Below are 121,896 nucleotides of genomic sequence, written 5' to 3' on the forward strand. Positions count from 1 at the left end.
CTTCTAGTCCTAAACACTTGACTTCTGACTCAGATTGTGATGAAATTATATGCAAGATCTTTTAATTCCAGCATCAATTGGTGAGAGACTCTCTTCTGAGTTAATTTCTGTATTCTTTTGATATGCATCACATTAATTGCATGGTAATTTACTGAAGATGCTAAGAGGGCTGTAGCCCATGTCCTGTGTTAGTATTGCCTGGTGCAATATGTGTAGTCCTGGTCATGAGTAACAAGTTTGAAACTTCCATTCCCCGCCCCTGTTTATACAATGGTTGCTCTAACCCCTCTGCCAAGGTTTTGACCATTGAGTTGTAACTGGACTGGAGCTTTCTTATCCTCTCAGATTTTAAGGTGAGCCCTAATGTCCGTTCTGTTGTATTTAACAGCACAGGCATAGTGGCAGTATTTCAAATTTGAATGATACAGAAAACTTGCGTATGAGAGCTTTGCAGCCTTGTGGAAGTGGATGATGGTAGCCAGGTGCATAGTATAGTTACTTGATTTGACAACAAAATGTTAAAAAACAGTGAAGTACCTTCTGCATGTTTGCCATGTGGGCTATTCAAGACTAACTAATGCCAGAACACTTATGTACAGAGTGACAATGTCTGTGTGGTTATGGGAAGTATTGTGAGAATTAGCAGTGAAGTTGTAGCGTCTACTGTTAGCTAACAAGTTAAATGATACAAGTAAAGACACAGCTGTTTTTGTTTAAGCATGAAGAAATAATGATGGTGAAACTTTGCACAAAAATATTAGGTAGTTCCATCACCGTTTATATCTCTTCATAATTCTTGTGAAGAGCTATGAACTAAGATAGTTCATATTGCTTGGAAAGTACTTTATAAGACTGTTAATACTTTTATGCAAAGTACTTCACAAGCATTGTGAACTCACAACTGAGTTGAACTCAATTATTTTACACAAGGTAGATCTGAGCTCCCACATGCTCTTTTTGATTACTCTTTATCAAACTTTAGTGTAGACTTTTATTTCAGGTAGATTTAAGAAATTTGTCAAAGAGGATAGTTATAAACGTTTCTGTCACAATGAAACAAAGCAGCTTAGCTCTCTTCTGAATTTCAGAAACATGCATTATTTCAGCATTTTTTTCCCCCTTCGGAGTAATGCCATTTTGAGATATCCTTCAGTGTTAAGTTTCTTAAAATACCGCTGTGAATTTTTCTTTACTTGGTTCATACTGTCTTTTCATTCCCTTTACTTCAGCTCGTCCCTATTACAGTAGATTCCAGAATTCCTTTCCTTCTGTACAGTTCTCCCTTTAAAGTTTGGCTTTGTTTGGCCCCTTTAAAGTAGGGCTTTGTAGCAGGTTTCATAAGGAAATTGAGTTTGTACAATCATGTATGTGACTCCTCCTCTAATCATTTTTGAACCTGATGACCAATTTCAATCATACTTGACAGAGGAACAAAATGTGTTTATGTCAGTCTGCTTCTGTATGTATAATTAATGTCTAACCACAGTCAGAGTTCTGCCACCTACCAGTGATATTTGTGTATTTAAATATATTAAACTCCTACTGCTTTCATTAAAACAGAGAGAAACCATGTTAGTGTCCCCACTAAAGAAAAGCTTGAAAAATAAATGCACAAAGAAGTGCTACAGTGGAGACTAGGCTTCTATCATTCCACTATTTCAGGATTCCAAAGTTTTATTATTTAAATTATTTTTTAACTAAGTGCCAGCAATTTTTTGGGATTGTTTTCTGGCTCCTCAACTATGTTAACAGTCCATTTGTCTGGTTAGGATTGTATCTTGGGCTATGAAGGGTTTGCATAAAATGAATGCTTTCTCATAAGCATTTCACTTGATTTACGGAATTAGACAAATCAGCACTTACAGGACTTAGTAGAACCTGCATGTACTTAGCAAAAAGCCCAGTTCTATTACTTGGAGAAGTAAAGACTATTTTCTGACAAAGGTAATCCTACTATTTCAACTATTTATAATTTAAAATAACATAAGAAAAGAAAGTAGAATTTAAACAGATATTGGAAAGTAACGCACCTCAAAAAATGGGCAATTCCAGGTGGTTGGGGAAAGGAGAGTTTTCACATTATCAGTGAAATATTTTCTGCAAAAATATTTTAGCAAACATACCACTGTTAGAATCTGAAAAAAAACCCCACAGAAATCTAGGCTACGTGCAGAAGGGTGAAAGCTTTTTTTTGTTTATTTGATGTAGCCTGGCTATTCTAACCTTGCTTAATAATGTGAGAAAGTAAGAACAGCCATAGAGTGAAACCAAATGTCAGGCTGCTGCTGCTAAACATAGCAGATACCTAGGGAAGAATATAAGAAGCAGGTCAAATATAGAGTGATCCTTCCATTAGTATACATGCTTAGCTTCTGACAGCTGGTGATTTAGGGATTTCTTAAGCTTGTGTTTGCATCTGGTCCATTATGCTTATTAGCTACCAGTGGACATATACTCCATGATTTTGAGCAGTATTTTTAAAATCCATTCATATTTTTTGTTTCTATAATATCCAATTATTTTCACTGCAACTTTATTTGTAAATGGCTGATTGATCATCTAACATTGTGCCCCGTTTCCTTTGAGAAACAACAAATAATAATTTCCAGCTCACATTATCCAATCATTCATAATTCTATAGCTTTCTTATATCTGCTTAATAAGGAGGAGTCTACTGTATTTTGGGGAAACTAGGAGTATGTTCTTTACTTTAACTGAAGTAGTTCCATGACTCAGTTTATCTTTGTAGCCTTTCTCTATACCTTTTCTACTACTTCTTTATTCTTTCTCAAGTAGGATTGCCAGAAGTAGATGTAATAATCAAGATGTGGGCATATCATCCATGTATGCAGTAGGATAATGATGTTTTCTGCTGTTTTTTTTTTTTTGCTTATTGTCCTCTGCTTATTTTTATTTTCCTTTCCCCCAAATGTTTAATATATTTACTTAACGACTCACTGTGAGTTAGTTCCTGTTAGAGAACTAATTATAATAACTTTCAGGTCTCTTATTTTTTCAGGAGAGAGAGGAAGAATTAATAGCTGCTTAGAACCCATTTCTATATATATGTAATTGCATTTACTTTTCCCAACATTTGTTATTTTGTACTTAGGCAATGGCGACTCTTCCCCACTATACCATATTTATCCATCTATCTTGTAATATCATAATAGTTTCTACCAGTTTTCCCAATATGGATGTCAGTCTTAGTGGCTTGTAGTCCCCAGGATCACCTTGGGAGCTGTTATGAAAGAATTGTAAAATTATCACGTTTAACTTCCCTGATATTAAGATTATTTTAGAACTATCAGGTCCAGTATCACTATGTTTTGGAGCACAGACCTGCAATTTGGCAGCAGAACCCCTTTGATATTAGTGCCATGAATTTGCTATTTCTATGAAAACCATCAAATTTTGGCCAGGTAAACCTCCGAAGAACAATTTCCATCTGCTCAGTAAATAGTTAGATTTATCTTACTTCTACCTGTAAGCTGTCCTATTTGATTATTGTTACATCTACGTACAAATCTTGTATGACTTTTAAATTTTACAAAGATTCCATTTACATGTAGAATAGACTAGATTTCCCAATTGCCACATAGTTTCCATATATTAATTAGATTCTTATTCTGCTGTATCTTACAGGTGGTGTGGTCATCCGATCCTTACAACAACTGCTTCTATAGCTCTGCTCTTATTGCTCCTCACTGCTGGCTAACATAAAACCAAGACTAAGGATAGTGTCTCACTGAGGTTTTCGTTCTTCAACCACAAGCATGTGGACAGTTTTCAGATGAGGTCTGACTGGAATACAAATTTGCTAGGCAGCTGCATATTAAAGAAGACAAAGAGAACTTGATTAGGAGGAGAAAACAAATGTAGAATGGCTAAGAAAGAAGGAGAAACTTCTCTGAGAGTGTGGAATTAAACCCATAATTCTTGGTCAATGTGTGCATCTGCCACCAGCAAATAGCTTTGAAACCAATGAAAAGATAAGGCTACTCCGTATAACTTCTCTGACTTCTCTGCATAGAAGACAGCAACAAATTACTGGGCAATTTTTTGTGCTGCAGAACTAAATGTTCCAGTATTGCTCAGAAACTATGTGAGGTAAATGTATTTCCACATGATGAAATTTCTGGGGAGCTGAAACAGAGAATACATGTTTGTCTCTCTCTTTTTAAATGTTTGAGAAGTTACATTCATATTAAAGCAAACAGATAAACAAAAATCCCAAAGCCCTATTTTAATGGAATGCTAAAGTTGTAAAGTTAAGGATTCATATTCTAAAAAAGTGTTGTCTGTGCAATGTTCACTTGGGGAACTTTTGGGCACGCACTGGAGTGTGGGTCTTAAATACATGGTCACTTGGTACTTTTTCTACAAGATCCCCACTTCAGTGCATGAAACATGTTCCTCAGGGAATGAAGTTGTCTCTGATATTCCCAGTTCATTTGTTTTCAGAAGATGTAAGCTGTGCAGTGAATGAGGTAGAAAAATGCTTCAGAGTGCCTCAGAAAAAGAAAGGATTAAGGCAGCTGCATACTGCCCAAATAGGACTGAATTTCTCTGTTGCTTTTTGATTCTGGTCCAGTTACTTCAATAAAATTTGGAAAAGTGGTGGCAGGTACAATTTGGAAGTGTTACAACTTGTAGAGCGAGTTAACATTCATATGTGCACATGAGGTCAGTGGAAACCCTCTTCAGAACACATAAAGTGCTAACACTAGAACACTCAAACCTTTGCTAACTCATGTTGGACTTAGTTACGGCCTTTCCTAATCTGCAAGTATTTGACTGTGCAACAATAAATATTGAGACTTATTTTATATGCAAGTTCAATACTTACACTATGGTCCATATTCTGTATATTTTTACAAGCTGCTCAGCACAAGTATCTTTTCTTAAAGTGAATCACATTCATCCATTTGCCTGGTTGCATGATCTGTGCCTTAAGGAAAGATATAGTATAACAGAGAGAGGATGGGTGAAATAAACATATACTGCTGTAAATGTTTACAAATGTTTTATTTTTAAAAATTAGCTGCCCTTATTTGCAAATTCTTACCCAATTTATACTGTAAATCTTACTCTGTTTTATTATGGATATTGTAACAAGGATAGGGTGTCTGTTTATTCAAGGATGAATTTCTCTTACTGGAGCTGTGCACTCTAGTGAAAATTACATGCACGTATCAAGGAGCACTAGTTTTATTTTGTTTCAGTTAGTAAATTCATTGCACTATATTGTTGCATCTTAAGTTTCTCCTTGAATTTATATTTGATCTAAGCAGGTTCTTTATAACTGGCGTGTTTTCCATTATAGAAGTTCACTTGTGTGCTTAACACCCTTCGCACACACCACACACGTTTTATTAAAGCCCCAAAAGAGAATTCTGTCTTAAGTCCAGTGTATTGAAAAATGTTCTCTTCTCACAGGGAGAGAAGGACATTCTCCTTTCACCTGTTAAAAAAAAAAAAAAAAAACGGAAATGGCTTTTCTGCTTGAAAGGAACATTTCTGGGTTTTGCTTTTATTCAATATTAATACACCACCTGTTGCCAGTATAAAAACTGGTAGTATTGGCATTGGAAGCAACATACAATTGCACTTTGATCTTGGATTATTTTAATTAAATCCTGAATCTCCAGTAACAATGAGGACTTTAAATTACTAAGTCACTTTTTGGCATCCTACATTGTTCATTTCCTAATTACATAGCACAAACTGGGATTGTCTGATGCTAGCGCCCAGAGTGCTTGCTACTGATTTGACCGTATGCATGCATATATGAGTGCTGAACAAATAACGAGTACAACATCGTAGTATCGGGGTTGTCTGTATTTTGTTACACTACATTTAAAAATACAGCATAACACGTAATATCAATATAATATTTTAGTATGTTGTTGTTTTACTACAGTACTAAATAGATAAATAGGCACATCCTTCGCCGAGAAATCTCCCTTTTCAGGTTTATTTGCCGTCCTAATTAGCATGCTAGTTACTTCGTTAACGACACTTTGTTTTTAACCGCCGCAGCCCGCCCGCCAGGCGGCGACCGTTGGGCAGAGCCGGCGGGGCGCGCGCCCGTTTGAACAACCTGGGCCGTTGTGGGGGCGGCCGCGCGCTCGCTCCCCCCCCCCCGCCGCGCAGAGCCAGACGCAGCGGCGGGCGGGGACAAGATGGCGCCGCCCCCCAAGTGAACACCCAGCGCTGCCTCTCGAAGAGCCCGTCAAGGCTGCCGCGCTGCAGAGGGGGGGCTTCTTCCCGAACCTTCCCTCCGCCGCGGTCGCGGGGAGTGACAGCGGCCGCTGGCAGCGGCTCCCTCCCCCTCTTCCCCTCCCCTCCCCTCCCTGCTCTGGCCGTTGGGAGTCCCCCGCAGGAGCTGCTCACGCAGCACTTGTAACCACCCATAAAACCTTTAAAGTGCTGTGGGGCCGCCTTGAATTGCCTTGTTGCCATAGCTGGGGGTATCGTCAAACCTCCAAGGGCTTTTTCAGGGATAATTATTATGCTGATAATGCCATAATTAGAACCCCAGCCACAGTGGGGGAGTCTGCTGCTCCTGGTTTTGTGCAGACATCAGGGGGAAGATAGACCCCACCAGTAAGTTACAAAAACAGGTGTTGCGGGATTGTCTGAGCAGAAGTGTTGGGAAGGTAGTTGCTGACTGCCCCGGAGCAGGTGCTCTGTCACGTCTCCCAAATGAGCACTCTGTGCTCATATGCTCTTTTTGTCTTTTAGTTCTGGATCAGATACCACCTGAGGAGCCTCTGAGAAACATTTAAGAAACTTTCCTGATGCAGGTACTACTAGGAGACAGGACAAGGTCAACCTCTCTTAGTCTTGATGTGCTTATTTATGTGTGTAAACCACAGCAGTTAAAAGGCATTTTGTTAATTACTCATGGGAATGTGCCTGAATATGCATTGGGTGTGATGTGTGGAACTCGTTCTGTGAAAGATCAGAAAATAGCTGTTTTTTCTTGCCCACCCTTAAAAATACTGAAAGGGGCCTTTTTCAATTATGGGTCAATATTGTTTTTACCGACTGAGGTTGAATTATTAATACTTCATTAAAACAATTGAAGTGAAGGGTGATAATTTTTTACTGTGGTGTGGTTGTTACAGGCGCCAGACTGAAAATGTCACAACTGAAAGTTCAACATTTAGATTAAATAACAGGGAGTTTTGGCAAGCTACAGAAAGGTAGCAGTTGATTTAGTTAGTTCAACCATTGCCTCGTTTTATTTAAAATTTGAATGTATTTGTTACTTTTTTTTTTTAAGTAGGAAGGAGTTTCCATCTGCTGAGAAATGATCATGTAAAATGAAAGTTTTAAAATACATATTTTTTTGTCGTAAGTATTTTTTGTACTGTAATGTCAAGGTGTCTCCAGCTTTCCGTTAATAGAATCGTATTTTAAAATTCATGAATGCTTACAACTTACAGGAAGGCTTTCCACAAATACGGAAATTGTGAATGCAATAGTGGCATTATATTTAGACTAAAGACCCTGATTCATGCTGGTACAGTATAAAAGGACTAACCCCTTCTTTCCTATCACATACCTTTGGTTTCTTTAAGCTGTATTGTGATTTTTAGTTTAAAAATCATTATAAGTATTAAATAAAATTGAGGTAGAAAAAAAAAAAGGTCTGATCTTCTGAAAAAGACAAAGAATAGGGATAGAAAACTTAATACTCTACAAGTTGCATCCTGAATGCAGGAGATATAAGCCCAAAGGTGTTTTTATGCTGCATGTTAAGTTATGTTGTTCATAGAGATAGCTTAAAGCCAGTGTTGTCCAACCAAACTAGAAAAGCCAAAGTGCTTGTTTTTAGCACTTTAGGAAATGTGATCATCTTACAACATTTTGTCTGTAATCATTCTGGAGCTGTATTTTAGCTTCTAATTTTGACTTGGTTATAGAAAAAGATCTGTATGTATCCTCAAGTATACTGAACCCTTTTTTGTTACTGTCATGACATTAGTTTTTTTTTTTTAATCTAGGGCTGTGAAAAAATTTGCTTTTGAACATGTCAGAAGTTTTTTTGAACCAAAGTATATAATCTTCCTGTGTTCTGTGCTTTGTTTTATATGTGTGTATATATATATATGCACACTATGCAATAACTTTCTTCTGAAATGTTTTATGTTTTGTCTTTTGTATTCAATTATTACAGATATATTGTTATTACAAAACCAATACTCTTAAAAGGAAATATTGTATTTTTTTTGCTTACGAGTTTTTCTTTATTTTTGTGTAGTTTAAAAATAACACCACAGTGTCACATTCATCATACTGATTTGATTTTTTTAATACTGTATTAGGAGCTGGATTTAACTTTTTCAGCATCACAAACCTGACCGGAAGGTGGTGGGAAAGATCAGAATGTTGACATCATTTTTATTATGTACATAATGAAATGCCTCTTCATTAGATTTTCTCTATTTAATCTCTCTTCAGTGTTTTCTTACAATTCAGACTAAAAATGTATTGGCTTACTGTAAGGATATGCACCAGCCTTATTTCGCTCCATTAATTTTATAGGGAGCCTTGAAAGGCAGTTCATATGACTGAATGTAGGTGTCTACTCTAGCAGAGACTGACTAATGTGCACTGACTGTATTGACTTAATTTGTATTGAATAAAAAGGAAGTCTAGTGTCACTAGCTTATAGGTAGGCATTTGTAGTGCAGTTACACACACTGAGTCAGCCTGGTTTAGTTGTTTGTATGGGATATCAGTAGCTAGGTGGGGTTGTATATGTTGTAGGATAGATCCATGAGTTGCTTTTGAACACAGTGGTTTTTAGTAGAACTTTTGGTTCTGGATTGCTCGGGGGTGGAGATATGTGTCAGAAGAAATTATATATATATATACCAGTTTTGTATTCTTCCTCACTTATTTTCTACTAGCCATTATTGATGGTGTAGCATAGTAGTGATAATAAATGGTATAGCAGTTATGATCTAATTTTGGAAGGTTCACTTGATTTGCAGAATATATACCTGTTTGGACAGGTTTGAAAGAAACCAAAATAAGAATGAAGAGATTTGTGTATGATAAAAATGGCAAAAATTGCAATATACTCTAATAGCAGAGATCAGAAGCAGTTCCGTTGTATTTGCGTGTGAAGCTTTTATACTACAGTAAGCATTTCAGCCAGTCACAGCAGAAGTCCTTTATACATGCATGGTACACTGTGATTATAACAGGAAAGAGCTGGCTGCTACTGTAGGAAATGTGACTGTAGTCACATCTTTCCTTCCTTGGTTTTCTTTCATTTTCTACAAGTTTTTCATTAACAGCTGTTTTTACATCTGCTTTGAGCAATTCTCAACAGCACAGAATTAGTATATTAGTGGCTATATCAGTGTGCCTTACTGCAGCACATCTGGTGTGTGGTACTCCTTTAGGAGAAAATTATTAAGAAAATTATCATCCTTATTACACCCTTAAACTTCCTCAAATGATTATGTCTTCTTGCAAATCAATACTACTAAGTTATAGTTTCATTGTAATCTTGTTTGTTTATGAAAACGGTACTCCCATCTCTCTAAATAGAGGAGAAACAACAAAAGGCAACTTTTTTGTTTGCCTGTGCTAGTGAATTTTGTCTTTTGCTTTGCTGCCTGACTTTCTGCCTTCAATACAGACTATAAAATGAACATCATATTCCTTGCAAAAAAGCAAAAGAAAAAAAAAAAGAAAGCCTTCTCCAGCTAGTTTTATTTACCTGTGAGTCCTGACAATGCAATTTTAAGGCCTCGGGTGGTAGCTGAGAGCTATCAAAAGTTTTTCAGGAAATAAAGGCCTAATTATTTCATGCCTTGAACCTGGAAGGCTGTAGCTGGCACACCTGTAATTTAAATTAGATCCATCTTTTGGATCAAAGGCAACTAACAGTATATATTCATTATTTTCAGTGTAATATTTCAATTGTCATTGTGAAAAATGCCACTTTTACAATTCACAGTTAAATTTTTGCTGTAGCTTTTCTTCTTCCTTAGAAAAACTTTTTATCCTTTTATTGCAAGGTCAACAAGAACTGTTTTCTCTTCTTTATATATTTTTAGTTTGAGATTCACAGGCATGTTTATTTTGATTGGGCGAATGTAAGGAACTAAGGAAGATTTAATTAACAATAGATAAATGCTGGAAGATCATACCATAATGATGCCAATTAAAGAAAATATTTATGTCTTTAAATTTTATTGGAAAAACAAAAAAAGGAATTTAAACATAAGCAATTTTATACTTGAAGAAATTCCTTGGGGCTCAGCAGAATTTCAGGAGTCTGATTATAGAACCTCTTGAAGTCTGGTGACCAGTATTACACAAGTTTTTGATTGACTGTTTTTGATCCCTGTTTTGTTTGAATATTTTATCATAATTGCCTCTGAAAGCAATTATTACATGTTGTTCACTGTATCATTTTTAGAATTCTTCAGTAAAAGCTTCAGGTTCTTATCTTGTAGCTTTTTACTAGAACAGCAAATGACACAGTAAGAGTAGCTATATGCATTTTGCTAGATCAGTGATCAGATCTGTTAAATGTCATGTGCATTCTGTAATTTTTACTGTAAATTAACTATTTGCCTTTAAGCAAAATAATCATTTTTATAAATATAAATAAGTTAAATCTTAATTAGCAGTTACATATATTTTTCCCTGATTATTCTGTTCTTTGACTCTTAGGGCCACATCCGGCTTGTTTCCTCTAGGTTTGGAAAGCACCAATACCAGCAGGAAAGCAAGAAAGGAAATGAAATCCAGCACTACTGTAGAAACAAAGAAAGGATCATCTGTTGTCCAGAAGGGTTCAGTTCCATTACCAAGTTTATCTTCTAGTCATGTGAAGAGAAAAAGTAAAAAACAGTTCTCAGAAAATGTAAACGAACCTATGGTTTTAAAACCAGCAACTCTAGTGGAATCTTACTTAGATCAGTCCTTACAGATTTCATCTCTAAATAAAGATGGTATGCTGGATGAACTGCAGATGCTAGGTGATATCACTAAACATCTAAATCAGGTAGTATTTTTCACCTAATTATAATTATAAAGTTCTAATTAAAATATTTGCACTTTTTAAAGATACTTCTTAGTTTAAGGGATTTTTCTCTTAATATAGTTACTATTTTCTTGCAGATTATAAACTCATTGGAAAATATTTATTAAAAAAATGTTGAAGTGAAAGACGAAGAAGATGCACAAGAAGACTCAAATGTATGTGTAGTAATGTTTTGATGAATGAGAGATTTTGTAACATATTACTTAGAATTGTAATATCACTTTAAGTGACAGTTCTAATACTATTTGTAGCTCACAGAACTATTCTACATCTATTAATAGAAATTTTTTTTGATAAAATTACCAGCATGGGCAGATCTTTAGTAACAGGAAGGTGTAAATGCTGATCTAATTAATAAAATTGTGTGCCCTAGAAATTGATACTTTAAGTATTGAGGATGTAACTGTACATGGTTCTGACTGTTAAGACTTTCTCACTGAAACTACAATTGGTTTCTAAATATGTTTTTTGCACTGATGTAACTATCTGTTTTATAGATATGTCTTATTGCACCTGGAATAGATGACAAAGTACCAAAGAAAATGTGTCTGATCGGTTTATTTAGCCATTCTAGCACTTAGAGTATTCACTTTTGGGAATCACAAATTAAACACCTAATTTTACCCAATTTCTTGTTTAAGAAGTTTAGACACTTAAGTCAGTATTACGAATTCCATTCTTGAATCTGGATGTATACTTGCGAGGAGCTGTAGCATTATTCATTATATTCTTGAAGTCATTGTCTTTGGCCCTGAATTCTTTATACATATATTCTTTCACATCTAAGTATGGAATAATGAAAATAGATTCAAATCTCATTTTTGAAATATTTAATGCCCCTGGATTTGAATCTATTTTCATTCTGGAACAATTCCTTGATTTATAAATTACTATAAGGACGACTGGACATTGACTCTACCTTTGACACAAATCCAATCACATATCCACAAACTATTTCTATTTTTGTTTTTTCTTCACCTGTTATAGCTACTATTTCTGTGTCTCTTTCTGCTGTTTGTTTCTATAGATTTTATATTTTCCACTTTAACAAAGACCTAAAAATTCATCACAGAAACCCCTAACACATTTCTCTGGGTTACCTACATTGAAATGTGACTTCTGTTGCAAAACCCTTCTATTGCTTGGCTTGGTCACTACTACCGAAACCACCAGTTTCTCCCTTTGCAAACTTACATAAAATAACATGCATGTTAGTTAATCTACTGAATAATTTTCAGATTTAGAATGGCTAAATAAGCCAATCAGACACATTTTCTTTGGTACTTTGGCATCTATTCCAGGTGCAATAAGACGTATCTATAAAACAGATAGTTACAATTGTTCCAGAATTTGATTCATTACTTGGCTTGGCCATTGATCTGTGTGTGGAAGATGAATGGAAGAAGCTAGGAACGGAATAAAAGATCTCGCCAGAAGTGAGGCATAAATTGCAAGTCTAGTCAGGTAATACTGATAGTGGTCTGTGATCTTTATTCTGTTAAAAAAGTACATTCATAATAGAATGGTTTTATATGGAATACAGTGATTTGGTCTCTAGTAGCAAGAATAGCTGTGTTATGTGCAGATTCGGGCTATTCCTGAGTGAAGTCAGTAGCAGCTGGTGGCCATGGTTGGACTGGAATGGTAGATAAGAAGTTTGATATAGCTCACCTTAATTGTGTGTTTATTACCAGATTTAATGTATACAATAATTTATGTGACTAATAAAAGTTCTGGGAGACAAGATAGTGTTTTATGATGTCAAAGTGACCAGCAAGAGTCAATGTCAAGAACTTCTAAATGGAATTTTCTGTGGAGGAGAGAGTGCTGTTCTGACTTTTGACCTTTTTGTTAGGACCATTTGTATATGCTTGAAAGTAATCTGGATGGTCAGTAAGTCACAGGGCTGTAAAGTGCACATTTAAAAAAAATAAATTGCTTTCTACTGTATTGGCAATTAAGTTGAATGGACTCGGACTAGAATCTAGAAAAAAAAAATTGTTAATAGCTGAGACTGGTGTTGGTATGAAGTGTATTTAGGCATTCTGTGTCTGTAAATATTTAAGACCAGAAACCTCATGCCCACAAGGCTGGAAACTTCCCTAAATGCAGATCTTGTAGCCTGTTGCTCTTTGGAAAGATGTCATAATTTTGTTCAGCTGGTGTCAGTTACTGTGAATAAAATGAACAGGTAAGAAGATGAGTTTCAGAGTCACAATGCTTAAAAGGTGGCCCCAGCAGCAGAGTTCAATGTCGGCTTCAACAAAGAGCAGTTTATTGTGGCCAGAGTAGAGCAGAATGGATGCCCACAAAAACTGCTGCTTTTGTTGGCTGAAGGTGGTTGAAAGCTTCTTTGAACAGTGAAACTGGTTATTTTTGGTTGTGTTTGTAGTGAGTGGGGGTGTAAATCCATTCATCTCACTGCACATTGCCCCAGAGGTGTCCTGGCTTAACCTGTGCAGCTTTGACTGGGCAAATGTGGCAAGAACAGATGTCACAGTAGGCATAAGTATGCTATGCCTGGTGCTTAGGCCGGGCATAAGTGTGATAATGGTAGTATGGTGTCCACATTGATTTATTTTTCCCATTGTATTGCAAGATTCCTGATTGATATAGAGCTCTCAGGAGGCAGAGCAGAGAGGTGTGTTCTGTGATGGAACTGATGCGTCTGGGGAAGCCCATGTGAATGAAGTCTGCAGTGACAGGATTGTCTGTTACTTGCAGGCCAGTAACACTTCCAGAATTGCTCTTCTAGACCTTCTCCTACAGCTATGAAAGTTCAAGCTACCTAAACTGTCTGTCTGTCTCTCCAGTTGCAAGTCAAGCTGGTAGGCAACAAAGTAGTAAGAACTGCAAAAGACAGCAAAGACCTTAGTGGTTCATCTATGGGTAACTGTAGGGAAACAAGAAGTTTGGGTCAGTTTGGGAGCCTATGGTATTTCTGTGACATAGGCTATGAAAGGGGTGTGATAGGTTGCCAGGGGAGATGAACTGTAAGCCCATGTAAAGTCTGCTTTAAGCACATATGTGTGTGTTGATGCTAAGACTTTGTAGAACCAAAGGGATTTGTTAGGCTGCTGTATGACGGCACTTCAAAGGGGTGCTATTTTGCTCTTTTTATTGAGAATAGGGAAGGTGGTGAAGTCTGTGTGTAATGCAGTCTTGTGTATATGCTGCACAGAGCAACTACTGCCAGAAGGTATATTCACTGCATTTTGATAGTCATGCCTTCTTCCTGTACCTGGCTCTCTAAGCTGTGATATGGCTGCTTTGTTGGTACAACTTCCTGCCCAGTATAGGACCGTCATAGAGGATGAGAGACCATCCATAAAGGACCTGTTTCTCCATCTCTGCCTCTCTCCTTTCTGGCAAGTGCAGCCTAGAGATGTGCCCTAGCACATGTAGCCACACTGCACACATTACGCCCTAGCCACACTTTCTTCCTAGAAATTAACACATGTCACTGCAGTGCCAACACATCAAATGTGTCCCCTTTCCATGGCTATGGTAGTGGTAAAGAAGCCTTTAGGAAATGCTTGGAGGGAGCCTGAACCAATACACAGGCCTGAGAGAAGAGGCCCTGTTTAATTTACTCTTCACAGAGTGGCCAGTGAGAAATGGTGGTGGAGAAGTGAAGGCATGGTTGCCCTCCCCAGACACATGTGGTCTTGTCCCTAAAGAGTTGATGCAGTTTGGTGTAGTAGCTACAATAGAATCCCAAGTTGCACTGAATCTTTCGATCCTGTCCAGGGTCACAGGAGGCCTCTGTTTTCTTGAGCTTGGAGGTGCCTAAAGCAAAGTGTACCAAGTTGCACATGCCCTGCAAAGGAGGTCTGGATTTTCTTTAGGCTTGAGGTTATGTCAAGCTGGCTCTGTTTACAAGACATGACTAAAAAGATCAATTTTTTTCCCAATTGTTATTCTAGTCTTATTCCTTCGTAATTGGTATTCTAGTCTTATTTCTGCATAAGCAGAATGCTCCTTGACATTTTTTGTGGTTTTATGCCTAGTGATGAGATATAAGGTGTGTGCAGATAGGTATGATATGAAGGTTTTTGAGAATACTAAGCCTGTGGAGATGGTGTTGGAGGACTGGGCTGGACAGGAGGACAAGAAATTGAAATCATTGTTTGAATGCTGTAGTCTCTGTGATGTTTCCAGGATTTGTCAGGAGAAGGGATGTGAATGAAATGGACCAAACTTACAGGTGGCATGGACGATCAAGAGGAACTTGGAATGCCGGAGGGAGTGAACAAAATTAACAAGTGTGGACACACACTGAGTTGGTAAGAGTATAGTTGAACTGTACAGAAAAAGTAATGCTTTTTTCTTTTAACAGCAGAAAGATCATGAGGATATGACTGAGTCACTGTTGTGTTTCTCAACAATCTCATCACAGTTAGAAGCATCATTTGATGAAGAAAGAGAAGTATGTAATGTGAAACTTATTTCTTTGATTCTCATTACAATGTAATGAAGATAAATTTAAGAACTGTGTCTACAGATTTCTACTTGTGGAAAGCTTTTACAGTTCTGCAGTCAGGACATTTTTTATGTCAAGTATTTTGGTAGAGTGAAAATTCATAGCAGAATTAACATTCAGAAAAGCAGGAATTTCTTATCTGTAATTTTTACTTTTCTGACTATATCATCCAGTTTCCCATGAGGTATAAAAGTTATCTAACTTAAAAATATAACAATATTTACTACCTCTTTCTTTTTTTTCTTGATATAACTGTTTTTCCACAGTCATAGCAAAAGGGAAGAGATCATTATTTATTCTAACCTGACTTTCTTGAAAATGCCGACCTAAGATTTTCTTCCAGGTACTCTCTGTTGAACCTGTAATCTTCAACTATTGTGTACCTTCCAGAAAGACATTGTTCTTAATCTAAGACATCAAAATACAGACAGAATGTCATATTTTTGTTCATATATGTTCTTTTGTCAGTCTCTGGAGAGATTGTTGAGGTGTGCAGGGACTATATGCACAGCCAGGCCTCAGAAGGGGCAGAAAGGCAGACATTTTCTAGGGGCACAGTGAGAATTATATGGAGTTTTTATAACCCAGAAAGCCACTGACCTAAGCCTAGGAGAAAAGACCTGTTCCTCATGAACAAAGAGTATGAGGGATATTTTCTAATAAATCTCTCATTTCTATTATATCTTGCTCTAGTCTTTTCTTTCTTTCTTTTTTTCTTTTTTGTTACCTCTTATTTTTGTTCATGTAAAGCTTACATCTAGAGTTTAACAGGACCTGTTGTGTTTTTCAAATTATTATTGTAAGAAAAAAAGATATAAGCAGTTCTGTCTCAAAACTGTCTGCTTTGTGGGCCTGTCACAGTCAAATCAAATCCAAACTGAGTGATTGTCTGTGCTGCTCATGGTTTTACTTATTTTCTGGTTTTATTCTGGAGCATGTCTTTTGGGTCAGCATATGGAATAAGCTTGAATTCAACCCTTCTTTCATCTGGGAAGCATGGATATGGCCCAAGTAGTTTATCTTCACAGCCCAACCTGATCTGGTGGCCCTACCTGTCACTCAGCACCCCATGCTATGTTGCCTTGGTTGGGATATCGCACTACAAAATCCTGTGTTTGGTGGACTGAGATAGTTCTTATTAATGCTGTCAAAGCAGTGACATCAATACATTCTGAAATAAAAACATATAATTAACACTGATCTTCACAGCTTCATAAACCTTTCCACAGCTTTATACAGGAATGAATTTCACCTTTTGACCTTTCTGAGCGATGAAAGGTTTTGTATTTAGAGGTGGGGTTTTTTGATGAACTCATCTCACTTTCTTCTCATAATACATAGGTTGATGAAAGTGGTAAGTTTAATACCTGTAAAGGTGTTTGCCTTATGTCTGTGTTTTGAGTAATAATAATTGGGAGATTAGGGGTCTAGGCCATGCTTCATATTTAATTGTTTAAAAAAAAAAGGGAGAGAATATGCTTTCTCTTAAAAAACAAAAAACAAAAAACAAAAAAAATCTTTAATTTTTCAGCATTTTTTTTTAATAATCTAACTAGATATTACCTTACACTTCCCCCCCTGCCCTAGGACTGTATTCTGTATTCATTTTTCATTAATTTCAAAACCCACAAAACTTGGTATCAAAAGCTTGGGCGTGAAGATGTGGATTAAAACATTGATTGAAATATTATCTATAATATGTACTTTGCTCCTTTAGAGCAAGAGTGTTGTTTTTTTGTTTTTTTTTTTTTGGTGGGTTTTGTGTTTTAGAAAAACAGCTGTTTTTTCATATATTGCTGTAAGCTGACATTGAATTCTGTCTTTAGTTGTTGTAGTAGCACAGATGTCTGATTCTAACACAAATGAGGATATTGTCTAATGATGTTACCCCCAAAATTGTATAAATGGTAAATATGTAACTACATAAGGTTTATTTAAAGTACTTAGTATCAATTCTTGTTTTTTTTTTTTTTTCATTCCCCCCCTAGATATTAGAATCTTTGGCTAAGGTAAGAATCTGTTTTGTTTGCTATGTAAAAAAATGCTGTGTAAAAAAATATTTTCATGCTTTGTTTCAGACTAGGAACTTAATTTGTCAGTGACTGATAATCACATTTTCTGTTGTTGTTTTTAAGTGGTTTGGAAAAGAAGCCCAACTGATGGAAGAAGTAAGTCAAACCATGACAGTTGTTGGCTTTGTCTCTGTTTTGATAAGTAATAACTGGAAGGCGATGAGAGTCTAAATGATTTTTTTTTCATATTTACTTGTTAATGCTATTGATAGATCATGTGTTTTACTAGATGTTGAACCTTTCAGTGTAAAGATTATAAAACCATGTTTTATGCAAAAAGTTATATATTAAGTTAATCTTTTGTATAATTTATAAGTTACTTTCATGATATTTTATCAACAACACTGACTATAGTAATAAAAACGTTCGTTAATCTATTTACCTTTATGGTAAACATGAGCTGAGGTCAGAGGATTTGTAATTATTTACTGCTAATTACAAAAACCCCTTGAAAGCTGATGGTAGTTGTCTAAATAGTTTTGCAATAAAATGCTGGTATTCCAAAAGTTTATGCTTTCAATGGATATGAGGAAAAAATACACTTGATGCTGCAGCTTTACTGAATAGTCAATAGATATCTAAGTACTTGAATATTTCACTGTCTGATTATATTTTAGCTAGGAGAAGAAGAACATGCTGCAGATTCTATACTTCCTGTGGCTGACAAAAATATAGTGGAAGGCATTTCTAAACTGACTCTATGCGTCCAGAGGCTTGAAAGACTGAAGAGTTGTATTCAAAATCTTCCAGGACATGCCCCTCCTTCTGTAGTTAAGCAAGAAATTAAGAAAGACCAGTAAGATCACGTTTAGATTAAACCCAAATCTAAAATGTGTATATGTGACATAAGTTAAAAAGAAAGATTTTAACAAATTTACGCAATAGAGAATGTACAAATACCGAGGGAAAAAAAAATTTTTTTTCTGGAATCCAGAGAAATGATGGAACTGCCTTTTGAACGTCTGAGAGTATTAGTTTTAGCTTATATAAAAAACAGAAATAGTAAGAACACTTCAGAATTATGTAATTAATGCTATTTGTATAGAGGAGAAATTGAAGTGGAAATTAAATGCTTTGAAGCATTTGAAGAATGTTACTTAATTGCTGCGGGTAGTGTGTAGATCTGGCTATCAAAGTGTTTAAGATACCCTCTGAAGTAAAAACAAAGTCCTGACTGCTTCTGGCTTTTAAAAATATTGTGATAGGCAGGAATGAGGAGGATTTAAAATAATTGGACTTCAGACCTAGTTTTTTGTATGGGAAGGGATGGGTTAACCCCATTTGTTGGAAATCTCTTAGCTTCTGACTGGTTTCCTGGGGGTCCTGTGAACAAATGCAGGGTAATAAATAAGGGAACAGATAAAATGGAGGAAGTGAGAGTGTGTAGGCTACCCTGAAAGTCTGAGCCGCACAAACCCAACGCTATTAATTTTAGCATGGCTTTGGAAGGTTCTGCACGTAAAGGAAAGATTGTGATTATCCAGAGAGTCAGCAGGGAATGGAGAACGCTGCAAGTTCTTAGAGCGTTGTGTTTTTAGCTCATGGTGTGATAGCTCATGCTTTTATCTCTAGAAGTTCCTCATTATGTTCCTTGTAAGATAGCTGTCCCCTCAATGCTCAATTTGAAGTAATGTACATTTTAACAGGGAAAAGAGAAGAAAATTGAGTACTGTAGTGTCAAGTCATAAAGACCCGAGGACTATTTTAGAAGGTGAGAATGTTGTCTCTGAATTTCTGAAAGGCAGTACCTTTTAAGGCAGTGATTTTAGTCACATAAGATGCTGATAATAACAAATATAATGAGATGTCTGTATTGTTATTTGAAAAAAATGCAGACTATACAAAGTCATGGTATGTGTGCACAGACCTTGAGATTTGACCATAATGGTAGGTTGAACTGTAGCACTGATTTCCGTAAAAAGCCATTATCTCAGATTTGGCATTTTTAGCAGATGCTTCTTATGCGAACTTCTGTCCCAACACTAATTTCTTCTGACCTGCATTTTTATCTGAAGTTAATCACAGAATCACAGAATTGTTGAGGTTGGAAGGGACATCTGGAGACTGTCTAGTCCTGACCCTCCTGTTCAAAGCAGGGTCAATGAGAGCAGCTTGCCCAGGGCCATGTCCAGTTGGGTTTTGAATATTTCCAAGGTTGGAGACTCCACAGTCTGTCTTGGCAACTTGTTCCTGTGTTTGACCACCCTTGCAGTGAAAAAGTTTTTTCTTAAGTTTAAAATGGAATTTCCTGTACTTCAATTTGTGCTCGTTGTCTCATTCTTTCACTGGATACCACTGAGAAGACTCTGGCTCCATCTTCTTTACTCCCTCCCTGTGTATTTATACACCTTGATAAGATCCCTCCTGAGCCCTCTCTTCTCAAGGCTGAACAATCCCAGCGCTCTCAGCCTCTCCTTGTATGTCAGATGCTCCAAGCCCTTAATCATCTACATGGCCCTTCACTGGACTTGCTCCAGTATGTCCATGTCTGTCTTATACTGGAGAGCCCAGAATTGGACACAGGACTCCAGATGTGGTCTCACCAGTGCTGAGTAGAGGGGGGATAATAACCTCCCTCGACCTGCTGGTGATGCTCTTCCTAATGCAGCCCAGGATACCATTGATCATCTTTGCTGTTAGGGCACATGGCTGGCTCATGTTCAGCTTGTGCCCCAGGACCTCCAGGTCTTTTTCTGCAAAGCTGCTTTCCAGCCAGTCAGCCATCAGCCTGTACTGGTGCATAGGGTTATTCCTCTCCAGGGGCAGGACTCCGCACTTCTCTTTGTTGACCTGCATGAGACTACTGTTGACCCATTTCTCCAGCTTGTTGAGGTCCTTCTGAATGGCAGTACAACCATCTGGTGTATCAACAATTCCTCCCAGTTTTGTACCATCTGCAAACCTGCTGAGGATGCACTGTCCCATCATCCAGGTCATTAATGAAGATACTAAACAGCATTTGTGTCCGTATCAATCCCTGGCATACGTGGCTAGTGACTGGCCTCCAGCTGGACTCTTGCCTTTGACCTTCTGAGCTCAGCAGCTCAGCCAATTTTCAGTCTGCTTCACTGATCGCTTATCTAGCCTGTACTTCATTAGCCTGTCTATGAGAATGTTAGGGGAGACAGTGTCAAAAGCCTTACTGAAGTCAAGGTAAACAGTATTCACTGTTCTCCCCTCATCCACCAAACTAGTCATTGTAGAAGGCTATCAAGTTGGTCAGGTACGACTTCCTCTTTGTAAATCCATGGTAACTACTCTGAATCACCTTCTTGTCCTTGATATATTTGGAAAGGTTTCCAGGATGATTTGCATCATCACCTTCCCAGGGATTGAGGTGAGGCTTACTAGCCTCTAGTTTCCCAGATCCTCCTTCTTGCCCTTCTTGAAGATAGGGGTGGCACTCACTTTCTGCCAGACATCAGAAGCCTCCCCTGGTTGCTGTGACATTTCAAAGATTATAGTGGCATTGCAGTGACATTGGCTAGCTTCCTCTGCACTTGCGGCTGCATCCCATCAGGTCCCAGGGATGTGTGCATGTCCAGTCTTTTTAAATGTTTCCTAACCTGATCCTCCTTCACTGAGAGTAAGTTTTCCTTACTCCAAACTTTTCCCTCAGCTCTCGGGCACTTGGGATTCCTGAATGTAAATCTTGCCAGTAAAGACTGAAGTAAAAAAGGCATTTAGTACCTCTGCCTTTTCTGTGTCCTTTGTCACCAGATCCCCCAACTCATTTAGCAACAGGCTCACATTTTCCCTGGTCTTCCTTTTGCTGCTGATATATCCGTAGAAGCCCTTCTTGTTGCCCTTCATTTCTCAACACATTCAACTCCAGGTAGGCTTTGGCTTTCTTAACCCTGCATACTCAGACACTGTCTCTGTGTTCCTCCTGGGTCACCTGACCCAGCTTCCACCTTTTTATATTTTCTTTTTATGTTTGACTTTTGTCAGGAGCTCCTTGTTCATCCATGCAGGCCTTCTGCCACCTTTGCTTGACTTCCTGCCTATTGGCCATTCTTGAGCTTGGAGGAGATATCCTTGACAATCAATCAGCTTTTCCGGACCCTTCTTCTCTCTGGGACCAGATCTCATGGGATTCTTCCAAGCAGATCCCTGAACAGGCTGAAGTCCGCTCTCCTGAAGTCTGCGGTTGTGGTCTTGATATTGTACCCTTCTCTCAGAATCCTGAACTCCACTGTCTCATGGTCACTGCAGCCAGAGCTGCCCCAACCTTAACATCCTGACCAGTTCCTCCTTGTTTTCAATTATCAGGTCCAGCACAGCCCCCTTTGGCTGTGCTCCCTCTTTGGCTTCCTGTGTCAGGAAGTTGCCATCGATTCACTCCAGAAACTTCTTGGACTGTTTGTGCTCTGTATTGACTTTCCAGTAGATATCAGGGTGGCTAAAGTCCCCCATGTGGACCAGGGCCTGGGAACATGAGGTTCCTTCCAGTTGTCTGAAGCTGTATAAGCTAATCTGTCACAACCAGTGAGCAGAATTTACTCAAAAGCTTAATGCCAGATTCTAAATTTCTGCAAGAAGGTGGAACAATAATGTAATGCTGCCAGTTTGTCTGTCACAGATAGCATTACCAAACTTGTTCTCAGTTTTGTGAGTTAGTGATATAAATTAAATGCCAGATCTTCTTTTATTTTCTCTGAATTATGAAGAACTGATGCTAAATTTCTTTTAAAAACAAAATGGACAGTGATAAAAGTACTGTTTTTCAGATCTTGTAGTGAAACATGGAACTGAGGATGTGATTAGTATGACACAGATCTTTGATGAGGATGCACCAACGTAAGGCTAAATCTACTAAAATTTTTCTAACATGTACGTGTTGATCAAACTAGTTTATATCATGAAAATTTAAGTTCTGTCCTGTCATGCTATTTACCATTCTGCTGAATCCCAAAGAGATAAGTAATGTTTGAGGCAGAAAGCTTTAGATCCTTTTAGCTGAAGAGGAAAGAGATGGAGAAGGGGATGGACAAGATGAAACAGCAAAATATATATAACCAACTGCAGGTTTTGTCTTTAAAATCTTTTTTGGAGACTATCATGCCTTTTGAAATTGAGTTTGGCCCCTGGGTTGGCCAAACCCAGGCCAAATAATTCTTCACCAAATTTCAATCCAACTCGAAAGAATGATGATTCCTGCAGTCCCTTTTTCCTTTGTTTTCCCGTGTTGCTTTGTTTTCATTTGTTCATTTGTTTCATTTCATTTGTCAAATCAAAGGAAGTATCAGCATTTTAGCTGTTCCAAAGATCTCATGACATATGGCTCATCCTCTTAGGACCATCTTTGAGGGTATATTTGAAGTTTATTAACTTTTCTCCTTAGAATACCTCACCTTCCTTTCCCCACCACTGCCAACACATGCTTCACAGGCAGGCGTGCTCTGTTTTCCCTGAGATTGTTCCATTTTAATTTGGATTTTTAGGAAGTTTCTTTGATAGAGCTGACTTGGCTATCCTGGACTTTTTTTTTTCCTTTCTTTCTTTCTTTCTCCCCCCCCCCTCCCCCCCCCCCCCCGGCCAATCTTCTGCTGCCGCTTTGTTTCAAGAACCATTTTTCAGGAGGGTTTGTTAGGAATCCGTGAAGAAAGGTGATTGGTGACCTATTCTCAACTCAAGAAATGTGGGTGATTAGATAAATCTAGCAACACTTACACTGAGTTCATGAAGAAAATTAGTTCATGTTTTATAACTGTTTGGATGCTTAATTTGATACCCTGAAAGTGACGTGACATAGAAAATGTATCTGATCAATATGAAAAGGTAGGCTGGGACTAGTACAGTGTTTGCCCAACTGCACTTAAAATTTTTAAGGAAGTGTCATTAGTGGCAGAAGTTATTCCAGGCAACAGAGTCTCCCTTTTCATTATCTGTATTACTGGCTAGTATTGAGATCCTTCACAGAGCAAGTCACTTAGTTCCTGGACACAGTGCTCTAACTCTTCTTTCTAGTACTCGAATGATTAGAAATATCAGTTCATTCTATATGGTTCATTAAGTTAATTGGAATAATTCTGAACACTGTAGCTATGTCTACATTAGAAAGTAACTTGATGCAAAAGAAGCAGATTGCTGTAGTTTCTTAGATGCTATATACTATAATCGGTTAACATTTTGGGATCCTTTATGTCAAAAGAAGTAGGTTCAAGAGATTGGCTATTACTTTTTGAAGCCTTTTGGCTCTTGACAACTAGTAGTCAGTGGCTAACCAGTTTGGGATGGGTAAGTCTGCTGTGGGCTAGGTGGTGAAGAAGGTCTTTGAGAACATCTTCCAAACCCAATTCCTTTGCAGCAGAGCATGTAGGAGATCATCCGGGTCTTTATTCTTCGTGGATTCTCAGAATGCATGTAGGCTGTTGACAGGATCCCCATTCTCACCTTGTGTCTGTTTCACAAGGGCACTCACTAAGTTGTCCAGAAGGGTTTGGTGGACCTCCAAGGCAGACTTCCTGACATCTCAGCAGGCTTTGTTTGAAGGATTCATGATGCCTATATGTTCTGCCACTCTGGCCTCCTAATCAAAAGGGATGCTGGTATCTTCTTTGCAATGAGGGTCAGCATCATCTGCAGTGTTCAGGTGGCATTGTCTGTTGTGGGAGATGCTGCATATCTACTGTGCTCCTGGGTCATGAAGCTCAAAATAATGATGGAGCCCATCACAGATTTCACTGTATTCTTACCAATATGGCAGTAGAGTCAGAGGTTGTTTGACTGCGAGGTAGTGGGCCCTGTGTGGATGCAAATATTCCCCCTGCCCTTCAGATTATGGATGTCTGCTGTGTTCTGTACAACCTCTGCAAGGATGTAAGATGAGCCCTTCCCTCCAGTCTCAAATAGTGAGGAACAGATTCCTTGCATCCTCTGCAAATGTTTAAGGAGCTCCTTTCTGGAATACTGTCTCTTATTGCTGAGGGCTGTGCGCACTTTGAGGTTCCAGGAATGGACTGAGTGAAACAGAGGAATATGGATTAACTGGGAATGCCTTTTTCCAGTGTGGGACTGTAGTGGGGAGAATAGAAAGAATTTAGAAAGAACTGATTCCCAATGTCTGTGCCATTTCTTTATACCCCAGTGGGAACATCTTTGTGCTTTACCATGGCCTCTGAGGCTTGCCAACTTCATGTGCTCAAACCCAGCAGTGCTTGATCCACTTTGACTACTTTCTCACTTTTGGGCAAATAAGGTTCCTGGCCCTCTCCGCCTGTTTTTTTTTTTTTTTCCCCCCTTGTATTTTTTCATGTGCAGCTTTGCCTGCTGCTGCCAAGCTCTCTGGAAAGCTCACAGGCCTTGGCATGAGAATGTTAGAGGGAAGCTGATAGGCAGCTGAGGAAGGACAGGAAGGGGGAATTAGAGATTTTGCTTGCTTTCTGCTTTTCTGGGAAATGACAATAGGAATAGAAGCTTGATATGGGCTGTGTAAGCAGTTGCCACAGCTTGGGGATGTTAGACTTGATAAAAACCAGATGGACAAGGACAGAGTCAGCTGATTAGGCCCAAATGAACTCTCTCACCAGGAAACCTTCTCCCTGCCTCTACCTCAGTGAGACAAGAACTTATGTCCTGTTCATTTCTCCCCATTTTTAGCTTTCAAGTGAAATCCTCCATATTTTCCTGTGCCTAGGAAAACAGTTTTTGGTTGAAACTGTTCAAACAGTGATCATACCTGGCCAGCAATGAACCATGGACCATAGTCCAGAATATCATGTGTCATGGTCCTAGAAGCACTCTCTGCCCTCTGCGCATGAAGTGCTCGGGGCCCATGTTCTGTGCATGTCTTTTCCTAGCACAAAGGCTAAAATTAGCTTTTCAGGAATGGCCTGTACCCTTCCAGCCTTACTGTGGGCCACCAGTGCCACATGACCCAGATTCTCTTCCAACTCAAGAGACTGAGTAGCTAGGAAGGCATTTAGATTTAGTCAAAGACAAGTAATATGAAGGGGGGGGAATACCTTCAGCTAAACAGAAACTGACAGCAGAAATGTTCAAATTCTGAGTCTATTGACTGAGAGGAACTATATGGCTTTCAACTTCTAAAGAGATGAACATATAGAGGCATAGGATGACTAGTGTGATGAGAGTATCACCCTTTGAACCAGGAATTAACCTTAGATAGGCAGTATTGACAAAATTTTGTTAAAAGGGCAAGTACAATGACTGGGATAATGAGAACTAGAACCTGCTGCCACAGCATGTTTTCCCTGTGTGACTTGGAGAGAGTCTCTTTACACCTGAAATGTATAGCAGTGGTCAAGGGCAGAGGCCTTCCTGAGGACTGGGCCAACTCTCTTTTTCCTCATCTGATCCATCAGTTGCTGCCTGGGAGCATAGTTTGGCAGCTCTGGGGAGGGATGGAAAGCCTGCAGGAACTGCCACCTCTCTGGAGCCTTCTGCTCCTGAACCTCACTAAACTGATACCAGGGTATGCCAAGAAAATCTCTGGCCATTTGGCTGCTACAAGGCATCTCTGACATACATGCTCAAATCTTATTTGACTTACATTTCAATAGTGTGTGTGTGTGTATGTATATATATATATGTATATATATTTGATACCGGAATCTTTTTTCTCTGCAGAAACTTTTGAATCGATGAATTCACGCATATTAGAAATAGTGAAAGTATTTTAAAGACAAACAAATTACAGCGGTAAGAATTCTTTCTAAACAGATGTTTATGAGTGTTACTGGGCCTTAGAATGGCAGTAGAAATGCATTGTTTGTTCCAAATCACTGTAGATATTTTAGCGTATTTTACACGCTGGATATTTTTCAGATCTGAAAATCAAGAGTAGGGCTTACTATTTAAGATTCCAAAGGCTACTGATGACAGTTTATAGAAGTTTCCAAAGGAATGGTACTGAACCTGAGATATTTAATCTCCTTTATAAGAATTAGAGATGGCAAAAACCTTAACTTTCTGTTCTATGGAATCGAGGTGTTGAAATTTCATGTGATCTCATTGTTTTAGCCTAGTTAAAAAGATTTTAATTTCATAAGTCTACATTTTAATAGTTTCTCTTGATTTAAAATTCTGTAAAATTCATGTAAATGTTGATTTAAAATTCTGTAAAAATGAGAAGGTTGTTTTAGAATACCCTGACTGCATCAGCTTATTTCCTGATGGACAGCTGGCCTGTCAGGAGATTTAGCCAGTTCTAAGATCAGTTACCAAAGATTTTTCTTAAGGGGGCATGTGGGTGTGGGGGAGAGAGGGAAAGAGTGGGGGAGAATGAGAACTCTAGTGTTACTTTATGTACTGTTAGGTTATTTAACTCATTATTTCTGAACATTTTGCATCAAACCTTGGGAAAATTTACTCAAACTTACCTTTATGGGAAGAAACCATAAGAAGGCAGATATCTTAATGTAGATTTACAAACATAGAATGAAAAGAATGACAATCTCAATGACTAAGAGAGAACATATTTTGATGTTATTTGCTGCTTTGAAGTGAGATGAAAATGTGAAAAATGAAGAATTTAAATGTGTTTTTTCTTTTGTGGGTATCTTGTATCAAAAGGTCCTGGGTTTTCTCACTGTAGTACTTAACACTCCCCCACCCCCATCCCAGAAAAAAGCTATTTGTATACAGAAAACATTGGATTGGAAAGTTGCTCTTTAAAACAGTTATGCTGGATTAAAACTCATACAAGCTGTCTGACCAGGAAATGCAATATTTAATGTAAAAACAAAAGCAAATACCTATGCAGTGTTTTATAAAATAGCACTTTTAATAGTTTAGATTGCATGCAGTGCCTTCTCAGTCAACAAGTAATGATGAAAAATAATGTAAAAAGAGTCAGGCGAATGTTATGCTTTTCTTTTTCAGAATTTCAAATGAACAGGATCTCCTGGAAGCTGTAGGTATACTGTATTGTTAACAGTTTAACTTAAGACTTCATCATATGTAGGTACCTGCATTCAGATGTGTTAGTCTGAGATGAATCCTGTCCCTAATCTAAGGTGAAATTTTCTTCCATTGCAAGGCAAAAAAATTCCGCATGAAAACATAGAACAGAGTTTATAAAGCCAACAGATGGCAGTCTGGAAATAAATCCTTTCTGAGACAGAATTAAGGCCTTGAACTTGCTGAGTGCTGACTATCTCCATACAAGTGCTATGTGTCTTTTGTTTTCCCTAGCTTCAGAGAGCACAGCAATTTTTCCAAAACCTTTGAATTTTTCCAGTTTCCTAAGCATTTAAATATTTGGAAATCTATTTGTGTAGATTTTAAGCTGAAATCAGGTCACTTTGTTTCTTGTCATGAAATAACTCACTGCATCTATGTTTAGAAATATGAGAAGATAAAAAATGAGTATCAGCTTCTAGCAGAAGAGAAACAGATAATGGAGAATGAACTTAAAAAAAAAAAGAAAGAGGAAGAAAACCTAAGAGTAAGTGTAACTGAAATTACTTTAATCATGAGAATAATCAAAATAGGTGTGTTTCAGAGAAAATCAAAAGTACTTGGAAGAATTACATACACATATATGTATACATTTATATATATTTAGTGTGTGTATGTATGTATATGCATGAGTGTGTGTGTGTGTGTATATGTATGCATGCTTACCCTGTTCTTACTCTTTCCTTGGTACCCGTTTATCCAGACAGGATGCTGAGTTAAACAGACCCTTGCTCTGATCCAGTATAGGCATTTTTGTATGAAGCCATTTGAAGTTTTGATGGCTGGTGAACATTCTATGTGTCATAATTCTGACCTGAGAAAATTAAAAGGCAAGTGTAGTAGTAGAAGAAAAGATTTTATGTCTTATTATGATGGAATAGGCTGTCATTCAGAATGGGTTTATCAGACTTGGATGTTTTAGGTTCTATATTCTTCAGTGTCCTTTACGGTTGGGTGTCTTGCCTCTTATGCCTGACACAAATGAGCTGGAGAAGTCTATTATTGAAGCTCAGGACTTCCTGCAACATACGCAGACCTTTTGAAAAAGAAAGATATTTTTCTCCTACACACGCTCCCACTCCCACTTTCAGGTTATAGATTGCATACTGTGCAGGTTGTGTATGCTACAAGCCAAAAAATAAGTTCTGATTCATTTTGTTTACCATATGTGACCAGGTAATGCTCTCTATCTTAGGGTATCATCACTATGATGGCCTGACAAAGCAGTGTATATTTGCCTGTCTGTTTCTGTAGCCTGGACTATGTAGCCCTTAGTTTTTGTTTAGATCAAAGAACTTAATAAACAAGGTCCAAGCTTTTTAAGAACAGGCCTTTTTTAGCAAATGCTCAGTCAAGACCTGACTGATGTCAAATATCCAGATTGGTCACAATACAGATAGTTATGATCTGGCAAACTGGAAGCAGTTCTGCAACTGGAGCATGAATGGGACTGAACCTCTGAATTACAGGACACAAAATTGGAGGAAACTGAGAAATATTGAGATTTTCATTTAGAGTTTGTTCAGGTGAACAGAAGTAGGAACAAGGGTGAGAGAATGTGGACCAAAGACAAGGAGCATGCTCTTTGTTAGAGGTGGATTTAGAATGACAGCAATTTTTATTCTTAAATAAAGATCAATAGAGCAAGAAAAGAAATTCAGACTGCGCAAACTAATCATTCTTTCACTGGGAAATGTGATAGAGAAATGGAATAGCAGAATATTTCTATTTCTCCTAGCATTTTTCTGTCCTACTAACTGACATATTTGTAGTATAAATAATACATTGTTCTTTATTGCCATTATGTGATGATTTAATTACATACATTTTTAATGCATTTTTAAATATAAAAATAGACTTAATTATATATATAATATATATAATTTTACAGCAAGAAGAAGTAATACCAGCATATGGGAATACCTTTTTAGCGAAGTTGGGAAAAAAAGTGCTAGTGAGAAAGAGGCCGCCGCCCCTGCTGCCGCCGCCCCTGCTGCCGCCGCCCCTGCTGCCGCCGCCCCTGCTGCCGCCGCCCCTACTGCCGCCGCCGCCATTCCGAAAGGGCGGTCTAAATGGTAAGAGCCAAGTTCCTTAGGTAAGTTATAACACAAAGTCTGACAAACATAGCTTAATCTGACTGTACTCACAGTTTAGCCTAAATCAATATGAAGAAAGCAAATAAATGAAAAAAGCCTTTGTAATTAGTTAGTATCATGACTGTTTCTGAATGGGAAGCATCCCCGCTGTAAGCTCAAAAATGTGTATTTCAAGTTCCTGTCCTGCAGTTTAGCTATAGTTGATAGCTGTTGCTGAAATAACAAATTTAAATTAGTCCTGAGCTGTCTTCACCTCTGTGGAGTTGCTTCTCATTTTCTTAGAAGAGGCTTTGAAGCCTGGTCCTGCTGCCCAAGAAATTTCTGGCACCATCTGTTTTGAAACCCTCCATCATTTGCATATGTCACAAGGCAGATAACTGTTACAGCAGGTTTGGCTTGTTTTGCTGAACTTTCTTTCATACAGTGTTCTGAAATCTGTTATCAGGGAAGACAGAGGAAAAAATTTCTTTTTGTATGACACTTGGGCAGATTTGTGAGTCCTTGTAGGGAACTACTGTTACCAGTTGAACTAAAATAAGCTGAAGTCTGGCCCCAGTAATAGTGTACCTTTCTTTGGTATGGGTTGGTCAAACAGGAGGAGAGGTGAAGCATATGCTGGAAGAGAAAGGAGAAAAGATAAGACGAGGAGCTGAGAAAAAACAGAGAAAACAATAGCTCTCTTAAGGAAAGACTGTTAAGGATATGAGAAGAAGTTAATGGCTCTTTCAAAGCCTGTTTCTCTAGTTGACATTCTTGTTCTTCACTGGAAATGCACCTGAGTAAAGGATTGCTTACCATTCAGCTACTACAAAAATACATATAGCAGTAGTGTGAGGATTCTTTTGTATCTGGGAAACCATTCACTTAGACTAGCTTATTTCTCAATTTATCCTTTTATTTATTGAATTTTAGTACAAGTTAGTGTACTGGCAATTATACATCATGATAGATGGTAAAGTTATTAAACTTGTTTATTGTAAGTAGTATGTGTTATATATTTTGTTAAAAAGAAGATTGCTGGACAGCAGGGAAGAAGACAGTCTATTTATTTTGTTAAGGCTTCTGCACTCTGGATAAAAACTGAGCTCTTAGGGGTGTGGAAGACTAGTCCTTCTGTGAGAGTCAATGCAATTCATGTTGCAGCAGACAGGAAGATATACCAGATACAGAGCTTGTAGCAAGAGCGAAACCTGGAATGCCCAAGAAGAGCAAGATTTCTGCTTGCAACAGGGAAGAAGAAGTTTGACTTTCAACAAGCCTCAAAGGCAATAGAAGAAAGTCACATTTCTAGGAAGACAGAGGGGACTGTGGTTTTTATTCTACTCAAGAAGCTACTGAAAGTTGCTGGACAGGAAAAGAATGGAAGATACCTATCATCTAAGAATATAGGGTTAATACAGTTGATTTGTTTACTGCCTTTATTTAATTCGTCTCATCCAGCAGTTCTCATTTTTCCAGATTTAAACTAGGCTATGAAAATTTATTTTTACATTATAGTAAAATATAATTTTGGAGATTGAAAATGGTTTGTATCCCATAGGAAGCTTGCTTCAAGAAAAGGATATCAGTTAGCTCCACCTCCAAGCTTTGACTGATACTGGAACCTGTCCTACTAACTAACTAAAATTGAAGATTTATGTGGTCTAAGGCTTTCTGACCAAGGCATTTACAGACTTCATCCTTGCATTGAATTCATCTTTTAAGACCACTCACCTCAGTTACATTAATGTAATGTCACTGAGGAGAAAGTTGAGAAAATCTAGTTCTCCTGAAGATGTCCACTAAATCCAGAGCTGTGCAGGTGATCTCACTTCCTTCTATTAGCTCCAGGATCCCTGAGATGTACCTCATCTTAGTGGACTTGGACACAGAGATAGCTCCATGGCAGAGCCTAGCTCCTGGCACAGGGAATTTCAGGCTGGGAGAAGTAAGACTGAGAATCAACCAGAATTCTTGGGAAGAAGCAAGTGCTTTTTTGGATATCATCTGAGTATTTTCTAGAAGTTTTATTCTAACTATTTCTTTGTTACCTCTTACTGATTTGTCTGAGGGCTTGGATTTCGTACAGTTTTTGCACCCAACATTTGATTGCTGTCCTCTTCCCCCCCCCCCTTTCTTTCCCCCCATGTTCTTTGTGAAGACTAAACAGCAGCACTTTACTTCCACGTAAGAGAATTCCATACAACTTACTTGGAGGGGACTGTAGATGCTGGACAGAGAAATATATTTCTCAAAATATTCAGACAAGATATCCTGACAATTTTTTGCTACTGGATAGAGGTTCAAGCTATTCAGGATATCAAATGAGTCTCTGCTTTCTTTGTGCAGCCATTCATCAAGCGTTCACTATTACTTTTCCAGATATTGTACAAGATGCAGTTGGTAATCAGCATTACTTTTCACTGATCTTAAGCTAGACCCTACAGTCCTTCAGTACTCATTCTGCAACTCCTCAGTAAATATTTGGATAGACTCTTTTGATGATTGATATGAAGCTCATAGTTTTAAAACTTGGCAGTGACAGTTAAATAGAATTGTTGCATGTCAGTAATAAATTCTTTTCTATTGACCCTATTAATTTTTGTGTTCTAAGTGACAAAGATTATGTGCATCATTAAGAATATCAAGATTGAGTTGTGTAACACTCATGTTTATGCTTTTTTTTCTGGATCATCCATTTCTGAAGTGGAGGGCTCTTACATAACTCCATGAAGAATGACTAAGACCCTTCACCCCCACCACCTTTTTCTGTTGATGGAAAGTGAAAAAGGGTGATAAGGAATAGAAACGTATGGTTCATCTATCCCCTTTATTTGGCAGAGAAGCTTTTCATACAAAGCTGTCTATGATATTTAAGGGGAGATCTTAATCTTACAAGGCATAGTCTGTTGACTTGTTTATGACAGGCTGACTGTTGAAGAACTGGTAAGAGTCAGGCATTGTTCAAGTCCATAATGCTACTTTCCAAAGCAAACTTGAAAGCTGTGTCTACATTTGTAAGTAATGCTACACAGTAGGTTTGGATCTGTAAAACAAAATAATTTGTGCAAAGGATCTGACTCCTTATGCAATTTGGAGGCTTTTATTTGGACTAGTTATAGTTTGGTTCCATGGTCTGAATGACCATTAGTGTTCTGAGTGCATTATGTATGCTCCTAGCATTCATGTTTTGGATAAGTTTTCTCCAAAAAGAATCAAGCCTGTGTTCTTCGAAACATTTACATGGTGTGAACTGAAGTGCAGTAAATTAGGAGAACAGGGAGATTAGCTTCAAAAACACACTTCTGATCCAAAGTAAAATGCTAATGTAGATGCACTTAGTGTGTCTCATGTTAGTAGTCTAAGTGGCCAGAATTACTAAGGCACAAATTTCCATGAAAATTTTTATCCTTATCTTGAAGTTCTCCCTCTAATGCTGGTCATCTCACAGTAGACTGCTTTCCTATAAAGCTAGGCTTTACTAATGCATGCAGAATTTCAGTCAGTGATCTGCAGCTGGGCTGAAAGTAGGATATATCAGGACAGAATACTGTCTTTTTAAGGAAGATCTCGGGTATTAGGAAATAATGTCAAATGTGGAACTGTTGAATATTCTTGGCTGTATCTATGTCTTTTTGTTTAAGTGGACAAGGAACAGCAAGTAGCACTGAACTGACATTGTGAAGACAGATACCTTACTAAATTAGATTTATGAGGTTAACAAACTGTTTAGGAGCTCTATATTAAGAATTATTTGTATCCTCAAAACTTCTGCACAGTACTGGGACAGATTTTCCAAGTAGTGCTGTTGAATTCTGGGATATTAGTCTACCAATAGCTTGGGGTGGGGAGGGACTGATGCTTTGCCTAGCCACTGAAAGTGTATAGGTTGGTGGAGAAGGCTGAGGAAAAAGAGAATCTATTAATTGAATGTTGTTACACAGAAATTATATTAAATTTTGTTTAAAACATGACATTTTGTTAAAAACATTAAAGTTTGCAAGCATTCAGAATTGGGGAAAAAGTGAAATAAGACTGCATTTCAGATTGTAATTTGACCTCTGTGTGTGTATGTATTATGACCTAATCCTTAATTACATGATTATATAACTTTTCTTAGAATATCTGCCTCTGCATAAAATGGATTCAAATAGATGAATAGGTATACAGTATTTTTTCTTTATTGATCACAGTGGTCTTAGACCCTATTTAATGTATGTTATTCAAACATTGCTATGAATACAGAACTAATTGTCTCATAAGATGTTCCATTTCCTGTCATTGTAATAGCTTCATGTTTCATGAATATTACATGTTCACCACAACCCTATTTAAGTAATGGCATTTGAAATAAAAAAACAGTGGAATTAGAATTAGTTCTTCTCACTAAGGACTTTGTTATTAAAGTTCTTTTCTTATTTATATTAACGAGGTTCAACATGAAACAGTGATTATATAAAAATACCTTATTAATTGCAGACAATCAAAGAAAGTTTCTTCTGGTCAGACTAAAAAAGAAAATGAAAAATTGAAAATGCAGGAAGATTTACTTAAAGTTCAGGTAAATCTGTACCAAATACTATGTTGAAAAAAAAGGGGGGGGGGATGGGCAGTGTAGCCTGCTGTCCGGGACCAAGAGTCATATCCAAGGAATGAGCACTAAAATTAAAAGTCAAATCACAAGACAAAAACTAAAAGGTGGATAAGAAGTACCAACAAACCATTGCTTATCCTGTACAATGGATGTAGTTCTTTGTTTTGAGCATTTATGTATTCCATGACTTGCCTCCTTCCCTGTTACTCCAGAGTCTGGCATCATCATTTTCAGTGTCAAATGAACTAAGAGTGGACTGAAGCGCTTACAGCCCTTATAAACTGGGCTACTGAGGTGGAGATGTTAACAGCATGTGTACCACTCCAAAAGGACACTGCTAATGAGCATAGGAGCTGGGTGCACACATTGAAAGTGAAATATGATGCATTGCAAAGAAATACACTTGCTGAATGGGTAGGTAACTGTATATCTTGTGTAGTATAGCCATGAACGTGTGTTAGAATTGGAAGATCTTGGAGATTGAGATCTAGTCTGAAGGAGAGTGGAGAGAGTTTTGGAGGCCCCTGATCGGCTTCAGTGGTTCCAACCCCAAGTCTGAATATGTAATCCGAAGAAGATGAGTGAAGACAAGAAGAATTGTAAATGATTCCTTCAGATACACAGGACAGTGTCTCATAGTTTAATCAGGAATAATCTGTCTTGAGACTATTATCTGCCCCTGAGTGGGGACTTCATTATTACTTGGAAATAAATGGGCATTCTTGTAATCCTCTCGCCAGTTCTGTGCCTTTACCTACCACAGGTTTTCTTTATAGAGATGTTAGAAAACTTCAAAGGGCTTCCTCAGTTCTGATCTCTGCAGCCACTAAACAGAGGCCTGCGAAAATTCTGGTATTTGACTTACTCTGCAGACCCTTTTGGAAATTCAGCCAGCCTAATGGAATTTTTTGCTTAGATTCTCCTTCTGATGAAGGTTCCTGTCTGAGATCTGTAGAGCTAGTACTCAAAGCTCTAGTCACAGACTAAGCCATAACTGAGGCTTTTAGAGAGTGAGCAAACTATTGTCATAGAGGTTCTCTGCTTACGTTTTCCCTGAGAATTTGAGCCCTTCTTTCTGGTGACTTGCATGTATTATGAAGGTGGTACTTGGAATCATCCACATTGTTAATAAGCATATGGGCAATCACTTGAGGAAGAAGGAAGGGTTATCTACCAGCATCTAGAAGATCCTCATATGTGGTGTTCACATATGCATGTTCACAACCTTCCTATCTTTCTTCCCTTTATGTAGCCCTTTGTGACAACATAGAGTAAAGTTTTGCTCAAACAAGAGAATTTCAAGGTAGAAACACACCAAAAATTTGGTGTACTCCCCCATTATACCATATGCATGAAGCACAGAAAGAGGGAAAAGTGAGTATTGTCTGATTCCTGCCAGGATTAAGCATGTGATTTTTGTGCTTGGACACCTCCTATATGGCTGTTAGATATAAGCAGCACAGCTTGAAGATTCTGCAGTTAACTTCTTTTCAGAATCACTTCCTTTCCATGAAAAAGTGTGTTCACATAGCTAGTGGATCTTCTCATTTTGTCTGTTGATGTTCTATATATTTTAAGTATGCTTTTAATTTATAGTGTGTAATTGTGTTTATCATTGTGTTTTAAATACATAGCAGTTTTCTTGTATTATATTTGTATAGTAGCATAGATGATTTTGCATAGGGAGCTTGTAAATAAATCATTCACTGTTTTTTTACTATTTATCTGTGAATGTAACATTTTTCTATTCTCGTCAGTTTATGACCATTGTAATATTAAACTAGAATATAGTGGTTTTTTATGGCTTATGTAGTATTTGAGTATCTTACAAATATTAATTAAATGTTTCCACATCCTGGTGAAGTAGGAGAATATTATACTCATTTACAGATGGGGAGACTGAGGCGTGGAGAGTTTTTATGAATTACCTAAGGTAACTTAGGAGATCTGAGAATACAGGATCACTGTGTGTCTGCTGCAGCATAGCTGTTGCTTTTATTTGAGGACAAGTATAGACTAGTGCCAGTATATGTTCAGATATTAATCTCTATTGATACATTTCACTGCAGAACTATTCAAGCCAAATTAAAATGTCTCAGTGCTTCAGACAAAACTGCCTGCTTATATTGCTGCAAACCCTAATCTAGATATTTCAAAATAAATTTGTTTGTCAAAACATTGTTGTAATTGGTACATTTACAGAATGATTTTTACTTATCATAGAAGCATCATATCAGGTTTGGAAAAAAAAAAGGTGTTTTTTTTTAAACTTATATTTGCTAACTATGAAAAAATTCCAAGGTTAGTGTCTTAGATTCGAAAGATAAACATGAAAGAATTACAGTGTCTGACAGATCCTCTTCATACATCACAGGAACATCTGCATGTTCTTCAAAGAGAGAAAATAATCCTTGAGGAAAAGCTGAAAAGAGTTTTACAGGTACTGATTTAGAAAACATACTTTGTGGGGTATTTTTGTTTTTGTTTTTTAGGTTCCTATTATGTCAGGAAAACAATCAATTCGTAATGTCTGTTTTAGATAGAAATGTATCACTAGCTTTTTCCTTTAAAAAGCTCTCTTCTGTGCACTTCAACATCCTCAGGACTATAAAGTACAACATATTTAATTTTAAAAGCATTTGCTAACAGATTCTAAAGGAAACTTGACAACTGCCATGTTAGTGCAGACCAGTCTTCTGTTAATCTTGTATCCTTAAGAAATTATAACAACACCAGATACTTCCAGGAAAGAAAAGAAAAATTTTCCCATAATATTCTGCAATGGGTAGATACGAGTATGTCTTGGATAAGGCAATGGAAAAGATATACATTTCTGGGGAAGTAGTACTTGAGGAAAGGAGATTAACCTTCTTTATTTTCCCCTTAATTTGTCCTGTTTTTGGTTTGGGCTTCCTGCTTTAATGTTTTCCTTATAAGGAACAACTTTTTTTTTTTTTTTTTAGTTGAGAAATGAAGAAGAGAAATTTCTAGAAGGTACTAAAATCACTGTAGTGGGTTTTTTTTGTTTTTTTTTTTTTGGTCTCCTTTCAGAGAAAAGGGAAAACTAGCATGAGATTAATTTCACCTAATATTAATGGTCTATCAGATAGATGTTTGCATCTGAGGTGGTTAGTCTGCTAGGCTCTTTTTATAGTTAGCAGAGAGAATTGGGCTCTTCTAATGAATAGTTTATCTGAACTGTTTTAGATGTTTATCTTGGGATAAGATTGTGTTCTAGAAATGTCCATTTATTTCCACTGACTAAAAGGGATGAGCAAGGTTAATTTGAGCCTAATTCAAACATAGACATGGGAGTTAGATGAGATGAATTTTACAAATTCTGTCATCTTACACAAGATTACAACTTGCCTATATTATGATTTGGGATATTGGGACAAAAAACAAAAACAAAAAACCCTGCATACTGAAAACAATGATGAGACACTAAAATATAGCAGCCTAAAAAACCCCAGGAAATAGGAAATTGATTTGATCAGACTTTATCCTCTGTACTTAATGGTGTAAGTTTAACAATATAGAAATTACAAATTTCACAAGAATGGAAGAAGTATGTATCTACTGGGATATTAATCTGTGTTTTCTAGCTTTTATTTTAAACTTCTATTTCATGACTTTAATGTTTTAGGGAAGATGCTACATTTTAATGTATGAAAGAAGTTTTAACTTGAATGTGCCATTGAGTTCTTGGGGAAATTTTCAGTAGTTTCTGTGAAAAATTAATTCAGCTTTTATATTTCCAGCATGAAGAGTTTTAAATAATGCTTTAACCACTTGTTACATATTACTTCTATTTTAAAAGATGCTTTATTATAGCTGTGCTACAGATATTATTTATGTGTATATTTGACTGGAAACTTATTTTTTTTAATCTAATGTATTTGAGAACATGCTTGAGTTGAAAAGGATTTAAGGAAGTATTTAAATGCATTGAAATGAGCCCAAACAGCAACACTAATTTTAATGCAAATATTTTTATCATATAGGAAGCTGAAAATGCTAATAAGCAACTTACAAACTTAGCAACATCTGTCCCTGTTCAAGACACAGAAATTGTTCAAGATGCACCCACCAGTTACAAAAATGCAGAAAAGGATAAAAATAATGATTCTGACATTGATATGAAAAAATATGCTAAAGATGCATCTAAGAAAGGCCAAAAATCAACTAAAACTGAAGGCAGCAGGGAAGATCATATAGTGTCACCATCCAAGTCCATTAGTGAAGCTGATGAATTAGTACACAAATTGCTAGCAAAGAACCAAGTGAAACAAGGAATAAGGAAAAGTCCCGGAGAAATGGAGGAAACTGAAGAAATTGCAACACCGTCTCAAAAGAAGGATGTTAAACTAGGAAAAAAAGGATTAACAGAGGGAAAGAAGTCTGAAGATCGTGGTGTTTCAGCAAGCAAGCTAAAAGAAAAATACCTTTTTCAGGAGCAAGGAGAGTCATATAAACCTAAAGAATTACTTTCTAGCATGGAAGAGACTCTAAGACTTCCTGCTTATCCATCTGGACAGGAAAACATGCAGTATTCTTCTGAACATGCTGATGAGAAGCCAACATCACTGTTATCTGATAAAACCCAGCAAATGTCAACAGCAACCAGAGCAAACAGAAAATCAGAGTCTGTAAGAACATTTTTATATCTTCTTCTGTGTTTATATTTATGTTTTGTTTTTTCATTAAAAGCAGGATGAATTGATAGAAAATTTGACTCCATTTACAGTTAAGATTTACTTTTCAAGAATGATAATTCTAAAATACAGTGTCAAGAATAAGCATATTCTTTACCTTTGGGGACCTGCCTGTTGTTTGTTGGGCAGAACTAGTTCTGATCTACAGATGCACAGGAGACATTGTGTTCTTACCTGCTTGTGCAGGAGCCTGGGATGCTTGTAATAGCAGTAGTAGGCAGGGCATAGAGATCCTATTCTGAAAGTGCTGGTTCATCATTCTCCTGGCACAAGCTTTATGAGGTGAGACAGGCTGAAGTGTTCCACTGACATCCTGTTTATCTTTGTTTATCCTTGATTATCTTTCCACTTGTCTGTCGGTTAATTAAATTCTAGCTCAGTCTTCATCCTGAAGACAAATGAAGTGTGAGCTTGCTTCTCAGTGGGAGGTGTGAATCATAGACTGACTGTCTGCAGCTGTCTTCAGTCCACACTGGGCTTTCCCACACAGCCTAACTGGTGTTGCTAATGAATGCAGAGTTGGACATTCTGCTGATTTTGGAAGTCACCATCTAGCTCATAATGGCCTTGCCCAGGTAATCTGCCAGCTGGTGGAAGTCAAGGATTTTGAAGCTCCATGGGGCTTCTCTTCTCTCTAAATGTGTTCTTTGCACCAAATTATTCTTGTTCCCAGGTCTTATGAGAGATATAGCATGCTGTAGTGTTGGCAAGGGGGTGCTATTCTTCTGGGATTCAAAATCTCCTCTAAACAGAGAATCAGACTGTAGGGTCATATTCATGTCTCAGGGTGATGCCAGAAATACAGGGTGCTGGGAAATGCCACTGATGGTATCTCTTCCAATTCCTGCAGGTTTAGTAGCACTAGTTCTTCCAGGATGTCCCTAATTGTCCATTTAGTAATGACTTAGATGGTCCTTTCCTGGAGGATTAGTCTGGCCCATAGATAGACCTGATGAAGTAGGGTGTACTCACAAGTGAGAAACAATAACCGAGGGCATGTGTCAAGCATAAACCCCTTGTATTGAGAATACTGGCACGGTGCTCTGTTGTGCATGAGGCAAATGCATGGTGAATGTGGTGCCTATTTCTGGGTGTATGGGGGCAGAGTGCGCTCTGTTTCCGAGGAAGTATGACTGCAGCCAGTGTGCTCTGCAGGATCCTGAGCTTAAACTGGTTTGTCTCAGTTGGTCCGGGGACCATTCCTCACTGTGGACAAAAGTAGTACCAGAATACTCTAAATGACTACAGCCATGATTTTATTGACTCTTGCATTAGCAGTGTAACTTTAAAAATACCATTCCTTTCCAAGCTGTTCAAAATAATTGAGCCTTATCGATCGCTCAGATTGTGTTGTTTCACTGATTTCCTTTTTGTCCATTTAAATTTACCTGACGTAGGCCCTGAGATAGCTTTGTGTAAGCCACATATCAGTTTTCTTTTTCACTCTTTTCACAAAGTAATGCCTGTAAAAATTAGCTAATAGGTTCCAAATTATCCTTCATTAGCAAATGAAGGAGTTTCCCTGGATAACAGGTAGGAGTAGTTTAGAGAATAAAAAGTATAGCTTTATGGCCTATAGTTTTTAATTCTTCAGTATATTTTGAATGGGTCTGAAATTGCCAATATAAAGATTCTGAAATTTTAGTTTGCATAAAACATATTTAGAGGCTTAGAGTGGGGAAAATCTTTAGTATTTTATTCGCAAGGTGGAAGATGAGCAAGGTTACAGTGGCTTACAGCTAAATTGATAAAAAATTTGTTGAAGTTTTAAATATTTCAATAAATATAATGCAGTCACCTGTGGTCATTAGTTTCAGATCTCAGATGTTCATATTCTTATTTCATAGCAGTCCCTATGCAAACCTAGAGTTCAAGGGTTCTAGGCATCTTTGAAACATTTTGTTATAGAGAAAAGCATTATGTTTTAGTGCTTCTTCATCTCTCTCTCTCTCTCTCTCTCTCTCTCTCTTTCTGTATCTGGATATATAGATAGCTATAGTTATATCTATATATAGACATTTAATAGATTTTTTATGTATGGAGATGTATATATGGAGATTTTTTGTATATATGGAGAGCTATATATAAAAATATATTCTACCTTTGGTACTTGTGCTTGAGACTGGAGTCGTCTTTCTTGCAGACTCCTGTTAGGGTGCACATGAACCCATAGTATCCTTATTCTTCCACATATTTGGTATAAAGTGTTGTGCAGCCCTCACTGCTAACCCCATTCTCCTTGCAGCCTTTGGTGGTGAAACCAACCTCTGTAATGTAATTCGGAAGGATTTTTGTATTAAATTATATTACTCCTGCTAGGAAAAATGGTACATAGTATTGTAGCAAGATTTCTATAGCTTGTACCTTCCTTTATCTCTTCCTGGGAATGTCTTTCTGAGATTAGCTGATCACAGGAACCCATCAGTCCTGCCAAGGGTAGTTATGTAGCATGAAGTAGTGTTACGTATTTCTGATCTATATGGGGTAGTGGCAAGGAAGTGAGATTAGCCTTATGGAAAGAAAGGGAGCTGGAAGCAGTGGGGGTTGAGCATATTTAATTATACAGCTTAAAACAGGAATTACATCTTCTAGATAAAACAAATGATCCTTGTCTTCTAATTGAATAGCCTTCTACTGCACTGTTGTTGCAGAGAGATGGTCAGGAAGTTGTTAAGGACCATCTCTGAAGCAGAAACTGGTACCTGTGCTCCTGCCGCTCTGAGACAACAGGAGTCAAAACTCTTGCACTCTAGAGTACGCGTGCTTTTCTGTTCCTTACCATCTTTTTCTAGTAAGAGCAGGGCTCAGCCCTTTCCTGGCAATTCTGGTTGTAGAGGCAGGTAAGTAAGAGGAAGGAAAACTTATACTGAAAAAAAGAAATCTTAATTTTACATGTAGAGCAACTTAAAGCTTAATGCATTTCATGCTGATACATTTCTCTCAAATAAGAATGTACCTTTGACCTTTTAGCTAATGCTGACTATTTTAAAACCCTACAGCACAGGGGAGGATGCATGTGGCACCACCGATTCAGATTTTGTGAACCTTCCAAAAATCCGAGGAGAGTCAGAGTCACGTTTCTCCTTAAACTGTCAAGAACAATTATGGCCCAAATCTTTAAATGTACACGAAGATTCACCCCAACTAATCTCAGAAAGACAGAAGACTGCTATGTCTGCTAAACCCAGTATCCGAGGACAAGATTGTTCTTTACCATTGTATGAAAACAATATGTTACCATCAGTTTTACCTTCCAAATATCAAGATGTGGCTCCTCTTAAAAGCTCCCTGACCAATCATAAAACATCTTCTGAATCTCAGAGTGCTGAAGAAGTTTCTCTTTTCTCTATTGAAAAGATACCCACTTTGGAGATCCAGGAAAAAATGCCTGCCGTTATTACTCAAGAAGATAAAAAGGCGCCTATGCCAGTTCTTCCTGTCACACACACGACAGTGCAGTATTATTTATTTTCATTTTATATACTTTCCAGTGATTTTGAGCTAGGTTTTGAAACTCCAATACTAGTGAGCAGATATTTATATATTTCTTTTGATTTAATAATCAACAATTGAATAACTACCTGGATCATCATTAGCTCTGAGAGTTAATCCCCAATGTAATATGCACAGTTACTGATGATAGTTAGGTATTCCTTTGATACAATGTGGAATTTATTAACAAAAATAAATACACAAAATCATCTTCCCCTACACACAGCAGGAAATTAAAAGAAAGGAAGGAAGCTTTTTTTTTTTGGTTCAAAGTTCCAGGTTCTCCCTAGCTACCATTATGTTCAAAAAGTGGGGGGTTTTGGTTGTTTTTCTTTTTTTCCCTCTCCCTTCATCTTTTCTTTTTTCTTTTTCTTTTTCCACTGGATGTGTCTCTCAAATATACACAGCTCCACTAAAAACTGTCAAGCGTTCTCATTTGCATTAAGAAAATTGAAAGAAAACTTCTCCAACCATGTGGTTTGGTCACTGTCCTAACTTGGCTGTCTGATCTGAGACTTCTCTGGATTTTGTTATTTTAGCTATTTGTTTTCTCTCTGACACTTTAAATCTTTCATACCATTCTGAAGAAAACCCAGCATTAGCAGGAGGGTTCAAAGTATTGTTATTCCAGGCATCCTATAATGCAGATGTGAGATAATCCTCCTGGGAAGCAAAGCTTTAAGTTTATGAAGGGAATGTCTTAAACTTCCTGAGTGAGAACTCTAATCCACTATACTGTTATGAAAGAGAAGGATACTATTATTGTCTTCATTTCTGTATGGAAGTTGCTGCTGGATTTTGTGCTTAACTCAAAGCCTGTGTTTCAGATAGAGAGAGTGCTATTAGATATGGTCAGTCTAGAAGTTTTGTGGTCTAGCAGCGTAAGAGCAGCATTTTGTTGTCTCCTTCTTTTAATGATGATACTTAGATAGAATTCAGGTATTCAGATTTCCAGAAGCTTCATGTGTACAGAAAACTTTCTGAGTCAATATGGAAGCTCTTCTCAATCTGAGATGTCTCTAGCACTAAGAGATGCTGGACAATAAGGCTGTTGGTCAGTTGAATACTGCTTATGTCGAAACTTAGATGGAATCCATGTACCCTGATGTTCTATTTTCACTGATTAAATAGCACAACAGACTTTTGAATTTAACTCTTTCTTTTTGTAATAGAATGTAATTGTTTCCTGCTACTTTTTGATACTGTTTTTTTGATTTAAAGACATTCAATCTGGTGTTCAAGATTCTCCAAAAGTTTATAAGGCAAAATGCATTGTAAAACCTGTACTTTGTCAGAACGTTGAGTTTTTGAGGAGATTAACACAGTGGATATACCTTCCTGCAAACAGTGTTGTAAAGAGTGATGCATATCTGAGATTGAGATATCAAGGAGGTTATGCAATTATAGCTCTAGTAAAGGCAATGTGCTACCCAGGTGTCATATATGTTGTGTACTATAATGAATCATTTGTCAAGACTGAGAGATTTACACTGGCAAAAACCCAATTCTTTGGCTTTTATAATACTGCACTAACTCATATAATAATTTTCATCACACATTATTAAAATTACTTATAAATATTGGTAAATACTATTATTCACTTGTTGCAGGTGAGATCTGTGATACAAAGTGATAATTATTTTCCTAGGGTCTCATAGGCAGCTATGCAACATTGAGGGGAAAAAAATCAGGTCTACTTTTGGTATAACTGGTTTTAGTGCTACTGAGATAAAAATAGTACTTTAGGTTCTGCCATGAAACTTCTAATTTCTGAGCATTATCTCACTACATTATCTCAGTATAATTTAGAGCATCTCTAATGATTGCTCTGAGTTATGTCAGCATTCAGGGGTTGTTTTATTTCTTTATTTCAATAGAAAACCTTGTATTTTAGTCATGTGAACTCTTAACTCTGTCTAGCTTTCAGGCAGGCTTCGTTCATATTCTTGAAAAAACAATGCTTCTGAAGGAGGATAGGGTAGGGTGTTTGTGCTTCTCACTTTCCATAAAAATAGTCTTATGCTCTAGGAGACTCCTTTTTGTTTGTTTGGCTAATATAGTATCAAGTATCAGTCTTAACTCCCTTTATCTTACAATAAATAGAAACTCAGTAGAGGAAAAACTGAGGAGATATTGCTTAGTTCAGTCCAGTTACAGTGAGAAAGATGTGTTCTGTGGTTTTTTTTGTTTTGTTTTGTTTGTTTTTAAGTCTGAAGGAGCCAGATTCTAGGGTTTCTGCAGTGTGCCTGGGAACTAGTCACAGTTCAATGCAGTATTAAAAAGTATAACTAGCAAATTTTGTCTTTAATATAGATCATTTTAGACTGCAGTCTTGCAAAACATTCAATTAGTACAGCTGAGAAGGCAGCAAACTGTTGTACAGTGGAGGGAGTATGGCATGGTAGAAACTTTTAAAATCAATTTTGATGCTAAATAAAATGTTCAGTTGAACTGCAGTCCCAAGATAACAAGAGATGATTTTGAGAAGAAATAACTAAATACTCTTAAGTATTTATTTTCCAAGATATTGGTCACCACAGTCCCTGCAAATTTACATGTACGCTTTGTCTGTTTTAATCTTCAAGTCTGTTTTGTGAACTTAGTATAGTAGTGATATATTTGAGAAGAAGCAGAGGCTAATGAGAAGGATAGTTTATTAATTTCTCTTGTACACCATACAAGTGAAGTTAATAATTTTTTTATTACTACAGTATTGCTGTGTCAGTACTCTCCCTCTGTTAACAATTGACACTTAGCATAGCTTCATTCAGTGGGGAAAACCATCTTGTTTGTAATCTGAACTGTAGCTGTTTAAACATGGAGAAATTGATTGCAGTAGAAGGAATTCCCTTGTTTCTTAACTGACCTATTTTTTCAGCTTTGTTTTATTCCTATTAGCACTGTAAAATGTTTCCCTTCTAATATCTCTCATTGTTTTGGGGATGACAATACAAATATAAAGGAACAAAATCAAGATAAAAAGGTGAAACATTGTTTTTTATATTTTTCCAAAATTATCCACGGGCTCTTGGGTTCTGTAGGTTGCTGTGTTTGAATGTGTTCCTTAGTTTTGCTTACCTAAATTATAGCTGATGTTCAGCAGTGAAGACAACATGTTAGACTTCTGGGGTCATGTGCATGAGATATTCTAGGTTAGACTTGATCATTCCAGTGCTTCTGCATGACAAAAGTAGTGCAGAGACTGTATTGGGATGTATTTGAGTGTTACAGTGTGTCATGCTTACATTATAACATTTTGATTTGACAGCAATGAACGAGAATCTAATGAGGGAATGAGGTGAAAACCTGACCACCTCGAAGCTGGAATCTATAAGATTATCCTGTAAATGTGTTAAAATACAATCAATAACATTTTTGAGTAAAATACCTTAATGTTTGCTAGCCATATGGAAATGATGACTCTAAAGGCTTTTAATGTAGCAGAACAAAACTGCAAGAGTACAGTATGGAAGCAGCAATATTCTACAGCAAACCTCTAGCATCTGTGTTTTTCTTTGTACATCAGAATATACAAGAAGGCTTCTTCTCTCCAGCACTAGTGTATGAGAGAACTTTCATTTGCCTAGCACTGTTCCCACAGTTCAGCAATTCAAAATACATGTCTTCTAAGACTCCATATAAAGATAACATGTTCTATAATTTTTCGAATATTGAAGGTTTTTTTTAATTGTCAAGTGCTAACATCTCATTGGTTAATTTTTCTTTTCACCACTGAATACTTTTCAGTCTTGAGAAAGTGGAAGGAAAAAAGGAAAGATGGAACTTCATCTCTGCGTGAAGTTCTGTAAATTTAATAATAAACAAAAAATGAGAGAAAGAGGAAAAATATTATTGCATTTATCTATTTAAGAATTCATTTTATTAGATGAACTAATTACTTCTGAGTTCTCAAAGATAATTTGTTCATTTATAGTTTGATTGTGCTTAATCAGGACTTGGATATGTTAAAATAAGAACACTTACCAGTTGCCTGTTGGTTTATTATTAGCAAACAATATAACATAATGCCATTACTTTTATTTATAGAACGTAACTTTGGAAACTCACTCACCTGAGGGAGAAAATCTTCTATGGACTCAAAAAGAAGTAGATGTTAAAGGTAAATATTTTCTTCTCTTTTGAAAGAAGGAAAATAGGAAATGTCTGATCGTAGCTAGTGCCATCATGCTGGAATGTATTACCAGAGATGTTGGAAGATGCTTCCCAAATTCACTATTTTAAGTGTATTGAGAAGCATTTTTCTCTGAAACCCTGGGACGTTCTTACATCAGTGAATGTATTTTTAACTGAATTGAGTATGTATAGAAGATACAGGTAAACACAGGCAATTTACTGCTATCAAGGATGTTGATCTTGCCCAGCAGCATCCTGGGCATTTATATCTGTAACAGTCCTTGCAAGTAGATGGACAATATTTAGATGAGCTGTTATAAAAAGTTAGAGAAGAACCATAATTAATTGAGCTGGTATGTATTCTGATAAGAGCAAATTTGTCATTGTTTTGGGTACGTATTCTCATCATGGAAATAAGTTACAAGATATGAAGTAATATAAATTAAACACTCATTTTTAGGTAATTGAGTAACAACAGAAATATTGTAGATTTTATTAGTGGTTTTAGTCTTCAGACTAAGGATAAACATAAGCCTGAACATGTTTTATAGTAATGGTGCTTTAACTGTTTCAAAGCTCCATTACATTAACAGGAGAGTATGCAGTGAGTTTAATATGAAAGATAATCAAGGCTATAGTATATTATGCATTTATATCCAAAACACTATACTCCAAAAAGATCGTACTATTAAATATAGAACATAGTTTTAAAGTAAAATGTGTTACTCGGTTTCTCTGTCCTAGATTAAGAACTATGTGTTTTCATTAAATAACTTTTTGCTTTTGTTACATTCCCCATTTTTTCAAATGCAGAAAGACTTCCATTAATAACTCAAATGAATAAAATGCAACAAGCATCAACACTTTCACTGGCAGAAGCTGGTGTGAACACTGGTAAGTGGAAAGCTAATAGTTTAGGGTTCTGGTAAGAAAACTTATAAATTTCCTAATGATGTTGACACTTTGCCCTCAGTGAAGTGTTTTTCGTTTTGTTTGTTTGTTTTTAATAACTTTTAGTAAAGCTTGACCAACTTCAAAAAATCCCAAGGACCTTTGAGTTTGTGCTATTTCCTCATCTGTCTGTACAAAATGGCTCATAAGGATGATATAATAAAGGATGAGATAGAGCAAAATCTAAAATCTTCATGTGGGGAAGAAACTACATATGTTGTTAGAACAACCTAATTACTTGAATAAAATCTGTCACATGTGCTTTCCAAAATGGGTCAAAATGTCCTGTCCAGATTGGTATATACATTGTCTTCATTGCTGAATGAAACTGTTTGGAATGTTTACCTACCCAACAGCAGTTCAGAGATGTAGAGTCCAGAAAGTCACTCAAATATTGTTGGCTACACAAAAGAGATCTCAAAAGACCTCACTTGAGACATGAGAGGGCATGGGGTAATGATTGCTTGTGCTGGGAAGCTGTGAATACCTTCACTCTTCCTTAGCTGCAACTCTGTAATTACAACCATGCTGTTCAGGGCATGATACGGGTAAAATAGGCCATAATTATTTTTTGGACCCCAGCATTGGCTGCACACAGTCATCCCACTTTACTTATGCTGATTGGTAAATAAAAATCACATGTTTCAGTCTGTTCTTCTCTCTTTTTTCACCAAGGTCTCACAGGATGTTCCTGCAGAAAGAAATGCTATAATAGCTGATTCTTAGTTACAGAAAGTACATTTGCTCTCTTTAGAAAGTAATCGATGTCCATTTCTAGAAGAAACCCATTAGAAACCGTCTAGAAGTTTTGTTTATTGAATGTCTTTCTGAATAGCTTTTGTCTTTGTCTAGGGAAGAAAACAATTGAGCTTTTGCACAGTATGCTTGCTAAGCTGTCACCAGGTGTAGAAGATCTGCAAGACATAGAAGCTTTTGAAGACAGTGAAATAGACAGCATTACTGGTAAATACAGAATAATGTAGAGATCTGTATTCTATTACTTAGGTACTTGTTTATTTTACTGTAACGTCTCATATGCACTTATTTGAGAAGTGTTACTGCTCTAGTCAAGTCTAAAGACAAGAAAGCAGATTAGTGAGAATTCCTGGAGACATCATGAAAAGCAGAATTAAAGAAGAATTAAGAATTAATTAAGAACTTAAATACAGATAGTCTGTCATCTATATAGCAAATAATTTAAACTCTTTTAGCCTATCAAATTAAACAAGATGGGAATACTGGCAGAATGTACGGCGTGTAAATCACCATAAAGTTTAAGGAGAGAATATATAGGGAACTGTAGAGCTATCTGGAAGAACAGGAAGAATATCTATCCACAACTGCAAAAAGTTGAGTATGGGCTAATATATCCTGCCAAGAAGCTCAGTACCACTGTTGCTAGGCTTCTTCAATACCTGGCTAGTTTAAAACTAGCTCAGATACCTCTTCAGCTTAGTAACCAGTGTAGACGTTCTACATAAAAGTTGTTTTTTTTTTTTTTTTTAATAAGATGTAGATTTATATATCACACAAACAAAAGCAATACTGAGAACTTTACATTTGGTGTAAAAGAGAACTGGGAGCTGGTGGAAGAATTCAGATGGGACAGTGTCGAGGCAAGGGTGTTACATGAACAAAGCAAAAGGTTGTATTTTATAAGGACTGAAAGGAGGCAGCTTCTACATTTGGATGAACAGGAGAGGATGTTGAGTGGAGGTTAGGCTTTGGAGATGAAAGGTAAAATGGAAAAATGCTGAAAAAAGAAAACAACAGGATCCCAAGGGTTTTGTTTGTTTGCTTGTTGTTTTTAACACTGTGAGAGAAAACTTAAAAATCATCCTGAGGTTATGGGCCTGAGTATCAGGAAAGCTAGTAGTGAAAAGTAGAGATGCAGAGAGTTTTTGGAAAAAAAGGTATTAGCTGTTTTTCACAAGTTTAGTTTAAGCTAATAAAACCTTGAAATGAGAGAAGGACAGATGGAGAGTTTTACAAGAGGAGCAGTTAATGGTGCTGAGCTTGATTTGTTAGTCATCAGCATGGAAATGAAAACTGAAGATGTATCAGCTGATGAAATTGCTTAGAGACAGAACTTAATGGAAGATGAGCCAAAGACTTAGGGCACAGCCCTGGGGAGAGAATGGGAAAATGAGAGAGTGGGGAGAGAGTAAAAAGACTCATTAAAAAATGAGCTAAAAGAACAATCTTTAAAAGAACCGTCTGGAAAGTTCTGGAGTAGGAAAAGGGCTCTTCAAAGTGTAATAGGTGTAAAATGCCAGGAAGGCAAGAATGACGAGTGTAATCAAAAACAGGAAGAAAGCGAAAGAAAAGATGGGAGATGAAAAGCAGTGACGTTATTTATGTCAGGCAGCAAGAATGGGCTGCCCCGCAAAGGAAAGCCAGTTGGGAGATGAGGGTGACAGCAAGGCAGGCAGGGGCAGTATCCTCACTGACAAGGGCCCAATCCCGCAGATGCTGAGCAAGGCAAGCAGGGGGGGTCTGATGATAATCACAGTCAGCTAACATTCCAGATCACAAGACAAGTCCAAAACAATGAGACAGGGCTGGAAATCAAGTCAGAAAGTAAAGTCAGCACCTTGGGGTTGAAATCAGGTCTAGTGACAGCAATCAGGGTGAACCAGCAGTTCAGTGATTGCCAGGCAAATTCCTAATGACAAGGCAAGTCCAAAGTCAAGCCAGGAGATCAAGTCATCAGGTCAGGATTAGTGATGTTCATGGTCAGACAGAGGCACACCTGCAACGTAGCTCAGCCAAAGATGCAAGGGCTTGAAAGCTCGTACAACTCCCAAGCTAAGCAGGGAGACCCCCAAAGAGGCTTCTTGCAGCACTTTCTCGCACAAGTCTTCTTACAGCAGTCTTGTGCCCAGGTTACCCAGCTGCACTGCATCAGAGCTGTCCTTGAGCACAGGTGGCTGAACCCAGAAGAGGGGGACCCAGGGCCCGGATGATTCATGCCATTTAATGACTAGACTAAAAATGATGGTCTGCACTGCAGTTAATGAGAATTTTGCAGTTGGTTTAATTAGGATCAGGAACTCATCCCCAGTCCTACATCTGGCCATAATTCCTCCTTGCTATTGAAACACATAAGATGGGAAAATAAGGTAATATGATCCAAAGACTGGAATGAGAATCACAGTTACATTGTGCTACAAACAAAAAGATAATCTTTGTTTTGAAGGTCTTAAATCTTAAAATGTAACACATTTAGGACAGGATTGAAAAAGAAGAAGATAATAAAGTACCATTGTTTTTATACATTACACACATTTTAATTTTGATGTTTCTTAACTATGAACAGATGACACTTCATGTTCAAGGTTTAGAAACTTCTTTTAAATATTATTTACATATAGGCTAATAATTTATTACATCACTGTTATTTTTAATACTGAAGCTTTAAGTTCAAGATCCATCTGATAGGATATAATTTTTAAAAGAAATACATAAATGTAATTTTCCAACTGATGATTGATATTTTGCACTTATTGCAGAGGATAGATTAAATAAGCTACCAAAACTTCTTGGAAGCTTGGAGTCAAATCTGAAAGACCTGCAGGAAGCACTGGCTCTGACAGATGACCAAACAAGCAATGTAAGTGGTAAGTACAGAGCTGAAGTCCGATACCAAATTGTTTATTCAGTAACAGTTTTTGTATGTCCATATAGTAGAATCGTTGGGACAGTCTTACTAGGAATCTTCTTGGAGTAACAGTACACGATTGGATTTTTATAAACATGGAAATGATTTTAGCTAATTTTAATGTTTGGAATTCTTTTGAGACCTGTGTAAAAAAAGTTAAGGAACTGAAAGCAATGTTTCTTCTTACATATGTGAAAAAGATCATCAACCAAAGAAGAGGGCTGGTCTCACACTAGTGTGTGATGTTTTAGGCTGACTGAATGCCACTTTGGTACTTTTAAAGAAAACACCTTTTAAGTGATTGATAACTCAGGAGTACAATGGTTGAATATGCATAAGAAATATTCTTCTAATCTAGGTTTGCCATAGTAGATTGTCACTATAATTTTTAAATGTTATCAAAGGTCTTATTATAAGATAATTTCTGTCTGATGAAACATTTATTTGGTGTTATTTCTTAAGCTGTACAAAGACAGGGTTTTAATATACATGAATTATTTCATATGTGATAGTCCATAGCAGTTTACAGAATGGTTTAATTCTTCAATTTAAATACTTTTAAAACATTTTTAAAATATTTTGAGTAGTTGCTGTGTATGATATTTAGTATAATGTATTTACTATGACAATGCAAAGGCAACTTTTCGGCAGTAAATACTGTAACTTAAATTTTTCTATTACAAGAACTTGTAAAACTTTAAAATACATAATATATTTTTCTCTATTTTATGAGTTAAAATCATTCTTTTTCTATAGAAAGTTGTGGATATGAGCTAAAAAGGATTTTAGCTGCAAGTCTGGAAGCAAAACTGAAAGACCTGCAGCAAGTGGAGGCTTTCATAGCAGATCAGCTAGGCATACATGGGTCTGATGGTGAGGAGAAATTTTATCTATATGTAGATATAACTTTGGTAGGCAGTCCTAGGATGGATCTTTATGGATTTTGTACTGAAAATTTGTACTATTTTTTTTTTACTGAAAACTAACATGTTATCATTTGTGTCTATCAATTGAGAAGAGTAGTCTGATTTGGAATATATTAAATGATCATATTTCCTAGTCATGGAAGATATGTGAGCAAATATTCTGAACTGACCTGTACGCCAGAAAGGAGAATTAGCCTTAAGAATCTTCTGCTCTATCCAAGCATATAAAGATAGGAAAAAAAAGTCAGAAAATTATAAATTCTTGATAAATCCCTCAACCTCTTTCTGTCTCCCACACATACACACACACACCCTCACTGCTGAGCAAATCTTAACTTTAGCAGACAGTCTGGTCTAGTCACTGAAAGTAAAATGTCTCTCATTTTCTTTCATATGGCTTAAGGGAAGCCAATAAGGGCACGAATTTGTCTGCAGAGTAAGACACCTAACAGGATACTCACCAAGCCCAAAGGAACTTGCATAGTATGAAGATCCAAGAATTTACTGAGAATGCAGCAATACACAAACAATAATGAGCAAGCTATTCCTACCCCCTTACCTGTTTTCAAGTACTTGTAGATTCTCAGGGTCAATAAATGGTTTTCCTTGGGTGTGAGACGTCATGGCAATATGCTAAGTTCTCATCAGGAGATGTTGATTTCTTGACGATGATCTCTTGGTGGTGTCATCATCTTTCTTACCTCTGAGGTTGTCTGGACCACTTCTGTACTCTGCTGATATGACCTTTTGTTAGTGGAACTCAAGCATTTGAGAGAGGCATAACATATGCTAACTGTCATTGGCTGTAATTGACTTTTGTATGCTTTCATCTAGCTTGCAAAGTACTTTCACTTTTCACATAACTTCGAGAAGAAAAAGAAAAAAGCTAATAACACTGTAATAACCACATTCAGCCATACTGCCTGTCTAGTTGGCAATACCACATTGGCTTGTTTGGTCCGATAGTGTGTAGATGCCTTCATTTGAACTAGATACCTCAGCTACAGTCAATGGAGTTCAGAGAACAGAACGTCTTGCCTTAAGCAGGACTGCCTACATCTGCTGATGTTACACTTCTAAAGCTCTTTAAACTGCTACAGGCCCACCTAGCCAGATGATAGAGTTCAGATCTCAAATCAGCTTGCTGTTAAAAGTAGCATCCACATTCCCTGCAAGTAATTCCTCCTCTTTTTGAGACACTCATTCCTGAAGAGCTGTCATTTGGATATACATGTAACACGTTCCTGATAGCCAAGGGGAACTTCTGACTTTCTGCTGCTCTTAAGCAAGGAGGGAGGTTCCCTGGCTTGTTTTTTGCAAAGCTGCTGCTTTTGCTCTTCATAAGTAGAGGGGGTAGAAATTGGCAGAGAGCTAAAGGAGAATAATTGGGAAATTCTGGGATTGTAGAGAAAGAAAGGATTCTGTAGCCGTAAAAGAAGAGTTACAAAGAAGGGAAGGCCTAGGGAAAGGTAAGAGATCATTCAAAGTTCAGTACACTAAGAATAAAAGGAAAATGAATATAATAGAATTTGAGATAGCAATCTTCAGGGAATAAAAATTTTCCAGATGTTTTGGTGTTTGCGTTGGCAAAGGAATTTCAGTAGAACAGCATAGTGAACAGAGAAAATAAAGGTGAGACAAAAGGACCTCAGCAGAATGTGGACAAAAATAAGAGGAACTTGAGACGTTAGAAAAAGGAGTAGAAAATAACGGGAGGGAGAAATGGAAAAAAAACGGAGAATATGGAAATATTGCAATACAAGGAAAAATTAAAAAACAACAGCAACAAAAAAAACCTTCCAGTAGTTTCTCAGAAGAACTGTGTATATGAGAAAGCATGAGGAAATTGACCTCCCCAACCTGCTACACTGAGAGCCTGGAAGTTTACATGCCGTTTTCCTCCTAGAGATTAAAATTGTATCCTACATAGTAAAAGAAATCATTATTTACTGTAAAAATACCATAAATAAGTAGTGTTTTGAATTTAAGTTTTTATCTTACGTATTTTGAAAGTTGGAATTAACATTTTTGCATATGGTTGATTATCAAATACTTTCATTTGCATAGAAAAGCAACTATATGACATCCCACAAACAAGATGACTTCTATTGTCAAGTTTGGAACCAACTCTGAAAGACCTGCAAATGGCAGAGGCTAATATAATTAGTCTGCCAGACAGCATAAATGGTGAGGATAGAGTTAGAACTTGAGCCTACATTTGTAGTTTGGGTAAACTTCTGAGGTCGTTCTGTTCAGCTAGTTAGAGATTGCTCTTTCTACTGAAGAGTTTAGTAATGGAATGAGAGAATTGGGCTTCTGTAATGTTAAAGATCAATTAATCCAAAATAATTTCTGGATTTGTTTCTTTAAATGTCTTCTATAATAAATTGTATGAAAATAATATAGATATCTTTTCTCACTTGGATATGAAGTTACAAATTATACTGGTAACAGACTTTCCTCATTATAATTTGATTACAACTACATATACTTTACTTGAAAATAAAATGAATTTATTTTAAATGCAGGGAACCCCTTTATTAATAAAGCTTTTCCAGGTTCAGGATTATGTAGTCACAATTCATTGCATTGCCTTGTTCATTGTTTGCCTTGCTGTAGTATCATTAAAACACAAAAGCAAAAATAAGAATAGGATATATTTTTAAATTTCTGAAGATACATTAAATCTTTGATACACTATATGTGGTGTTTTTATCTGAAAGACCGCAGGAATTTCTGGGGAGTTGCTTAATTCTATAAAGCAACTAATCTTTCAGACTTTTTTTTTGTAAAAGGATATGTAGTGTAATTGGCATATAAGCAAAATCTGTTTTGTTATTTTTTCTGCATTGCCTATTAAAGAGAGCAATTAAATATTTTCTCTTTCTAAAGAAAATAAACTATGCACTAAATGAGTTAAGAAGGAACTTAGCAGTGAATCTGAAGCCAAATCTACAAATCTTGCAGCAATCAGAGTCTTGCAGCAAGACAAATAGGAAAAAATAAGGTTTTTTAGCAAATGCAAAGTTAATAATTTAGTCATAAAATTGATTAATTTAACTTTCGAACTGAAAATCTAAATGAACTTTCTCTTAAAAATCATGGACCTTTCCAATTTGGGTTTTTGATGTTCTCAATACAGTTGAAACTTTCCACAGCTTTACTCAGCTGAGATCTTTGATTTAAATGTGTCTCCAAGACTTGTATAATTTCTTACAGGAGGATACTCAAATATTTCTGTGCTAACTCTACAGTTAACTGTCTTAATGGTAACACTGGTTTTCTCAGAAGCAACGAGCAACTGCATCCTATTCTGTCTCATTTTGCCTGCCTGGAATAAACCAAGTTGTATGGTTATCGGAGTTTATGTGAAGAAACACAATGATACAATTACAGGCTCAGTAATGTTTCTTTATAGATGTAGAATTAGAAGGATTGCATACTTCATTTTATCTTACTGCAGTTTGGGATCTGATGATTCATGGCTTGGCTTGGCCTAATCAGGTCCCTATTGCTAATAACAGGCATACCTACATTTGCATTTAAGTTCAGGTCAGGAGTGTGCTGTTGCAGTGAATCTTTCAGTCATCCCCAGTTTACTGTGCTTTGGTTCATATCATCGAAAGATCTCAGAGTGTAAACTTGATTCTTTCCAGAAGAAATGAAGCTAAAAGATGTGTTGCAGGAGTGCACCTAATGTATTCCAACTGCTAACAGACTTTTAAACCATGGGATCAGACTTGAGCTCATCTGAATTAAACACACTGAAATACGTATAGTGTGGAAGTCTGGTCATTACCACCATTTAGGTCTTACATTGCTGCTTATATTATGCTGCATTTCTTGCCAATGTAGAAACAATCTGTGGCATAACTTGGTCAACTGTCAGCAAATCATTCATTTGAATCTAATCTTTGATATCTTCATGTCATGACAGTTTTATTAAAGTGTTATTAAAGATAACAGAAGGAAGAGACCACTGCCATCCACTTGGTTTTCAAGAAAGAACTTACAGAAAAGAAGTGTCTTTGTGAGACCTTTCAAACCAGAGAGATAATCATGGGGTCATCTGATAAGTTAGATGTTACTAACTTGCATGATTTTAGTCATTTGTCAAGCATAAATGAAGATATTTAGGCTGATACGTACATTGCAGTAGAGAACTCAAAACTTAGGTTTTATTTTTGGTTTCCTATGCTGTCATATGTATGCTAACGGAAGTTTCTGTCCTGGATGATTTTACTATTGTATTTTTGAGGTTCCAAGTGAGTTCTAAGTGGGTTAAAATCAGGCAAATGTTCTCCCTAGCTACACAAAATTCCATACCATAAGAATAGCTTACTTCTAGCTAATACAAAACAAGCTGTCATTGTGTAAATAGGCTGCAGTTGTTTTTTATGAGCCCAGATGATGAGGATTGTAATGGTAGTAACTGTGAAAGGAAACAGGATAATCTGAAGTGGAGACAATATATCAAGCACTAAGAGATTGCACTGCTGGTTGGGAGACAGCTTGGTCTTTTTGAAAAAGCAGGCTGACAACAGTTAGGTGTTTTAGTTTTTCAGTTGCATGTTTCTACAAATAACTGAAAATGAGATAAGACATTCTGTGATGACAAGAAGCAGCAGCTAGCTGGATAATTAATATGTTTCGGAGCATTTACTGCCTCTTTCACACAGTGATGAAATAATCACACATATATGTGTGCACGCACACACAGAATATATATTTTTTAATTATAGTTATATTGGAGAAATTTTTTAAATACTGTATTGTAAGTGTGGTAGAACACAGCAGTTTTTCTGAAGTAGTATCAGTTTGTAACCTGAATGTTCCTTTCAAACATCTACTGAAGATGTTGAACAAATGTATTTAAAGTTGTTAATGAAGTTATGTTAAAGCCATTTTCCTTGTTAAATATCTTCTCTATTTCATGCTAAAAGTCTAGCAAAATATAAATACCTTTTATTTACTAAAGTGTCTCTCTGTAGAGGACAGACTGAAGGAATTAATCAACCAAAAAAATATTTTGCTGTCAAGTCTGGAAAAAAATTCACAAGATTTGCAACAAGCACAGGCTATTGTAGTAGACCAAGACGACAAATACAGATTTTATGGTGAGTGCAGATTTAATATCATATGAATACAGAGAGTTTTGCTTACTCCCTATTGACTGTCCAGTAGGTTTCTATAGATAGAATATTTGTCTTTGTGTCTGTACTCATTCTCCTTATTTGTCTCTGTCTCCTTTCTGCTTACTTTTCTTATAATTCTGAATTAAGATTTATTATATGAACTGGTAAAAATCTACCATTTTCTATGAATATGTAGCAGAGTATAGATATGTTTATAATATAGAATACTTCAGAGGCATCAGAGAAGAAGGATAACTGTGCAAACAACAAATATGTGGTCAAAGTTCAAAAAGCTAGAAATACTGTAACGTTAAAAGTTTTTGAGTCTATATTTTAAAGGAAAAATTAATCTCTGTATGGAAAGCTGAAACTTTGTAGTTAATTATGTTTTAATCAGTCAAAAACTTTATCTGGAATTAAAGGAAGAGTCATGCATAAAATATTTTTGCAAGATTCTAACTTTTCTTCTCAATTCAGTGCTTAATAGAACTGAAGAATACAGTTAAGGGTCCAAATATATTTTTAAGTAATATTAACAATAAGCAAATTTACCTTTAAAATTCTCAATACATTTTGAAATACTTCTTACAGATTGTAGTTCTCTTTTCTACTCAGCTACCCAATAGGATTCTATCTTGTTTATACAAGAATCTGAAGAACAGTATTATGATTTGAGGTGTCAGCTTGAATGTGTTTTGAATCTACGTACAAATCATAATTTAATAACTACTTAACACCATTGTTACGTGGCTAGTGACATTTTTATAACTTTAGCAAGAAAATGTAATGCCATAAGATTGTAATTATAAGAAACCATTTTAGTATAAATATGTTGATAGATTTTAAATTCAGAATAACCTTGGAAATTTTTTAAATTTTAAAAGCTTTTCTGAAAACAGGAAGAACTTTGTTCAGAAAGATATTTGTACAAATTTATGTCAGAATTTCAGATTTTATTAAACCTTAATGGAACTGATGTGATATTTCAGAAAATGTACTATATAAGGGAAAGAATGAGTTTTTTATTAGAATTTTGCATCATAGGGGCATAGGCAGTGTTCTAGTCTGCCTATGCATTAGCTGATTACATATGTGTGAGCTGAAAACTGTCTAATAAAGGTACTCAATAAATGAAGTATTTAAGGAGTTGTCTGGATGGTTAATGTTAATTGATAGTAATTCTTGAAACATTGGCAGATTTCCAGAAAGCTGTAATGAGGCTAATGATGTGCTGGTATTTTCAAAGGATGTATGGGGCAACATCAGTTTGACAATGATCTTGCATAGAATAATTTAACAGGAATATATTAATAGAAAACTAAAGGAAGGAAATATAACTGATGTCAGTCGGTGTTGTTTTATGAAAGATACATGCAAACCAACTCTTTTTTTTTTGAGGGGTGTTAAAATTGCCCTGTTGATTAATAGCAGTTATAGTGTTGGCATATCAGACTTCTAAAAGTTACTAGAGTTCTACAGAAAGATTTTATTAAGAAATTAGATAGATATGAAATCATCTGTCCTGTCAGATAGATTACAGCTGAATACCTGGTGGCTTTCAAAATGCTAATATAAACAGGGAACATCATCAAGTGATTTCCTGCAGAGATTAATACTTGACTTTGGCTAGTTAGTGTTTTCCACAGTGACTTGGGAAAAGTCACAAAATGATAGCTGACCATTTGCAGATTCACCAAATAAAATAGAATAAATAGGAAGTAATAAGGAGAACAAGTTGCTTAAGCAGAAAAGCCTTTAGTTTTTAGAAAACTGAGTGAGAGCAAACAGCTTTGCTCTCTTATACAGTCAAATATAAAGTCATACATTCAAGAACAAGCATGCAGTCTTCTAGGAGGGGAAGTCTTGAGGGAAGGAAGGGCCTTGATGGCAGTAAAATTTAAAACAGAAAAATTCTGAGAAGGAATGAGAAATGAAGATTGGGCCAGTTTTATAAGACTTTTATGATCCATTTCTGACCAGTATAAAATGAAAATGGGTCATTTCAATTTTCTGGTTCAAATAAGAATTATTTGAAGAAAAACTGATGACCAGTGTTGTTGTACAGGGGACTGAATTCATTGCAAAAGTCAGACCCCACCTGCTTTGGCACTTAAATTAGAATATTCACAGAAGAACTGAAGTGCCCAAGTCAAAGAGCAGTTCAGCTGAAGCTGAATGCATTAAACTACCTTGTTACAGAGTATCATGCCTTTTTTGTTTTTCCACTGTCCATAGGATTTTCAGGTTACTGACTGCACAGCCAGTTTCAACAAGGAATGGAGTCCGGTAAAACTCTGTTACTGGATTGTTTACTCCCACCACTAAACTGTATTCGTGCCCAGGGGAAGATTCAGTGCTGTGGATCCCAAATGGCAGAGGATGCTTATGGGCCAGTAAAAGGCACCAATTTACACACAATTTTATTTTTAATATTTCCTATTTGCTGACTGTAGATTATGCTTCATGCAGGAGCACTAGTTCATCACATTTTAGTTTTCGGATTAAATGGCTTGGCACTTGGTTCATTTCACTCCAAAACACCAATTCTTGTAGAAAGATACATGAATTTGGATACTTCAAAGTTTTAGGTGGTTTTGAAAATCCCAGACTCTATATGCCATCCAGATGAGCTAGATTTTCTGTACTGGTAAAAGAGTTCATTCACCAAGTGAAAGAAGAGAATCTGAAGGAGGTGACTGGTGGTATCTCCCTAGTCATGTACTGCTAAGTGCAAGCGTATTTTTTTTCTAATGTATTAGACTAAAGTAAAGTCTCTGACTCTTTCAGCTCTTTCTGCCAGGCCTCTCTCCTCTTGCAGTAGCTCCCAGAACTCTTGACATACACTCTTTTCCTATTGCTGTTTGAGAGATTTGTGGAAAAATGTTCTAGTTTTACATCAGTGGAGACCTTGAAATAGAAATTGTTGCTTCTGCTCCAGGCGCTATGAGGTTTCAGTGGACCCATTAGTGTGACACAAAGTAGCAGGCCAGACAAACATGCTGAAATAAGTCTATTATCTCTTTTGAATCATATTTTAAAATAGTAAATATAATTTACTTCTAATTATTGTTACTAAGTATTTCTCTTGTGGCAGAGAAAAAAATACAGGACCTAACAGAAAAAAGAAAGCTTTTGCTTACCAGCCTGGAATCGAATTGGAGAGATTTGCAACAGACTCAGGCTCTGGATGCCAGCCAACTTCATGGCATGAATGGTAGGTATTAAAGAACATCAGCTTCTAGCTATCCTGGGTCAGATGAAAGGTCCATACAGCCCAGTGACCTGTCTCCAGCTGTGTTCAAAAGCAAATGTGTAGGGAACAGTATATGATTCTTCCCAGAATATTGTCCAGTTTCTGTCTGAACGTTCTGTAGTTAATATCCTGTGATTAATTCTTTTTCCATGAATTTGTCTATTGATTTTTCAACCATACATTAAACAAATTTAAATCCACAGTATCCACAGTATGTCAAAGTTTTTTTCCATCTAACTGTGTATTGAGGGAAGAAGTATCTTTTGTTTGTTTTGAGCCTGACACCCTTTTTGTCTGATAGCTCCTAGTTCTTCCCCTATTCACCTTGTCCATTATCTCTTATGATGAGTCACTATTGTATCCCCATTGAGAGGCCTTTTTCAGGCTGAAAATCCCTTTGTATTTAGGCATTCTCTGTACAGAAACTGGTAGGCAAATTTGGTTATCTGTGTCATCCTTCTCAGTGTCTTGTCTAGTTTTATTGCATCTTTTCTGAGATGGCTGGGACCAAAGTGATATTTGAAATGTGGGCATGCCAGTCTTTTTTTTTTTAATGTATATGACAGTGTTTTGGGTTTTGTTTTCTACTGTTTTTCCAGTTGTTCCTAGTATTCTCTATGTTTTATTGACTGATGCTGAGCATTAAGCTCACTCTGTGCTTTCCTTCCTGAGTAGGCAACAGTAGTTCAAAGATCACCACTGACTAGGTACAACTATGACTGATTTGTACTTTTCACTCAGCTTTCATTTATACATATTAAATTTATCTGCCTTCTCATGTAGTCCCTGAACATTTGCTTGAATGGCTTGATTATCAACATTATTGTCACCCCATTATTCACCCGTTTTCCAGAACCACTTGTAAGTATGTCGAACAGTACAGGCCCTACTGTAGATCACTCTAGGAGTTCATCCATGACCGCTCTCATACTAGAAGACTGATAATTAATGCCTATGATTTGTTTCCTGTCTTCCATCTTTAAATAGTTATTTATTCATTTGAAAACCTTATTTATTCATTTGAAGACCTTCCTCATATCCTCTGGAAGTTTCTTAAAGGTCTTTGATGAAAGGCATTGTTGAAAGCCTTTGGAAATTCATCTGTATGAAATGATCTCTTTTTGTTTACATGTTTACTGTCTTGCTCAGAGAAGTCTGGTAGATTTGTGAGGCGTTACTTTGCTTTACCCATGTTGACTCTTCCCTGATACTTTATACTTATCCATGTATTCCCTACATCTTATCGTTTCTACCAATTAGCAGCAAAAACATCTGGCTAATTCTTTTATAATTTTTTTAAACCTCCCAGAAATTGAGACTGTTAGCTGTGTTCCGTTCTCTTGGTACAAAGATCTGGTACTCATCTCTGAGTTTCTGTAGCCTTCTCAAATGATTATCATTGGCTCCTGGCAGTTCGTTGCTATTCCTTTTGTTGTTCATCTCAAAAGTGTTTTCTGTTGACATTTCATTTTGAATAATTTCTCTCTTAAAATCCCCCATCATAGGGCATATAAGTTGACAGCCTCCTGAAACTTCTCCATAGTGAATATAGAGGCAAAAAATGAATTTACTTATTCTTCTATTTTTTTACTCTAATTATCCTTCTTGTATTTTGTTCCAGTGTATTTATTATTTTTATCCCTTTTGTAAGTTACTCACCAAATCCTTTTTTGGCATAATTTAGTGTTTAACTTTCTGTTCATTTCTGTTTTCTTGATTTAAATTTGACTTCAGCTTTTTCAAAGATGTCCTCTTATTTTGATTAGCTTCTTTTACTTCCTGTTTAAGCAGTGCTTTTTTCTGTTTCTGTGATCTTTCTAAAGTCCTGCTTTGAACAGGTTATATGGTGCTCAAGAATATCTTGATGCCCCCTCCAAGCATGTTATCCTTTTAGCTGCTGTTGTCCTTCTAGCCCTTTGAATTTTTTCATTTTTTATAGTTTCCCTTTTTGAAATTAAATATTACTGTAGTAGATTTTTTGAGTTTTTTTTCAGTCCTGCAATTATATTCCCTGTCTATTATTACCCATCCACAGAGTTTCTAATATGCCTATTATGTTATGTCAGTATCCTCATTAAAAAAGAAAGGCATTCTACCCTTCCCCCCATCTAACTTAGACTGCTAGCACTTCAGTAGAAGCATGGATAAGTTTGATCTGCCTTACTTATGTGCCTTCTTTATATGGGACTCTGAAGTAAGCCTTGATCCTAATTCTGTACTCCTTGCTCAGGAAGAAGAGGTGTAATTGTGTGACTAATTATTCTTAGGGCTGTGCTTTGGTTAGGAAATATTTCTGAGATAAAAACTATGACACTTCAGATACACATTTATGTTTCATTTTTTACCTATCTTTGCACTGTGCTAATATAACAGGTAAATTAGATAACAGTGTTAAAGAAATAGTTCATACATTTTCAGTGCTTGTTTTACAACGCATAAATAATTAATTTATCTGATGAAATGCAATGGTTTTATTAATCTGAATAGACATTTTTGTATTGCCATGATAGTGTTTTAGGAGAAATACAGGCATTCTGTTTCCTTGTTCTGAATCTTGATTTTCATTCTGTAGAGATATTCTGTAAATTATTTTCTCAAATAAATACACCAAAATCGTCCCCTTTCAGTAGGAAACATAGTAAAGAAACTCATCAAGGAAAGAGAGACTTTGGTTACTGAAATAGAAGAAAATCTAAAGAACCTTCAGGAAGTTGAGAATGTGGTAACAAGCCATTTAATCACAGACAGATTCATTGGTAAGTGCAAAGTAAATAACTTAGTAAAAGTGGCTTGAAAGCAAACATGTAGATAGATAAATATGGTGGCTTATTGGAAACAGCTGAATTTCCATTGACTTTTGCCATTGTTCCAACTCTTTCTCCCCCTGCAGACCCTTTCATTCTGTGCACTGCTTCCATACCTCAGGCATTCCCCTGATTACTCACATTCAGCCCCAACTCTGAAACTTGCACTCTTTCAACACTGACCCCTTTACAACCACTAGTCAACATACCTTGCTGCCAAAAAAGCCCTCTGCTAGCTCTATCCTTCCCCTTGATATTTCATGTCCTTAGTAAGCACAGAGCAAAGGAAAAAAGCAGGCTGTGATTAGTAGTACTAGTTGGTGTATAGAAATGGATAGAGGCTGACCACAAGATCTAGTATATGTGGAAAATAATCTACACTTTCATCTGCAGTGTTGGCTCATTCTTTGCAGTAAGATGTCTTTAGCTGATAATGAATATTCTGATGAGAAGATATATCTTGAAACTTTCAAATAGCAAGTAAAAATCTCTATGTAAATGTAATCTGTGTAAAAGAAAATTCAATAGTTTGCAGTGCAAGACATTTATAATAGGGATCTTGCTCTTTAAATCGTTTAAGAATGAGATTAAATTTTAAGCATGTATGACTGTCTGTTTTGGCAATCCTAATCACATATGTAAAATTAGGCATAGAAGCAAGAGTTTGAAAGGCTGTCTTGGTGTATACTTAAGAATTTAACATAGCAGAGAATCTACGGTATAGTACTTTCAAATTTCTATTGTGGATCAAAATAATTAACCTGTTTTATGTTTTGTGTAATGCAGTGTTAAAGCAAGATGTGACAGATCATATTACCTTCCTATGAAGAATCAACAAATAAATATTTTTAAAAACAATATTTTTGATCCTTTTCTATTGACAGAATTTGAGACTTATTTTTTTGAGTCCTCAGAATTGTAAAAATTATTTCTTACATTGCTCTGTATCAAACTCTGCCATTTATTGTTAATTTGTCTTTTAAAAAAATTTTGCCTTTAATATTTATGTTAAATATTAAACCCAAATATTCTTAAATAATTTAAAATTCTGCCCTACAGGTTTTTTTCTAGTTGTAATTTATCCTTTATAATGAGGTAATCCCATGGTGCTGATGTATTTATTATCATTAATAAGCATTCACTTGAGTTACTTTCCAGAACTCAGTGTTCTGGTACTTATATTCATCGTTGCTTCTAAATATTTTCTTTCTGCTAGATAATTGCTTTGGCAGCAATTCTGATTTTTTTGAAAGAAAATCAGAGGTGACTGGAAAACAGCCTCTAAATAGTAGAACTTTGCAGCTAGAATGTATTCTTTCAGCACTTCTACTTGATCAAGACAGAAGCTTTGGTAAGTAGAGTTTTAATTTAAAAATACATAATTATTTATTTGTTCTTTTCTATTCACATTATAGAAAACTAAGACAGTGATGTGTTTTGGACAGGATTGGTTAGTGTGATCCTTTTAGATAAAAGAGGAAAAAAGAATGCTACTTAACTAAGAAAAATATGAAAGCACCAGTTGATGACTGGGTTGAGCTGTCACACATTGACATCTTCTGTTTAGAGGCAGTGGGTAAAAATGGAGAAATACCAACATTTTGACCATAGATGATAGCTTTTTCCAAAATCAATCTGATTAATAGCATTTTTCAAATGCTCTCCTTTGCCCCACTCTGTCTATTTTTTTGCATATTTTTCTTCAGTCTCTCCTTCATATTACTGATGAGAAGTAAGAAATAATAATGTAAATTTTACTGTTTTTACTATTTTTTACTAATCCCAGAGAGCTGGGGTTTAGCATTGAGAAGAGAAGGCTTGGGCATTTATACCCTCTTATGAGTGTGTAGTACTAGTTGGTGTATAGAAATGCATACCTGATAGGAGGGTGTAAAGAAAATGGAGCTGAACTCTTCTCAGTTGTATCCAGTGAAAGGATAAGAGTCATTGGGCACAAACTGAAATACAGGAAACTCAAACATAAAAGCTATTTTTTACTGTGAGGGTACTGAAACACTGGAAGAGTTGCCGGAGAGGCTGTGGAGTCTCTATCCTTGGAGGTACTCGTATCCTAGCTGGACGTGGCCCCAGGCTACCTGCTCTAGTTGATGCTGCTTTGAGCAAGAGGTTGGATTAGACATTCTCCAGAGGTCTCTTCCAACCTCAACTACTCTGTGATTCTGTGGTAATGAATATTTATTTGTGATGGAAAAGAAAAAAAATGTCAGATTGTACAATACTGCAGTTGTAGAGAAAAAGAGAGAAAAAGAGCAGAATCCCAAAGAATGTTTATCAGTCTAGATGATGACCTGTGATAATGTATACAAATATACAAATAACTAAATTAGAATACTAATCATTGATTTTAATCTGTCATTTGGTGAGATACTATTTAATTGTCATTCATTCCATTAGTTGTGTGTTATATAACCTGATTTTGCAGAAATTTTTGCAGTTGTTAGCACTGAAAGAAAGAATCCTGCTTCCAAATCTTCCATCAGCTCTGCCATGTGTTCAAAGTGCAGACAAATCCATTGGTAAGAAAGGGATAGTTCCAGGTAATAAATGCTGTAGGTTTCTATGGTTTTTGTTGTTGTTTTGGGAGAATTTTTTTTGAACATTAATTCACCTTACAAGTAACTTCTGTGGTTCTATTTAGTCACATGTTCTGTGGCATGTCACAGCCATTTCCCTGTGTTCAGGTCCTGTGCAGCCAGCACAGCTGGTCTGGTGCGGAGAAGGGGGCCCTAATGCAATAGCTTGTGAATGTGTGAGGTCCAGGTGCTACAGGAGGGCTCTGTAAGGCAGTAATATTTGAGTAAGACTTGCACAGAATGCATTGGACTGTAGAGAAGGAAGGGAAAAGGCACTCGGTTAACTTATGTAGCTGACAAGTCACTGAATGTAAAAGGAGGAGGAATATCATGCTGCATACCCTGATTGCTTTTTGAGCTGTAAGCAAAGGTTCCTGCCACGTACCTTATATTTTTATCCTTTAAAATCTGTATTTGAAATATATGTGTAAAGAATATTTAGATCTAAAGTTTTTATTTCTGGCAAAGAACCTCAGTGACAGATTGGCATCTATTGTATACTGATCATTACAGGAAGGACTAAAGAAACTTTGATAGTTATCATCTCTGATACCAGAAAAAGAGGCAAAAGAGTCAGAATTCCAGCTCCACTATGGCTGAAATATTGAAATGCCTCCAAAGATTAAACTCTGGGATGTTCAAGAGCAACTGCATGCCCGGAGTAATTGCTGCTTCTCCTCATTTTTTACTCTGTGTTGTTGGGTTTGGTATCCTTAGCTCTGAGTAGCCTTACTGCCAGCCTTTCAGATTTATGATATTTGCAGACTGTATGACTAAACTAAAACTAAAAAACAAGTACTTCATTTGCTGCCAGGCAGACAGTCCTAACCTGCTGGTACTGAAATACATGTTACTAAACTGAAAATATTCATATGAGATACTCTATAATGATAAATGACTTGATGATAGAACAGTTCTACTTTTTGAAGAGCATTAGTGCCTTTTTTTCTCTCCTGTCACACCTGAATAAAGAGATGTTCCCTGTTGCTGCCTTCTGTATTCTTGTGACTGCCAAAAGGAGAACACAGGTTACCTTCTAAGTAATAGTTGAGGGAGATCAGTGTTGACCAAACTTGATAGTCATTCTCTGTCTTTCCTGGATGTAGCGTATGTTATTTATGTGATAACACAGATCAGTCCTTTTGAATATCTTAATGTAATTTGGAACTTCATAAGAGTCAAAGTAATGGAAGATAATAGATTATACATAGCTCATGGTGATGACCAGGTTTCACCCCAAAAGAATGTTAATTCCACTCTTTCTTACATTTAAGATGTTTGAACTTCTTCTGAAATACTTAGCTTCTTCTGAAATACTTATCAGATGTATTAGATCTCCTTTAAGGCATAGTTCAAAAGAAATTCCGTATGTTGGTTAATATTTTGCAGCAACAACACCAGCCTCACTGGCAATCCTTGAACCTTGAACTGGCTGATACAAACCTTTATTTCTTCCCTATCTAAATGAGACAGCTACTGCTGCTAGATCATAACTGCAGTCCTAAACAGTTTTGATTTAAATTTTGATTAACTGCTACTCATATTAGCATGATAATTCAAAGCACATATCTCCTAAGATGACAGTAAGTGGGGGGGAAAAAAGAGATCTTAAAAGGTGAAATTTTGTAGAGAAAGATCTCTGCTGCAGCCTCCAGGATTGCATAGTTAATGAGCAAGCATTGCTGGCCAAGTACAATTTTGTGCAAAACACAATTCTGTGCAAAGCCTCCAAGTGATGGATGAACTACCACAGGGCTTGCAAGATGAATTTGGGACTGTTCTCTCACAAGAGTAATTGATGGTTAAGAACTTTTGCTGCTTACAGTTCAGATCCAAAAGAGTGTTTTACTTGCTTAATATATTTCTTAGTAATGTTATTGAAATTGAGCAAAATAAACATTGATCATTAAGGATTTTGGAATTACTATAACATTTAAGTTGCATGTACTCTGAACAGTATGAGACACAAGTTGTTTGAAATTAACCAATAGAGCTAATTTATAATTGTTTGCAATCCTTGTGCTTATTATTACTAGTTACCATGGCTTCTGTTTGTTCTCTTTTTTACATGGAGATGCTGTCCTCTTGATTGTTTTTTCTTAGTAGAAATAGTGTGATTTTGACCAATTTTTTGCCTCTGAAAACTTTTTAAAAAAAATCATATATATTATCTTTTATTTTGGAAGCACCTGCAGAGCCAACTTACGACAGCGAAACCACATCACCTATTCATCAATTGATGCCAAGCAGAGTTGTATCCAGTATACATTTTTACTTTTCTACACTTCCAGCCTTAGTACCAGGTAACTCGGAAAGCCAGTGCTATGTGTGAAAGAGTTATAAAATAGAAAGTAATTCAGTGTTTGTCTGCTGAAAACAGTGGTTGTCAGGATCAATTCTGTGGTTTCAAAAGGCTGCAGTGGTACTGTACCCTTTCAGTTTGCGGAGGAAGGTGGGCCTCTAGACTAAACAGGAGAGGTTTCTTGCGAATACCATGTGGCTTGATGTAGGATTGATGCTGTTTCAGGCCCTGTGTTCACTGGTCCTGGGCAAACTGGATCACCGATATGAAATAATACTAGTTTCAGGCAAATTTTACATTTTTGTGATTTTTAATTTCATATATATTTTTAATAGTGTGAGTCCACGTGTTCTTAAGGCAGTATTTATCTTTTCTGTTTTTAAACTGAATTTTATGACTATTAAAACCAAACTTAATCCTAAAGAACTGAGAATTTACTTTTTTTTTAATATAAAATGATGTGCCATATACTGTATTCTGATTATCTGCTTTTGCATACTCCGTACAGAAGGGAGAGTTCAGAAGGCATCAGAAATTGAACTTCCTCAGAAGAGAAAGCTGGAAAAAAAAATCAGACATTTCTGAGAATAAAAGTAACATTTCTATTTATATTTACAAAATTGTTACATATATATACATTCTAACATATTTACAAAAAATCTAAGTCTACCCAGTGTTTTAGTCAGTAAAAATGCAGCATTTCAGCTCAGTATTTGTACTTACCTGAAAATGTTTTACTTCCTTTTCTTATACCACCATGAAACTGTACCACTGACTTTGCTATAGAGGTTTAAGAAGTTGTTGTTCCCACCTATAGGCTTGTTCCTTGAGGAGAGGGGTAGCACAAGTCAGCACAGGTCAGCTCCTCAACTGCAATGCAAAACCTAGTTTATTACCTAAATTATTGATGATAATTTAATACACAGGGGTTCGTGAATTGTGGCTGGGGAGCTAGGTAAGAGGTTATTACTGATGTCTTGTCTGTGCAGGTTTTAACTTCTGGTAAGGGAATGAAGAGGGAAGCTGGATCAACAGTGTCTTAAACTGTGGCTGCTAAGCCTGTCAGATCATGTGTCAGAGCTCACTTGCTGTAGGAATACTATATACTAAATTACTAACATCAGTGTTAGAATTTAGTGGTGGTGTTCTCAATCAGTTATGCATTGGACGATATGACATAGAGAATTTAAGTTCCTAATGGCAGTGGTTTCACCTGCTGCCCAAAGGACTATTCCTAGGTTGAACTAGGAATTTTCCAGGAAGATTGGTCAAAAATGCTGATTTGTCAAAATCAAAATATTTTGTGAAAATAGCTATTTGATAAACTGGCACGATCCCTGTTTGTCAGGGCTTTTTTGGGTGAAGAGGGAATCTGTTCTCCTGTGAGCATGGCTGGCTGTGTCTTCTTCCATGCCCCACCGCTCTATGACCGTAAGTCTAAAAGAAGTGAAAGGAGCATCTGGAATGAATGAAGATAAAGAGGGAAAGACCCATGATGAGTGTGAGATAAGAAGTAGGTTCAGAAGACACAAAGATCTTTCCTTCTCCACAGGGAGGTGTAGTGACCAGAAGTCAAGCAGTGTGCACTGCACTCTGGATAACGGGATAGGATAGGACCTCTGTAGTTGGCTGTATTGTACAATTTTCATTCCACAAAATTAAAATATGTAGCAGATTATGTAACTAATGTAAATGCGTTTTAGTGTATTAGAGTATCTTAAAAATTATATTATACAAAACTATTATATTTTACCATGTTACCTTTATTATGTTAAATATCAAAAAGTCTAAATAAGCTTTCATGCTGGATCTGATGGATGTATTGGTTTTGGTTTTAGGAGACTTTGATGCCTCAACTCCTTATCAGACAGAATGGGTAGGTAAATACAACTTTTTTGAAAACATGTCATCATTCACTTGAACTATTTCCAGCAGTGCTCTCAAACAAATTAACTGAATTGAAATGAAATTCTTGCAGAACAGACTCAGTCGCTCAAGTAGGTGCTTTATGAAGTTTATGAGTGTTTTACAAAGTATAAATGGCCCTAATTATGGGCTGTATAGAATCACAGTGCTTTCTTCATGACAGCTTCTGTGGAGCTGGAAGTAATGTCCAAGTTGTATAACTGGTCACATAAACAAAGGACTGCATCAAGAGTCCTAGTGGAGAAATTGTAATGGCATAAAAAACGACTTGAATGTTGAAATGTTTCCTTTCTAAATATCTTTGGACTTAACCAAAATTCTTCCTGATAACCAGGAGTACATGTAAACATTGTTTCTCTTCCACTCTTAGCTCTGTTGTAGTTCTAGCAATGGGAAATACTTGTTTTCACTTTCTGTCAGAATGCAGAAATGAAAGTTTAAACGTTTTCTGTATGTAAACTACAATATGCCTGCTTTTGTTTACAGAAGATTCTTTTGAATCGAAGTTAAATTTGCTGTATGTTTGAGTGGTATCCCTGTGGTAGCTTGATGTTCATGGGCCCCTACTGGGCAAGGCAAGATTCTTTGCTAGCAGTAATTTATGGAGATCATGACTTTTCCCTGGATAGTCTTCTGTTCTTTACCTATGGCATGGAGAACCCAAAATTCCCAATTCATTATAGCTACTCCTGGCAGTGAGGCATAATTCCCAGTAATAGTTATCAGCTTCTCTCCTTACAATGATTTTAGAAAAACTAAGGTTTAACTGATTATTATTACCGGCATGACACAAGCTGTAATGGTGTTTGAGAATCCTCTTAAACCCAGCTTCTTCTGCTTAACAGTCTTCAAGAGCAATGGCCAGATGTTAACCTGGACATATCAGGACTTTAACTGTCAGGATGCTGTCTGTCTTGTCTCACTAACTTAATCTGAGTAATTTACTAAAAACTATTCTGTTTCCAAGTGGTAAAGTTTCACCTTGATTTTCAGTTTAGAAAATTAATTGGGTTCTGTGTTTCAGTACTTTAGCATCACTCATTTAAATAATTGGAGAATTTTTCAGGTTGGATGTGACCTCATATTAGCCTTGCAATAACGTCTGTTGTTTTCTTTTAGTTCCACAAGGGCCCATGAAGCAGAAAGATTTGCAAATAAGCAATTATTTTCTCACTCTATAGTGGCAGTACTTCAGAAATGTATTTTATAGACCCATTGTACTGCTTATCTTGAGCACTTTTTGTTGCCTGTGGGAAGAATAGTCCTGTCTCTTTAACTTCTAGGGAAGCTGAGTAGATATGTACCTGCATTTACAAAATGACTTTGTTAGGTTGAGCTTCCAGATTTTGCTTGATAGAACTGCTCTGTTTAAATGGAATTCCTACCATGCTACCATAATTTGTCCTAACTTTAGGTATCTAACCTTTAGATGCCTAAATTTGTGCTTGTCATCCTAAATGCTTTTAATATCAGTTGAAAGAAGTAGAAGGCAGAAATTATAATTCATCCTAAAACTGTTGCCTCCAAAATGTGGTTTACCTCATCCTTTTTTTTTTTTTTTCTCCATTAACTGAAAAGGACAAAGAATGATCAAATCAGGCTTAGATATTTAACTTAGAAATGTCTTAGAATAAACCAAATGAATCTCACTCCATATTACTTACATTGTACCCACATATGCAGCTATTTATCTAAGTAGCATCTAGGCTCTGAAGACAAAGATTGCATGTATATGTTCTTTTTGGTATGTACAAAGTTAATTTCCACTGCTATTACTGCTGCTACTTCCTTGCATTACAAGTGTCTTTCTTGTATCATTATACCATTATTTGCTACAAAAACTTTTGCTGTTAAGATTTTTTCTGTGAGTAACCAAACAATGCAATCTAAGAGGTATAATGGGATATTTTATACAGTATCCAGTCCTGCAATGCACAGCAAATATATATATATATTATTTTTAATTTCCAGGGAGCACTGTTTATTTCTGGGAAGAGTTACCCTTTGCTGAGCTCAAAGAGTCAAGAAGCAAAAAGGAGGTGAAACATCTCTGATGATAAGATTCTCTCATATTCCTCTTATTAGAATAGTTGTGATGGTAAACTTACAGCATTAATAAAAATACCACTCTGTCACTCTCTTATAGCCTGGATATTTCATATTTTATATCCAATCTATATTTGGGTATATAAGTAGTGTATAACAACTACAGTTGGACCATTCAGACTGTACTGCTAATTCCTGCTGTGCTGCAAAAGCTCTGGAAGTCAGTCCTTTTATGAATAATGATTATCTATCATCTGCTTAGTTTTACACTTTTTATCAGACCTCAGAACAGTAACTTCTGGCAAATGCCTCTATTCCCCTCCCACCTCCTCCCCCCCCCGCCCAAGATTATCGGATGTGTTAGTATGTCTTATGGAGCTGTGTTTGCATTGAATGGACTATCACAAATTGTTGACCTCTGAAAAGGCAGCATAGGCATTACAAGACAGACTGGAGGTTGCAGTCAAATCAAGCAAACTGATTGTTTCCAGTGTAACAGGCAGTAGATCTCTGTGTGTCATGTAAGGGAGGCAGGTTTATGGGAAGAATATAAAATAAAGGATTCTTCATTAAAGAAAGCATGGGCAGGAGACTGAAGGGGGCTGACTTAAGGGAATGGATTTCTCTTTTTGGAGAAAGATCTAGGCATCTTCAGGACTACATCATATCTGAATTTACAAGTGTTTGTTAGGAATACTAACACAAAACATCCATCTCACCATCCCTAGCTATGTATACACATTATACAGACTAGTTAAAATAGTATTTTGTTTTGGGAAATTTTTTATCTGTTGGGTACAACTACCCTATGTCTCTGAAAGGTGAACTGTAAACCACAGCATCTGCAATGTAAGAGCTGGAGAGACTAGAAAATCTACACTGGAGTCAATAGTGGACTGAGAAATGGATACACTGTATGGTTTTCCTTCCCTTGCTGGACCATCCAGTCCTGGTTTAAGGTAAATTTAAGATTTCTGTGAACCATGTGTCTCGAGTCTGATGCTGTAAGAAAGACAGCTGTTCTCGCTCCTTTAACTGTTCACTGCAGTTGCTGGTGCCAGGATTTCCATAGACACAAACTAGAGCCCCTCACCCAGGAAAATAGTTCAAAATGGAGTTTAATAAGAAGACAGGACAAACTGTGTTGATCAGGTACAGGGCATGGCCAGAGAAGCATCCTGATCCACAAGCTGTTTTTTGTGACTGACTCCTTTTATCCCCTTATCCCTGCATTTTCCCTGTGCTTGTTCCTCCCCAAACCACCTTGACCCCTCTCCCCCTTTGCTTCCACCCTAAACAGCCCATAGTGAGTCTTGTACAAGCCCAAGCTGCTCTTCCCCTGCATCTCATAATGAGTCCCTCCTCTACCCCTAGGCTGTGACACCCCCTCAACACACAGGGTGAATGGTGTTCCAGGGAGCTCCTCCTCTTGCCTCAGGGTGATGGGTCCTGACCCCTCTCCTGGGGCAGCCCTGGAGGCCAGTTCTCCAACAACAGTGTTATTGCAGTTCTCCCCACCTCGTGGCTCCCTGCTCCTTTGTGCAGGGGGGTGGTGGGGGCATGGGTGTAAGGAAGTCTTTTTATGGCACCTGTACACTTTTGAGTGCTGTTGGTTTTAGACTGTGTATTGAAGCAACTGGGCTCCTTCTGTCCTCATATGGAGAAGAGTAAAAGAGACTTGTACAACAGAGCCCCCATGACTCCACAGGATAATTTGAAAAAATTAGAAGGGTTAAAAAAGTTAGAATTTAGTTCAGAAAAAAAACCTGTGCAGATAGATAGTAGACTCCATGAACATGCTTCAGATTATCAAAACCACTTTGTAATCAAATGTACTCAATGTAGAACACCACACCCCTAACAAAAAATTCATAAAACACTCTTCTTACAAAATGTCATTTTTCTCAATTGCTGTGTATTGTGTTGTAAACAAACAGCTTATGTGGTAGGGCAGATGATTAATCAGAATACTTCACAAAAACTCATTTAGCACAAATGCAGTAAATGAAAGGCTATAAGTTTAAGTAAGGTACCACTTACTTAATATGTAATGTGAAGCACTGTGCTGCACCCTGGCTTTTGTGCATTTTATACAACAGCTAACTTTTGTTACCAAGATCACTTTTGTTTAACTCATTTCTCAAACCTCATCTAAAGGGACATATGCAGTATTATTACCCTGTCTGTTACATCTTGCCCAAACAGACTTAGATTTCAGTTTGTTGAATAGTATCAGTGCACAAGATAAAGAGATGACATTCATGTATTTTTAAGATACTTTTATTTAATAAATAACTTCAGTAATAGCACTGTAAAAAGTGAACATCTGTTAAAATAAAAAGGCACTTAAAACAAGGATATGACTATGAGGCAATTTGAATGGTCAAAGGCAAATATACATGGCACATGTCAAAAATGATGTGACTCATCACATGACAAACTATGCAATCTTAGCTACAGGGTAAAGGCAAATTTACAGCTAAGACTGCAAAAAAAAAAAAAAAAGCTTGTGTTGATACAAGAAAATATTACAAAAAGAATTGCAACCACATACGTTAAAAGATTAGAACGGTGACAAAGCACCAGGCTTTAAACCAAGGAAACGTACAGAAGAAAGACAGTATGACATAAGGCCCTTATGTGTTTTGAGGATGTCTTGGTAAAGTACTTCATGATACTGCCACCCAGGACTTGAATTTACAGAGAAAAACTAAGCAAGTTACCAGTCAGCAACTTTTTTCAGTAATGGCATGTGTTTTAAAGCTGTTTTTTCTTTCTTAAAATTCTTTCCAACACCTTTCATCTTAACCATAACCTGTCATTAAGCAATTTAAGTATGCACACACTTTTCAGTCATTTACACTGCTCATTTCCAACTTACTCAACTTCCTATACACTTAATCACATATCTAGCAAGTAGAAGACCAGTTATTCATCAGCTCCGTACTAAGTGAGTTTAATTATGTCTGCAAACTCAAGCCCTGATTTCCCTGTAAAGCTTAAAATTTTAATACTAAATGGCTAGGCAGAGCCCTCATACTGATTGCTTTAACCATTTCTCTCCCAGTCATGTCATAGCAATATCACATCCTGTAGAAGACCTAGATTCACAGCACAGGAGGAGAAAAAACATCAAAAAGGCACCATGTGACCTTAGCTGACTAAGCTATGCAGTCTCAAGTTTTTTTGTCAGACCCTGGCACTGATTATTTTTATTTGCAAAAAAATAAAAATAAAAAATTACATATGGTACATTTTCAAAACCTGCACAGGAAAACAAACCTATATGTAATGAATTAGTAAAATCACTGCAGTTTGCCCTAAATCTATCTTACTGTGACTACAAAAATTGCTATGCCGCATACAGTGTTGTGAAGTTATACAAGCAGTGCTCATTTTCCCTCATATTTAGGATTGACCACAGTTGTCACTGCACTCTTGTAAATAGGATTTTCACCCTAGAAAAAGAAAAATATTTATATTAGCATTTAAAGAGACAAAAAAAGCATGGCATTTGTGAAAAGTGTAAAAATAGCTTAAGAAATTACCCATTAATGTTTTGCTTTTACACACAAACAGCTTAAGTCAAACCAGATTTTCCTCTAGCAATTTTAACAAAGGCATGCTCAGCTACGAAAGCAAAGGGTTAGGGCACGATCCTGCTCAGCTTATGCCACAGGTTCCCTCAGCGCTGATGAAGCGTGTATGCTCATCGGAGGGCTGAGCAGTCAAGCTCAAGGCTGCAGCCCACGATACCTTTTAGAGAGGAACAGAACTGCAAACAATGTTGTTGGAAACCATGACTGACTGTTACAGACCAGACCACATTCTACTGTAATAAACATTTAAAAAACCTACTTCATATTATAATAATTTAATTCTAGAAATAATGCAGAAAGGGTTTGCAGTATTTTATAACACACATTCAGTATTAATGTTGAGTGTTTAGCACTTGTCATTCTCATTTTGTTCCTGCAGGTTTTTTCTGATATGCATAAAACGCACAGTTAAAAGTAAGACTGGTGCAAATGCTGTAGCAAAAACATTATTTCTACCGATGTAAAATATGCCTACTGACTAATTGCTTACTTCTTTCCTACTGACACTTGAAAGCCTCTAAAATAAGCTTATTTTAAGCTTCCTTTGTGCCAAAGTTTTCTGTATGACTTTTACTTCAGTAAATCTTATTCAATTTATGGCAAGTCCTTGCACGCCTTCAAGAAGGACTTTTACTGGGAACTAAGGTCGTATTTTAAATAAAGACAGATTATTTTTAAAAAAGTCATCCACCTTTCCTAAGTGTTAAACGGAGATAGATACCCTCTTCTGTAACAACAGCATTAGTGAAAGAGAGGTTAATGAAAGTACAGAACTTTGTGGTGTTTTTTTCCTTTCGTATTGTGCTGTTATTTAAGAAAGCTCAATATAACATTTTCTACCTGGGACTTTGTTGCTTAACAAAAGGAGGACCGTGTCTTGAACTCACTTGAGGATTCAGTGCTGGGATCACTGAAAGGAGTATTCTCATCTGAATACCAGATGAGAAAGTTTTCCATTCACTTTTCTTACTTAAAGAGAGAGGTGTTGGGCAGTCCTTCAGAGTATAAGTATTGTAATGCCTTCTGCTTAAATTTAACACAGTTAAAACTGCAAGACATAAGTCTGACCTTGGTATGTCATGACTTAGAATAAATAGTGTTGCTCTAAAGGAAGTGCCTTATTCATAGGTGTCAATAAAAACATCTTGGTTATATTTCCCTTTACTTGGATATTTCCCTTTACATGGTAATTATACTACCTATTTCAAGAAGTTCTATTTATTGACTTCTTCACAGTATCAAGAAAAGCAGTAGTGACTTTATTCAAACCTTATAATCTTGATCTTTTGCTACAAAAATATACAATAATGAGTTAATGAGATCCAAGACTCAGTAACTTTTCAGGACGTGCAATTTAAGTACGCCATAGTCGTCCCCTGATTTTGCAGCATGCTGCACAGCACTTAATATTAGATGGCATGTAGCTGATGTTCTGTAATGTCTCAAAAACCAAGTGACTATTATTTCCCCTTAAAATGGGTTACATCTTGCCCTAAGTGAGATGTTGTTCTGAGTATTTATTTCAGTTGTAAGAAACTTGATGACCCTTTAAATATACATGATCTACAAAGATGATGCTTGTCTGTTTTTCCAGGGCCATAAACCTGGAAAATCAACTGGGAATACCAGAGAATGTGTCAAAGGGTGACAAGCTGTAACAGAAATACTTCATTCTGCCTCTAAGTTCTTGATCATATATGTTGATTGCTCCCCAGACCTGAGCGCAACGAGGAACAAAAATTTTAACAGAGACTTCTATCAGAGAAACACTGAAATCTTAATAGGCTATATTCTATGCAGATTAGAAAGTAATGTAGGTAGTTTTTCAACAGCAAGGCATTATATGCAACAGAGGAGTGCTTGATGCTGACTCTTATTGCTCTATCTAGGCAGCATACATTATGTGATATTTAGTTATACAGTGCTTTTAATCTTCAACATTTTACAAAACAGACCACCTCCAGCACATACAGGGAGGTATATATTTATATTTTCTGATTTGTAAAAGCAGGAAATCTTTTACCATGCAATGCAGGAACCAGTCTGATGCTTGGGATTAAAACTTGGAAGTTTGCAGGGTGCAGTTCATACAATTCATTTTACATTTGGAACCAGGTTAGAAATGCAATTGGCATAATATGACGGAATATTTATTACAGTGCTTTTCAAGAGTAATCAGAATTTGAAACTTACATACTCTTTATTTAGCATGTCCTGTTTATAAGGAAAGTGAAATACTGTCCTGTCTTTTCTCTCATTTGCACTTTATGTCCCTAAGAACTGTTAGAAACACAGGGTGGGATTTAGGTCACAGAGTAAGACAATTAGGTGTCTCCCCATGTCAGTTGGGTGTCTCAGTTTCCACTACAAGTAACGGAGATTCACCAACAGAGTCAAAGCTATTCAGCTTAACCTAACCTTACATTTGTTCAGCTGAATAACACTTTTGGCTCTACTGGCTATAATCAGAATATTGTCACCCAACCGGTTTATAAGTCCATCCCGGTATCTTTTGTCAGATTGGCAGTGAGAGCACTAGCTTTTCCAGTAGCAGTCAGTCACTGGGTCTCAGCTCTGGCTAGGAGAGGTCGTCTACAGATAGCTTATCATTAAAACTAATAAGGAAATAGTATGTAAATGTCTACTAGTCTAACACCAGTCTCACTTCACTTCGGTCACCTCACAGCTATCACATGCTAAAGAACTTTCAGAGATTTACAACCGTCTAGATTTTTAATTGGATGTTAAAACATGGTGTTCCAAACCTCCTATCATAGACAAATACTATCGTTTTTTAAATATATCTGTTTGCTTTACATCAATGCAGAAAATACACTGGTTTAAGCATGCCAAGTTAGTGAAAACACTTTTGCCACATGCCCTTATAAATGAAAATATCATGCACACTTGAACCAAAATGGAATTGACAAACCACAGCTATACGCAAGATACAAAGAGTCAAATATATTAGAATAAAGCTAGAGGTATTAAAAAAAAAGTACCTACAGAGAATAAAGAATTACATTCTTGCAAGAGTATTTATTTTAACTAGACTGGACTGCTCAGAGGGTAAGTTTAGCCTACTACTGCTTAAACACATACTATAAATACTACATAGGATTTTTGCTTACCATTTTTCTTGATGGACTTACTCTTTCAACAGTCACCTAAACTACACATATAGTGGGTTTAAGTCCTATGTCACCATAAGAAACTGCACTCTAGAATATTTAAACTTGTCCAAATATATTGTTCAAGAGCTGTGTCTTACTATTTTCAGCTCTCATAAATGGTCATCATTATTTTTCATCAATATAATACAAGTCATCTGTCAACCTGTAAATATGGCAATTGCATCAGAGGATAAAACAAAAACCTAGCCTAAGGGCAACAGAAATGACAGGGTATCATCTGGTACTACTGGAAGACTACAGGAGAGCAGCTAACCCACTATTAAGTAAGTTTAATGGTTTATTAATAGTTCAAATCTAAACCAGGCAGGCAGTGAAGACCATAAGGTCAGAGAGCAGTGGAAGGACACTAAGAGAGTATCTAAGCTGCAGGCCTAGGACAAATTGAACCCAGTTGAAGCTAGTTAGCTTGAGCATCAACTGCCAAGAAGCTGTGGTGACAGCTCCCTCCCCACGGCACACCTGACACTGGCAAAGTATTCGGGCACCTTGTCCACGGCATGCTCCGTGCTGCAGCAGTTCTGCTCGTGGCAGTAATCAAGCCACATACATGTATAACTGCGACCAGGCATGGGGAGGGTTATAGAAACTGCAGTCGGGTTTTGTATATATGTACAAACCTGGATGCAACCTCTTCCAGTGGATTTTTCTTGTAATGAGGATAGCAGATGGCTTCCTTGCTTTGGCAACACAGACAACTATCTTCACCTTGCAGTAAATGGAAGCTTACTTCAACTATCTAACATGCCCAGAAAGCTTAGTGACAGGGGAAGGAGGACTTTCTCCTTTTCCTTCCTACGACTGACCCATTCTAACAGTACTGATCTCCTGCTTTTTTGGTAGCCAATAAAGTTAGGACCATCTCCTCTTCACCTTCTCCCCCCACCCAAGTTCAGATATTCCTATGATTACTAAAGAGGATAAAATCATATTTAAAAACTGACATGCCTTCATACTTTTAATCTTCACAGTGAGTGAAACAGGAGGAAGGGAGGGAAACCTTTCTGGAAAAAGTACATTTTGAGGTGAAATGGCAGCACTGAGGACATTAGACCCTGGGAGAGTCATGAGGAAGGAGGAAAGAACACAGAATGGAAGTTACACACCAGCTGGGTTGTTAGATGCTGGTCCTACATGCAGCAGAGAATATGCAAGTGAAAAGCAGAAAAAAAAGATAACAGAGCCTTAACCAGATGGACTATGTAAAATGTTAGGATGGAAAAAAACTTAATTTCCTCTCCAAAATAACCAACTCTGAGAAGAAAAATGGAAAGGAGCTGAATGTGGTCAGAATGGCAAGCAAAATAAACATTTTTACAATCAGTTTTGGAGACACTGGAAAGTAAGGTTATTGTAGAAAGAAAAGGAAGGATATTTCATTAAGCAAGAGCTCAGAATGCTTGACAAAGTATTTGAAAATGTTAATCACAGTGAGGACAGATAATGAGTTTAAATATCCTTAACTCCTGCTTTGTCCCCTCATTTTTCCTTAAAAAAAAAAAAAAAAAAAAAAAATCAAATTTTGAGTGCAACACTGAAATAGGGAGAGAGCAGACAGAATAAAATTAGAGGTACAGATCCTTCCCTTCCAGTGGCCCCTGCAAAAAGCCCTTTGAAATTTAAATGGATGTGTTGCCTTCCTCACTTTCTCAGATCCCACTCCCCTTCCTCTAATCTGATCTTCTGTATCTCTTGATGATCTTCTGACATCTATTCCCCTACTCATCCCTCCCTTTCTCACTCTTTCCCCATCAACTGAGAAGCCCAGGGGAGGGGGAGAATACCTAACCTAAAGCATACAAGAAAGCACTCGCCAAGTCCATCCAAGATATCCATCCCCTCTGGTTTACAGACTGGCTCCTCTGCACGTGTGGTTCCTCCTTGTGTGTGAAGAGAACTGAAGGCAGCATTTCCTCAAAAGATGTGAGGTGTTCAGCCAAAGTTTAGAAGGAACTAAGAAACCAGAGGAAAATACAACTGGAGGGGACAGGAATATTTCCTCCTCTCACATCCTGCAGAGGCCCCCAAGCTGACCGAGAGACAAGGACTATGATATTGCCAGTTTCACTAGAACTGGATAGAAAAGTAAGATGCATATTGAATTATCAAATTAGGAGAGTATATGCACTTCACACTTTAATATAGGCTAGTTCTGTGCTAGGTTAATATGACAAAGCAGTTAATAAAAATCTATAATGCTGCTCTGAGTGTTTCCAAAGTTATGCTAATGAATATATTTATAGGCTGGGAAATCTGAGGAGCATCTAAAGCAGCTTTGCAAACATATCAACTTCAAGCAAACTGACTGCCAATTTGAGAAAGTGACACCCCCCCCCCCCCCGGGCTTCTCCACAATCCAAACAGCTTCTTTAATTCAAAGAGCTGTTCCATTTATATATATATTTATCTACAGGTAGCTCATGGAAAAAAAAAATCACTTGTAGAATAATTTTTAAGACGGTACTTGTGGTATTAGTAAGTAAGCAATCTTGCTGTCAAAACAAATGAAAGATTTTCAAGCTGCATTCTGTAAAACCCCAGAATCGAAGCAGCAGTAGATAAACTGAGCAAGACTCAAACTGTGATTAACCGACTGTAACACACAGTGAGTTTGAAAAGTGACATGCAAAGAAAAAAAAAAGGAAGAAAATGAAAGAAAATACAAACTGAGACTTAGAGACCAGCTTTACGTCCATAGTTTGGATTCTTGAAATTGTTAATAGGGCTCTTGTATATTGGATTTTCTTGCTGAAGTAAAAGAAATGGTCAGTGTCGAATAATTCAATAGGAAAAAAAGAAAGCAACATTCTCAACTATCACCAAAAAAATCATGCTCTACGTAAAGAAAAGTGTTAGTAATTTTTTCCCAGCGTAAAATGAATTAATTTAAACTTAAGAGAATAATTAAAAAAAATCTTTTTAATGAAGTGTATATGGGCTTTGATTTCTACAGAACAGTAGTGAAGGATTTTGATTAGCAGATTCCTAAAATTTGCCCATGGAGGGAGAGACCTTATAAGCATATGTAAGCCTACAGATCATAGGCTTATTTTTCTTAGATAATTTTCTATTGACAAGAGGTTGGAAAGATTTCAACACACCAGTACTATCTATGATTTTGTGACCAATTACTGAAATCTCCCAACCAAATTTATATGAATATTTACAAGATCTCTGTCATTAGCATGAAATTTTCTTTTTTCTTTTTTACAAGAGTAACTCTTATCTTCTGACAGAAGCTGTATGCAATTTTAATTGTATGTTGTAGAGTGTGATGCAACTGCAAAGCTGAACTATTCTGTCTTCATCACATTTTTGCCCTGGAATTTTATTTCAGCCTAAGTTATTACTCACTTTTCTAACCAAAGATGTATGTCTCAAAGAGAAGGATTTTCTGCTATTGGTAACAAATGGCATATGTTTAAAAACAACTTAAAATAAGCTGTATTCCAGCTTTTTGCCCTATAGAGAAACAATCTGAAATATTTAAGGCACATGAACAAAAGTCTTATATTTTTCCTTAACTACTGTAACTTTTATACAAGTAAAAGCCTCTTCACTTACCGTGTCCCACTTGGCATTCATCTTCTCCTTTTCAAATTTAGCAAACTCTCTTCTGTCATGAATGATCATTAGTAGTTTCCAAATCAATAATAATGCAAGTCCAATAAGAACAATTCCAGCAACCACCCCAGCTACAATGGGAATGATGTCAGGGCCACTGGGGCATTCTAGGGAGAAAAGCAAGAGAAACATGATTTTACAAAATGGTAAAGGCAATACATATCCAGATGCTTTTAAAATTGTATTTTGTACTGAAGCCAGTATTTGAAGCATCAGAGATATGCTAACACCATTTTCACATCACAAATGAGGCTCAAATAATGTAAGCTCTGGAATTTATACATCCTGTAACATTTTTCCACCTTATTTTGTAGTCTTCTAATGTTTTACCTTACCAACAAAGCAATTTATATTCTGATGATAAAGTCTACACAGAGCTAACCCCTTAAGCTATTCGTCTAAGTTATTTCTGGGTAAAATAACTAGCAATTATATTTTCAACAAGCAAGAGCTCTAAGTCAAGATAGTGCTGGAGGGATAAACTAGTTAGACTACAAATGCAGATTAACAGAGTAGTTCTCACATACCATATTAACAGCTTTACAGAAAAAGGGTGCTTAGTTTTACCTCAGACAGCTCTATTTATTACTTATTTCTATGTATTAGCAACTAGCACTTTGCTCCTGTGAGACAGATTTTTATGATATTTTCTCATCTTGAGAATTGACCTCTGCTGAATTTGAAGGAAAAAAAAATGCAGCACTTTTTTTTGGGTAAAAGTATCATATGCTTTCAAAGTAAATGAAGTATGTGTTCAAAAATAATAATACAGAGGAAAAGTGATTTAAGGTGACTGGCAGATAAAAGTGACAGTTATCTAAAATAAAGCCCAATTCTTTTATTAATATAAAATTCTCAGTAATCACAAACTGAGCGAGGACTTTTGTAGAGCTCAATGCATAGAATGAAGCATTCGGAAGCAAATAAACACAGCTCCTGTACTGTCAATACAAACACCGCTGCCACGCAAACCGTAGGCTCCTACTCTTGGCAGCTGCCTCTGCAGGAGCGAGGCAAGCGGGGAAGGACCCGGCTGCCATCCTTGGGGAGCCAGCGAGGAGCAGGAGCAAAGACCCGCTCCGCGGCTGTATGAACAGCTCCACCTCTTCGATGAGCGTCTGTATCGCACAAAATTATGGCGCCTCCTGGTGCCTAAAGGCTTGATTCAGCTCTTAATGAAGCCAACAGACGTTTATACACGAAGAAGAATCAGACTCCAAATGGATAACGTCTGTGCTGGCTTGTCCTGAAGATCTTGAGCCCCGTCCGCTTTTTATGATTTGGACTACATTTTTTCAGAATTTAAAACATTCTTAACAGAAGCCATATCTATTTTTAAGAGGTACTAACCACCAGACTGTACTAAGCTGATCACCCAAATGATCAATTCCTAAAATCCCATGAGTAGAATACAGCTCTAAACCTTTCACACACAAATAAGGTATATATTTCATATCAGGCTTATAGAAATCAGGAAACCACACATTGCTAATGTGCAAGAACAGAGTTTTTGCATCATTAGATGCAACGTGCAGGGATCTGAATTAGCAAAATTCCTGGTAAATAAATGGGAAATTGTTGATCAAACTATAGATTTGTTGTCTCTTGTTCAGTCTTTTAATACAATATACTCAAGGAGGGCTGAATATTAAGAATTAACTAAGCAAAAGGCTTTTCAGACCTATTCTTGAAGGTACCTGGGCTAAGTAAAAGCAAACCTGGGATGAAGTAAGTCAAGCAGTTTGCAACACAGAACACAGTTTTGGTTTTCTGTGCAAGGCCGGTCCCATTTTATTAAGGGAGGAAAAAAAATTTTGAAAAAAAAGAATTGACCCCCCCCCCATTGTTTTAAACCTGTAACACAAGCCCACTCAAAAAAAGGTATCAAAATTTAGGTATCTAGGACTTGTTACAGGATATGTAAAACAAGCAAGACTATACCATATGGAAACATGAAATACTTGAACAAGTTTACATATCTGAAGTTTTTTTATTTATTTTAAACAAAACCTGCTTCTGTCGGTCTAACAGGCTTGAAAAAAACTGGATCTGAAAGTTTTTATAAACTACTCAAGTCCAGACCTGCACAACTCGTAGTCCAGGTGAGGTACTATTTCTGAATGCATCTAACCAAATCAACCAGAGCTACTTAGCAGAACACAGCAACAGGATGAATTAGCAGCAATGGTGAAGGGAGCATAGACAAACACCATGTTTATACCTGGGGTCTCCACCACGTGGACGTTGGCTTCACCATTGGAGTTGACAGAGTATGTGAAGTAGAACCAGCAGTCATCAACATCCTTCTCTTTGCAGTGAGACAACGGATCAGGCTGTCCAGGCTGTGGCAACTTGTCTCGACTTTCTACCCGTGTCATGTTGAAATACATACATTCCTGAGAACATGTTTCCTTCTTTTCTCCCTTATTGAAGGCTCTGCATTGAACACAGTCCCTGTGGAAAGAAAAATCAGAGCAATGCTTTTAAATATGCACACAAGGGATGTGCAGCATTTAATCTAAAGAAATAAAAATCCTATTGCCATAAAGGTCAGGGGGGAAAAAAAAAAAATAGAGCAATACATGGCTTTTTACAAGCCAGAATGTTTACGCCCCTTAAGATTAACAAAAAACAAAACAAAAACCCTTTTACTAAATTCCTCTTTTATTGAATAACCCATAAACTTCAAGGATAAACCTAAATCTCTACAGGAAAGAATACTAAAATTTTCTCAGCATCTCCACCTGGAATATGAATACTCTCTTGAAGGTGGCAGTATAGGAACAGGAGACAATGAAAAGGTATCTGAGAGACTGGTAGGTTAAGAAGAACAAACTGAGTGACAAGCCTTACAGTGAGATATCATTAAAATAAAGCAGACTGAGCAGGATTTTTGTAGTAAAAAGGAAAGGACCCTGAAAGGCAGCTGCGCAAGGCCAGTAGTCACCCCAGCTGCTAATCATAAACTTATTTCAAAACTTTTCCATGCAGAATATCCCTGGTTTCCAAAAGCCTGGCTTTCCAAAGACAGGCATGCAAACTTTATCGGCCCACATCTAGATTTAGTGTTCCACTTTCACAATAATCTGACTTCTTTTAATAGGTTTTTAGAACATAAGGTTTGAAGCAATATAGAATAGAAGTTTTTTTTTAAAAAAAAAACTTAGTTGAAATCTTAAATAGTCTGGAAAATCACGCAGTATAGCTATACTTACTTTTGCTACATTCATTTCAAAAGGTCCCCCTCAAACTCTGCAGATGGTTGGTTGCTGACAACCATATATGAAATAGGGGAAGGCTGAAACCTGCCCCAGTCAATCTGAATGGATAAAACTGATTTAACCTAAAGTACATGTTTCTACGTGTAGCATAAAAAAGGGCAGGGGGAAGAATTTAAGAAGTAATTAGTCTACCTGGAACTAATCAAAATTCTGTAATGTTTAGTTTGTAGTTCTTAATTCTCATCCAATCACTTCTATTGTCCAAAGGTATGATACATCTCCACGTTTCAGAGCAGAATAAAGCGGAGTATCAAGGCCCTTATTTTCAAAATTGCGCATATGTAAGTATCGCAAGCCCCAGTATAAAGCATTTGGGAAGCTAAAGACTTGACTTTACAGGTACTTACTTGTGCTCTGCACAGACACCAAGGCAAGTCTGACACATTTCACATGTGGGGCCTTGGAATTTGGGATCTGTACAATTACAAGTTCCACATTCACAGGTTCCTCTTCCGTTGCAAATCTGCCCATTAGATGCCATACAGGGAACAGTATCCAGAGAGCAATCACAAGCACTGCCAGTGAAGTTGGGGAAACACTCACACACTCTACACTTGCAGATACCATTTCCTGTGTATGAAAAAGATATTTCAATGAATGAAGGCTAATGCAAAACATGCAATTGGTGACAGTAAGAAACAAATGTTTACTGTTTTAGGATAGATATAGGGAAAAAAAACAAGATTAGGGAAAGCTGACCAAGAACAGTATAACGTGATGGCCATTCCCTGGGAGTGGAGAGCATCAAAGCACAGCTTCAGTTCACAACTTTATATTCATATAGATGCCCTGATCGCTAGCATCTTTGCACATATTACTACATAAGCTTATAAAACAAGATCCAAAAAGGTGGTGAATGCACTGCCAACTTCACAACACAGAAAAATGAAGCACCATTGTCTCCCTAGAACACTACCATTTCTGCTGCTGTAACTACTACAACCTCATTCACCCCACAAAACTTTGTTATTACAGTAAGTTACAGTAAATTTTGTAATAAACAGCAGAAGTCAAGTTCATTTATGTCATACCTGAGAGCTGTGATTCAAGGAAGATGAAATTTGAATTAACATACTATATTCTCATGACCACAGAAAAATGGGTGTTCTACTAATAGGCAAGTGTTTTCAATTACTATAAATCTGGGCATATTCTCATTTCTCTGTTATCAAGTAGTTATATATTTTTAAGCTACGTATCACTACTTAGCAGGGTGGAGTTGATAGACTTGTAAACTGTTGGTCAGTTTTTCCTGCTGAAAACTCTGAAGTTCTGTTGAAAACTCTTACCTCCACAAATCAAACCATTCGATCGATCGCAGTTGAAGTTATCACATTCACAATATTTGCCAGAATACACTTCATTGGTGTTTTCTCTTTTCTTGCATACACATTGTCCACAAATGCATTCTCCATTGTTACTGCATATTTCTGTACTGTTCTCCCTCCTACAGTAAGCATCCATATCCTCACTGTTTACTTCATCCGTACTACATTCACAAAGTCTTCCAATACGTCCTTCATTACATCTGCAAGGTAAAAACACGACTGAAAATGTAAACGCAATTAAAACTCATACAATAAAAAGACTGCAAAAATAGCACAGGTAACAGGAGTAACAGTGACTATTTTCACAAGGAACTTTGAGTTCAATTTCAAAGGAGATTCCCAGCTGACACCTACCTAGCAGTTCTTGGAGCTGCTGGAGATAACTGGACTAAGTTGTTCCTATGCTGATTACTTGTTCCAGGTGAGAAGCTAAGTGCCACCACCTCTATCTGTATTGCCACATAACCACTATTAATCCATCTCTAATGTGACAAAACAATAATTACTTTTAAGTGACAGTGACCATACACTGTAGCTGCTGTCATCTCTCAATGAAAAAGTTTCCTCATGAGCAGCAATTAGGCATGGGAGGTGATGATCTTCAGAGTTGCTGAGCACCAGCAAATTCAGCTGGCATCTTTGGGGCTCTGCACATCTCATTATCAAGGCTAAAATATTAATAAACAAATAGAGGTTCTTGGCATCATCAGAAATGATTGACCAAAGTTGTTGTCAGGCGTTGATCAGAGATAATGCTTCCATCAGGAAGCTGCTACTGTTGCAAAAAGCTATTCTTATCCACAAGTCTTTTATGCCCTATGTGAAACCACAGGGACACTAGGGACAGTGATACAGAGCTCAATAATTCTTTCTATGGGCAAAGATGAGAAATCTGCTTTCTTTATTTCAAGGGAACACGAGAAAATGACTGCAAAATGAAGCAATTCAACCAGTATTTATGGCCTAAAGTGGCTTACTCTTCAATTTAGTGAATACTAAGCAGGCAGGGAGCCATACCCTCAAGTCCTTCCAACATTCAATTAACTTCTGCCATCAACTTCACTAGACAGATGTTAGTCAGTCCTGTCCTAGACACCCTGTAAGTTGAAAGTCAGTATCTTTTGCTCTATCTTTAATAAACAGTCACGTATTAAATTATGAGGAACAAATTTATACATTTTATTTCAGTTACAGTTCACTGAGCAGGGACCAATACTGCTTTCTAAAAATCTGGATTTAGTTTTCTTAGAGAAGTACTATATTTCATTCTGCTCTTACCATTCTCATCTCAAGGGTTTCCAAGAAGAAACAGTTTTTGGTTTTGCTGTAGGTTTCTTGGAAAATAAAGGCTTAAATCTGGACTTACTAGCTTGATCTTCAACCAGTCTTCTGAAATTTTAAGACTTTGCTTTACTTTGTATGTTATTCCAGAAATCCAGTATCATTTTACTTGATTTTCAAATATGTAATGAGGAGTACATTTTTAATCTAATGCCTGTCATAGGCAGTAATGGAAATAATTTTAATTCCTGGTTGGAAATTTCAAATGCATAAGTAAACAAAAATTATATATACTCTGAAGGATTTAAAGATGTATACAATTACAAGGAACATTGTAATATGGCCCCAAAAGGTTACAAATAAAGTAGGGAGAAAAGATCGGGGAAGTCATTCAAATTAAAAGGATTTTCTTTTACAACTGTTGACTCCTCCCTGGTATGAAACAATTGGTGAGAATCTGAATAGGAGCTTCTATCAAAAACTAGGAAGCCTTCAATTTTCTTGAAATCAGCAGACTTCATATTTTAAGGACAAAATTAGATCAGTATTAATGCTTGCAAAAATATCACAAATTACATCCATTCATAATTCCATAATTTTTCCACACTACGTGGGCCTTAAAATTAAATAAGGGAACAGAAAAAGCAGTAAGACCTACAACCTTTCAAGGACAGATTCAAAAGCCGCATTCTAATTTCATCTTGTACAATAGTACCAAACTAATGAACAATCCTATGAATTCCAATACATGGACTCCTTGCAGAACTAAGACACAATGGTAAAAAACCCTAATATTAATAGAGCTGTAACATTAATTCTTGTCCTTTCACTCATAAATATTAAAACAAAACAAACCCTAACTAAGGAAACAAAGGTCTTGCTCATATTTCCCCTTTGCAAAAATAAACCAAATGTCTATTTACTTACCTGCATGCACCACATTCAAACGTTCCATTTCCTTCATGACAGGCTGGACTATTAGCTTCTCCTTCATTTTGACACTGACATTCACAGACGAACTGGAGATTAATTTCCACTTCTTCAGTGAAACCCAGTGGTTTAATTTTAATTGTTTCATTCTGTCCCTTCTTTGGACATTCATTAGCTGTTACACTAATCTCAAATTTAACCTGCAAACAAAATTAATTGAGCACCGCATTATTAAAAAGGAGTTTTGTCTGTACTATTAAAAAGTGTTGCATATTTTCTGTGAATTTTATATTTGAGAGTAGCACATATACTTTAATTCACCTCATCTCCAATTGAAATGTTAGAACATTTTCTTCCATCTTCTTGTGTGTCATTCACACCATTCTTGCAGTAAGATTTATAACTGATTGTCACTCCTTTTGGTAGCTTACTGTTTTCCAGGATAACCTCTGAAGAAAGGGACTAAAACAAAGGTTAGTTATTAGCTATCTTAGAATGGAGCTGTAAAAGTGTTTTGCTGAAGACAGACATTTTAAAAACTATGCACAGCCTAGGCACCAGTCCCAAGTGCATGCTGGAATTAAGAACACCAATTCTGCTACAAGCAGAAGTGACGATGCATTTGCCTTGGAATTAGGGTACTTGCTCAGAAACATCTGCTGCTTCCTAGGCTAGTGCCTTCACTGCTGGCCTGCAGGACAGTCTGAGGTGAGGAGCATCTCCCTCCCTCCTACTGCCACTATACAGTGCGTAAGGCAAGATGTGTGGGAGAACAAGTGAAGGAAAGTCTCTGGGACCTGCTCCCCATCCTGACTGCACGTGCTGCCCAGCGACTCTCACGCGGGAAACACAAGTGGTCTCCGGCTCTGAACTCAACACGGTCCGAGCGAGGTGCTCTCCTCCAGACGTGTTTTGAATGGAGGGAAATGCCGTGGAGTTTGCTCCTCTCTGGGCAGCTCCAACGTGCCAAGAAACGTGAGCTCTGGGCTCGACATAGTCATGGCATCGTGGTGACCCTGTCTTACGACTGAGCCTGCTTATGTGGGGAAAGAGCAGCAGGGCACTGGCAGGCACTTGTTAGTGTCGTGTTTTCCCAAGGAGAATGGCTGCTCATTGACACCACACAGATCTGAAGAGAAAGATTTGGGGCCAAATCCAAGAGCCCCTGAGGCTGATGGAGACATTTTCACTGGCGACAAGAGGTTGCAAAATGACTCTTTACTCTTCCATGTGAAAGGAAGGTAATGAACTGAAGGTACTGAAAAAACAGTGTTTTGGTTTTAAAGAAAACATGGCTGCTAACATTTCCTTTATAGTTGTGTCTTAAGTGGCTTTAAAAGTGTGTCTTTTTATTTGTCTAATCTCTTATTGACATAGCATCTGAATGTCTAATGTGATTTTATTGCAATGACTATATATTTATAGTTTAGTATACTAATTTCCTATTTTGTAGGAAAATGTAAAATCCACTTTGGAGTATCTGCCTGAAAACTCACAACAACTTATAAGCAAGAAAAATAAATACTACACGAATAAAACCTGAACTTACATTGTACGCATCTATGATCAGCTGAATCACATTGCTAGAGTTTGAAGACAATGTTCCCACTGCTGATTTTGGTATTAGATTTTTCAGTTCCTTTCAATATTTACAAAAAGAAAAGGAAAATTACAATCTTTCTACAAAAGAAACTATAAACTGTACTATAAAAACCTGTATGGTGATGTAATGCTATAGTGGAGTCAGGATCAACTACTTCAAAAACAAGGCTAAAATGTTGCCAGTGGTTTTCATGATTTTTGAAGTCATACAAAGCATTACTAGAATAAAGGCAAATATCCAACCTTTTTTTCCACCCCCTCTGCATTTTCACTTTATATTTGGTAATTAAGGAAGGCATTCATGTTATGGTAATAGAACACAAACTTTCTCTCGCACAAGTTAACCGCATATACTTCAAGATCTTACATAAAAGCACAGTGCTTCTAGTGTATTAGAAAGAGGCAAGTAAAAGATGATTTCCAATTGGTGGAAAAAACAACCAACCAACCCCCATCACCACTTTACAATTTCAATATAGATAAAAAAGAAAGATATCTTGTTCGGATAAAAGGAGGAAAAAATATCCACCTTCTTTACTCAGTCATTTCCTATTTCACAATCACATCCAGCAGTCTAGCGGATTTTAAATATCAGAAATATAAATAGAGCACAAAGGACAAAACATGTTCTTTCATAACCGTCTCTCCTGATTCAGTACCTGCATGCCCCTCAGCCACTTTGCTGTAAGTGTTCATGAAAAGTAGCCCTGCAAAGCTGCTCTCCATTCCCTCCTACCTATAAAGACCTGCAGAGAACCTAAGGACAAGACCACTTTCTACTTGGAAAGCACATGCACACTAAGGATCAGTTTGGACAGACAATAAGGGGGGAAAAAAAAAAGTACAGAGAACAGAAAGATGTATTATTTAGCTTTACCTTGTAAACTGCCTGAAACTCTTCAGTAACAGCAAAAATTGTCTGAATATTGTTCTCACTAAGTTTCTGTACCAGATGAGCAATAGAGGGATAATCCTATAAAATCAAGCATAAAATACAATTCAGATTTGGGACACACATTAGAAAACAACCAAAAAGATTTTGACATTATAAATACAAACCACCTTTATAAACACATATGGCATAAGCTGGCTAGTTAGAAGTCTTATGTTAGAAAATCAAGCTCTAAAACAAAACCACCTCTGCAAACAAATATGCACTAAAAACATTCCCTATATACCTATATGAATATATATATATATATTTTTTAAGAAGGAACTACAATTCCCTGCCACTTAAAGTTCCCAGGTAAAATTCAGTTGTTCTCAGAAAATAACATTTAATAGTTTTATATAAAACTTAATCAAAATTACTACCTTTTGCACTGTTTCATAAAGAAAAGCTCAATTTATTTGTTTTTTATTGAACAGTACTCTCTTAATTTTAGGAATACATGAACACACAAACTTTGCAAAGCTTATTGTATTTACCCCATCCACTGAACGTATTTCTTTACACCTATCTACTTACCAATAAACCAGAAAGGCAATGTTGTTAAGCACACTTTTATCAAAAACTTTGCATCATAAAATGTCAAACAGTCTTCAAAGACCTGGCTGGAAGAGCTCTCTAACCGAGTGATGTTCTTCAATACAGCCTGAAATACTGAGAACTTTTCAGAGGACTTCAAGAATGCTAATACTATGTCAATATTCAAAAAGTAGAAGTGGGATGATCTTCATAATTATTTGATAATTATTTGATAATTATTTGTTTTTAAAAAGCAAATAGCTGGGGAGTAGAAATAAGCTATGACTAATCAAACTAATGGCAGTAACTATGGTTTCATGCTTTCCTACTTTGTCATTTAGTTGCATGGGTGAACTCAGGACTGTATGACATTTTTATTAAAAATTAATACAAAATTGATAAAAAACCCAACACTACATGCTCTTAACAGAACTTATGCTAAAATGATTTGAAATGGCTAACAGACTTAAAATACTCATGGATGAAGATTAATTAAAGGTACTTCTATCACTTGAGTCCCAAAGAAAGAATAGAACTAGGTATGACAAAGACTGATGAAATGATAAAAAAAAAAATGGGACAGAGCCACCACAGTTTGCCAGTCAACAAAAAGGGTAATTCATCTTAAAAAAGTAATAAGGGTAAAGTTCAAAAGATGTAACGTTCTGAAACTACACTAGATGACTTAATGATTTCTCTGAGTTTAAGCACCACAAAACATTAATTTCCCTAGAAGTTGATGTAAAGACTTACATAATAGTGGCTCATTGTGTACATATTATTTTCCAGATGACATTTCCCATCATTTGGTAAAACAATTCCACCAAGTTTACCATCTCCTGCAAAGTGAAATCCAGCATCCGTGGAAAACACTAATAGTCTTGTAACATTTCTCCATCCAATTTGTTCCTTAGGACACAAACACACAAATTTTCAGTATTTTGCACCAACTTATTTTAAAGTAATGGAAACCAACAGATAAATGCATGGAAAATTGGACACACTTAGAAGAAACAATACTGCAAAAACATCACCCTTGAAATTATATAAATTTGCTCAAACCTTAAAAGCACTTGCATTTAATTAAATGTCTGTTCTAAAACATTTGTTGTAGGATTTTCACCAAAGGCAAGAAACATTCTTTTTGAGATTTACTTTGGTCTGTTCAGCTCTCTTTACAGTATCTGAAGAGTGACAGGGTTTTAGAAATCATGCACATCAGTCCAGCTCTCTAATTTCCCCAAGCCCATTTCTGTCACTACCTTGCAGCTCGATTATATAGGACAACATTAGCACATGAAGCACTGCAGCAATCTTCAAATGGAAAATGATGGCTTGCCCAGTGTCAGGCTCTGAAGAGCCATCAGGCTTCTTTGCCAGTTTGGTCCAGGTTCATACCCCCAATGGAGTATTTGCCAGAGAATCGGCCTTTTTCACTGTCCCGCTAGCATTCTGGCCTATAATGGCTGGGCCTAATTCTGTAAGCTGTCCTTTCTTATTTTCAGAAACTGAAATTTCCAGAATTGAAGCCCTAATTAATTTAAGGGAAGAAGGCAATATCAAAATCTTACATAAAAATCAGGGACCCCTCCACCCCCATTTTTTTTTCCCCAGAAGGTTTGATTAACACTGCACTTCTAAATGAAGACTGTAGATTATTTTTCAGAAAGTCTTGACTCCATTGATCAAAAAAATAGTAATACGGTAGGAAAGCAGTAAAGTTGCATATTTTTAGAGGAGTCTATGTCGTGCAGGTGCATAGAAGGGTCTTTTGGACTACAGAAAAAACAAAGAATTCACTGACCTAGATCAGATCTACAAAAACGACCAAAAACCAGCTTTTCATCTACTTCTATCTGAGAATGTAGCAGAAATTACAATTCAACAAACTATTTTGGCCATTTTAAATGGTGAAACAAGAGCTATAAAAATATATGAAGTTTAGAAATCATTTGAGAAGAGCTGCCTAACTATTTAAAATTATAGACACTTGTGAGAGGAATTTGACTTTTTTTTTCTTTTTTTACAGCAATCTTTAAAAATATTGTCTTTGGAATGCATCCATCTTCTGTGAACATGACCCGTAAATCAGCATTTTACATTTCCTGGTTGTATATACATATTTTACTCAGTAAAGGTCCCTATGAAAGACAAATTGATGCATCTATGCAGTCTGACTAGTCTATCTTGTCTTGCTAGCATAGGGATGTGTTCCACAGTCTTGAGTAATGAAATGAAGCACTGAAGATTTGATATTAATCTTCAAGTTAGCCACCATAAAACACTAAGGCTGTACTAAAACAATTTTATTTAATAGTGCAGTAAAGAAAACTAATACACACTTACTCCACAAACTGCAACTTGCATTATTGCATCAAATCCACCCTCAGGAGAATCCAAATTGCCAGAAATGTGTTGTTTACCTACAAGTTCATTGAATTTATTTCCTTCACTGGTAAGACTGAGCACATTTTTATAGCTAAATGGACTTGTACAGTTCTGGTCACCTGTACAAGGATTTCTGAGTTTGGCTGGTGTTGTACTTATATATGGCATCACAGTTTTCTCCACGAAAGAGCCAAAGCCTAAGAGAGAACAACAAAAAGCCTGTAAGTTGAAGAACGGAATTCTTATTTATATCATGATATAAAAGAAAACAAATTCATTATAGCTCATTATATTATATAGCTCATTCATTATATGTAATCATGTGAAAGACATCAGGAAAGAAACTTCATTTGTTTGGAATATGTGTATCTTTCTTACCAATTCGAAAGTCTGAAGTTATTTTTTCCATTTCAAACATCAGAGCAGTTCCAAGACTTTTCACATTCTCTAAATCATCTTTCATGGAATAGGAGAGGTCCATAAGATAATAAAGATCTATAGGGTAATCTTCAGCTCTCTTAAATTTTAATGAAAATGTTTGGGGTTCCCCTGTTTCAGAGATTAAACAGAAGCCATTAAACATTTCAGAATAACTGCACTGGCAAGAAAAAAATCATCAGTATCTCAAAGACTTCCCATAAAGATGCAAGATCTAAACGAACAGTGAGTAAATTCTTCTCCTATTAACTGAAATGATTAGCATTAAAGTATGATGAAAAAATGTCAAGAAGCAATTATTTTTTTCCAATGTCCAACTGCACACTTTCAAGATATTTGACTTCCCCATACAAAACTCTAGCCAGTTAAACTCAAGCCTTTCAGTTGCCCCAATGTGAAATCTTGATGTATGCAGTAATTTTAGAAAGGTTCCTATAATAATAGCACAAATTTTCTACATCTACTTGCATCCAAGATGACTCCAGAAATTCTCAGAGGTTAGTGTAGGAAAAATAGTGTTGAATATCAATTCTGGATAGGATATTTCAAGTTACTTTGCATCAAATATAGGGTGAGAGCACACACACAGCAGTGAGATGAGTTAGTATTTGTCTGAACTGTAAGACTAAACCCTGAGCTTGATGACAAAATATGAAGTCTCACCCATTGAGACTTTGGTGTCTTTACATTGAAAGACACCACAGAAGAACTACTTCTACGTAAAATGAAGAAAGTACTCTTTTGCCTATTACGTATGAAGCAAGGAGTGGAATTATAAGGTTTGTTTCCCCTCCTTCCTTCTGGGTGCTAAATGATGATATTGCTATTGCTTAAGTCTGCTTAATATTTAGAAAATATCTCCTTAATATTCAACAAAATAGCAAACAGGGGAAACCATATGGATCCAGCTATGTAGTAGCAGTTTGGCTGTTACATTAAAAAAGAAGAAGGAAAAAAAAAAAAAGCCCAAAGCTTTGTATTTTCCTGAGCTGTGTTTCAAAGACCCTGCATGGAAAACAAACATCCCCCTTGACACATACATGGTCCCTAACCACTCAAGGCTGCAGAGACCTTGTGACCAAGAGAAGTGCTTATAAACAGGGCAATGATCTTTTGGGAAATTATGTTTTGGTTGCTCAGATCTCTCATACATTCTGCTAAATAAACCTCTGCCTTGACAGAAGGTCAATAATCTGGTCTCTGGAAGCTGAAAAGTTCCCATTAGAACTAAACTGGGATAACATCAAAATTGCAAAATAACTTTCCTTCCTTCCTTCCCTCTCCTCATTGTGCTAAGTTGCCTCAGATCATCTTGCATTTATTAAAGCAGCCACCACCAAGCAGCTGACTCCTAGTGCAGGCTCCTCAACCAAGTAAATGCAGGGTAGTTTTTCTGATGCAGTCCCTAAGAGCTCTACTCAAGGACAAAGTCTCCACCGTGCTCAAGTAATGTACAACCTTTTATGAACATCAGAGTTTAAGAAACAAAAACGTACTCCCCTCCCCCAAAACCCAACCAAAACAACACATCGCAATGCGAAACTGACCCTTACACTCATCTCCCTCTGCTGTGATGTGCTTTAGGATCATCAGACAGTGGATGAAAATGCCATAAACCCCCTCAAAACTCTTTAAAATAATAATAATAAAAAAGCCCTCAAAGAAGCCTGTCTCATCACAGGACATGTGGCTGAAGAATACTATTGCCTTTGAAATCCTCCCAACAGCTTTCCATGCCCTGGAGGTGGAAATGCTCATTCCAAGCACTGTCACAGGTGGCAGCTTGGTCCCATCCTCACTGGTTTCTGTAAACAGGCTTTAGCAGTCTCCTGCCTAGTCCCTGCTGGCATGAATTTTTCTGCCCTGAACTGAAAAACTGATAACCACAACTAATGTCTACTCTAGGGTTTGTAATTAAGAAGGCTTTTAAGATTCTGCCCTGAAACCACTTAGAACCACACAGAAAAACCTAAATTATTTCCAATTTCAAGAGAGCGTTTCAGCTTGAAAAACTTAAAACATAAGAAGAGGTTTTGGTTATTTTAATTCATTAATCATAAGCTAACCACCAGGTTTGGGGGCTCTGACCTGGCAGGAACATCTCTCTGACTGCATCACCTTCCATTTTGCCCAGGAGTTATGCTGGACCTGAAGCCTCACACAATTTTCCCCTCCAAGGGCGGGACCCCATATAACTACTTTTAAAACTTCCACAAAGTTTCTCTACTTTCCTTGACAGCTTCATTGCAATTGGTAATAATCTGACCCTCTCTCAGGCTCAGAACATGAAATATTAAACTCTGAATATTAGCAAGCTATGATACATGTTTCAATACATCCCAAAACCAGGACTCTCAGACTGTCTATCAGTTTTTCTTGATCTCTCCTGTTTATATGTCTTATCCTTCCCAACTGAATGAAATTAAATTGTCTTTATGCATGGGAAATGGTACACAACTATCTTGCTTTCATTACCATAGTCCTGTGTCCACACCTTTAGCCTCTGAAAACAAAATATTTTATATAGCAATCTGACAATCTAGTTGCATGATTGCAAAACCATTCAGTTTTCAGACTTGTAGACTTTGGAGAACAGGGGTACTTCAAGAGATAGGAAATGCTAAATAACTTCTTCAAGCTTTTGCACGTTCTTTTACTCTCATTCCAAAAAGCCAGACTACAGAAAATCAACTGCAAAATATTTGGAAACAAAATCATTTTATCTTTCTAATATATCTACCAATCCATGCTCACACTTTCATGAGCTGAATCTATACAAGCGATAAAAATCTGCATCTAAACTTTCATAAAAATCAGACATTGGAGTATCCAAACATATGGGGTTAACCTCAATAGCTCTGCTCTCATTCAAGTATCTGAACAATAATAGTTTCTGAAACAAAATGAATAAAACAATCAAAACATAAAATGCAGATGCGACAGAAAAAAAAAAAAAATCGTATGAAGACCAGAATGAAACCTTCCTTACCAACTCTTAGCTTCAGTACTAATTTTTGTGGCTGGATCTGTGTAATGGCCTCTGGTTTCAGCTTCTCTGCAGCACCTATCTTACGATTTGTTACCTCTCTATCTTCAAGCACCTGTTTACTACCTCTGGGATTTTCTATATCTTCTACAGGGCAGCCTTTACTCTTTAGTGCTGCCAAGTCATCACATCGGGCAGACGTTGGTTCTCCTTCTTGCAAAAAGTCCTATAAAACATGGGCAAGAGCATCAAGTTTACAGCTATTTGCAATTTGTTATACCCTACACGCTATAACACTTTCTAAAATGACCCCATCCCTGGTTTTTTTTTTTTGAAGCCCAGTAATAAAACATACAGTCCTGAAATATGTTAAAATTTACTAAATGAAACAGTGATGGCAGTTTGCATTTACTTATGCTGATTTGTGCACAAGATACAAGTAGGAGGAATGAAAAAAATGCCCAATGTCATCTCTGACAGAGGCAGGACGTCCTTTTAAATCAGCTACTCTAGAAGTGCCAGCAGATGGAAAAAGCTTGTACCTTCAAGCAGTCATCAATAATGTGAACCTATCTGTTCTGCCTACTTTGCAACTACCCTTCCTTTTAACTTTTTTTTTTTTTTTGAAAGGCTTTAATTAAAGATTACATAAGAGTACATGGGTAGTACACATCAAAAAGATGGCAGTATGCTGACAAGGCACAGAAAAGACAGACAACAACTCTTATCGTGGGAAAGTTCAATACAAAAACAAGATCCATACGTGGAAAAAAAAAAAAAAAAAAGATTACTTTGTCCTGAACACAAATTACCATTACCTCAAACCCACAAAAAACTTTAACATCAAATATGAATAAATAAGGCTTCTACAAGAGAAACTTCGAATTCTGAAAAAATATTTTTTCCGATAAATACTAGCTTATAAATAAATACATTCTGAAGATTTTCTTCCGTTTCTAAAGAAAACAGTTCAGCATATACTGATTAAGTCGCAGTCTGTCTTCAATATTGTATTTCCTGAATTTAATCTTTAATTACCCAAGCAGCCATTCTCTTTGTGTTTCAGACTAAAACAACAACCCACCTTCACAAACCAACCTATCACACCCCAGTCTACCAACAAGAGAATAATAAAATTTGAACATCTTTTCATTTTAAAAGCAAACCCTCAATCTCCTCCCCTACCCCACCTAGGCCTGTCTAAAATTACCTCCACTCTTATGTCACTGAAAGAATATAATTAAATGTTCCCAGACAGACTCCATGCTGGAATGATTTTAAATAACTATGAGACAGCCTTTAGGGTCTGTATAGACTTAACATTTAGCAACAGAAAAGTAAACACATTATGAATGGCAGATCTACTAAAATCAGGTCTTCATTAAATCCATGGTTTCTGAATTTTTAAGTACACAAATTGAAGAGCTACAGGAAACTATTATTGGTAAAAATAGACATTTTCATACATTTAGAGTATTTGTTTAAATTTGAAACTAAGGAAAAAATAAACTATAAAAGGGATTTTGCAGTAATACTTACTGTTTTTTTACACCAACCACAGTTTGGTCCTGCTTGTATACATTCGCCACATGATTTTGCATTAGCTTTTATGCAGTCACTACCACCTATCAAGACACACAGATCAGTCACTTCATTTTTGAATAGGGTGCTAACAACAATATAATTTTAGTTTGTTTCATTCTGGCCTTGTAAATCAAGTTCTAACTACAAACATGTTATTAATAGAAATGAGTAATATATTGCTACTAGCACTTGTCTAATAACGATATATTTAACTACACAAATAGCTGCTAAATATACATCACTTTAAAGCAACATCAAAGTAATGCAAGGAAATCAACTCATTTACCTTGCTGAGCAAACCCATTCCATATCAAGCAATATAGGAATCCAGCCCAGGCGAGAAATTTTAAATTAGTCTGAAAAACAAAAACAGAATACCAAATTATATGATTTATTGTAACTAATAAGCAAAAAAAAAAAAAAAAAAAAAAAAGCATGAAAATACAGACATGTAACTATATTCCAGAGGAGACAAGGAATAAGGTGTAGATACACCATACTGATGATATGATCTTATTCTTGCCCATTGGACAGATGTGTTTTTATCTAATATAACCATATCTGTAAACTAAATTTTATATTTAGATGGCATCATACAGGGTAGCTTCTTCTTAAACTCTTTTGAAATACTCTTAGGTTAGGTAAACTATCATGCCACAAGAAATTTAAAAATACTGTTCAATCATGGGGAAAAAATAAATAAATAAAAAAGGAACAATCTATTAACTTCCAGTCCAAAAATATGTATGCTCTGAATGTTATCAGAGACTTCAAAATAAAAGATATCACAGATACGCGAATCAGAAATGGAGCTTCTCTACACAAGTCTCCATTTTAAAGTAAGAAAAATTTGAAGGTGCTTTCCAAAATCTTTTCCTAGGAATCTTCAAAGGAGAATTTTATAGCCTACCTTTGGGTTTGTACTCCAAACCTTCCCCCCAAAGCCTAAAACCAATTGATATAAAGTCAGCCAATTTTTTTTCTTCTTTAAACAAAGAACTAATGAGTAATATCTTCCTTACAAAAATAAAAAGAAAGTTAAAACACTTCCATCTGTTTCAGTGTTATAGATCTTAATGAAAAATAAACACAAGCAAACTATATAATCAACATATTTTATGGAGACAAGATATGAATGCTACGGGACCATAGTACAGCGTTACTGAATTGTCATTTTCCCTATTTATTGTCGAAACCTCCCTGAGTACTCCAGCGTTAGGATTATGGTCTAAGAACAGATTTCAAATAAACCATTCATTCTTCTTGTTGTTCTTCTTCAACTCTAACAGTAGGTAGTGAACCAGTGCCAGTTTGCACAACTTTTTTGAAACTTTGGTGTTATTTTAAATTCCACTTCTCTTTTATGCATTACAAGAATTCTGAGACCCTGGACTCAGACTGCCAATCTCCTTGGTGGTCCTAGACCGTTATTGCAAATCAAAGCCTTGCCAGGTATCCTGAAAATATCAAAATTAATACATTTGTGTTCTGAAAAATATTTTGGAATTTAGCCAAAGAAAAAGTAAATTTAGCAGTAGAGTCTTTTCCTGTATAATAAGTGAGTTATTACTATCTCATTTAAAATGAGCTTGTCATCTTCTAGAAAACAGACTATTTTTCATATAAACTAGTAGCAAAGACAGCAATCCTTAAATTAGCATTGCAGTTGAGCTTTGGTTGTCCCACATTGATTTAGGGTCATTCATAATTGTTATTTTCCCCATCCAGACCTAACATAGAGGGAATAGGTCCTCTAAAATCTCATGGAGAAGGCTTCAAACAGAGTCCAACCCTTTGCTAACAAATTTTATCCAACAAATGTGTTAGATGTTTCACAGTTTTCTGTCAAATCATTTCAGACTGCTTGTACCTCCAGTAGACCCTGTAGCCAGGGGGGGAAGAAGGGAAGAAGGGACGAAGGGACGAAGGGACGAAGGGACGAAGGGACATAAGAGAATCTGTTGCAGAATAGCTGGCTAGATGTTATGCACTAACACATAAGAAATTACTGATAAAAAGAACCCCAAAGAAATAAAGCTGTACCGTAAATGATACCCTTCTATAACTTCTGAACATTAGCTATTGCATGCATCTAACTCTGATTTCTCCTTCTGCCCATAACTGCAGACACCATCATTCCTTACTTCCCCCAAATGAAGGCATTATTTTATTACTTTACAAAAAGTTTCACATTAAGTGCAGCCCAGAAAGGGGTCGTCTTTTCCGTATGAAAGAAATTAAGCTGCTGGCATCGGTTTAGGACCATCTCTTCTGCTAGCCAAAAGGAGAAAATTATAAACAGTTCACCTTTTTAGGGCAGACTAACAGTGGATGCACAGCAAGCCTATGCAGACTATATAAATAAGTCAGCAAAGATGTGACACAGTGCTGAAACTATGACTAAGGCAACTTGGAAAAGAAACGTTCCTGTGGAAATGCATCTGCATGATGAATATAGTTCTGGGCACAGATTCCACGTGAAGTTAACAGCAAAAACGTCCTCTTCCATATATGGCTAAGCCAAGGCCTCTCCTAGAGCATGGAGCCTGCTCGCCAGGACACGCTACTTCCCTGCCTTCACCTCGACTGCTGAACAGTTTTTCCATCTGCTGAGGTTTTTCAAAACCCCAGCAAAGATTTGCTAATTTGGATTCAATTCTGAACGTTCTCTAATCCCAGCAAAGTGCGGTGGGCTCCCTGACCCCAAACCTCCTCCTAATCCCTGCAACAAACTGGGTGTAATAATGTCAAATACATTTTCCCTGCAAGTCACTGGTTAGTATTTTAGGTTGCCTGGCTGCAGATTTTTATATTACGGGGAAAAACACAAAGCAAAACAAAAAAATGCCTAACTACATTAGACAGCCAAAGGAATCCTTTGGAAACCATTTGTGGAGGGGAAACTAAACCCTGTGTCAGTATTCAACCACACAACATGGAACAGAAAATAAACTATTGTTACAGGAAATAAATGAAACTTTTTGTGCAACATTTACAGATTTTCTATTACACTCTTCCTCCCCTTTTTAATTAAAACAAAAGGGAAGTCTTGAAAAATATTGTGATTTTTTTCCCCCTGAAGAAGTAGTTTACAAAAGTTAAGCTTGCCAGGAACTTAAATATCTTTATTTAACAACTAAATCACTGGTTTGATCCTTTTTTTAAAAGACTTCAAATGGTGTGCTTCTGAAAAAAAAAAACCCACATTGTTTTTGCATGTTCGTTAACAATAATCTATCTTTGTTAAATATTTTATGAAGACAAATATGGACATAACCTTGAACGTTTGGACTTACTGCTTTCCAAGCTTTTTCTTTTCTTTTTTTTTTTTGCTAACTGTCTCTACAACTGTCTCTACAAATTGTAATACTTAAAAAAGACTCCAACACATCTGGCTGCAGCGCAAGCCTTTCCTAGCAAAAAACTAATCTGACCTGAGTACAAAAAGCTGTAGTTGTTAACAGTGAGCCATGAGACCAGTTCAGCTGTAACGTCTAACCATTCCCTACCTACCGCTTCCACAGGGAGCATGAATCCTGCCTGCAAAAAAGCCATGTAACTTTGGGCAGGAAGTTGCAGAAGACGGCAGGCTGCTAAAGAAATAGTGTTTTTCCATGCAGTCAAGCAACTCCTCACCTGACCTGATATTCCAGGATCAATCAAGCCAATATGAAGCAGAAGGAGGACTACAAGGGGTCTGCCTCTACTCTGTACTGAATTGTCCCTTGCTGCAAAGCTTTAGACTGAATATACATAACCACACTTCAGAACACAGGGGAAATATTTAGAGGGCAGATATAGAGTAAAAGTGGAATTGTTGAGCGGGAGCCACATTTTGAGACAATAACCAGACAGCCTGCTTATTCATATCCCCGCAGACCACACTAATTAAACGTATATATCTAGAAATGAATAAGCAACACACTTTTGGACTAGTGTCTGTGCTTCCTGCAGACTGCCATCTCCTTACATCAGCTGTGCTTCCACGGGTGTAAAGTTGGCTTCAGAAATGTTGTCTGGAACTAATCCTTTCTAGCATTCAGATTACGTCTACACAGCCACTTGAATCTAGCGTAAGGATGGGAAGCCACGGAGAAGAGGTGCCCCCTCCTCCTCTCCCTGGCCTGCTTTCCTCTAGGACGACTACTAGCGTTAACGCAGCTGAGGAGAGCTGGAGCGGGGAAATGCTCTGCCTGAAAAAATAACCCCGCAAAGAAAGTTCAGCTATCTGAGCACATAAATACTCATCCTGGCACAAGGGAGGTGGTGGGAAAGATCAGCTAGGGAGAGAGGAGAACTGGGAAAACACAGGATGCTGCTTTTCAGCCACAGCCCCTGCCTACACGCTGGACTGCAGTGGTCACATCATCAGCCCCTCCTCTGGTCCTCACAGCTATAAAGGAGCAGCAAGGTTTCTAAAATAAGCAGTATTAAACTCTCTGGAGATGCTTATTTCAGGATTTGATGGATCCCCTGCTAAAAGTGGTCTATCTTCACTCACTCCAGAAGAAGATTTAGACAGCTTGCTTTAACTAGAGACCTCAACTTTTCAGGGTGAATTTTAGAGACTGGCAAGAAGAATCCCATTCATAATTTGCAGGGGGAAGAGGAGAACACAGCAACATGGTAATTTTCTTAACTGGAGAAATCAAACAACCTTAATGGCAAGGGACAGCCATTACACAGATGCTACAAACCTCTAATACTAATGATTCATACCTCTGTCAGCACTCCTGATGGCCAAAATTCCTGCAACAGACATTAACTACAAAGCCCTATTTGCCTGGATTTGCAACAACTCTAAGCACATACCACTTCTGCTTGCATAAAAATCCACTATAAAGCAGCAATTCCAATAAAGTGGAAAAAGGGTATCTTCCTGCTTTGTCTTCAGAAAATTATATTATTCAGAAAGGCACACATACAAGAACTGAAGTGTTTCACATCAAGGAGTTACTTTTGATTAAAAATTCAAAGTTCGTGATGTAGATTTTCCAATGTTTCTTAAATAGGTAATTCTCCATTTGAGACCTTAGTAGCTATCTTATTTACTTAATCAATACAAATGTTACCAAGATACTGAACCTAGATCAATATAAACATTACTAAGATACTGAATCCTAGTTGGGAGTTACATTGCTTGCAGTATAAACTCTAAGACCGCCAGGCTAAGGGTGTATTTTTCTTGACAGAAGTGGAGATTTGGGGTGAGCGCTAACAGTTGAAAAGCAGGAAATCCTTAAGCAAAGAACCAAAATCTTAAACTCACCCTGCTAAACTATTTGTCTTCTGAATGCAGAGTTAACTTTTCGCACAGTGCTGTTAGTGCCCCCTTTCACAGATCCTAAACTTGCACCATCAGAGATTAGCTAATGGAGTATCCAGGTAACGAACTAAACAGGGATCCTCGAGGTGGACAATGAAAGTGCAGTCTCAAGAGCAGGACTTCACAGCACCACAGTCCAAATGGAAATCTAGAAGCAAGTCTGCTTTCACATAGCCTAGTGTATGCTTCATAAAGACCAAGATGTTCTTTCTCTGGCAGTTTAATAGACATTAACAGAGCAGGTTTTGAACTGTTTGCAGTAATATGGAAAGAATGGGACATTACCCCAGATTAATTTGCAAAATAACAAATTCTTTCACACTGAAACAGCTTTTATACAAAATTTCATCACATCAAGGATGCTTACTCAAGATGGCTCCTGGAAAAGCTTTAAGTTAGGGCACAACTGCTGCAGCTGCTGTGAAGCTATAGGATAAAATGATCAGTAACAGTTCACACTGGACTTCATTTCTATCAGCTCTTTCCTCTCTGTCAGTGGAATAAAACAAGCATAGTCAACCAAACTATCATGGATAACCACTTCATTTTCATAGGCATAATATGCTAAAATAATATAAAATAAAACAGATAGGGCTTAAATTTTAGCTACAAAGACATAAAAATCTACAGGAAACTAATCTTCTGCTCAGGTTAGGGAGACAAGTCCTCCAACATGTTATCTGAGGTATCCTAATGAGCACACGTCAATGTTTAGTTCATAAAATCCCTCTGCAGACTTAGGAGTCCAGAAAAAGACAAGAATACACTGCCTAGGCTTTTCTGCACGCCAGAACCATGGCGAAACACACCACAATTCGGCAGATTCTGTTAGGGAACCGTTACGTCCACATCCTAGGTTTAGTAAGGCAGGCAAACACACATGATAGCATGACTGGTTTGAAAAGACTCTCAGTATTGTTTTATAGTGCTGTTCTCCATAGCTTATCCATACTTAACAATTGTAGAAAAGTTCCCAAGAGGGCAAGTGGCTTAAGATTCACCAAAAAGGATTGGATGCAATGGGAAATCAATAGTCGTTAAGTTCCAATAAGACACTTGTGGACCCTAAATCACTTTTGAAAACCAAGTATGGGTACCTGTGTCACACTGTCCTCAGCTGAATACATAAGAAAATAGTCATGTACAAATGCAAGCAGGCTGAGACCACAGCTTATGAGAAGAGATTTGGAACTCTGTTCACAAATGTCTGCTTATGCCCCTAGAGTACTGGGTTTTTTTGTTAGTTTATAAAGGACACAGCTTCTACAAAACAGCACAGTTAACTTACAGGCACTTGCAGTCTGAGCATATTATTCCTATTATGTAGTATTTATTGATATTTGTTCCTTGATTTCAAGGCAGCCTTCAACTTACTGAAAGTTCTAAATAGTGGAACAGCAATTAAGTATTTTACCGAAAATTATTTGTTGGTCTTGACTTTGAATCATTGGGTGGAGACAAACCTGCCTAAATTAGGTGCCTGGCTATAGGGGGGTGGGTTAGGTGGATTTTTCTTGATAGAACACCTACGTTTCCTCTACAAGCAGTAAAAGGAGGTACGTATTTCAGAACAACCGCAGGTGGTAGTTCAGTTTTCTTATATTTGACATCTCTCCAACTTGAGAAAGATGAAAACAAGAGGATGTGGTAGGTCCACCTGTGATGCTGCTTTTATCACAAAGGGTTGGTAACAGTTCCCATAATTTTTAATAGTACTAAGGAATACCCAGGCAGTAAGAAAACTGGGTTCTAGTTCCTCTTCAGTTTCAAAGGGCTTGATTTCACATTTCCAGGGAATGCTCTATCACTCTATAGGAGATTCTAGTAAGCACTCGCCCGGTTCTTATCAAACTAAAGCTGGTACACAGCCAGGAACAAAAGGCAGATGGAAAATGAGCAGATAACGTTTTAACTCTAGTTTATCTATTGAAGCACTTGAATGGTGGGAGGTGGAGGAAAGACATAAAAGTGGAGTTGCAGATCCTGTTCCTTATAATACGTACATATTTTACATCATTGTCAATGGATAAAAGCAAAAAGAATCTTGAGACCACTGTTTAAAGTACCAGCTTTATCCCTTTCTCACCGAATGTCCTAACCAGTAAGAAAGTGGAGGGAAAACCCATGTATGTTCACACTCTGACACAGAAAAAAACCTAAACTTCGAATCTCCCATATCATGCATGATGATTCTAACAGCTTGGATTTAAGCTGAAATCACTAACTGTAGACCTGAATATGCCAAACTATATGGATTTCTCTGTGGACTTAAGCAAGTTAAGGTGAATACTCATCTTCCAACTTCTGATCATAACAAGCAACTAAAGATACCCTCCTTGCTTACCAAAAGCTCCCTAGGATCTACTGAAGGTAGACTCCCATGAGGCATGCCAGTCCTATCTAGGCAGGATAGATCAGATGACATGTTTTGCTTGTATTTGCACTGTATTTCCATACATCTTTTCACTAACAAAGTCCATTGATACTTTCACTTAATGATGAAAACTGCCACAATCAGCTGCGAACCTAAATAATATTCACCACAAACCAAAGGAGCTTTTAAAATAAGTTGTGTAGCACTATAATAATCAGAAAGGATGTTTCTAGTGCAACCAAAGCCTACTTAAATAGAAATAAGTTATGAAAAGACAAATTAAGAAGTCACAGGAGTCCAGATTTCATGCTGGAGATGGTGACAGAAAGTAAATGAATGAGCAAAGGAGCACAGGGACAAGGTAAGATGCTGCCACTGACAAAGAGACATCGCCTGTGAAACCGGCAAAGCCGAACAGCAACCTTGATTTCTTCCCTTTGCTCTAACGCCCTTTGTAGAGCACCAAAGTAGTGGCAGGACTAAGGGTGGTTAGTCAGCACCAGCTCTGAAGTGGGGTGTTTTTTAAATAGTGTGTATATGCAGTGCCATGCACAGGAGTATTTCAAGTCATGACTAAGTAGACCTTGTTAGTACTGACATACTACTAATAACTACTAGTTTAATAAGAACATTTTCACTACATTAACCAGCCTTGGCCTTAGCTTTGTTCTACTGTAGACAGAGAGCCTATTTGTATAACATTTTCTTGCACAGTTAGAACATACTTTTAAGCCAAGATTCCACAATTTCAGAGTTGTTTTGGAAAGCATCTTGATGTTAGTAAGGTAAGTACTACTTAGACACAGCTCATGTAAACAAACAACCTGTGCATGGTCACCACATATAGAAAATAGTTTGCCAAGTGCGGTGCTTCTCAGGAGAATTGTTTTTTCCACGTATGCTTATTCAGACATTTTTACAAGGAAATTATCCACAGGTGGCCATTTAGAGGATAAACTCTGACAACCATACCTTGGAAAAATCAGACTAAGAAATGTGCATTGTGCTTAATGTTCAGTACTAAATTGAGAGAAATACAGCTCCTCATATTCTTAAACATAGCAGGCAGAGACCTGCAGCTATATTTAATTAAAACACTAGTGATATGCTTTTACTCTTCCTTACTTATGGCTTATGCCTAGTTTCATCTAGAACATCTGCACTTTTTTCCTGAAAAGCGAGTTTATAACTTTATTGTGCTATTCTACAACTCTCAAACTATTGTGCTTACTAAAATATGAAATAAAAACACTGAATTCCCCTCTCCCCCTTCTTCTCTCCTTCTCTAATAAGCCCTGTGCTGGTGAATTGTCTGCAAAAAATGGGATAATGACAAGGACATTTTGAATCTCCTCAAATTTTAAGCATGGACAAAGAAATAAAACCCATTCATATGCTTCTTCTGGAGCATACAAGCACACCACAAAGACGGTGCTTCTTTAGTGCTAAACACTAACATCAGGACTACATGTACAGACACTGCAGATGAAACTACTATTTTCTATAGCAACAGCAGTTGTATACACGCACACTTAGATAGGATAAAGGATAAATATATATAATATATATATCCTCATTATTAATGAGGACATTAACGTGTTAAGAACCAAAACACACTTCATTTTTTTTCCAAATACTGATTCTTTTTCCTTAAAGCCTTCACTGCCAAAAATGTTCTCCATACTCTTGCCAACAGAAGTTTCTGATAGTTCAAGTCCATCATAGCTTCAATGACTCAAAGCATGCACTCTCCATTTTACAAGAATCTCACTGTACACATTTCCACTGTTACCAGTAGCTGTTTTTCCACAATATACCTCTAAAATGTCATTGTTACAAGTACTTATACACACTGTAATTAAAAAAGACAAAAAAATTGCTGTTGCATCACTTTTCAAATGCTTTTAGACTCATCAGTCATTTTTGCCATAATAATTTAATCTCTCCTCTAAGACTACAATACTATATACTCAATCACAGCTCAGAAGGGAACTTGCTATGTGAATTTAAACCACATACATTCATTGTAAAATTACTAGCTTTTCCTAAGGAAATGTTCCAAAATGGTAAGCTACATTGTTGCTTACATATGGCACTCTCTTTCTGGTGGTGGGCTGTCTGAATTTAATGTTTAGCTTGTTTACATAGGTCTTGCTAGTCTGCAAGACTTCTTGGCTAAATTTAGCACTTCTATCTCAAACAGATTAAAATTAGGAATGCTACATAACAATTTATGTCATTCTAGTAAAGAACATGGGTGTCTGTTCTCTGTGGTAGTATTAAATTCCCATATACTCTGTACCACTTACTTCTCCCATAAAAAAGTTATTTAAATTTGTGCAACTTAAACCTCACATTTATCCATAAACATGGGGAAATGAAAAGTTTAACTAAACATATAAATATAGCTCTTACACAGCTGACCATAACTAGTGCTTCTGAGATCGTATTGCCTTAGTAATATTCCACAACTGCCATAGTAACTGGCTAAGCTTACATTAATCCAAGCTTTTGATTTAAAGGAAAAGCAGGACAGGGGTATGTACATTCTTAAGTAAAAAGTTAGAGAATTTCAGTTAATAAAATTTATCAGTTGTCTATTTCTTTAAGAGAAAATATTTGAAAACCTTTCACCCGATATTACTGCAGATACTACAGGAAGCCACAGGCTGGCATATCACGAAGGCCAAACCCAACAGAAACTTAAGTTTTTACATGGCAGTGTTCACCCACCAGTAACTACCTAATATTACCACTTACGTGACCTCTCAAGGTAGAGTTTCAGTGACTAAAACCAAACTAAAAAGCTAACTGCTGCTGAAAGCAATGGGACTGCTATAGTATCTCCCCTATCACCACCTCCAAAAGCAACTCCTGCCCTGTGCTCCCACTCTTGGGACTCATCCAACGCCACCACAAGCCAATGCAGCTTGCTGGGCTGGCAAAAGGATAACCTTAAGCTATTCCCTCCCCCTCATAACCTAAATCAATTTTATGTAAGCCTCAGTGAGCTGAACCAGACCTCCAAAGGGGCAGCTGAGTGGCAAAGAAACAATTTTTAAAAAGTCACAGCTGATTTTCAGACTTATGAAATTAAACTGCTCTCTTTCGGCACTGCTAAAGCAATCTAAATCCAGGCTGTCCTGGGCCCATCTTCCTTCTCTGCCGTCCTTAGAGGAATTGCTTGCAATTGCATTGCAACACAGTGACCCAGTTTGCACAGCTAGTCTGGTTCAAAAGCAAGCTGAAAAAATACCAATTCATTTTCAGACAGATCAGCTCCATACACTGCACAAGCACCAGCATTAATGCAAAACGGAAGGAAAAGAAAATGTGCAAGTAGGGCAGGACCAGAACAGCCCAATTTAGGCTGATTTAATTTGCTGCAGAATCCATATTTTCCCTCTTTCTAGCTGATGTAACATAGATTTTAACCAACTTTTAAACTTAAAAATACACACAATGCAAATCACAAATTCCACTGATGGCAGTCAGCAAGTTCAGCTACAACTTGCAGAAACTCCATTTAGTTTTGAGAGAGCACCTGACTACCATCTCTGCTGAACTTTAGTCCTGAAATTACGAAGCATAAGTTGTTAACAGGAATTTCTGGAACCGAAAATCTATTTTAAATATTTTTAAATTAGCAGTCTTAAAATGATTCTTAAACCCTAACTAGCAACTATATCTATCTTTCAAACCAGAGATGAGAAAAAGGTCTACGAAGGTTTTTATACTAGAGTACAAATACCTGAAACTCATAATACAGCAAGCCTGCTCAACTGTGTATTTGCACAGCATCCAGTACCGTGGAGGCAGCCTCTGAGTAAGGAGCAAAGTACAATAAAGGTTGTTAAGAAAAAGCACATTTTATTATGTAGTGGTTGTGTTTTGTTAAACAATAAACTGATTTTTTTTAATCAGTTGTTAGACTAAATTAGTTGGTCAAAAAATTAAGACAACTGAAGAACAAAGCACTGAAGTTATTTAATCCATTATTTCTTAATTTAGGATTCTAATGACAAGTACATAGCATAAGGTTTGTAGGTATAATCTAAACATTTAATTGCAAGTTTTTAAAGAGTCACCATTCTAACATTATTTAGAATGGGGCTTGTACTGAAAAAATGCTCATTCCCAACACACTAGCATCAGGCAAATTGCCTGAAAAATGAACATGCAGAAATATAATAGAGAAATAGTCTACATATAAACATAAATAGATAGATTCAGACCTATACAGCATATATATATATATAAACCTCAGAATATCCTCCTCAATAAGTGACACTTGACTTCCTAATCATGAGTAGCACATGAAACGGTTGCTCACATTCTACAAGTAATGACTAATGATGGTAATTAATACAGTAGTGGTAACTGGCTAGTTTTAAGTACATAGTGAATCAGCGGACTCGTCCTAGATTTCAATCCTGCACAATTTGAGCACTTGCAAAAAAAATTCAGTGCCAGGGAAAACCAACTTCAGCCTTAAAATAAGTAATTTTTACAACAGTTTTTGCACCATGAGATGCTTTGTAAAAAAAAAAAAAAAAAAAAAAAAAAAAAAAAAAAGTCATCCTTGCCCAAACCAGCTGTTTATTCATATACTTATGCGGGTTGCTAGAGCAAGGTTTTAAGCCTGAGGTTCACAGATTACTTCTAAGGGATCTTCAAAAGATAACAAAGGATGAAGTTTCACAAAGGGGCCGAGCAGATCTACCAGACTGCTGCTACTGAGCAGAGACAGCTCCACTTCTCCAGGCCCCACTGCCCACCCCTCTCTACTGAGCACCAACTGTTGGCAATCTTTTTGGCCAAGCTATTTTTCAACCAGATCAAATATATCAATGATTTATTGCACAATACTATGATTTCCATGGCTGATGAAAGGAGAATGGCAAGACTGGGAGGTAGTGTAGGACCACACCAGCCATGACTTATATTGGCATAAACTGCTGCAGAGCCATGCTCCAAAGAAAAGAAAATGTATTTTTAGTTGAATTCATGGTTCAATGACCACCGGAACACTTTAAAAAATGTGAAATTCAGAAATTTCAAAACTACTTGTCTACTGCATTGTTTTGAGATATCGCTAACGAGCAAGATTATTTTTTAATCCCTGCAGAGACAAACTTAAAACTGCTTCCAGCTACAACTAAATGTTAATCATATTAAATATAGATATTATTCATTTAGAACGTGAAACTGCATTGTGAATTATGCACCAAAAAGAGCCAGTATCTGTGCTATCTTTTTTATTACCACCTAAACAGTCTCCAAATTGGTCAGTTGGCAGTGATAAAAATGCTGGCAGCAATCTTGCACACTACGGTTATTCTTTAATGATAAAGTTGAGTTTTTCCACAAAACCTGCTGATATCAGCAACATCACATGTACCATTTTAGTCTACCTTTGAAAAGTTATGTAAGCAACCAGCCACCACATGTCTGTAGTGGAAGGAGGGAACACACCGGAAAAAAGGATGTTCATCACTGTTCAAATTACTTTATAAAAATTGATAAAAAAGCTGATATGTTATAGTACATTCTTCTGAAAAAGGAAATTTGCTATTTCCCTTTTACACTCATTTCCTTTCTACATACACTCTTGGGTGTGAAGTCCACACCCAAGAAAAATTAAACACTGAAATCCTTGAACATCTGTTTCTCCCACAGCAGATTTGCATTTGCATAGAACTGACTAAAACAGTGACTAATGAGTTAGTGATTAATTAGTGATTATGCCCCATTTCTGAATTGTGCAATAAAAGCAAAGAACAAATGCTATCAGAATACCATACTAGCAGATTATGATGCTTTGCAAATGCATATAAGTTACATTCATGCACAGCTGAAGGGCAGATTTCTATCCCCAAAACAGCAAACTGACATTTTAAAAATGGTCAATTACTGTATTTTATGGAGATGACCTACATTACTCCCCTCAGTATCTGGATGATCTTCAACAAACGCTACAAGCTGAGAATATTACCTTACACTAAATACACCCTTGCAAAAAACTAATTCTGCAAATGTTTTTCAGTATCTCTTTAGTATCTTAAATTCTACCAAACTATGTTCCTATATAAGAACCACCTCAGAGAAGATAATTCTGACTTTATACTATGCCACAGCCCACCACAAGAAAGTTGGTAATACACAGAAGAACAGACTATTAGTCTAAGCCCCCCCCAAAAGCACTATTCCAAAGGCAGCTAGTAATGAACATTGCTTACCCTAGTTAATCCTGTAGATTATATTAACAAAAACTTCTTTATTCCTCTGTTTTATCATCAAAGCAGCAGTATATCACTTGTCCACTGGACAAGTGCAAAGTCTTTAGCCATCACACTATGAAAGATCTGGTAATAGTAAGAGAATTCATCTTGCTGCAGAATTTAACTCAAATTTAATGATAACCAACTGCTGAGATATCATTTTTAGATCCTTGGGAGAGTGCTTTTTATTTTAAAAAGATTACATTTTTGTATCTATCTTTATTTCAGAAATAAATTTTCCTTTTCACTTGTACTCTTGTCTTCACAAAAGTCCCTTTTACCTAAGATCAATAAAACTAGATAGCTGAGGGCCCAGGCAGAGCTTGGATGTTGCCCAATTTAATACTTGAGCAACTGAATTTGCAGAGGCGCAGGCCAAACTATTTGAATGCCTGGTCCTTCAAATGACCTCCTATAGTTCCTAATACGCTCGTGACACTGAAGTTCTCTCACGACTCACTTCGGGACAATCATACGATAACCTAGTTCAGGACAGCACAAGACCACAGCATATATCCCCCCAGAAGTCCTGTCAGCATACAGTGACACAGAGCAGCTGAGGACAAATCGAGTAGCTTCACAGTGCAGCTAGCTGCATGGAAAAAAGATGTTAATCTTGGTGCCAATGTCTTAGATTAACACTGTGTTAAGACACATTTAACTGCAGTTCTATCAAAGAAAATTAACAAATTAGAGAATGACAGTCTATCATTCTTCTTCCTTTTTCGTAAGGATGGGCTTTGCATCCTGATCTCAATATTTACTTGGAGGCCAAGGTTCTAGCAAACCAGACATCTCAGTCTCAGGTTTGTTTTTCAAAACCACATTCTCAAGGACAAAATATGCAGAATATTCAAGATACTACCTTTGACTCACAATACCATGATTTTCTAAATTAAGTACTGACTCTTTCTAAATTGATCTAATAGAATTATTTTTCTTCTCTTTTAAATAACCACAGATCAGTCATTTTTGCTTGAGGGCAAGTTCAATGTTTCAGTTCTGTCCAACATAATTTCTGCTTTTCATTTTACCACAAAAAAAAAAAAAAAAGAAAAAGAAAAAGAAAGCTTTCACTTTCTCAGTTCAGATCCCACATCAAAAGTGCTATTATTTGCACAGCTTTATAGGTTTAAGAAAAGAAAGAAAGAAAAACCTTATTTGTTAATAGCCATAACAAAAAAAGCATTACATGTGAGTATTTGTACTTAATATGTATGCTACACAGAAATTGATAGTTTAATACATTAAGAATCCATATGAACAATGGTCTCCTTCCTGCTTATGCAGTAGCAACCATCAAGAGTAGAAGTTCTATCTAAGCTAGCTAAGTCAAAACTAGGACTAAGTTGAGCATTAAAAAAATCTTGTACACAAACCAGAAAAAACTAAGCTGAAGATATGTTGATCTTTTCACTATTTTTCTTTAAAATACTGGACTGGATGTTGAATACGTTACAGTTCACGAGTGTTTGAGCATTTTAAGAGGAATCTGTTTTTAAACACAGTCTCACAAATCACAACAGTTTAGGAAAAATGACTGTAGACAGAAAACTATTGATTTTCAGCAGAATTTGAGAACCGCATTCATTCATCAATGATACGTAGATATTTTTCTTTGGGAGAAAGAAAAGGAGGAAAAGGATAGTAAGAAGCCACCAATCTTTACAGAACAGCCAACTGCTGTCATAGCTGTTCTCAGCAATACCAAAGTTAAGGTTCCACTCTCCAATTTTGTTACTTAAAACTTCCTCCTCTAATAAAAAAACCACAAGAATACTAATAATATTTCGCTGCCGCTGTTGGAAAAGGAAGAAAACAAACAAAACTGCTTTTAAGATAGAAAACATATTTCATAACCCTTTTTGCATCTGACTATAGAGAAATTCAGAAAGATACAGACAAAAGATTATTCTAATGTATTAAACTGCCTCTACTCGGTGACATCCCAAACAGGATTACAGAGTCAGGTAGGAATCCTACTACCTTTCCCAACATAAAACATTAATATTATAGTCTCACCAGGCCAATTTCCCTACCATTTGCATGGATAACTGCAAATTTTGCACTAAATTGGTGGCTTCTCCATCTCTGCGGATATAAAACATCTTCAACTTGTTAATGGGAGAATAAAATAGTCTAGGAAGTCTACAAGAACCACTCTGATCAGTTTAGAAATAGAAAAATATAATGAAGTGGCCATTATAAAAGTGCAGTGTGTTAAATAACAACATGCTGTTAAATAGAACACCTATAGCACTAAAAAATACATCCGTACTATTTAGTGATGCATGAAATGTCTATTGTCTCATTCACAGAAGTCATAATTTTCATTTTCTCTGCATGACATTTTCAATATGAGCTTGAACATGCCTATATACACATATTAAATCAGGCTAGAAAGCCATAAAATCTGTTAAGAATACAGCTAAAGCACACGGTGTTTCCTTACAACGATGTTATATATACTTTTTACTGGGACTTACACTGCTATCCATATGGGGGTCGAAAGAAAGTTTAGACAGAGGTCTTATCATAGATACATCCTGACTTAAAACTGTAACAGTTTAGGTTACCATGGAAGATAAATTTGGGGGGTGGGGGGGAGTAGAGTTTGCCTTCCCATTTCTGTGTAAACATGCAAACGACCCTGCAGCCACCCCATTATCTCCATAACCACAACAGTTGAGAGACAACAGAGATCAATACTGCGGTCGGCTGTGGTTACTGCATAGCAAGTAACACCATCCTTTTTTCAGAAAGTTGACAACAGAACACGTAACAAGACAGAATAACACAGAGAGAGGAAGAACTAGAAAGAAGCAAGGAGACAATTTTGGCCACTTACGAGATGTTATCCAGCATAAAAACAAGCCAACTAATTTCAGCTTTTTGTTGCAAAGGGTGTCTTACATCAGACAGAGATATTGCCAACATCTGCCAAAAGACCATGCTGCAGAACTTGTTTATGTACCATTCTCTTGTAACTTCATGACGTGACACTCGTTCTTGAAAAATAATAAGTATTCTCTTCAGAATTAACAGCTACATTCCCCTACGCTAAAGCCTCATTTTCCCATAAAGCCTTTACACAAACACCTGTACACACACATGCACACACCAGCAAAAGCCTGAAAAAACCTGAAACTGTCTAATTGGTGATGTCAAAACTGCTAATCAGAATGCTGCAGCTGTAGAACGCTACAGGACAGAGGCAGGAGGTGAAGACAAATTGTACAACCAGCAACATAAGAACAGATGGGAGATGAGGGGTAGGAAAGGATGGTGTAAGGTCTAGGATCTAATTCCTTCATTTGCAAACAGCAATTTTTTTTTTTAAAGTCCCTGAAAAAGGTGAGGCCCAAGGATGCACAAACCCCCCCATATAACTAACTATGAGCTTTCTGCTACTGAGAGACAAGCAAATTTCTAAAGGGCAGAAAATGTGGTGGGTGGCATAAAAATCCAGTTATAGGGCAATACTATACATACTGACAAGTACTTTTTAATGACACTTCAAAAAAAACAACAAAAGATCTGATTATATACTGTCTTAATAACATTTTAAAGATTTATTTAATTTTTGCAATTGTTTTATGAACTCTACCAATAGATTCTGAGAAGCTCGTGTGGTTGTGTAAATATACATATATACACACACACACACATATATATATATATATATATATATATAAAGAACTTCAACAAGCAAGGATTTGCCATTAGATGGAAGACAGACTGCATCTCCTAAGAGGATGCCCAAGCCTGGGAGAATGGGCCACCCTTAAATTAAATAAATAAACAAACACTTGAAGTTCCAGAAAAGAAAACGACAGTATAAGAGGCTCCACTACTGCCAAGCCTGGATTCTCTTTTTTTCATTCTAATCAATGTCCCTTCCAAGGGCCGCGTGAGAAGGAACAATGCATCTTAAAGCTAGCTAGCTTGCCATGCTTAATACTGATAATAAAAAACGTGCCTGTTTTAACAACAACTTTACAGTGTGGGACTGTTTATAACAGTGGTGTGCACATGCAAGGAGCACAAAATGCATCTGGAAAGGGCGAGGTGGAGGGAAGAGGTGAAGGGTATACCCATCGGCAACAAAGCTTCATTCAGCCTCTGCTCCTCCCTAAAACAACAACAACAACAACAACAAAAAACTTCCCAAACCATGTGATGAGCGGGACACTTCCCCTGAACTAGCAGGAAAAAGATGCTGTACAGTTCAGCCACCACCCCCTATTTGCAATGGTGACATGAGCAAAAGCTGCAACAGGCATCATAAGCAGCCCTGCATCTGCCTCTCCTGAGGAAGTTCAGGCCTGCAGGAAGAGAAGGAATGCCAGGGAATCTTTCTGTCTGTCTGAAAGAGAGAAAGAAAAAACAGAAGAGAAGCCCGCTCAAAACAAGTCTTTCGTGACTTACAGAAAGGGTCCCGTTGCAGAGCAGGTATTTCAACAGAACTATTTCTAAAGGCCACAACACCAAGAGCTATTGACAGCCAGGAAGTCTGCAATAGGCTGAGCGCAGGGCTGGAAGAGCTGCCTTCCTGGTGAAGACTTAAGAGCTAAATGTGCATCGCATCAGTTGACTAAATCAAGACTGGTGGAAAGGTAGGCATGACAACTATTTACAGACAACTGAAGAGCATTCATACCAAAGGCAGCAAGGGAATTATGGTCAAGTCAGCACAAAATACAGCATGCATCAACCCTGTGTTTGCATGGCTCCCTCTGAGCTTGCCTTTTTGCTACCCAAGTTATCTACTGCCTGAGCCACTTGCTATAGCACTGTGCTCTTTTTAAATCTGCATCATAGCAGGTTTACCCTAAGAGAAGTATAGGGGGGAGGGCTAAGAGCAGAGGGATGAAATCATGAACTGGGAAGAAAGAACAGCAGGAAAAGCTTCCAGACAGTTTGTATTCAGCTGTGGGAATCACTTCCCAAAGGAAGTGGTGAAGATTAACCCACTTGAGTCACTTAGAACTAGACAAGACAAACACTAAAATCATGCCCTTGTATCAGAAATTCATGAATATACTAGAGAAACTTGCATCCCTCTGAATCAGTTCTTCATAAAGGTGGGCATAACTAGGAACATTATGCAGATCAGATTATCAAATGTACAAAAAAGCAGACTGATCTCCCTGGCTGCATACAGGAAATTCATAGCAGCAATAAAAAGAACAGCAGTTTAACTGTTCAAATTTCATTTTAAAATAGGACTGATTTATTTATCACATGGATGGCAAGCAGATATGGCACTTATCAACTCCAAATTTGATAAGAATAGGATTCTATTCTCCATGGTTGTCAAGTTTGCACCTTTCACTTTAATAAACGTATCTGAAAAGGGCAAAAGTTTAAGACATCTTCATCGTAAACTTGCCTCATCCTGCCTACATACTGCCAATGGCTCACTGTTTTTGCAACTCTTATAATATAGCCTTAGGCAAGCTTGCAAAATGCTATTTAATCACTTGCCAGAGGCAAGTAATTTTTTTTGTGACAAGAGAATATATCATCAGTTTCATCATCAGGGTGGTTGTGAACTTTGTGCCTCTGCTAAAATGTCTTCACTACTTTGAAAATCTAGTTTAATTTACTCTAATTTACATCTTTCTAGTAGCAAATTATTTCTTTAAAAAAATAAGTTGCTACTAAGTCATCTCATGTCACAGTAGCAAACTGGTTTTATTACACTACCGCCACCATTTATTGAATGACTAATGTACCAGGAGCACAGATTATCTACAAACTATTTGCATGTATGTAAAGTCCTGCTCCACTTCAACACTTAAGCACACGCTCAGCATTAGCCATGAGTGGTTACACTGATCTGAATGGAGATGGTCCTTGCTCCTAAAGATATACGTGTGTTGGCACGAACAGGACTGTAACAGCACAACAAGGGCAAATCTAGCAGAAAAATCATCATTTTCACCTGACAAGTACATACCCAAATGTTGGCATGAATGGACTGTTGTATTATACCAAAGGCAAATCCAGAAAAAACACAAACAGGATGTTCTCCCCCCCCACCCCCCATAATGAAAAATATTCTCAACGGCTACTTGATGAGTCTAACCGGCAGTTGGACACTCATTCCATAAGACAAAGAAATCTGACTCTGGGTCAAAATATGACCTAAACAGTGAGTCAGGAAAGAATTTTCTGTCACTTCATCTTTTCTTCTAATCATCATGTATGTGAAGGTAATGATATTAGACAAAATACTGCTTTCCTATTGCTGTAAAACACTCCAGAAATCATCACTTCAACTAGACTGAATGAAGAGGCCTTATTCCCATATCCACACTTCCATCCTGAAGTACGCTTATAGCAAGCCATAAAGGCTCAATGCCAGTTTACAGCAAAAACGCACAGATTCCAAGGTAGGCAAGCCGAGCAGTCAAAACGCTGCATTATGACCATACAGTCACTCAAAAGCTTTTAATAAGCCTGCTTTTAACGGCTAATCTTAATAGACATGTTGGGGTCAAAAAAAAAAATCTGAAGACAGACCGGCAGCGAACTCCTGCAGCGAGTCACTCTTTACCACCCTATTCCTGTAACTCGCATCCCGTCCTAAAGCCAGCCCTGACCGCTGCTGCCCCGGTGCGCGGCGCCCCGCGTGTCCGCCCCCCCCCCCCCCGGCGCGGGGGCCGGGCGCCCTGCGGGGACGCGCGCACAAGTTGCCCGAAACTTCGGCGAGTTGAGCGCTGCCCGGGCCCGCGGGCAGGAGGGCGCGGGCCGCGGCGCGGCAGCCAGCGCACGGCCGCTCCCCCTGCTGCCGCCGCGGGCGGCGGGCGAAGGGGCCGCGGAGCCGCGCGGACAAAGGCTCGGCGCGGCCCGGCGCGGGAGGCCCGCGGCCGCCGTCCCGCCGCGGCAGGAAGCCGCGGGCCGGGCCCGGCACCTTCCCGCCCGGCCGCGGCCGCGCGCGGCGCCCCGGGGCCGAGGCGCGCGGGCCGCTGCCTCCCCCGGCCCGGGCGGCGCCGCTCGCACCGCGCGGTCCCGCGGCAGCTCCCCGCTGCGGCCGGCGCCTCCCGGGCAGGGAGCGGCCGCCCCCCGCTCCCGGCCGCACCGCGGAGGCGCCGCCGCGCCCACCCCCGCCCCGTCCTCCCGCTACCTCGGCCATGGCCGCGGCGCTGCCTGCTCCTGACAGGGGGCGCGCTCCGGCCCGCCCGGCTGCGGCGCCTCCTCCGCCCGGCTCCGTCCCGCGAGCGCGGGCTGGGCGCGGCGGCGGCGGCGGCGCTGCCCGTCCGTGGGTCCGCCCGCGGGTCCGCCCGTCCGTGAGTCCGTCTGTCCGCCCCGGGCCGCTCCGGCGCCGCGCCCTCGCCTCCCAGGTGCTCGCGGGGAGCCCGGCGCGGGGGAGCGGAGCGGAGCGGGGGGAGGCGCCGCGCCGCACTCGGCCGCTTTTCCCCGCCCCGGAAGCGCATTCCTCCCTGCTGCCGTCAAACCGCGGGCGGGGAGGCGCCCTTGGCGGCGGGGAAGGGAAGGGAAGGGCTCGGCTCAGCTGGGCTCTCCCTGGGCGACGGGGCCGGGCCGGGCCGAACCGAACCCGCCGCCGCCGGCCGCGCTCCCTCCCTCTCCAGCCGCGCGCCGCGAGTATCTCCGCGGGGGGGGGGCCGCCCGGCGGCTCTGCGCCTTGCTGTCTTTTGAGTTTGGGGTCACCCCCTTCCCTCCCCGTTCCGTGCCAACCGTCATCACCTTATTTGGTGCCGTTTCTATTAGCGCGCCGGCTCCCGGTTTGGAGACGCTGCCGGGGGTCGGCGGCTCCCTGCGAAAGGCCGTTTCCCGCCCTTGGGGGGGGCTGGGGGCCGCCATGGTCTGGGCGCTGCCCCGGGGGCTGGGGGGTCTCCCTGGAGCCTTAGGGGTCTCCCCGGGGCCGCACGCCGGGGTGTCCGCGCCACGCGTTACTCGGGGGAGCGGGTCTCTGGTGGGTGAGGGGGGGCTCGCCGCGGGGGGGGGAGGGGCTGACAGGCCCCAGAGCCGGCACCGGCTCCCCTCGCCGCTTCGTCGTTAGCAGCGCGATCGCTTCTTTC

General features: G+C 37.4%; 3 protein-coding genes across 7 annotated transcripts; 2 read left to right on the forward strand and 1 right to left on the reverse strand.

Annotated features, from left to right (window-relative positions):
• Positions 1 to 38,742: 38,742 nt before the first annotated feature.
• Positions 38,743 to 54,257, forward strand: LOC106489964 (uncharacterized). Of its 2 annotated transcripts, XM_013949254.2 has the most exons (7): positions 38,743 to 38,877; positions 46,483 to 46,555; positions 47,383 to 47,463; positions 48,373 to 48,483; positions 51,033 to 51,140; positions 51,938 to 52,054; positions 54,175 to 54,257. In XM_013949254.2, exons 1-7 carry the CDS (start codon positions 38,773 to 38,775, stop codon positions 54,207 to 54,209), a joined length of 630 nt encoding a protein of 209 aa, XP_013804708.2. In that variant the 5' UTR covers positions 38,743 to 38,772; the 3' UTR covers positions 54,210 to 54,257. The 2 variants fall into 2 exon arrangements, with proteins under 2 accessions (XP_013804708.2, XP_013804709.2); XM_013949255.2 differs by lacking the exon at positions 51,938 to 52,054 and having other exon boundaries at positions 54,175 to 54,248.
• LOC136991414 (uncharacterized) lies at positions 54,208 to 72,224 on the forward strand. Of its 4 annotated transcripts, XM_067292521.1 has the most exons (9): positions 54,208 to 54,294; positions 57,099 to 57,224; positions 60,337 to 60,456; positions 63,123 to 63,251; positions 64,516 to 64,650; positions 68,080 to 68,196; positions 68,704 to 68,788; positions 70,034 to 70,071; positions 72,093 to 72,224. In XM_067292521.1, the coding sequence occupies exons 1-7, from the start codon at positions 54,252 to 54,254 to the stop codon at positions 68,778 to 68,780; spliced, it is 747 nt and encodes a 248-aa protein (XP_067148622.1). In that variant the 5' UTR covers positions 54,208 to 54,251; the 3' UTR covers positions 68,781 to 68,788; positions 70,034 to 70,071; positions 72,093 to 72,224. The 4 variants fall into 4 exon arrangements, with proteins under 4 accessions (XP_067148622.1, XP_067148621.1, XP_067148623.1 ...); XM_067292520.1 differs by lacking the exons at positions 70,034 to 70,071; positions 72,093 to 72,224 and adding an exon at positions 65,743 to 65,836 and having other exon boundaries at positions 68,704 to 68,783; XM_067292522.1 differs by lacking the exons at positions 68,704 to 68,788; positions 70,034 to 70,071; positions 72,093 to 72,224 and adding an exon at positions 65,743 to 65,857 and having other exon boundaries at positions 68,080 to 68,156.
• A 2,207-nt stretch (positions 72,225 to 74,431) lies between these two features.
• Positions 74,432 to 121,219, reverse strand: ITGB1 (integrin subunit beta 1). Its single transcript, XM_067291876.1, has 16 exons — positions 120,981 to 121,219; positions 100,154 to 100,223; positions 99,823 to 99,908; positions 98,287 to 98,509; positions 95,238 to 95,408; positions 94,818 to 95,056; positions 93,225 to 93,380; positions 91,881 to 91,976; positions 90,951 to 91,040; positions 89,723 to 89,863; positions 89,399 to 89,601; positions 87,152 to 87,390; positions 86,210 to 86,432; positions 84,803 to 85,035; positions 82,522 to 82,688; positions 74,432 to 75,625 (listed from the first exon to the last, which is right to left on the reverse strand). The coding sequence occupies exons 1-16, from the start codon at positions 120,987 to 120,989 to the stop codon at positions 75,560 to 75,562; spliced, it is 2,412 nt and encodes an 803-aa protein (XP_067147977.1). The 5' UTR covers positions 120,990 to 121,219; the 3' UTR covers positions 74,432 to 75,559.
• Between the last annotated feature and the right edge of the window lie 677 nt (positions 121,220 to 121,896).

Source organism: Apteryx mantelli, chromosome 2 (genome assembly GCF_036417845.1).
Source record: "Apteryx mantelli isolate bAptMan1 chromosome 2, bAptMan1.hap1, whole genome shotgun sequence".
Lineage (NCBI taxonomy): Eukaryota > Metazoa > Chordata > Aves > Apterygiformes > Apterygidae > Apteryx > Apteryx mantelli.

Excerpts from the sequence above, each read along its gene's own strand:
- LOC106489964 (XM_013949254.2), top strand. The coding sequence starts at position 38,773 with ATGCAGTATTCTTCTGAACATGCTGATGAGAAGCCAACATCACTGTTA. Across the intron at positions 46,556-47,382 it reads AAAAGAAGTAGATGTTAAAG|AAAGACTTCCATTAATAACT; the intron begins GTAAATATTTTC and ends TTTCAAATGCAG. Across the intron at positions 48,484-51,032 it reads TGAAATAGACAGCATTACTG|AGGATAGATTAAATAAGCTA; the intron begins GTAAATACAGAA and ends CACTTATTGCAG.
- LOC136991414 (XM_067292520.1), top strand. The coding sequence starts at position 54,252 with ATGGCAGAGGCTAATATAATTAGTCTGCCAGACAGCATAAATG. Across the intron at positions 60,457-63,122 it reads CCAACTTCATGGCATGAATG|TAGGAAACATAGTAAAGAAA; the intron begins GTAGGTATTAAA and ends GTCCCCTTTCAG. Across the intron at positions 65,837-68,079 it reads AAGTGCAGACAAATCCATTG|CACCTGCAGAGCCAACTTAC; the intron begins GTAAGAAAGGGA and ends TTATTTTGGAAG.
- ITGB1 (XM_067291876.1), bottom strand. Across the intron at positions 87,391-89,398 it reads TTTGAATGTGGTGCATGCAG|ATGTAATGAAGGACGTATTG; the intron begins GTAAGTAAATAG and ends TTTACCTTGCAG. Across the intron at positions 85,036-86,209 it reads GGTGTCTGTGCAGAGCACAA|GGACTGTGTTCAATGCAGAG; the intron begins GTAAGTACCTGT and ends TTCTTTCCACAG.